At 45.4% G+C, this 144179-nt stretch overlaps 1 protein-coding gene and 5 long non-coding RNA genes across 6 annotated transcripts; 3 read left to right on the forward strand and 3 right to left on the reverse strand.

The window, feature by feature from the left end:
- Nucleotides 1-22218: 22218 nt before the first annotated feature.
- Nucleotides 22219-23422, forward strand: LOC143781504 (uncharacterized). Its single transcript, XR_013216740.1, has 2 exons — nt 22219-22674; nt 23270-23422. It is a non-coding gene; the product is annotated as an uncharacterized LOC143781504 (long non-coding RNA).
- Nucleotides 23423-30040: 6618 nt separating this feature from the next.
- On the reverse strand, nt 30041-69038 carry KCNV1 (potassium voltage-gated channel modifier subfamily V member 1). The gene is made up of 2 exons (XM_077271095.1): nt 67962-69038; nt 30041-31143 (listed from the first exon to the last, which is right to left on the reverse strand). Exons 1-2 carry the CDS (start codon nt 68977-68979, stop codon nt 30635-30637), a joined length of 1527 nt encoding a protein of 508 aa, XP_077127210.1. The 5' UTR covers nt 68980-69038; the 3' UTR covers nt 30041-30634.
- A 19491-nt stretch (nt 69039-88529) lies between these two features.
- LOC143781505 (uncharacterized) lies at nt 88530-89992 on the reverse strand. Its single transcript, XR_013216741.1, has 3 exons — nt 89958-89992; nt 88897-88959; nt 88530-88806 (listed from the first exon to the last, which is right to left on the reverse strand). It is a non-coding gene; the product is annotated as an uncharacterized LOC143781505 (long non-coding RNA).
- A 3251-nt stretch (nt 89993-93243) lies between these two features.
- LOC143781506 (uncharacterized) lies at nt 93244-94768 on the reverse strand. Its single transcript, XR_013216742.1, has 3 exons — nt 94726-94768; nt 93665-93727; nt 93244-93574 (listed from the first exon to the last, which is right to left on the reverse strand). It is a non-coding gene; the product is annotated as an uncharacterized LOC143781506 (long non-coding RNA).
- A 2969-nt stretch (nt 94769-97737) lies between these two features.
- LOC143781507 (uncharacterized) lies at nt 97738-99262 on the forward strand. Its single transcript, XR_013216743.1, has 3 exons — nt 97738-97780; nt 98779-98841; nt 98932-99262. It is a non-coding gene; the product is annotated as an uncharacterized LOC143781507 (long non-coding RNA).
- A 3242-nt stretch (nt 99263-102504) lies between these two features.
- LOC143781508 (uncharacterized) lies at nt 102505-104029 on the forward strand. Its single transcript, XR_013216744.1, has 3 exons — nt 102505-102547; nt 103546-103608; nt 103699-104029. It is a non-coding gene; the product is annotated as an uncharacterized LOC143781508 (long non-coding RNA).
- The last annotated feature ends 40150 nt before the right edge of the window (nt 104030-144179 follow it).

Below are 144179 nucleotides of genomic sequence, written 5' to 3' on the forward strand. Positions count from 1 at the left end.
TACAACCCAAAACAACTGTTCAGCACATTTAACTCCCTCCTCCGCCCACCACTGCCACCTCCAACTCCCATCATCTCTTCCGAGGACTTTGCCACCTACTTCAAAAACAAGATCGACCAAACAAGGCAAACCTTTACTTATCCACCACCCCAACCACTCCATATACCAGACCTCTGCCCTTCCCTAATAACCTCCCTCTCCAACATCACTGAAGGAGAGCTTACTCGCCTCTTTTCCAAATCACACCTCACCACCTGTGCACTTGACCCCATGCCTTCCCACCTGCTCCCCAACCTCACTAACACGCTTATTCCAGCCCTAACCCATCTCTTCAACCTATCGCTCTCTTCTGGTACCTTCCCCTCTGCCTTCAAACATGCCACCATCACACCCATCCTTAAAAAAAGTAACCTTGACCCAACTGCTATGCCCAGCTATCGCCCCATATCACTGCTCCCGTTTGCTTCAAAACTCCTTGAGCAGCATGTCCATGGTCAACTTTCCTCCCACCTCTCTTCTAACTGTCTCTTTGACAACTTCCAATCTGGCTTCCGCCCCCACCACTCCACCGAAACTGCCCTGACAAAAATTACTAATGACCTAGTCACAGCCAAAGCTAACAGACAGTTCTCCATCCTCCTCCTTCTTGACCTGTCCTCTGCTTTCGACACAGTCGATCACTGCCTACTACTACAGATTCTTTCTTCCCTTGGCATCAAAGACCTCGCCCTGTCCTGGATTGCATCATACCTTTCCAACCGCACATTTAGCGTTTCCCACTCCCACACTACCTCCTCATCCCGCCCTCTCTCTGTCGGAGTCCCTCAAGGCTCTGTCCTAGGACCCCTACTTTTTTCCATCTATACCCTTGGCCTAGGACAACTCATAAATTCCCATGGCTTCCAGTACCACCTGTATGTAGACGACACTCAGATCTACCTCTCTGGCCCAGATGTCACCTCCCTGCTGTCCAGAATCCCGAAGTGTCTGTCAGCCATATCCTCCTTCTTCACCTCTCGCTTCCTAAAGCTCAATGTAGACAAAACCGAATTCATCATCTTTCCCCCACCTCACGTATCCCCCCTACCCAATCTATCTATTATGGTGAACAGCATCACGCTCTCTCCCGCTCCTGAAATCCGCTGCCTCGGGGTAACTCTTGACTCTGCCCTGTCCTTCAAACCTCACGTCCAAGCTCTTGCCACCTCCTGTCGCCTCCAACTCAAAAATATTGCCAGAATCCGTTCCTTCCTCAGTCCACAATCTACCAAAACTCTTGTGCATGCTCTCATCATCTCCCGCCTCGATTACTGCAACACCCTCCTCTGTGGCCTCCCCGCTAACTCTCTCGCACCACTCCAGTCTGTCCTCAACTCTGCTGCCCGCCTAATCCACCTCTCTCCTTGCTACTCCCCTGCTTCTCCCCTCTGCAAATCCCTCCACTGGCTCCCAATCCCCCAACGAATCCAGTCCAAACTACTAACACTGATCTACAAAGCCATCCACAACCTGTCCCCTCACTATATCTCTGAACTAATCTCCCACTATCTTCCCTCACGTAATCTTCGTTCATCCCAAGACCTTCTACTCTCCTCCACACTTATTCGTTCCTCATACAATCGTCTCCAAGATTTCTCCCGAATATCCCCCATCCTCTGGAATTCCATGCCTCAACACGTCCGATTATCCACCACCCTCGGATCCTTCAGACGGAACCTGAAAACCCATCTCTTCAGGAAAGCCTACAGCCTACAATAACCGAGCCGCCGCCTCACCACCGCCAGAGCCGCCGCCGCCTCACCCCTACCTTCTGTCTCTTCCTCACTATCCCATAGAATGTAAGTCCGCAAGGACAGGGTCCTCTCCCCTCTGTACCAGTCTCACTGTAAACCTGTTTACTGTAAATGATATCTATAACTCTGTATGTAACCCCTTTCTCATGTACAGCACCATGGAATTAATGGTGCTATATAAATAATAATAATAATAATATGGTGATTACATATCTCTGTATTTTCTTTCTCCCATTAAATTTTTTTTTTTCTCACATACAGTATTTGAAAAGTATGATCTGTGGAAAGTTATTCAAGGATTATTACTATTTCATCCGCTCTACTAAATTGTGAAATTATAAAGGCCATGAGGCGTTTCAGAGCTTTGTGTTCTCTGATTTTTCTCACTTTTCTTTATGAGCAGAATAGAAAGTCATCCTGGGAACAAAATGTCAGAAAACATTGTAGACACTTTCCGGTAAACACATTACTACTGTAGCTGCTGTCTACCTTGATTTAGACAATCTTTTGTTTAATGTAATTGACATTTGCTTCTGTTTCATTTACCAGCATTTACAGATGTACGTGTAGAAAAACATCACAGAAAAAAAGCAGCAACCCAGTACTTACCAATAACTGGTCACAAACCTAATACACGACTACAGGATACAGCAGGCCCCCATGATAAAAGGTGGAGGTGGCACAACTGAAAAATACTGACGAACCAACCGCTCAAACCGATTGTTCATGGGGGTTGGTTGATGAGGATTACAAATGAACATGGATAAGGCTTTCATCCAGGGCCTATTGGTGATGGATATACAATTAGGTCAGGCGGGCCACCCTATATAAGTGACTAGAATGGTTACGCTTCGTGGTCTTAACATGGGTGTCCTACCAATGTATTGTTGAGACTTAAAAGGGTATTCGCAAGTTTGGAAGTTTTCACTGAAGTTTGTATTGGTAATGGAAGGACTTGTTTCAAGTAATAACACAAATCTAGAACCAAATATAGAACTTTCTGATTTTCACCACTGACCAGTGACCACTCTACTCCACATCCATGTTCTTGGGCAGCTCTCTTCACCTTCCTACTTTGATTAGTCAGTGAAGCTTTCTCCCATTACATATACACTTCATGAAAACCTTCTTAAATGCCTAAGTGTCAATGTTCTAATCCTCAGATATCTGCACATTTGGGACTCCAAGGTGATTTGGTGTTTTTCTAATAACCAGATAACACTATCTCAGAAGAAGACCCTAAAGTGAGTTCCTACAATTTATACTTATGTGTACATTTCTCATTTTTTATGTAAAAAATAAATCTGTTATCCGGACATGTGAAATGTCAGGGGAACTGTCAGTGGTTGTATAATTAGAGATGTCCTACTAGGAATAAAGCATGAATTGCATATAATAAAGGCAAAGTGACAGAAAGTTCACAGTTACATTGACTAATGAGGTGAGAAAGGCATGCTAAGAATAGAGTCTCTGTAGGTATTTGTAAATTACGTACCCTGTAAGGAGGAAAGTCCAAGGACATCTCTAAATTATACCTACAGGAGCTGTTTGTAACGCTAGTCACTACTCACGGACAAGCCGTGAGGCAGGCTAGTCAAATGTTCGGGGGTCAGATACCAAGAGAGCATGTAGTGAACAAAAGGAAAAGGACAAAGGCAAAGTTACATCATAGTCTGAGGTCAAAATACCAGGAAAATAGCAGATCAGAGCAAAATGGTTAAGAAAACGGATGGTCAGAACGAGGTCCAAAGTCAGGCAACAATAGATCAATGGCCCCTTCATGTTATCATATCCCCTGTCCTAGGCCCCTTCCTGTACTAATGCCTCCTTCCCTGGCCCCTTCCTGTAATAATGGCAGCTATCCTGGCCCTTCCTGTTATAATATCCACTGTCCTGGCACCTTCTTGTAATAATGTCCTCCCATCCTGGCCCCTTCCAATAATAATGTGTGAAATCCAGGTCCCTTCATATAATAATAATGTCCCTCATCATGGATCCCTTTCATATAATAATATTCCTTGTCCTAGGCCCCTTCATGTATTAATGTCCCCATCCTGGCCCCTTCCTGTAATAATGTTCCCTGTTCTTGGCCTCTTCCTGTAATAATGTCCCCTGTCCTTGGTCCCTTACTGTAATAATGCCCCCTGTTGTGGGTCCTTCCTGTAATAATGTCCTCTATCCTGGGCCTCTTCTTGTAATAATGTCCTCTATCCGGAGCCTCTTATTTTAACAATGTCCCCTTTTCTGTGGCTCATATCTGACACATTTAAAAAACCTAAAGAATTCTTCTTACCAGTGTATGCTCTCATTATGAGCATCATCATCTTCCTGCTCTATAATAGGCATGTGGGGTGGATAATATATGAAAGTTATGTCATGCCCAACCTGTGACGGGCACCCTGATGTCCGCTGCCGGTCGCTGAGTGGCCGGTGGTGTGTATTGCTGTGGCGGAGCAAGGAACCGATGTCTCTTCGCGTTGCAATACATTTGTGATGACACACATTCAGCTGAAAATGGTTCTGGTGTTAGCAAGCCCCTTAACTCCATGGGCTTGGTGGCCTTTTAACCCTCTACAACTGCAATTGTTATGTTCCTGTGTGCAGCTTATCAACAAAGACTGGAACAGTGGTTGATAGGTAGCCCTGTAGTCCAAAATAGCAACAGCTGTAAGTGTGATTATGCAGGCTTACAAGCCAATGGCCACATAACATTTTACATTGGATAACCCCTTTAAAACTACAGTTATTAAGGCACATGCATCAATTATTGATGACATCCCCCTTGTCACCTAGTAATCTTCGTATTCGATGTGGTGCTGATCGGGACTTGGGTACATTAAATGTTTATTCCTGGTATCAAATTCATTATTGGTTAATCTGCTGTGCTCGGCTTGCTTTTACAGCAGAGGTATTAAAGAAATATATTATTCAAAAGCTTTTGTGGCAGGTCCCCAGGAGACGGCTACACGGAAATGTCATTACGCCTTCAAATACAGAATTTCAGATCATATCTACGAGAACAATGCTGCAAGCAATAGATCTCATAAGTGCAACCAAATATCCTTCCCGTCACGTCGAGCTGCACACAAGGTAATTCTACAACCTGCATAATGCATGAGCTTAATATCTTCTGATCTTTTTGTGTCCATACAATGTCCTCAGTTCCCAGACAAACCACTAGTCTAATGATCAGAAGTAACATAAAATATCCGTAAACAATCCCTAGAGCAATCCCATGCAAATGGCTTCAATATGTCATAAATCATGAGAGATCTCTAGTTTCACAAATTTGCATTTCTTCTATTGAATATAGTTTTGGATATAAATTCCCTATGGATCTTTCAATCTTGGGAAAACTTCTTTCAAAGGGATCTTCATTATTAACCCATTTCCGCTGCTGCCATTTTGTTTATTTTTGCTTTTGTTCTCTCTTCTTCTTCCTCTAAGAGCCACAACTCTTTTTATTTTACTGTCGACATAGCCATATGATAACTTGTTTTTTGCAGGACGAGCTGTGGTGAGGCAACTGATGAACCAAAATTCTATTTTTTTTAATCTTTAAGGCATATATATTGTAAGGTGGCTGCACATAGTGGATGGGAGATATGTATCACAGAGGTGGTTGTCCTTTGTGATGTAAACCTGTCGTAATGTTCTAGTACACATAGTACTAAGAGGGGTTAATTGGCCATGACAGGGCCGAGATTATTGAGACCAGCTGAAGAGTTGGTTAGTATGGCTGTTCACCATATTCCCACCCCTGGGTCTGGCTCACATTGTAAAATGGGGCCTGTTTGTCTCACACACGGTCTGTGTGTGGAGGCGTGCAGATCTCCAGAAGTGTGCGCCTTTGCTCAACGTCTAACAAGCTGGACTCTAACTCAAGCAGATGAACCAGCATAACTTTTGAATGGACTTTTAACATTATGTTTCACTTTGTGCCGGAGAAGGGCTGTATTTAAGTTTTCCTGTGATGCGGTTTATGTGGAGAGAAATAAACCAGACGGACTTTTAAATATAAAAGGTTTAGGCTGACTTGTCCGGGAACTAACACCCCATCAACTAGTCAAATCGCTCATTACCATAGGAAAAGTGGAGGTTATACATGTTTTTTAAAGCATTTATTTAACTGAACTACATTATACAGGTCTGGTTAGGGAAGGATTTTACTCACACATAGCTAAATGATGCTGGATTGGAGTGCTTGGGGGACATGACAGGTTCCCTTTAAATGACATTGTCAGTGATTGATAGTGTTATTAAAATGGTTTAACAGCAGCAATTTGAGCTTGCTCTAGTTGCTGCTATTACAGAAATATTTCTGTTAGGTAATACAGCTGGCATCTGCCTGGTATGGTGCGTACTCAGCTCCTGACCCTATCCATACAGCAGGAGGTGGTTAAAATTTAGTGTATACAAATTTATTCCCATCATGTGATGGACACATAAGCCCCTGACGCATAATGCAGATTTTTAAACAGTTGAGCAGCAGAGGAGTCAGCCATCAGTGAAAAGCCATGAGGGATATAGCAAGCAATCCCAGTTGCCCCATCTAGAAGACCAGCAACAGCAGTAAGGGCAACAGCAGAAAAGCAGCAGCAGTAAGGGCATCAGCAGAGCAGTAAGAGTAAGGGCAGCAGCAGAGCAGCAACAGCAGTAAGGGCAGCAGCAGAGCAGTAGGAGTAAGGGCAGAAGCACAGCAGCAGCAGAGAAGCAACAGAAGAGAAGCAGCAGAAGAGAAGCAGAAGGGCAGCAGCAGCAGTAAGGGCAGCAGCAGAGCAGTAGGAGTAAGGGCAGAAGCAGAGCAGCAGCAGAGAAGCAACAGAAGAGAAGCAGCAGAAGAGAAGCAGAAGGGCAGCAGCAGTAGTAAGGGCAGCTGCAGAAAAGCAGCAGCAGTAAGGGCATCAGCAGAGCAGTAGGAGTAAGGGCAGCAGCAGAGCAGAAACAGCAGTAAGGGCAGCAGCAGAGCAGTAAGAGTAAGGGCAGCAGCAGAGCAGCAACAGCAGTAAGGGCAGCAGCAGAGCAGTAGGAATAAGGGCAGAAGCAGAGCAGCAGTGGAGAAGCAACAGAAGAGAAGCAACAGAAGAGAAGCAGAAGGGCAGTAGCAGTAGTAAGGGAAGCAGCAGCAGAAAGGGCAGCAGTAGAGAAGCAGCAGCAGTAAGATCAGCAGCAGTAAGGGCATCAGCAGAGCAGCAGCAGAAGAGAAGCAGCAGGGCAACAGGAGCAGTAAGGGCAGCAGCAGAGCAGCAGCAGCAGCGCAGCAGCCTACATTTTCATATCCCCTGTACCTTCTTCCCTGGCCCAGGTTTTGTCCTCCAATCAGTAAAGTAAATAAAGATATTAAATAAAGAATATGTACTTTTCCCCTATCAGTTTAGTCCAGTCACATAGCCCAGCAGCTAACATTACAAAATGAGTATTTTACTGTATGAAGCAATTAAGAGGCAAAAGTGCAAAATTACTTCTTCCTGGGTCAGCAAGCAAATTATTGGAGATCATCCATCTGAAAGGGACAAGAGATTGCTTTTTTAATATGTGTTAGGCTACGTTCACATTTGCGGTCAGCGCCGCAGCGTCGGGCGCCGCAGCGGCGCCGCATGCGTCATGCGCCCCTATATTTAACATGGGGGCGCATGGACATGCGTTGTGCTGCGTTTTGCGCCGCATGGCCGCAAGCGTTGGACGCAAGAAACGCATCAAGTTGCATTTTTTTTGCGTCCAACTTTCGGCCAAAAACGACGCATGCGGCGCAAAACGCAGCGTTTTAGCGTGCGTTTTGCCGCGTTTTTGTTTGCGTTGTGCGCTGCGGCGCCGACGCTGCGGCGCACAACGCAAATGTGAACGTAGCCTTATAGAGTAATTCCAAATCCGAGGTAAGGGATAACATTTCTCCTGGTGGAGAATGCCAGGCTGGCATAAAGAGACTTATAGGCCATATAATCCTCCTCTGGGAAATTAAATATGCAAATGTCCTCTTCAAACAGACACTTTAGTGCCACCTACTGGAAGTCAGGCAATTCTAAATATCACTAGATGGGTATTTCCTGAAGGAACTACAGATAGTGCTTTGGAATGGTGCCCAGGCTGCCCCTGCAAGACTTTCACACTTGGGTGCCCCTCAGATGCTGGTTTGGTAGTTGTAGCTCCTTAGGGTTGAGGATTTGGTGGGCGGGGCCACTCTGGGTCCGATTTGGTGGGCTGGGTCACTCTGGGTCCGATTTGGTGGCCCGGGCCACTCTGGGTCCGATTTGGTGGCCCGGGCCACTCTGGGTCCGATTTGGTGGCCCGGGCCACTCTGGGTCCGATTTGGTGGCCCGGGCCACTCTGGGTCCGATTTGGTGGCCCGGGCCACTCTGGGTCCGATTTGGTGGCCCGGGCCACTCTGGGTCCGATTTGGTGGCCCGGGCCACTCTGGGTCCGATTTGGTGGCCCGGGCCACTCTGGGTCCGATTTGGTGGCCCGGGTCACTCTGGGTCCGATTTGGTGGCCCGGGTCACTCTGGGTCCGATTTGGTGGCCCGGGTCACTCTGGGTCCGATTTGGTGGCCCGGGTCACTCTGGGTCCGATTTGGTGGCCCGGGTCACTCTGGGTCCGATTTGGTGGCCCGGGTCACTCTGGGTCCGATTTGGTGGCCCGGGTCACTCTGGGTCCGATTTGGTGGCCCGGGTCACTCTGGGTCCGATTTGGTGGCCCGGGTCACTCTGGGTCCGATTTGGTGGGCCGGGTCACTCTGGGTCCGATTTGGTGGGCCGGGTCACCCTGACTGACAGCAGGATAAGGGAATGGCTGATAACAGAGAATAGACTGACAGCAGGACAAGGGAATGGCTGATAACAGAGAGAATAGACTGACAGCAGGACAGGGGAATGGCTGATAACAGAGAGAAATAGACTGACAGCAGGACGGGGAATGGCTGATAACAGAGAGAAATAGACTGACAGCAGGACGCGGAATGGCTGATAACAGAGAGAAATAGACTGACAGCAGGACAGGGGAATGGCTGATAACAGAAAGAAATAGACTGACAGCAGGACAGGGGAATGGCTGATAACAGAGAGAAATAGACTGACAGCAGTACGGGGAATGGCTGATAACAGAGAGAAAAAGATGGGTATTTCCTGAAGGAACTACAGATAGTGCTTTGGAATGGTGCCCGGGTTGCCCCAGCAAGACTTTCACACTTGGGTGCCCCTCAGGCGCTGGTTTGGTAGTTGTAGCCACTCTGGGTCCGATTTGGTGGGCGCTGTATGCTGCGCGGCTCCGCGCTGTATGCTGCGCGGCTCCGCGCTGTATGCTGCGCGGCTCCGCGCTGTATGCTGCGCGGCTCCGCGCTGTATGCTGCGCGGCTCCGCGCTGTATGCTGCGCGGCTCCGCGCTGTATAATGCGCGGCTCCGCGCTGTATGCTGCGGGGCTCCGCGCTGTATGTTGCGGGCCTCCGCGCTGTATGCTGCGCGGCTCCGCGCTGTATGCTGCGCGGCTCCGCGCTGTATGCTGCGCGGCTCCGCGCTGTATGCTGCGCGGCTCCGCGCTGTATGCTGCGCGGCTCCGCGCTGTATAATGCGGAGCTCTGCGCTGTATACTGCGGGGCTCTGCGCTATATGCTGCGCGGCTCTGCGCTGTATGCTGCGGGGCTCTGCGCTTTATACTGTAATAAGAATAAGACTACAGATAGTCCTTTTGAATTGTGCTGTGCTGTCACTTTAAGAGCTGATATTATCTGACAAAACGGTGACCTGGTGGAGTTGGTTGGCGTTGGCATAGTAACTGTGTCTGACTGCGCATATCAATGAGCTAATCAGCCAGGTGGCATTTGGCAGTTAAGTTATTTTTAGAAATTGCCTCAGAAACCAGACCATTTTAAACGTATAGCAAAATTTCCCTATTGAAATGCATTGAAACAATGCTTTCCAATGAGGGGGAAACAATTTTCAAATGCAAATTGCGCCAAAACTACAAATCCGATCGACATGAAAATAACTTAGCACACCTCTCGTGGACGCTGGCTTCGAAATGACACCTCACTGGAGTCTGTGCGTTCAGCGGTTCGGGCCGCATTAACTGCGAAAAAAAGCCTAATAATAAGAAAAATAATAATAACTAGATGGGTATTTCCTGAAGGAACTACAGATAGTGCTTTGGAATGGTGCCCGGGCTGCCCCTGCAAGACTTTCACACTTGGGTGCCCCTCAGATGCTGGTTTGGTAGTTGTAGCCCCTCAGGGTTAAGGTTTTGGTTGGCGGGGCCACTCTGGGTCCGATTTGGGGGGTGGAGCCACTCTGGGTCCGATTTGGTGGCCCGGGTCACTCTGGGTCCGATTTGGTGGCCCGGGTCACTCTGGGTCCGATTTGGTGGCCCGGGTCACTCTGGGTCCGATTTGGTGGCCCGGGTCACTCTGGGTCCGATTTGGTGGCCCGGGTCACTCTGGGTCCGATTTGGTGGCCCGGGTCACTCTGGGTCCGATTTGGTGGCCCGGGTCACTCTGGGTCCGATTTGGTGGCCCGGGTCACTCTGGGTCCGATTTGGTGGGCCGGGTCACTCTGGGTCCGATTTGGTGGGCCGGGTCACTCTGGGTCCGATTTGGTGGGCCGGGTCACTCTGGGTCCGATTTGGTGGGCCGGGTCACTCTGGGTCCGGTTTGGTGGGCCGGGTCACTCTGGGTCCGGTTTGGTGGGCCGGGTCACTCTGGGTCCGGTTTGGTGGGCCGGGTCACTCTGGGTCCGGTTTGGTGGGCCGGGTCACTCTGGGTCCGGTTTGGTGGGCCGGGTCACTCTGGGTCCGGTTTGGTGGGCCGGGTCACTCTGGGTCCGGTTTGGTGGGCCGGGTCACTCTGGGTCCGATTTGGTGGGCCGGGTCACTCTGGGTCCGGTTTGGTGGGCCGGGTCACTCTGGGTCCGGTTTGGTGGGCCGGGTCACTCTGGGTCCGATTTGGTGGGCCGGGTCACTCTGGGTCCGATTTGGTGGGCCGGGTCACTCTGGGTCCGATTTGGTGGGCCGGGTCACTCTGGGTCCGATTTGGTGGGCCGGGTCACTCTGGGTCCGATTTGGTGGCCCGGGTCACTCTGGGTCCGATTTGGTGGCCCGGGTCACTCTGGGTCCGATTTGGTGGGCCGGGTCACTCTGGGTCCGATTTGGTGGGCCGGGTCACTCTGGGTCCGATTTGGTGGGCCGGGTCACTCTGGGTCCGGTTTGGTGGGCCGGGTCACTCTGGGTCCGGTTTGGTGGGCCGGGTCACTCTGGGTCTGGTTTGGTGGGCCAGGTCACTCTGGGTCCGGTTTGGTGGGCCGGGTCACTCTGGGTCTGGTTTGGTGGGCCGGGTCACTCTGGGTCCGGTTTGGTGGGCCGGGTCACTCTGGGTCCGGTTTGGTGGGCCGGGTCACTCTGGGTCCGGTTTGGTGGGCCGGGTCACTCTGGGTCCGGTTTGGTGGGCCGGGTCACTCTGGGTCCGATTTGGTGGGCCGGGTCACTCTGGGTCCGATTTGGTGGGCCGGGTCACTCTGGGTCCGATTTGGTGGGCCGGGTCACTCTGACTGACAGCAGGATAAGGGAATGGCTGATAACAGAGAATAGACTGACAGCAGGACAAGGGAATGGCTGATAACAGAGAGAATAGACTGACAGCAGGACAGGGGAATTGCTGATAGAGAGAAATAGACTGGCATCAGGACGGGGAATGGCTGATAACAGAGAAAAATAGACTGACTGCAGTACGGGGAATGGCTGATAACAGAGAGAAATAGACTGACAGCAGGACGGGGAATGGCTGATAACAGAGAGAATAGACTGACAGCAGGACAGGGAATGGCTGATAACAGAGAGAAATAGATGGGTATTTCCTGAAGGAACTACAGATAGTGCTTTGGAATGGTGCCCGGGCTGCCCCAGCAAGACTTTGACACTTGGGTGCCCCTCAGGCGCTGGTTTGGTAGTTGTAGCCACTCTGGGTCCGATTTGGTGGGTGGGGCCCCTCAGGGGCCGATTTGGTGGGCGCTGTATACTGCGCGGCTCTGCGCTGTATACTGCGGGGCTCTGCGCTGTATACTGCGCGGCTCTGCGCTGTATACTGCGGGGCTCTGCGCTGTATACTGCGCGGCTCTGCGCTGTATGCTGCGCGGCTCTGCGCTGTATGCTGCGGGGCTCTGCGCTGTATGCTGCGGGGCTCTGCGCTGTATACTGCGGGGCTCTGCGCTGTATGCTGCGGGGCTCTGCGCTGTATGCTGCGGGGCTCCGCGCTGTATGCTGCGGGGCTCCGTGCTGTATGCTGAGCGGCTCCGCGCTGTATAATGTGCGGCTCTGCACTGTATGCTGCGGGGCTCCGCGCTGTATAATGCGCGGCTCTGCGCTGTATGCTGCGGGGCTCCGCGCTGTATAATGCGCGGCTCTGCGCTGTATGCTGCGGGGCTCTGCGCTGTATACTGTAATAATAATAAGACTACAGATAGTGCTTTGAAATTGTGCTGTGCTGTCACTTTAAGAGCTGATATTATCTGACAAAACTGTGGCCTGGTAGGCGTTGGCATAGTAACTGTGTCTGACTGCGCATATCAATGAGCTAATCAGCCAGGTGGCATTTGGCAGTTAAGTTATTTTTAGAAATTGCCTCAGAAACCAGCCCATTTTAAACGTATAGGAAAATTTCCCTATTGAAATGCATTACAATGAGGGGAAAAAACATTTTCAAACGCAAATTGCGCCAAAACTACAAATCCGATCGACATGAAAAATACTTAGCACACCTCTTGGGGACGCTGGCTTCGAAATGACACCTCACTGGAGTCTGTGAGTGAAGCGGTTCGGGCCGCATTACGTGCGGACTGAATAATAATAACTAGACAATTACCTCACGGTACTAGCAGCTCTGAGGCGTTTTCCTCTCCCAGAGCGTTACCTCACAATATGGCCCACTCTGAGGCATTTGCCTCATCCAAAGATCTACTGTACATAACATAACATAACCAGTTATGAGGTGCTCACCTCTCCCAGAGGTTTACTTCACGATTCTCAAAAATCCTATGGACAAGTAGACAACTCAGGGCGTGAGATATTCTGAAGTGTTCGCATCACTCAGTATTTTACCTCAGGTTTTGAGATATCCTGAGGTGTTTGCATTACTCAGGTGCTGATTTGGTGGGTGGGGCCACTCTGGAACCGATTTGGTGGGTGGGGCCACTCTGGAACCGATTTGGTGGGTGGGGCCACTCTGGGTCCGATTTGGTGGGTGGGGCCACTCTGGAACCGATTTGGTGGGTGGGGCCACTCTGGGTCCGATTTGGTGGGTGGGGCCACTCTGGAACCGATTTGGTGGGTGGGGCCACTCTGGGTCCGATTTGGCGGGCGGCGCCACTCCGGGTCCGATTTGGCGGGCGGCGCCACTCCGGGTCCGATTTGGCGGGCGGCGCCACTCCGGGTCCGATTTGGTGGGCGGCGCCACTCCGGGTCCGATTTGGCGGGCGGCGCCACTCCGGGTCCGATTTGGCGGGCGGCGCCACTCCGGGTCCGATTTAGCGGGCGGCGCCACTCCGGGTCCGATTTGGCGGGCGGCGCCACTCCAAGTGCGATTTGGCGGGCGGCGCCACTCCGGGTCCGATTTGGCGGGCGGCGCCACTCCGGGTCCGATTTGGCGGGCGGTGCCACTCCGGGTCCGATTTGGTGGGCGGCGCCACTCCGGGTCCGATTTGGCGGGCGGCGCCACCCCGGGTCCGATTTGGCGGGCGGCGCCACCCCGGGTCCGATTTGGTGGGCGGCGCCACCCCGGGTCCGATTTGGTGGGCGGCGTCATTCCGGGTCCGATTTGGCGGGCGGCGCCACTCCGGGTCCGATTTGGCGGGCGGAGTTACTCTGGGTCCGATTTGGCGGGCGGCGACACTCCGGGTCCGATTTGGTGGGCGGGCCACTCTGGGTCCGATTTGGCGGGCGGCGCCACTCCGGGTCCGATTTGGCGGGCGGCGCCACTCCGGGTCCGATTTGGCGGGCGGCGCCACTCCGGGTCCGATTTGGCGGGCGGCGCCACCCCGGGTCCGATTTGGCGGGCGGCGCCACCCCGGGTCCGATTTGGCGGGCGGCGCCACCCCGGGTCCGATTTGGCGGGCGGAGTTACTCCGGGTCCGATTTGGCGGGCGGCGCCACTCCGGGTCCGATTTGGTGGGCGGGCCACTCCGGGTCCGATTTGGCGGGCGGCGCCACCCCGGGTCCGATTTGGTGGGCGGAGTTACTCCGGGTCCGATTTGGCGGGCGGCGCCACTCCGGGTCCGATTTGGTGGGCGGGCCACTCAGGGTCCGATTTGGCGGGTGGCGCCACTCCGGGTCTGATTTGGCGGGCGGCGCCACTCCGGGTCCGATTTGGCGGGCGGCGCCACTCCGGGTCCGATTTGGCGGGCGGCGCCACTCCGGGTCCGATTTGGCGGGCGGCGCCACTCCGGGTCCGATTTGGCGGGCGGCGCCACTCCGGGTCCGATTTGGCGGGCGGAGTCACTCCGGGTCTGATTTGGCGGGCGGAGTCACTCCGGGTCCGATTTGGCGGGCGGCGCCACTCCGGGTCCGATTTGGTGGGCGAGGCCACTCTGGGTCCGATTTGTTGGGCGAGGCCACTCGGGGTCCAATTTGGTGGGCTGCGCACCTCGGGATCCGATTGGTGGGTGGGTCACTTTAAGAGTTGATATTATCTGGCAAAACTGTCATGGTAGAGTTCGTAGGCGTTGGCATAGTAACTGAGTCTGACTGCGCATATCAATGAGCCAATCAGCCAGGTGGCAGTTGGCAGTTATTTTTAGAAATTGCCTCAGAAATCAGGCCCATTATAAACGTATGGTAAAATTTCCGTATTGAAATGCATTGAAACACTTTTTTCAAACGCAAATTGCGCCAAAACTACAAATCCGATCGACACGAAAAATACTTAGCACACCTCTTGGGGACGCTGGCTTCGAAATGACACCTCACTGGAGTCTGTGAGTGAAGCGGTTCGGGCCGCATTACGTGCGGACTGAATAATAAGAATAAGAAGAAGTTTACCACGGTGGAATAACAGTATAGTGCTTTGTTCCAAAGCACTATAATAAGAAGTTTACCACGGTGGAATAACAGTATAGTGCTTTGTTCCAAAGCACTATAAATATTGACCCTTTAATAAGCCTTTGACTTAGGATATAATCCAAAGCAAACAATCTATATGCAGACACGTGTTTCGGGGTGGTTTCCCCTCCTTGGTACAAAGCAACAGGTCCAATGTGGCTGGAAGAGAGGCCTCTGGCATGGGTCTAAGGGGTAAAGCTTCCTCTTGGACGAGGGGCAAAAGCCCTGAAATACGACGTTTCTGCAATTATATTGTAGGACTGTATATTTTATCCTAAGCTATGTGGCAAGGCTTTTAGAGGGTCGATATTGATTTATATGATTGGTACTTCCAATACGTGGCCCTAGAGTTCTAGTCCTATATATTATTGCTGATTTTGAGCATGCGCATTACTAGAGACCGGAGAGCAGTAATCCCTCGTGCCTCTGTCTGCTGTGTATGGGAAACATTATAGTAGCTCGTCTCCACCCACCAGCTCAGAGAAAACTGATCATTAAAGGGAACCTGTCTGCTGGATTGTGCTCAGTAAAGGCTCCATCAAGATGGCTCTGGCGGTGACTGTTCAGTAGCATCTATCGGATCGCCGTTCCGAGTGATGCTACTACGCAGATGCGTCCGCCGGTGCCATTTTGATGAATCTCAAGAAATTCATATAAAATCAAATGAAAATATGAATATTATAGATCGTATCATGCTATAACGTCGCCGCCACCTGCATTATGACTGTCTTTTTTCCATTTTTTTTTCAAATAATACGATATGTAAAATAGGGGGCAGGTCACTGAGGGATCAGTGATCTGTTATAAGCCCATATAGATGAATAAGCAGAGCACCACATAAAACCCCACCCACAGCTCCACCCACAGCCTTGCCAACAGCCCCCATACAGCCCCGCCCACAGCCACACACACAGCTCCACCCATGGCCCGCCCACAGACCCCATACAGCCCTGCCCACAGCCACACCCACAGCTCCACCCACAGGCCACCCTGGCGCACGAGAATCTCATTAACTGAAAACTGAAAATAAAGATTAAACAACAACCACAAGACGGATTTCATCACCCAAGGTATCATTTTAATCAGTATAATGGCGCCGACCTGACACTGTCTGTAGGTTACCATGCACAATCCTGCTAACAGGTTCCCTTTAAATATAGAGCCTGCAGAGGGGAAAACTGGTGAAAATGTAGGATGTAAGTGATAAAAGGGCCAGAAATAGTGTTATTCCATACCGGACTGCTAGAAAATACAATGTATATGGAACAGTTCTGCCGTCTCTGTCCTTTCTGCCGCAGTGTTACACCTTCTCCTGATGGACTCTAAATGCTTCTCTTTCTTCCCAATTATTTTATACAAGTCTTGAATTTTTCCCGTACATTTCATTACGTGTATGACCCCGATCGACTATTCCCACTTGGACCACATCTCGTAATATTGCCTGCATGACCCATTTACAGCCACGTATCTATGTCCCCAGGGCTTCATGTAACATTAAATCCGGATATTCCACACGTCCTTTCAGAACTAAAACTTTCAGCTACAAATGATGAGCTGGTGTCCAGAAACCTGCTGAAACCCATAGAAACCAGTGATGAAATCCGATCACTTTTCTACAACTTTTCAGAAAATTGAAGCAAAATGTCGATTGGTTGACAGATTTGTGTCATGTTTGCTGGGCTAAGTTATAAAAGAAAGTCACGAAAGCTATAAAAAAAGTTATCGATTGTAAAGTAATTTATACAATTTTCCAATATACTTTCTATATTATTTCTACAGTTTCCAATATCATTGCCTGCTGTCATTCCCATCTGTAAGATCCTATCCCAATAAGTAGTAGCTGAAATAATAATATTCGCAAATACCTCCAATTAGAAATATAGTATAGTTCTTCAGATTCGCTGTGTTTCTTACCCCATGTACAGGGCATTAGGTATCCATGGTTACGAACATTAGCAACTAACGTCATAACCATGCATACCTACTACTGCAATGCCTGCACATGGTAAGCGATATAGTGAATCAGAAAAACTATACTACATTTGTAATTGGAGGTATTTGCTAATATTATTATTATTGTAACTACTACATATTGGGATAGGATCTTGGAGATGGGAATACCCCTTGCTAATGTGTCAGCTGATCAACAAAGACCGGGGTAGTGGTGGAAAGGCGGCCCTGGACCTGGGGAGGGTAAGAAAATCTTAGCTTGTTATTTTACATATGACTGAGCATGTGGACAAAAAATAGGTGAAACAGGACTTTCTTTAACCCCTTTCTGACCTCGGACGGGATAGTACGGTATTTAACTACCGCTTTGCGCAGCCGGAAATGTGCTCATCGCCGACCCCCGTCACCTGATCGGGGGTCAGCGATGCATCGGCATAGCAACCAGAGGTATCCTTGAGACCTCTATGGTTGCTGATGCCGGCTTGCTGTGAGCGCCACCCTGTGGTCGGCGCTCATAGCAAGCCTGCAATTCAGCTACATAGGAGCGATCTGATGATCGCTGCTATGTAGCAGAGACGATCAGGCTATGCCAGCTTCTAGCCTCCCATGGAGACTATTGAAGCATGGCAAAAGTAAAAAAAATGTTTTAAAAAATATGAAATAAATAAAAAAATAAAAATAATAAAACAATAAAAATAAAATCAAATATACACATATTTGGTATCGCCACATTCAGAATCCCCCGATCTATTAATAAAAAAAGGATTAACCTGATCGCTAAACTGCGTAGCGAGAAAAAAATTCAAAAAATGCCAAAATTAAGTTTTTTTGGTCGCTGCGACATTGCATTAAAATTCAATAACGGGCAATCTAAAGAACTTATCTGCATCATAATGGTATCATTAAAAAAGCTAGCTCAACATGCAAAAAATAAGCCCTCACCCGACCCCAGATCACGAAAAATGGAGACGCTATGGGTATCAGAAAATGGCGCCATTTTTTTTTAGCAAAGTTTGGAATTTTGTTCACCACTTAGATAAAAAATAACCAAGTCATGTTAGGTGTCTGTGAACTCGTAATGACCTGGAGAATCATAATGGCAGGTCAGTTTTAGCATTTAGTGAACCTAGCAAAAAAGCCAAACAAAAAACACGCATGGGATTGCACTTTTTTTGCAATTTTACCGCACTTGGAATTTTTTCCCCATTTTCTAGTACACAACATGGTAAAACCAATGATGTCTTTCAAAAGTACAACTCGTCGCGCAAAAAATAAGCCCCCACATGGCCATATTGACGGAAAAATAAAAAAGTTATGGCTCTGGGAAGGAGGGGAGCGAAAAACGAACACGGAAAAATGGAAAATCCCACGGTCATGAAGGGGTTAAGTGTATGCGCACAGGACATCTTTTAGACTGTGGATTACCAGGCGCCTAGAGACTTCAAGAGAGTGCCAAGAATGTTTCCTTGCTTGTTTTGTGAGCAGAAGCCACCAGAAGAATGGACCGGTCATTTCTTTTAGGATGGCTTTCAAAGCCTGAAGTGGTTAAAGATACTTAGAAAACGCTTAAAGGGCCTCTGTCAGCACAAAATGACTGTTCAAACCAAGCAAAACCTTCACCCGCACCTTCCAACCTGCTTGGTTTCCATCTATCTCTGCCTTGTCTGGTTCCATAAATCCAGAGCTGTCAATCAAAGAAGAGATATGGTGGAGATAGGGGGAAACCAAGCAGGGGAACGTGCAGTTAAATGATCGGCCCCGCCATCATGCACCGAGTACTTTTGCTTGGTTTGAACAGTCATTAAGACAGAGTCCCTATAACATATGCACAGCAGGTCCTATTGATATTGCAGTGCAAATATTCTTTCGTTTTGTTGAGGTTTTTTTTAGCGCTTTTTCAGGAGGGCAGCAAGTGGACTCTGCCTGAAGAAGGCCCAGTGTTCATGTGACCTAATTCCAGGAGCCATGAAGACGCAGGGTAATATTGGATCGTCAGTCCAGACCAAGGCAGGTAGTGCAGAATGAGGCAGAACTACCTTTGACGATGACCCAGATGCTAGAATATGGCTGCATTTTGGCCATCTGAATAAGGCAGATTGTTTCTAGTTTGCGAAACCCAAGGATACATTTATTAGTAAAATGTAAGGGATCTTTTTGGAGACGCCACCCCGGCTTTCTATAGGACAGCTCCTCTACGGGTCAGTATATATCCACATATTTGGGGTATATTAATAATAACTTCTATATTCAGAAATTCTATTTCCGTACCTTCCGTTCTTCTACATCATATTCCCGTCCTCGGGAGCGAGAGGACAGTGATGGTAGAAATGAATAATGCAGATGTTTATTATGTTACTATTAAAAAGAAATCAAATTAACTTCTAAAAAGAAGCAGAATATTGGCGGATGCTGTACCCTCAGCGTGAGTGATCATTTAGAAATCTGGCCATGACAGATCAGCCATTATGTAATCATCCCTCGTACAATCGTTTAGAGGATTTCCGGAACACACAAATAGAGGAGAGATAATTTGCTTACTTGGGGACCATTATCTGGACGTTTCCCTACATTTAATCTCTGTAAAAACCTTTATTTTCTCCACAGTTTAAACTGTGAAATAGTTGCACCTTGTGCCAGAATTGTCAGCTTCGCACCATTTTTTTTTTATTTAAAGGGAACCTGTCGGCACATATGAAAGTAGTGGTATGGCAATAAAGGTGCTCATTTTCCCTTCCAAAAAAAAGAGACTTTTTTTATAGAGATCCCAGTCATAAAAAATCTACAGCAGAAGCCATATGCAAATCAGGCTGTGAGTGCACCGGGGTGTGGCAATGCACTTGGCATCTTAAATTAGATTCATAGTCTTCCATCGCTCTCCCGTGATCTCTTTTAGGGCATGTTCAGAAGAGCGTATTTTACATCTGTGTGCTATCCTTATGCAAAGTAAGTGACAATTGGACAGCGCACGGCCCAGCGCAGGTCAATGCGGTAGTTCACATGAGCACTTTTCCAAACTAACCTATGGCCGACATGTAAAATATTGCAGCATGTGGGTTTTTCACCTCAGACTCAATAGGCGTGTAAATGATGGATGCTATACCAACACTATCTGTATGTCATCCATTTTTAACGGATCCATTACAGTTAATAGGATACAAAATTGTATTTGGCCTTCTAACATTTTTAAAATTGATGATTATAAAAACGAATATCATATTTATGGCAAAAACAGACAAACGGATGACATTTGGATAACAATACTAAGTCATCCATTTTTCTGGGTGAAAGGCAGACAATTTTACATACAGACTTGGTGTTAAAGGCAATCTGTCACCAGGTTTCCCCCATATAACGTACGGCCACCACCATTAGGGCCTTCTTTACAGCAAACTGGAAAGCTGTAAAAAAGTGCCCAATCCGGTTTGCAGATCAACAAAAGATCTTTTATTATACTCACAGTCTGGTCCGATGGAAGTCGGTGGTCTTGATCCAGCGCCTCGTCTCTTCTCGTCATCGCCGTCCTCCTTCTTGCTTTATGTGGATAACATGTCCTACTTGTAAGTTGTAAAAACCAATGCGGAATCAAAACCAGAACAAAATGTCTACTCTTCACTCCAGTGTTGGTGCATGGGGTAAATATCAGCTCATTCTGACTGGTATTTCTAGTGATTTATATGCTCAAAAACATGTTTTCCACAAAGTATCCGCTTTTACTAACTCCACTACCTCCTAGATACCACACTGACGTCTAGATTTATTATGTTAAGTTTTCTGTGTAGTACAGAGAAGAAATGAGCCGACCAATTTCATGATAATTAAATTTGCTTAAAGTGAATCTGTCACCACATTTGACCTATCTAAACCATTAGTATGGGCATACAGGTTACAGACTGATGAAAACAATCCTGCCTGTGTGTCTCATATCAGATGTGTTGTTCCTGAGAAATCATCTTTTAGCACTTTATATAAGTGACCTCTTCCAGGCTCTGGGCGGATGGTGCCTAGAAGATAACTCTGCCTCCAGAGCTTATTTTACATGAAGGGGGAGTTACCAGTGTGATGTGACATGGTTACCACTGTTACCAGTGTGATGTGACATGGTTACCAGTGTTACCAGTGTGATGTGACATGGTTATCACTGTTACCAGTGTGATGTGTAATGGCCGCTCTCTGCTCTCCTGATAACTGACACATCTGCAGGATCCTGTCAGCTTCAGCTTCCAGCTCACAGACAGGACTGCAATACAGCAAAGCTGACAGAGAAGCAAAAATGTGTTTACAAGAAGACAAACTTCTTTTCTCCTGTTCTGTGTTAATAACTTGTCTCACACTGGTAGCTCCCCTTCATGCAAAATAATCTCTGGAGGCAGAGTTCTCCAGGCACCGTCCACCAGCTCTGCGTCTGGCCAGCCACTGGCTCGCTCCCTCTCTCCTGACCGAGTTTTCTTTTCCATCAGCAATCCTCAGCACCTCCAACACTGATTAGGTCTGATACAACGTTTTATGTGTTTTGCACAAGTTTTTTTTACATTTGCTCCTTATTCACCATTTCATTTGTGAAAATAACTTTTTCATTTGCTTGTCTGTTTTTTTTTTTTAGTTTGCCTCTGTAGACAGGGTTTAAGCTTTCCAGATGTTCATCATTTGCAACATTTTAAAAACTCACTAAATGTTTATGCACTTGCACTCCAGTTTCCCCCGGGAGTGACTTTATTGCATACAAATTTGTGGAATTTCACGTTACGTGCGTCTTTTTGGACTAAAAATTTGCAAAAATATTTAAAGCTAAAAATAAAGTCAATTTTTAACTTCCAGTGAAATTCATGAGCTGTATGAGTAATTTTTTGGGGCGAAAAAACAGCAACGAAAGCCATGACAGGAAAAAGAAAAGTGACCTAAAAATGCAACTGATGAATCAAGCATAAGTATGTGCAAGTGTTCTCATTTCTTGACATCAAGGCCTCATTTAGATGTCCAATTTTTGCGTACATGTGTTATGCGTGTTTTTCTTGGATAGCACCCATACCTATCATATTCTTTGGGGCCAAGTGGTCCATGGTAAATGTTGGAAACGTGTCTGATTTTTATTCGAAGGTTAGATCAAAATCCTCAATGCAATAGGTCCATGTCGGATGACATTCAAGTGTGGTCCGATTTTTACGGACTTTCAGAATGGAGAAGGCGGAAAAATTGTTATTTTCAATTTCTCCATGTACAAGAAAATCGGGTGGCATGCAAAGCACTCTGATCAAACTCTGGATCAGACGTCTGAATGAGGCCTTAAGCAGCAGAAATCCTCAATGTCTTTCCAGTAGAACAGGTCCTTGTGATCTGTGTTGGGTCATTGTGATATAAGACTTCACCCTGTGACATCACAAGCAAGAGGTTCTGAGAGCAGAAGGTTGGTAGTGTGATCATTGTGTTGCTCATTGTTGGTTGCAGTAGCCACAGAGCGCTTTCTTCATCAGTCAGATTGCATTTTTTTCTAAATCTTTTTCTAATCATTTCGGCAATGTCTTGCTTTGGCTTTATTTGCCTCCTCTTCATATTGTCCCTGACTAAAGTCATTGCCAGAACACCACCAACTTTACATGCAACAAATTCAAGCCGGGAACTGGAGAAAACCAGGAGTGAGAACTTGGAGGAGTCAATCTCACTGGTTAAGGAGGTACATGAGGGCATCCCGAAACCGGTCAAGTGGCTCCTGATTGCCCTGGCTGTCGTTGTCGTGGTCAGCTGTGTATCCCTGCGTTTTTGCCGAGACCACTGTGTTGGGGTTAAAAACCGCATTTTGTTTAAAAAAGCTCAAGTACAAGACAACTGATCCTGGCCCGAGACAGCATGACCACCATTATTGAACAGGTCAGTGGGAAAGAAAATGGACAATATTAACCTTTTCTTGTCTTTTTAAAAAAAATATATTTTCATGCCCATATTTTTTAGTCCAAAAGCTCAGAACTAGTTTTTGGCCATTTCGGTTCCTAAACCTAAAACCGTATACACAGAAGCTAGAGATTTCTTTCCCTTTAAAGGGGTTGTCTCATGTTCCTTTCTTATGGAATGCTCTCCTCTCCCTCCTGGCCTCCTGATTTCCAGGGGGTAGTGCGATGCTGAAGATGGTCAGATCAGGTAGGCAGCATGGCTTAGCCAATGGCCTGAACTTTACTTCTGCGAAATTGGAGATGTGATCTGACCAACTTCTGAGCAGCACTTACAAGCTGCATAGTGAAGAGCTTGCAGGTGCTGCACTCATTGGCTAGGAGTTGCCGAATGTTGGCAACGAGCTGCACACTACAGAATTAATTTTCCTTTGTTTCTTGAGGATGGAGAGGATTTTTAATTAAAAGTAAATTGCAAAGTTGCTTCTTTTTACAAGCACTTTGCGATTTTAACCATTTATTAAGTTGAGACAACATCTTAAACTGATATATTTTTCTTTTGTATGTTTTTATTACAGGATTTGACTGGAACAACCTCTATGTCCAGAATAGCTCTGAAAACACCAAAAGCAAATATCAGGGTCACTCATTGTCATAACGGAACTTGTGGCCGTTTTATATCGTTTTGTTACACGTGTTTAGTGAACAATAAAAGCAAATATAGATCTTGATTTTCTTGTTTCTGATTCTTTCCCATGTAGATTATAGTGAGTGATCACAAATCAGAAAACAAGGGCTAAACCCTGATGACACGAGCATATAAATCGGATATGTGCAAGCCGATAAAAAGGCATTGTTATTCAGTGAGGCCGTGCAGATCTGTGTGTTTGGCATGAATAAATAATCAAAACATGAGAAATCCGGCTCAACGAACTTGTGAAACAAATTCTTTCTTTATTCACCAAAAAGTGCTCGGCAGAGGGTAAAACAACATCAGCGTACCTACAGTATGTAGCTGACAGAACTTCCCCAAACACTGTACAGTAAATATATTGCATTTATAATCCTTATCCTATAGTAACTATTTATCCTATATCCCCAGCTAACTACAGTTACTATCTTATACCAGTATGTGCTAATTCCATTGCCCATATCTTATGTCCTAGATCCTAATCTATATCTTAACCTATGCTGTACATTACCATATTCTCAGTCTATTCATAGACCCCAAGATATTAGGACCATCCACAACTTGCATAGTTTTAGGCGCTCGCACAAAACACATTTGTTCAGAGCGGCCTATCACGTTAACTAATCAAAGTCATTTTATGTTTATGTGTGTAGCCCATTCACTATCTCATCTACCCCCCACCCCCTGAAGATGGCTGGACCATCATTGTAAATACATCATTGTAAATGCACACCTGTACTTTGTATCTCCCCCACCTCATTGTAGATTGTAAGCTCTCACGGGCAGGGTCGTCTTATTTTGCTTTATTATTGTATTGTTAACGTTGTTACTTATGACTGTTGTGTTTGAAACTGTTAAGCTGTAAAGCGCTGCGGAATATGTTGGCGCTATATAAATAAAGATTATTATTATAACGTACACTAAAACCACAGTATGTAGTTGACATTTCACATAACACAATATATGTATACAACGCATGACATAATATACATGACCTGATTGGTGTCTTCAGAGGTAGGAGTCTTACCACTCTTATACTTCATATAATTTTTATTTAAAAAATGCGATGGGTTAAAGGAGACTAAAACAGATTTATAATTTTGAAAACCTTCAACTGAGAAAAAAAATCTCACTTTACCAGGATTACCAGGATACCAGGATTCTATTCATGTACTGTCATGGTCCAGTCTGGAGTTTGTTTTCTGCTTTCCTCTCTCTGGACTAGTCATGCGGGGGTTAACCCCCTCTGCCTCATTTTGGAGCTGGCTGGGCTTTTTCAGTCCTCTGCAGTCTGCTGGCCAGCATCAGTGATAGTTCATGCTTCTAGGCTAGAGCAGCTATTTCCTGATGATCCTTCTGCCTCTGACTTCCCGTATTTGTGTTAGACCCATTCCCTATCCCTGACGTAGTGTTCATCTGGTGGTTTTCCTTACAGTGTATGACTCAGCCTGATCTCTGATGCCCTCCTCTTGCTTTTCGTCTCTGATACCTCGCTCCCCGACCGACTTTGACTTCTGGCTTGTACCCCGACTTCGTCTTACGTCTCACCTTTTAGATACCGTGTTCCCGCTTGGCTTTGACTTCTGGCTTGCCTCTGACTTTGTGCATCGCTGTGACCTCTGATACTTCTGCTCCTGACAGTTTCTGACTCTGCTCGTCTGACCACTCTTTCGTGACCTGTGACACTTGTGCGGCTGCTCAGGGTTGCTACGCTGTGAGTGTGCAACCTCCCTTCCCTCACCAGTACCCCCTGGTGGAGGTTGTGCTAACTGCACTGCAGCCGCATCACATGCACACTCAGTATCATTTCCATTTTTAACATTCTAATGGGTAGGAGATGTTTTTCAAAATTGTGGGGGTCATATGAGAAAAATCACAGATGAAAATCTGATCTAGCACACAAAATCTGTCTCTTCTTTTAAAATAAGAAAAAGAAAAAACAGATGTGTAAATGAGGCCACATATTTACATATAAAAGAAAGACACTATTATCTGAACAAATAAAATGATTGGTTTCTTTATTCTTTTTAAGGCCTATCTTCAACACAATAAAAAATGTAATGGCGTTAAGTATTACTCAATAAAATCATACAAAGTGACATTTAGATTATAGTCAATGGACATAAAATACATACAAAGCGATTCTGTAGAATTCTGTCTCTGCTTCTAAGGAACAGGAATAATATACTACTCTATCTCTGTATTTCTTCTTTAGAATAAATAAACTATGAAAAATAAAATTAGAATGGGAAAATAATTTTGTTTCTACGTTATATTTTACACAATTGGTATAACTGTTTAGATTTAGATCAGGGAGTAGATTCCACTTGATGGTAAAGGCCGTCACCCACATGTATTAGATAGTGATCGATAGAGGGTCCAATATTCTAAATACAGCACAGTCCAGCTCCAAAATACCACTGCGTCCGGCATGTGCACATAAAAAGTATTTTATTTGTCTTAGGGAGATAATGTGTACAGTAGTAGCAAATGCTAAAGATGTCAAAAGTAGAACGTTTTTATAATTTATGATCACAAAAAACATTTTCCCTTAAAGGCTATGTATACTTTTGCTTTGAAAGGAACCTGTCACCCGGTTTTCCCAATGTAAACTGCGGGTACCACCTTTACCGCCTCTTTTGCAGCAGTATAACATCCTACATATAAGCCCCAAACCCCCAACGCATGTCTCAAAAAATACTGTTTATAATCCTCTCATACGGTGTGGTGTGGTTGGCGTTGATGATCTTGCTAGGCGCCTCTTTTCTCCCCACAATTTCCATCCTCCTTCTCTACTTCATGTAGATGACGTGCCCTACATCATCCACACAACACCCTCAATGTCGCTCTTATGCAGGTGCACTAGGCTCTTGTGCCGGTGCTGTGGGCAGGACAAAGTACTGTAATGCGCATGCGTCAGGAGAAGACAAAAAAGTGCCGATGACTCAAAGAAAAGCCAGCGCATGCGCATTACAGGACTTTCCATGCTCTCATGCACCAGATTTTCTTCCGGGTTATTGTCACTTTTTTCTCCTCTCCCAGCGCATACCCCAAGTGTGCCTGCATAGGAGCGAGATTGGGGGAGCTGGGCGGATGACTTAGGAAACGTCACCCATATGAAGATGGGCAGGAGAAGGGCGATTGCGGGGAGCAAAGAGACGCAGAGCAAGACCATAAAATCAGATTATGCCATATGAGGGGATAATAAAAGGTATCTTTTGGGCTACGCAGAGAGGGTTGGGGCTTATATGCGGGTTGCTAGACTACTGTTAAAGAAAAGGGAAAGGTGGAGGCCATAGTTGATTTTGGGAAAACCTGGTGACAGGTACCTTTTAAGCCATTTTTCAAATGGTCTCCATTTAGTGGTTGATACCTTTTAATGGCTAACTGAAAAAATGGTAACAAATTTCAAGCTTTCGAGACTACTGCGGTCTCTTCATCAGGCACAGACTAAAGAAAATTCTGAAGGATCACGTATTTATACACAACACAGCACAGAATTGTCATTATGGGAGAGTGATAAGTGATAAACATTTGTGTCCATAAATATTGGAAAGTTCCTAGATTAGGAGTGAATGTTTTGTTGTCCTCTAATTGGGGTCTGGTTCTGTTGTGATGACCCCACATGGTCTGAAGTGCAAATCCCTTAATTGATGTAAAAAGACATAAATCCATGCGACACATTCATTCCTGCACTAAGTGTGTCAAAGATCGTCATAAGTTTATACTCCCAAATTCTCCTGTCTCTCTGAGAGTTGAAGCTACCTTTCAATACAAGTAATTTCAGGTCCATGGTGCTAGATCCATTCTTTTTTCTTTTATAGTATGGGGGTGAGAATTCATCCCTGTCCTCAGTTTTTGCCTTGTCTCCCCTAAATGCAGACCCCCAGTTGGACATTTAGTACAAATAATTAGGTACACCACATTAGAAGTGACGCAGCTGAATGTACCTGGTATCTTGTAGTCCTGATGTGAATTGGGGATCTTTATCTTGTCCGTGGTCATTATAAATGGACAGGTTTTACATTTTTTCTGATTGCAAGGAAAGGTTCCTGCAGCTGTTGGAGAGGACAGAGAGCTTCTGACAATGATGCTTCTTAGATTTGGGGGCTGCCTAAACCACAGTAGTGGGGGGTCTGGAAAAATGGATTGTAATCGGGCATCTTTTTGCAGTAAAGGTTGTAATTTCCGTGCAGCTCCCCTTAGAACCTCCAGATTTGGATTGTAGGTGATTACTAGAGGTACCCGGTTATTTTCTTCTTTAGCTTTGTAATGTAGCAGGTGTTCCTTGATATTCTGGTGGCTTTTGTGATCTGGTTTTCAATTGTTCTTGGATGGTAGCCCTGATTCAAAAAGGTCTTTCTGAGGCAACCAAGGTGTTCATCTCTATCGATGGGGTTGGAACATATACGATTGTATCTGATGGCTTGGCTGTAGACAATAGAGTTTTTTATGTGTTTTGGATGGAAATTGTCCCATTTAAGGTATGTTGGACGGTCGATTGGCTTCTGATAAAGGGATGTCTCTATTTTATTGTTCTGCAGCTTAATGATAGAGTAGTTGAGTGTCAAGTTGATGGTGGGATGAAATTGATTAAACTGTTCATGGAACATCTTTAGCTCTGGCTCAGACTCCATCCAAATGATTAAAATATCATCAATGTAGCGATAGTAGGCCAGAGACCTGATGGGACATGAGGACAAAAAGTCACTTTCAAGCTTGGCCATGAAAAGATTTGCATACTGTGGAGCCATTTTACTTCCCATTGCTGTGCCAGTCTCCTGTAGATAGATCTTGTCAAATTCAAAGTAATTGTGGGTGAGGATGAATTTTATAAGTGTCACCACAGAATCCGCATCAGTCCCTGTGTTTTCCAGGAAGAATTTGCAGGCATTTAATCCATCCTGGTGTGGGATATTGCAGGAATGAATGTGTCGCATGGATTTATGTCTTTTTACATCAATTAAGGAATTTGCACTTCAGACCATGTGGGGTCATCACAACAGAACCAGACCCCAATCAGAGGACAACAAAACATTCACTCCTAATCTAGGAACTTTCCAATATTTAGGGACACAACTGTTTATCACTTATCACTCTCCCATAATGACAGTTCTGTGCTGTGTTGTGTATAAATATGTGATTCTTCAGAATTGGTATTAGTCTATGCCTGATGAAGAGACCTGAGTAATCTCGAAAGCTTGCAATTTGTTACCATCTTTTCAGTTAGCCATTAAAAGGTATCAACCACTGAGGACTCTCAATTCTAAATATAATTTTAGTTTATTATTTTATGGCTTCAGAAAAGTGTAATAAATGTAGAGAAGTTTGTCCCCGTAACATCTTCTCTTCAATCAGCTGCTGCTCAAATTTTCGACCCAAGGAGTAGACTTTGCCATATTTTACCTAGAGATGCATCCAAAGTTTGATAATTATGTTTTATTTTCTTACATACAGTATTAATTACCAATTTTTTACTTCTTTCAAAAAGGACGTTGTATCATCAGTGTTCGAATAGCTTTTTAAAAACTAAACATCAAGTGTCTTATTTCTGTAGGTAAAATTAACATTTTTCTTTAGATGCTGCTCTAACGTCTCATTTATTAATTTATGCATGCTTTACTGTTTTAGCTTTTAATCATCTCTGAGGCTCAGAATTATTATTATTATTATTATTATTATCATTTTTATTAATGGCTTTTTCTACTTTAATAAAAAACTATTAACATGTTTTTTTCAGGATAAAAAAATATAAACTTTTAAATATACATTATATATTTGTGTATTCTAACTAGGGGAAATGTATTTAAGAATAACTGTTGTTTTATAATTTTTTTTTCCATAAATAATGATACATGTGAAAATAAGAATCTTTGCAATATATATTATCAGAGAAATCTTCTTCTATCTCTGCCGGGACTGATCATTTGTTCTCAAAATTCTCAATTTAGGGGAAATCTGTCTTTGCAAGACTGTAACTGTCATTTCAGGCAGGATGTTTGTCTCCGCCTCTAGCTCCTCCCTTCTTCATAGAATTCTAAAAACACCAACTGCCATCTCCTATCTCAGTAATGAGAAGATCTGTCTTCACAGAATGTATATTTTATAGATTTTACTTATGAATTGAGAGTAATCAGTCCAAGAGCAAGAATAAAGCAAATTTCTCCATTAACATAGCATATAAAGTTTCTTACTTTCATGTGTACTATTGATTTATGAAATAAAAATTAAAACAATGGTTACTCTTTAAAATGTGCTTGTTAAAGAAACTCTCCTCCCATCAAAATTTTTATTCTCTTAATATATTGCAGTCATCATATTATATAGCACTGTGTACTTACAATTGCTCATTTTGCCTTTCTACCTGGCTAATTCTTCTTTACCCCATTAGGTCTATGACATCACGTGATTAAAAATAGGCTAGCTGAATCCTTCTAAGCTCTATGTAAAAGGAGGTCAATTTTCCCTGCATGAGTCATCATTCACTGCAAAAGTCTATGGAGGGAGGAGGAGGAAGCAGCTGGGTCTGAAGTGGAAGAGGGGAATGATAAATGAAGGGAGATGAAATGAAGGCAGAGAAAAGAGAATTGAATTATCAAGGTAGAAAGGCAAAATGAGCAATTGTAAGTACACAGGGCTATGTAATATGATGATTCCAATCGGCTCTCACTGTGATCACAATCTGATCACACTCTGATTAGAGTGTGATCAGAGTGTCATTTCAATAATCATCCCGATTAACTCGGATGAGGAGATCTAAGGTCATCAGCATCTGCTCTAACAGTAAGAAAAGGAAGTTCTGTCGAGAGGTCACCGGATCTGTAGGTCTCCAGTCTTCAGGATATTGTTTCTCTGCACAAAATATTGTATTAAATGAAGTTTTTCATCCTTGGTTTAGCATTTTGGGCAAATGCTGCAAATCCGGACAGCCACCCTAAAGTCTAATGTTGTCCCCACTCGTTATTGATGGAGAGATCCATGGCGTTTTCTTGAAGGTTTCTTGAAGGTTCCTTCTTGTATCTCACACCTCGAGCATTTGTTCGCATGACCGGGAATCTGCAGAGCAGAAGGGAGCCTTTACTATGGCCAAAAGCTGGATTTATCAACATAACAAAAATGAAGCATAATAAAATCCCGAAAAAATGAAATGATTGATGCCTGCTACATCTGAATGCAAAAAGCCACATCCAAGTAAAGCTAAATTGTAATTGAGACAAAAAAGGTAAAAAAACAAACTCAAAACACTCTAGAATTACCAGAATTCATCTCCTCCGCTGCTTCTTGTGCTCGCCCGCTCTCGGGTTTTCAGTCGTAACATTTCCATGATACTTTTAGCATAAATGTCCCTTAGATTTACGTTGACATCGGACTCAGTGTTGATGTTTTTCATTAGCTTCTTTAAGGCCTCCCTTTGCCTCAGAGCTGCCTCCTTCATTTTTAATGTGAAGTAACAAGCAGCAAATCGGTCGTTGATAATAGCTATTGGCAACGCTAAAACTAAGATCCCCGATAAAATGCACAAGAACGCCACAATTTTACCAAACGTGGTGTCCGGTCTGATATCTCCGTAGCCTACTGTGGTCATGGAGGTCGTCGCCCACCACCAGGCACTGGGGACACTGGTGAAAGTCGTGTCAGGGACGTTATGCTCAACAGCGTATTCCAAGGCGGAGAATATGGAAATGCCCACCGACAGGAAGAGGAGCAGAAGGCCGACTTCTTCATAACACTGAGCGATGGTCATTCCTAGAGACTTTAAACCTGAAATGTAAAAAGACAAAAATAATTTATTACCTTCCATGTTATCATAAAAAAATCTGAATAAAAAAAACATGGCTGCTTTGTCTCAAAAATAGCACCAAACTCGTGAATGGGTTGTGTCTAATATTACATTTTAGCTGCATAGAAGTAGCTGCAATACCATCCATAACCAGTGGACGGGGGTGGAGCTGTTTTTGAACCATGAACATTAATATTTTATTGTCATATTCTTTATGGTTAGTTTTATCATTGCTTTGGACTGGGTGCTGTCTAATAAGGAGGGTGCCAAAAAGCCCCTCTGTGTTCATCAAAAAAGAGAATTTGACGGCAGCATCGTAACTTAGTGGAATAAAGGCTAATCCAGGAAAGAGAAAAATCATGCATTTGTAATAAGCTGAACTTGAAATATGCATAACCTTACGTCAAGAACTTTTTTTTTCATTTTCTTTCATGCTCTGGTGACTATTGATACATGTGTATTTCCTTTTGACCGTGTTCTGCCACAGACCTGCTCCTCTGGGAAGATGCTGAGAATCTTAATAACCGAGCGCCGGTGGCATCAGCGCTGCAATAACAGCCAAGGTTAAAGGACAAACAAACGTATTTAATAATAATTATTTTCTCCCATTTTTATGCATTGCTTCTACGTAAGACATAAATGAATATGCTTTAATTATTCATGTTTGGGGTCGAGAGGAATCTAGCCTGAATTTCATTGTGCGGTTATTTTTATTAACCCATTACTATTTTTTTTTTTTAAATGACTGATTTTTAATGATTCGGGTCCTAATGAATCAGAAACATAATTTGCAAAATTTTTTCAAGTACGGATTTTTCAGAAAAGGGCGTCCCAATATTCAAATAAAAATGACAATGACATGATTTCCTATTTTGAAAACATTCATTTTACAAACACAACACAAAAAATGGGACCTAATTATATAAATTATAAAATCTTAGTTGCTAGAAGCTAAAGATTAGGCATCCCCAAAAAAAGACATTGGTAGATAATGGGTTAATATCTAATGGATATTTATTGATGTTATGTGAATGTTGTAGTTTTTCTTAGTTTCAAAAATTTTTAAACAAAATTAAGCTTGAATGGCAAATTTATCTGGATACAAGTTGGGGTCAATAGTTATAAAGTGTAAGAATCTTCACCTTTCAAATATTTCGTATTGACCCATTTTTCCTCTATAGTGCTATTGTCAAGAGACTCAAACTCAGTAGCTCTTGTGCACCACGTGGCAGCTCTTCCCTCTGAGTTATAAAGTTAGCTGGACAGTTCTGTGCTAACCCAGATACTTGTACCTTTGTTGTTTCTGATTGTCTCCACCCTGAGTTCCTGATTGGCTCCACCCTGAGTTCCTGATTGGTTCCATCCTGAGTTCCTGATTGGCTCCACCTTGAGTTCCTGATTGGCTCCACCCTGAGTTCTTAATTGGCTCCACTCTGATTGAACACCCTATTTAAACCTGGCATATACTGAGCTCCCAGCCTTTAGTCAAGCTTCCTTTCACCTGCACCTTCATTCTAAGATTATATTGCTGCTTATGTGTAACGACTCCTTGGCTATCCCTGACTATGCTATGTGCTGCTCCTTTAAACTACATTGCTGATCCTGTGTACTGACCCCTTGGCTATCCCTGACTATGCTACCTGCTGGTACTGCCTCTAGTGGCTGCAATACCATTACCCCAACCCAGGTCAGTCTATAACAGTTATTTCAATTCAGGTCTATTTGCTCGAAGTCTCTAAAATTCTGTAATTCAGTACTGGATCCTGACTACAAACACTCCTCTGTACTCACATTGTATCATATCAGTAGAAACTCCTCTTAGGCGTTCCAGCAGATTGTTCTCTGTCATAATTAAAGGGGTTTTCTCATGTAAGACCTGAATATAAATAAATCCTGACTACAGTCTTCTCTGCCATAGTAGGTTACCCTTAGTGGTCTCACAGTACACAGAGTTATTCTGCTGATTAACTGCTTAAAGGGGTATTCTCATCTTCAAGATCCTATCCCAATATGTAGTAAGTGTAATAAAAATATTAGCAAATTCCTCCAATTAGAAATGTAGTATAGTTCTTCTGATTCACTATGTCACTTACCCCATGTGTAGGGCATTGCAGTAGCTTAGTTATCCATGGCTTTGACCACTCATATAATAACAGTTAGTTAGTTGTTAGTAGTCTTAACCATGGATACCTAAGCTGCTGCATTGCCCTGCACATGGGATAAAGGACATAGCTAATTTGGAGAATTATACTACATTTATAAATGAAGGTGTTTGCTAATATTTTTATTATTACATCATCTATAGGATATGATCTTGGAGCCGTGAAAACCCCTTTAAGGACTGTCTGAAAATTTGCTAAAAATGCAGGCTACACGTCATTTAGTGTTTTTCTACTTGTACACATGTGGCAACTTATACTTTTAAGCAGTTTTACCCTAAAAATTAAAAAATAATTTATATGTAAAGAACTATAAAAAAATAAACCAAAGATCAAGCCAAAAGCAGCGAATCTGTATTTGGATCTGCAGCCATTTAGGGGATTTTTCCTATAAATCCTGTATCAGGATCAGCTATTAATATGTGATCACTTTGGCCCCCACTGAACAGAGTAATGGGGGTCCTGAGCTCCTCTTTTCTATGAATTGTAGCGAGTCTGAATGTAGTGCTCGCATACAAATTGCCTCTTCACTGAAAGTCAATGGAACGGGCAGAAACGGCACAAATAGAAAATCTTGTACAATCAATGTGAGTCATTGCTTTACAGGCATAGTTCATGGATTCATGATGTGCATGGCTATGTCATTGGTGATGCATTACAGGACTGAAATATACGTGCCTGAAAGCCAGGTCATATGGGTAAAGTTGTATTAAATATTTAGGCTGAAGCCTACGGCTCATACAAGAGCGGAGAGTCATCCACTAAACTTAACATGACGGCACCAACAATGATCCTCAGCTTATTATTTCTTATAAATTGCCTGCTTCACTGATCTGCAACTACGGTATTCTTTATTTGCCACAATATGATATAGAGCTGAGGAATTCTGGGGAAACTTTTTTTTTTTGCAAACATTTTGCGGTTTTGACAATTTTAATCTTATTCCATGCAGGCGCGTATCTAAAATTGTTGCAGAGGTCGCCATTGTAACCGGGCCTGGCGTGTGGCACCTCACGCCGATGCCAGCAAGTCCTTTCAGGTGAAGTGTATTGCGGCACACAGACCAGTCAGTTCAGAGGCCAGCAGCTGATGTCGGCAAGCGTGTGACTGGTGGCAGTGATGTCATGCGCTCCCGTTGATTCAGAAGAAGATGCTGCATGGCGGGGGGTTGGAGGGAAGATGAGTATAATTATTTATATTTTTTTCTATACATTTTAATACAGCGGCAGAATGGGGTGCCCAATCTTTTGCATAGGCCCATTCTCCTTTTTCTAATTTTTAAAATGTTCACTTCAACACAAAAAGTGAAACTTATATTATGCAGAGTCATTACAAACAGAGTGATCTATTTCAAGTGTTTATTTCTGTTAATGTTGATGATTATGGCTTACAGCCAATGAAAACCCAAAAGTCATTATCTAATGTTTTGCGGTTTTGACTATTTTCATCTTATTCCATGCAGGCACGTGGAACAAAAACACCTGCAAAGGCTTCCTAAGCATTTATAAAGGTCCCTTAGTCTGTTTCAGTAGCCTCCACAATCATGGGGAAGACTGCTGACTTAACAGATGTCGAGAAGTCAGTCATTGACACACTCCACAAGGAGGGTAAGCCACAAAAGGTCATTGCTAAAGAATCTGGCTGCTCACAGACTGTTGTATCCAAGCATATTAATGGAAAGTTGAGTGGAAGGAGAAAGTGTGATTGAAAAACATGCACAAGCAACCGGGATAACCGCAGCTTGAAAGAATTGTTAAGAAAAGGCCATTCAAAAATTTGGGGGAGATTCACAAGAAGTGGACTGCTGCTGGAGTCGTTGCTTCAAAGGCCACCACACACACAAGTATCCAGGACATGGGCTACAAGTGTCGCATTCCTTGTGTCAAGCCACTCATGACCAATAGACGATGCCAGAAGAGTCTTACCTGGGCCAAAGAGAAAAAGAACCGGACTGTTGTCAGTGGTCCAAGGTGTTTTCAGATGAAAGCAAATTTTGCATTTCATTTGGAAATCAAGGTCCCAGAGTCTGGAGGAAGAGTGGAGAGACCACAATCCAATCTGCTTGAGGTCTAGGGTGAAGTTTCCACAATCAGTGATGGTTGGGGGAGCCATGTCATCTGCTGGTGTAGGTCCACTGTTTTTTTTACCAAGACCAAAGTCAGTGCAGCCGTATACCAGGAAATTTTAGAGGACTTCATGCTTCCCTCTGCTGACAAGCTTTTTAGAGATGGAAATGTAACACCCCAGGTTCCTGGTTATTGCAGTGGTATTGCATTCCTCACGGGGAGAGTGATATCATGCTTTGAAGCAAGGAATGATCTCCTTCATCAGGTGTCACAAACATGCAACATGTTCACACTCCAGGCCAGAACAGGGAGCTCTGATCCAGCTTGTGGGTGGCTCCCCTATATATATATATATATATATATATATATATATATATTCTGGTCTGGAGGGAAAGTCAGTCAGTCTGTCAGAGAGACACAGGAGAGAGGAAATCAGAGGGGCCGTGCAGCCACGTGAAGTGCTGCAGCTCCTGAAAAAGGCAGAGAAAGGAAGGGAACATTTTGTAGAGACCATGAAGGAGGAAAGAAGTAAAGGAGAAGTTAAGAGCTGGAGAGAGAAGTTGCGACTGGGCTTCCTCCACGTTGAGTGAAGATACCTGCAGCCGGAAGACCGAGGTTGTGGGGGTAACTCTATGCCCCATGGCAGAAACCGTCGGGACAGCAGATTGCAAGTTACCTGTCCACCATTGACACCTGAGGACACAGTAGTGCATAGAGCCCGGGTCGTGTTAGAGATCCTGTAAAAAGGCTCGAGTTACCTGTCGTATGGGTAGTGTCCTACCTAAAGGGGGACAGAGAGATAACCTGAGGACCTTGTGTGAGGCCCAGGGCAGCAAGGGACTACAACACCACAGCACTAGAAGGAAAGCTTCCAACCCCACCTGTTAAAGGGGATTCCAGAATTGCTTCCAAGCCAGCCGGACTGTACCTGCACCTGTGATCCGGTACCCTAAACTGTGGCTGCCTGAGACCTTTAGTAGAGAGGTAAAGAGACTGCAACCCTGTGTCCTCCATTTCTTACTAGACCACCTATCACCTGTCCCTCCTACACTGGGAGCCCTGGGGACCCAGGTTCACCTGTGGGAAGGAAGCCATACCATCTCAGCTGCCAAAACACTACCCCAGAGGACCCCTTTAAGCAGCGTTGGTCACTCCTGACTGAATGCCACAGGTGGTGTCATGAACACAAACTTTATTCATATAATCCCTTTAAATACATTCCCTTATACATGCGCATCCAGGGCCATGGACCGGGTTGCCGCCACCATGACACATCCCTTTAAGTACCTGACCCGGTACCGAGAACCCCATGGCCCCGGTGGACGGTCCAGAAATGTCATTCTCCAGCAGGACTTGGCACCTGTTCACACTGCCAAAAGTACCAATACCTGGTTTAAAAACAACAGTATCACGGTGCTTGATTGGCCAGCAAACTTGCCTGACCTTAACCCCATAGAGAATCTATGGGATATTGTCAAGAGGAAGGTGAGAAACACCAGACCCAACAATGCAGACAAGCTAAAGACTGCTATCAAAGCAACCTGGGCTTCCATAACATCTCAGCAATGCCACAGGCTGATCGCCTCCATGTCATGCCACATTGATGCAGTAATTGATGCAAAAGGAGCCCAGACCAAGTATTGAGTGCATTGAGTAATTTTACAATTATTTTTCAAGCTCGTGTTATAAAGTATTCTAATTTACTGAAATAATGACTTTTGGGTTCTCATTGGCTGTAAGCCATAATCATCAACATTAACAGAAATACACACTTGAATGCACACTCTGTTTGTAATGACTCTACATAATATAAATTGCACTTTTTGTGCTGAAGATCTATAAAATAAATCAACTTTTTGATGTGTATCTTTTCTTGTATCTTGTGACTGTATAGTATCCCTTATGTTATAAGTAGTGTTGAGCATTCCGATACCGCAAGTATCGGGTATCGGCCGATACTTGCGGGTATCGGAATTCCGATACCGAGATCCGATACTTTTGTGTCCACTTTTGTGGACCTCAGCGAGGGAACCGGCAGCGTTGTTTGCTTAAAATTCGCGGGTTTACTTCCTTACTTGAAGTCCCGGCTTGTGATTGGTCGCGTCGCCCATGTGACCGCGACGCGACCAATCACAAAGCCGGAACGTAATTTTAAAATCCTTAAGGACCTGAAATTACGTCACGGCTTGCTGTGATTGGTCGCGTCGCGGCCACATGGGCGGCACGCGACCAATCACAAGCCGGGACTTCAAGTAAGGAAGTAAACCCGCGAATTTTAAGCAAACAACGCTGCCGGTTCCCTCGCTGAGGTCCAGGCTGCGTCGGAGAGGTGAGTATAGCAATATTTTTTATTTTAATTCTTTATTTTACACATTAATATGGTTCCCAGGGCCTGAAGGAGAGTTTCCTCTCCTTCAGACCCTGGGAACCATCAGGAATACCGTCCGATACATGAGTCCCATTGACTTGTATTGGTATCGGGTATCGGTATCGGATTAGATCCGATACTTTGCCGGTATCGGCCGATACTTTCCGATACCGATACTTTCAAGTATCGGACGGTATCGCTCAACACTAGTTATAAGCTTATAATTATGTGTAAAAGAACATGAGATTTATCACATCTACGCAGGGTTGTACTGGCCCACCAGTTGGCACAGGCACTGACTAGTGTTGAGCATTCCGATACCGCAAGTATCGGGTATCGGCCGATATTTGCTGTATCGCAGTTCCGATACCGAGTTCTGCCTCCACGTGGTGCACCCTGGGTAACGCTAAAGGACTAACAACCTTGACGACCAAACAATCAAACTACATCTAGATCTCCTGGTCAATATATTTTACATCATATTTGATAATCAACAAAGGATCAAATTTGATAATGTCTACAAATAATGGTACCATCACAAATGACACTCCTCAAACGAAAGATCTTGGACCCACTGTGAAAATCTGCCAAATTAATATTGAAGGTATCAGCCACTCAAAATGTGATTTCCTTCACAAGTTTCTCACTGCTAACAAAATAGACGTTTTTGTTCTTCAGGAAACTCATGTTGAAAATGAAGACCAACTTCTAGCTCGTGGCTCCATTGCTGCTTTTGATTTAATTGGTGCTACATATGACCCACACTATGGTGTAGCTACCTATGTGAAAGGCAACATTGAAAATGTAAAGCTTGTATCTACATCTGTTGAAAATTACATCCATGAAGCTGTGATTAAAGTTGGTGATATCACAATTGTTAATATTTACAAGCCTCCTGCAGTACAATGGCCTACTGAAGTTATCCATGTCCATCCACATCCTACCGTGTATATAGGAGATTTCAACAGTCACCATGATCTCTGGCAATATGCTAGTAATGACGACAATGGTGAGCACCTGGTAAACTGGTCTGACGTGCACAACACATTCTTGGTTTTTGATGCAAAGAATTTTCCAACCTTCCAATCAGCAGCCTGGCAGAGAGGATACAACCCTGATTTATGTTTCGTATCACGCAATAGAAACAATCAACCTTTATCTACAACTCAGTCAAACATTTCCCTCGAAGTCAGCATCGCCCTGTCATCATCACTGTTGGAGTATCCATTCCTCTTGTAACTTCGTACCTACGTCCTCGATGGAATTTTGTTAAAGCCAACTGGAAAAAGTTTGCAGATCATCTTGACAAGTGTATTGGTTGGATACCTCCAATCAGTAAAAACTATGAGCGGTTCTGTAAAGCTGTTATTAAAGCTGCAAAGAAATCAATACCACGTGGCTTCCGCAAAGAATACATTCCAGGCTGGACTGATGAATGTGAACAACTATACAGACAATTTATTGAGAGTGAAGATGGTGAAATCGGTGATGAGTTGCTGAACAAACTGAATGCAGCACATTGTGCCAAATGGATGGAAACAGTTGAGAACTTGGACTTTAAAAGGTCCAGTAGAAAAGCGTGGTCTCTTTTAAGAAAACTAGAAGGAAACCGTAAAGCAAAACAGAAAACGAATGCTGTAACTCCAAATCAAATTGCAGCACACATTGTGAACACCTCAAGAACTCCTAAAGACCGAGCTCATACCATAGAAGTTAAAAATAAGTTTAAGCTACTAAAATCATCTGTGGCATCGACTGAAGAATATTCCCATCCTTTTACAACTTGTGACATTGAAATTGCCCTTGTTGATACTAAAAGTAACAAAGCTCCGGGATTTTATGGGATTCATCCCGAATTTCTCAAAAATTGTGGACCTTTTGTGAAAAAATGGTTGGCAAAGTTCTTCTCAGATATCATGGAGAATGCTCAAGTCCCCAGTAAATTAAAACACGCCAAGATCATTGCATTGTTAAAACCTGGGAAGCCTGAAGATAATCCATCAAGCTATAGACCCATTGCTTTATTGAGCTGCCTTTACAAGCTGTTAGAACGCTTAATCTATAACAAGATCAATTTAAAGATTTTTGACTCAATACCTATAGAGCAAGCCGGCTTTAGACCTGCTCGAAACTGCAGTGACCAAGTTTTAGCCTTGACAACTTTAATTGAAGCTGAATTTCAAAAGAACAAGAAGGTTTCAGTGGCGTTCATCGATCTTTCTGCCGCATATGACACTGTGTGGAGGGAAGGACTTCTATATAAGTTTCTGAAGGTGATTCCATGTAAGAAAATTATGTACCTCTTGAATAATATGATTGCAAATCGAACCTTTCAACTTATCATGGATGATTCAACCAGTTGTAAGAAAACCTTAAACAATGGTTTGGCCCAGGGATCAGTGCCTGCACCTCTCCTGTTTGCTTTGTACCTAGCAGACATTCCTGACACAATATCACGGAAATTTGGATACGCCGATGACTGGGCACTTGCTACAGTGAGCAAAACAATGGAGGAAGCAGAGGAGGTCCTAACAGAAGAACGTATTTTCGACAATAGAGGCTAAAGCCCAATCCATCAAAAACGGAAGTATGTTGCTTTCATTTACACAACGCAAGTGCTAAGACTGAACTCAAAGTACGTTTTGAAGGTCAACTTGTCAAACACAACTTCAATCCCAAGTATTTAGGCATAATCCTTGATAGAAGCCTAACCTTCAAATCTCACTTGGAAAAGACGGCACAGAAACTGAAAGCACGCAACAATGTTATTCAGAAACTCTGCGGATCCTCCTGGGGTTCCTCCACACCTGTCTTGCGAACGTCTACCCTTGCCTTGGTATACTCTACCGCAGAATATTGTGCTCCAGTATGGCTGAATAGTTGTCATGTGAATGCAATCGACAATCAGTTGAACAACTCAATGCACATAATTTCTGGTGCTATCAGACCTACGCCCATCCAGTGGTTACCTGTCTTGACCCATATCGCACCTGCAAATCTGAGAAGACAAAAGCTCCTACTTAAAGAATACACCAAAGTATTGAATAATGAAAATCTCCCAATACATCAAAATATCCAAGATGTTCAAATACAGCGACTGAAATCAAGACATCCACCCATCCGAACCGCAATTACCCTGTATGATCATGATTTCAATTTAGAAGAGAAATGGCGTGAACTTTGGGTCAGTGCAGTAGACGGTGAGCCTCAAGCGTTTCCTCACTTTCAAAATCCACCACCAGGCTTCAATCTGCCAAGGAAAACCTGGGTCACTTTGAATCGTATAAGGAACAAACTTTGGTGTCTGTGCAGATCTTATGCATAAGTGGGGAAAATCTGACTCTCCTGCCTGTGACTGTGGAGCTGACCATCAAACAATTCAGCACATTGTCGAGGAATGTCCCCTCAGATCTTATACTGGTGACAAGAATGATTTCTATACTGGAAATGACAATGTTATTGCATACATAGAAAATCTCGATATCCGACTCTGATTTCTGCTCCTTTGTTCTTTTCAATCACTGTTTATCATTTATGTATTCTTATATGATGTTTAAATATATGTTCATACGATTAATAATAATAATGTGATATCGGAAATCGGAATCGGAAGTTCCCAGTGTATGGTTCCCAGGGTCTGGAGGAGAGGAGACTCTCCTTCAGGCCCTGGGATCCATATTCATGTAAAAAATAAAGAATTAAAATAAAAAATATGGATACACTCACCCCTCCGGCGGACCCTGGACCTGCAGCCTCCGTTCCTAAGAATGCAGTGAGTATAGGACCTGCGATGACATCGCGGCTTGTAATTGGTCGCGTGAGCGGTCACATGAGTGGTCACGCGACCAATCACAAGCCGCGACGTCATCGAAGGTCCTTCACTCTGCATTCTTAGGAACGGAGGCTGCTGGTTACATCGCTAAGGTCCAGGGGCCGTCCGAGGGTGAGTATATCCATATTTTGTATTTTAATTCTTTATTTTTTACATGAATATGGATCCCAGGGCCTGAAGGAGAGTTTCCTCTCCTTCAGACCCTGGGAACCATCCAGGATACCTTCTGATATTTGTGTCCCATTGACTTGTATTGGTATCGGGTATCAGTATCGGCGAGATCCGATATTTTGCCGGTATCGGCCGATCCAATCCGATACCGATACTTTCGAATATCGGAAGGTATCGCTCAACACTAGCACTGACACCTGCTTGCATACTGGCCAGCAGTTGCCTAGGGCCCCCACTTTTCCTAATAGTGGCACACCAGGCAGCTATAGGGCCCCTGAGTCAGCGAAGCAGCAGCTGGAGAAAGGAGCCTGTCCCCACTGCTAAAGTGAAATGAATATTCACGCTTCCCCATGCCCCCATGGACATCGAGAGGAGTGAATATCATTTCACTTTAACAGCGGGCAGTGTTAGCAGCAAGCTGAGGCTAGCACTGCCCGCATGTTAAGTCAGAGGTGGGCCCCTGCAGGACGGCTTACCCTAGGCAGAGCAGAGCTGCAGGGATCAAATGCGGCTTCCTTCCCGACACTTCCTGTCTGACACAGCTCAGCTGGATGATGTCATCATTCAGCGCGCTGTTTCAGACAGTAAGCTGCTGGCGAGGAAGAGGCTGCCTGTTATGGTTCCCAATGGCAGGGGAACATCAGAAACATAGAAAAACGGACAAGCTCTCGGGTGATGGAAACTAGAGCTGACCGCGATGCTAAACCTATACACACAACTAATAGTAGCCAGGGAACGTGCCTACGTTTTCGCTAGACGTCTCGCACCAGCCGGAGGACTAACTACCCCTAATAGATGAAACACAGTCCTGGCTTGCCTCCAGAGGAAAATCCCCCACAGGAGATAGTAGCCCCCCACATATAATAACGGTGAGTTAAGGTGAAAAGACAAACGTAGTATGAAAACAGATTTAGCACAGCGAGGCCCACTAACTAGATAGCAGAAGGATACAATAGTGGACTTCGCAGTCAGCTACAAAACCCTATCAAAAACCATCCTGAAATTACCTTAAACTCATGTGCCAACTCATGGCACCGGAGTGGCAATTTCAGCCCACAAGAGCTTCCAGCTGCAGAGAATCACATAACTGCAAACTGGACAAAACATACAAAAATAGACTAAGGACAGAAATGTCCAACTTAGCTGGTCAGCAGACTGGGAGCAGGTACATGCAACAGAAAGACTCTGGTTACATTGATGGCCGGCATTGGAATGACTGAGGAACAAAGCTAAATAGGAAACTCCCACATCCTGATAGAAACAGGTGAAAAGCTCACAAGACACCAGTACCACAAGCGACCACTGGGGGAGCCAAATAACCGAATCACAACAGTACCCCCCCCTTAAGGAGGGGGCACCGAACCCTCACAAGAACCACCAGGGCGATCTGGATGAGCCCTATGAAAGGCACGGACCAAATCAGAGGCATGAACATCTGAAGCTGAAACCCAAGAATTATCCTCCTGACCGTAGCCCTTCCACTTAACCAGATATTGAAGTCTCCGTCTGGAAAAACGGGAGTCCAAGATTTTCTCCACCACGTACTCCAATTCACCCTCAACCAGCACAGGAGCAGGAGGCTCAACAGAAGGCACAACTGGCACCTCATACCTCCGCAATAACGACCGATGGAAAACATTATGGATAGCAAAGGATGCTGGGAGGTCCAAACGAAAAGACACAGGGTTAAGAATTTCCAAAATCCTATAAGGACCGATGAACCGAGGCTTAAACTTAGGAGAAGAGACCCTCATAGGGACAAAACGGGAAGACAACCACACCAAGTCCCCAACACGAAGACGAGGACCAACACGACGATGGCGATTAGCAAAATGCTGAGTCCTCTCCTGGGACAACTTTAAATTGTCCACCACCTGACCCCAAATACGATGCAACCTGTCCACCATAGTATCCACTCCAGGACAATCCGAAGATTCCACCTGACCAGATGAAAAACGAGGATGGAACCCCGAATTGCAAAAGAAAGGGGAAACCAAAGTGGCAGAACTGGCCCGATTATTAAGGGCAAACTCTGCCAACGGCAAAAAGGTGACCCAGTCATCCTGATCAGCAGACAGAAAACACCTCAAATAAGTCTCCAAGGTCTGATTAGTACGCTCCGTCTGGCCATTCGTCTGAGGATGAAATGCAGATGAAAAAGACAAATCAATGCCCATCCTGGCACAAAACGCCCGCCAAAATCTGGACACAAACTGAGATCCCCTGTCAGAAACTATATTCTCCGGGATACCATGCAACCGAACCACATTCTGAAAAAACAGAGGCACCAACTCAGATGAGGAAGGCAACTTGGGCAAAGGTACCAAATGAACCATCTTAGAAAAACGGTCACACACCACCCAGATGACAGACATTTTCTGAGAAACAGGGAGATCAGAAATAAAATCCATAGAGATGTGTGTCCAAGGCCTCTTAGGAATAGGCAAGGACAACAACAATCCACTAGCCCGAGAACAACAAGGCTTGGCCCGAGCACAAACATCACAAGACTGCACAAAAGTACGCACGTCCCGAGACAGGGAAGGCCACCAGAAGGACCTAGCCACCAAATCCCTGGTACCAAAAATTCCCGGATGACCTGCCAACGCAGAAAAATGAACCTCCGAGATGACTCTGCTGGTCCACTCATCCGGCACAAACAATCTACCAGGCGGACAACGATCAGGCCGATCCGCCTGAAACTCTTGTAAAGCACGTCGCAGGTCAGGGGAGACAGCAGACAATATCACCCCATCCTTAAGGATACCCGTAGGTTTGGAATCGCCAGGGAAATCAGGTTCAAAACTCCTAGAAAGGGCATCAGCCTTCACATTTTTAGAACCTGGCAGATACGAGACCACAAAATTAAACCGAGAGAAAAACAACGACCAGCACGCCTGTCTAGGATTCAGACGTCTGGCCGACTCAAGATAAATCAAATTCTTGTGATCAGTCAAGACCACGACCTGATGTCTAGCACCCTCAAGCCAATGACGCCACTCCTCGAATGCCCATTTCATCGCCAAAAGCTCCCGATTACCAACATCATAGTTTCGCTCGGCGGGCGAAAATTTTCGAGAAAAGAACGCACAAGGTCTCATCACTGAACCATCTGAACTGTTCTGTGACAAAACCGCCCCCGCTCCAATCTCGGAAGCATCAACTTCCACCTGAAAAGGAAGTGAAACATCAGGCTGGCGCAACACAGGGGCAGAAGAAAAGCGGCGCTTAAGCTCTCGAAAGGCCTCCAGAGCAGCAGGAGACCAATTGGCCACATCAGCACCTTTTTTAGTCAAATCAGTCAAAGGCTTGACCACGCTAGAAAAACCAGTTATGAATCGACGATAAAAATGAGCAAAGCCCAAAAATTTCTGAAGGCTCTTAAGAGAAGTCGGCGGCGTCCAGTCACAAATTGCCCGAACCTTAACAGGATCCATCTCAATAGAAGAAGGGGAAAAAATGTACCCCAGAAAAGAAATCTTCTGAACCCCAAAAACACACTTTGCACCCTTTACAAACAGAGAATTGGTCCGCAAAACCTGAAAAACCTTCCTAACCTGTTGAACATGAGACTCCCAGTCATCCGAAAAAATCAAAACATTATCCAGATACACAACCATGAATTTATCCAGATATTCACGGAAAATATTGTGCATAAAAGACTGAAAGACCGAAGGGGCATTTGACAAACCAAAAGGCATTACCAAATACTCAAAATGGCCCTCGGGCGTATTAAATGCGGTTTTCCACTCATCCCCCTGCTTAATTCGCACCAAATTATACGCACCGCGAAGATCAATCTTAGAGAACCACTTAGCTCCCTTAATGCGAGCAAATAAATCTGTCAGCAATGGCAAAGGATACTGATATTTGACTGTGATCTTATTTAAGAGTCTATAATCAATACAAGGTCTCAAAGAACCATCTCTTTTGGCTACAAAAAAGAACCCTGCTCCTAAAGGAGACGAAGAAGGACGAATATGTCCCTTTTCCAAGAACTCCCTAATATACTCTCGCATAGCAGCATGTTCAGGTACAGACAGATTGAATAAACGACCCTTAGGAAATTTACTGCCAGGAATCAAATCTATGGCGCAATCACAAGCTCTGTGAGGGGGAAGAGAATTAAGAGTAGACTCCTCAAAAACATCACAATAATCAGACAAAAAAGCCGGGATCTCAGAGGGAATAGATGAAGCAATGGAAACCAAAGGTGCGCCCCCATGATTTCCCTGACATCCCCAGCTTAGTACAGACATTGTTTTCCAGTCAAGGACTGGGTTATGGGTTTGCAACCATGGCAATCCCAGCACTAATACATCATGTAGATTAAACAACACAAGGAAGCGAATCACCTCCTGATGGTCTGGACTCATACGCATAGTCACTTGTGTCCAGTATTGTGGTTTATTACTAGCCAATGGTGTAGAATCAATACCCTTTAAAGGTATAGGGACTTCCAGAGGCTCTAGATCAAACCCACAGCGCCTGGCAAAGGACCAATCCATAAGACTCAAAGCGGCACCAGAGTCCACATAAGCATCCGCGACAATAGAAGATAACGAACAAATTAAAGTCACAGACAAAATAAACTTGGACTGCAAAGTGCCAATAGCAGAGGATTTAGCAACTTTGTTTGTTCGTTTTGAGCATGCTGATATAACATGAGTTGAATTCCCACAATAGAAGCACAACTTATTTTTGCGTCTATAATTCTGTCGTTCGCTTCTGGACAGAAAACTATCACATTGCATACTCTCTGGTACCCTCTCAGAAGACACCGCTGTTATGGTTCTCAATGGCAAGAGAACATAGCCCAGCATACATAGGAACTAGCTCTTGGAAGGATGGAAACTTAAACTGACCATGAACTAAACCTGCCGCACAACTAACAGTAGCCGGGTAGCGTAGCCTGCGTTTTATCCCTAGACGCCCAGCGCCGGCCGGAGGACTAACTAATCCTGGCAGAGGAAAATATAGTCCTGGCTCACCTCTAGAGAAATTTCCCCGAAAGGCAGACAGAGGCCCCCACATATATTGGCGGTGATTTAAGATGAAAATGACAAACGTAGTATGAAAATAGGTTTAGCAAAATCGAGGTCCGCTTACTAGATAGCAGGAAGACAGAAAGGGTACTTTCGTGGTCAGCTGAAAACCCTATCAATACACCATCCTGAAATTACTTTAAGACTCTAGTATTAACTCATAACATCAGAGTGGCAATTTCAGATCACAAGAGCTTTCCAGACACAGAAACGAAACTGCAGCTGTGAACTGGAACAAAATGCAAAAAACAAACAAGGACAAAAGTCCGACTTAGCTGGAAGTTGTCTGGTAGCAGGAACATGCACAGAAAGGCTTCTGATTACAATGTTGACCGGCATGGAAGTGACAGAGGAGCAAGGTTAAATAGCGACTCCCACATCCTGATGGGAACAGGTGAACAGAGGGGATGATGCACACAAGTTCAATTCCACCAGTGGCCACCGGGGGAGCCCAAAATCCAATTTCACAACAGTACCCCCCCCTCAAGGAGGGGGCACCGAACCCTCACCAGAACCACCAGGGCGATCAGGATGAGCCCTATGAAAGGCACGGACCAGATCGGAGGCATGAACATCAGAGGCAGTCACCCAAGAATTATCCTCCTGACCGTATCCCTTCCATTTGACCAGATACTGGAGTTTCCGTCTGGAAACACGGGAGTCCAAGATTTTTTCCACAACGTACTCCAACTCGCCCTCAACCAACACCGGAGCAGGAGGCTCAACGGAAGGCACAACCGGTACCTCATACCTGCGCAACAATGACCGATGAAAAACATTATGAATAGAAAAAGATGCAGGGAGGTCCAAACGGAAGGACACAGGGTTAAGAATCTCCAATATCTTGTACGGGCCGATGAACCGAGGCTTAAACTTAGGAGAAGAAACCCTCATAGGGACAAAACGAGAAGACAACCACACCAAGTCCCCGACACAAAGCCGAGGACCAACCCGACGCCGGCGGTTGGCAAAAAGCTGAGTCTTCTCCTGGGACAACTTCAAATTGTCCACCACCTGCCCCCAAATCTGATGCAACCTCTCCACCACAGCATCCACTCCAGGACAATCCGAAGATTCCACCTGACCGGAGGAAAATCGAGGATGAAACCCCAAATTACAGAAAAAAGGAGACACCAAGGTGGCAGAGCTGGCCCGATTATTGAGGGCAAACTCCGCTAAAGGCAAAAAAGCAACCCAATCATCCTGATCTGCAGACACAAAACACCTCAAATATGTCTCCAAAGTCTGATTCGTCCGCTCGGTCTGGCCATTAGTCTGAGGATGGAAAGCAGACGAGAAAGACAAATCTATGCCCATCCTAGCACAGAATGCCCGCCAAAATCTAGACACGAATTGGGTTCCTCTGTCAGAAACGATATTCTCCGGAATACCATGCAAACGAACCACATTTTGAAAAAACAGAGGAACCAACTCGGAAGAAGAAGGCAACTTAGGCAGGGGAACCAAATGGACCATCTTAGAGAAACGGTCACACACCACCCAGATGACAGACATCTTCTGAGAAACAGGAAGATCCGAAATAAAATCCATCGAGATGTGCGTCCAAGGCCTCTTCGGGATAGGCAAGGGCAACAACAATCCACTAGCCCGAGAACAACAAGGCTTGGCCCGAGCACAAACGTCACAAGACTGCACAAAGCCTCGTACATCTCGTGACAGGGAAGGCCACCAGAAGGACCTTGCCACCAAATCCCTGGTACCAAAGATTCCAGGATGACCTGCCAACGCAGAAGAATGAACCTCAGAAATGACTTTACTGGTCCAATCATCAGGAACAAACAGTCTACCAGGTGGGCAACGATCAGGTCTATCCGCCTGAAAATCCTGCAAGGCCCGCCGCAGGTCTGGAGAAACGGCAGACAATATCACTCCATCCTTAAGGATACCTGTAGGTTCAGAATTACCAGGGGAGTCAGGCTCAAAACTCCTAGAAAGGGCATCCGCCTTAACATTCTTAGAACCCGGTAGGTATGACACCACAAAATTAAACCGAGAGAAAAACAACGACCAGCGCGCCTGTCTAGGATTCAGGCGTCTGGCGGACTCAAGATAAATTAAATTTTTGTGGTCGGTCAATACCACCACCTGATGTCTAGCCCCCTCAAGCCAATGACGCCACTCCTCAAAAGCCCACTTCATGGCCAAAAGCTCCCGATTCCCAATATCATAATTCCGCTCGGCGGGCGAAAATTTACGAGAAAAAAAAGCACAAGGTTTCATCACGGAGCAGTCGGAACTTCTTTGCGACAAAACCGCCCCAGCTCCGATTTCAGAAGCGTCGACCTCAACCTGAAAAGGAAGAGCAACATCAGGCTGACGCAACACAGGGGCGGAAGAAAAGCGGCGCTTAAGCTCCCGAAAGGCCTCCACAGCAGCAGGGGACCAATCAGCAACATCAGCACCCTTCTTAGTCAAATCAGTCAATGGTTTAACAACATCAGAAAAACCAGCAATAAATCGACGATAAAAGTTAGCAAAGCCCAAAAATTTCTGAAGACTCTTAAGAGAAGAGGGTTGCGTCCAATCACAAATAGCCCGAACCTTGACAGGATCCATCTCGATGGAAGAGGGGGAAAAAATGTATCCCAAGAAGGAAATCTTTTGAACCCCAAAAACGCACTTAGAACCCTTCACACACAAGGAATTAGACCGCAAAACCTGAAAAACCCTCCTGACCTGCTGGACATGAGAGTCCCAGTCATCCGAAAAAATCAGAATATCATCCAGATACACGATCATAAATTTATCCAAATAATCACGGAAAATGTCATGCATAAAGGACTGAAAGACTGAAGGGGCATTTGAAAGGCCAAAAGGCATCACCAAATACTCAAAGTGGCCCTCGGGCGTATTAAATGCGGTTTTCCACTCATCCCCCTGCTTAATTCGCACCAAATTATACGCCCCACGGAGATCTATCTTAGAGAACCACTTGGCCCCCTTTATGCGAGCAAACAAATCAGTCAGCAGTGGCAACGGATATTGATATTTAACCGTGATTTTATTCAAAAGCCGATAATCAATACACGGCCTCAAAGAGCCATCTTTCTTAGACACAAAGAAAAAACCGGCTCCTAAGGGAGATGACGAAGGACGAATATGTCCCTTTTCCAAGGACTCCTTTATATATTCTCGCATAGCAGCATGTTCAGGCACAGACAGATTAAATAAACGACCCTTAGGGTATTTACTACCCGGAATCAAATCTATGGCACAATCGCACTCCCGGTGCGGAGGTAATGAACCAAGCTTAGGTTCTTCAAAAACGTCACGATAGTCAGACAAGAATTCAGGAATCTCAGAGGGAATAGATGACGAAATGGAAACCAAAGGTACGTCCCCATGCATCCCCTTACATCCCCAGCTTAACACAGACATAGCGTTCCAGTCGAGGACTGGGTTATGAGATTGCAACCATGGCAATCCAAGCACCAACACATCATGTAGATTATACAGCACAAGAAAGCGAATAATCTCCTGATGATCTGGATTAATTCGCATAGTTACTTGTGTCCAGTATTGTGGTTTATTACTAGCCAATGGGGTGGAGTCAATCCCCTTCAGAGGTATAGGAGTTTCAAGAGGCTCTAAATCATACCCACAGCGTTTGGCAAAGGACCAATCCATAAGACTCAAAGCGGCGCCAGAGTCGACATAGGCATCCGCGGTAATAGATGATAAAGAACAAATCAGGGTCACAGATAGAATAAACTTAGACTGAAAAGTGCCAATTGAAACTGACTTATCAAGCTTCTTAGTACGCTTAGAGCATGCTGATATAACATGAGTTGAATCACCACAATAAAAGCACAACCCATTTTTTCGTCTAAAATTCTGCCGTTCGCTTCTCTTCTGGACAGAATTCTATCACATTGCATATTCTCTGGCGTCTTCTCAGTAGACACCGCCAAATGGTGCACAGGTTTGCGCTCCCGCAGACGTCTATCGATCTGGATAGCCATTGTCATGGACTCATTCAGACCCGCAGGCACAGGGAACCCCACCATAACATCCTTAACGGCATCAGAGAGACCCTCTCTGAAATTCGCCGCCAGGGCGCACTCATTCCACTGAGTAAGCACAGACCATTTACGGAATTTTTGGCAGTATATTTTAACTTCATCTTGCCCCTGAGATAGGGACATCAAGGCTTTTTCCGCCTGAAGCTCTAAATGAGGTTCCTCATAAAGCAACCCCAAGGCCAGAAAAAACGCATCCACATTGAGCAACGCAGGATCCCCTGGAGCCAATGCAAAAGCCCAATCTTGAGGGTCGCCCCGGAGCAAGGAAATCACAATCCTGACCTGCTGAGCAGGATCTCCAGCAGAGCGAGATTTCAGGGACAAAAACAACTTGCAATTATTTTTGAAATTTTGAAAGCAAGATCTATTCCCCGAGAAAAATTCAGGCAAAGGAATTCTAGGTTCAGATATAGGAACATGAACAACAAAATCTTGTAAATTTTGAACTTTCGTGGTGAGATTATTCAAACCTGCAGCTAAACTCTGAATATCCATTTTAAACAGGTGAACACAGAGCCATTCCAGGATTAGAAGGAGAGAGAGAGAGGAAGGCTGCAATATAGGCAGACTTGCAAGTGATTCAATTGAAAGCACACTCAGAACTGAAGGAAAAAAAAAAAAATTTTTTTCAGCAGACTTCTTTTTTCTCTCCTTTCTCTGCCAATTAATTTAACCCTTTGTGCGCCGGTCAAACTGTTATGGTTCTCAATGGCAAGAGAACATAGCCCAGCATACATAGGAACTAGCTCTTGGAAGGATGGAAACTTAAACTGACCATGAACTAAACCTGCCGCACAACTAACAGTAGCCGGGTAGCGTAGCCTGCGTTTTATCCCTAGACGCCCAGCGCCGGCCGGAGGACTAACTAATCCTGGCAGAGGAAAATATAGTCCTGGCTCACCTCTAGAGAAATTTCCCCGAAAGGCAGACAGAGGCCCCCACATATATTGGCGGTGATTTAAGATGAAAATGACAAACGTAGTATGAAAATAGGTTTAGCAAAATCGAGGTCCGCTTACTAGATAGCAGGAAGACAGAAAGGGTACTTTCATGGTCAGCTGAAAACCCTATCAATACACCATCCTGAAATTACTTTAAGACTCTAGTATTAACTCATAACATCAGAGTGGCAATTTCAGATCACAAGAGCTTTCCAGACACAGAAACGAAACTGCAGCTGTGAACTGGAACAAAATGCAAAAAACAAACAAGGACAAAAGTCCGACTTAGCTGGAAGTTGTCTGGTAGCAGGAACATGCACAGAAAGGCTTCTGATTACAATGTTGACCGGCATGGAAGTGACAGAGGAGCAAGGTTAAATAGCGACTCCCACATCCTGATGGGAACAGGTGAACAGAGGGGATGATGCACACAAGTTCAATTCCACCAGTGGCCACCGGGGGAGCCCAAAATCCAATTTCACAACACACCGCCAAATGGTGCACAGGTTTGCGTTCCCGTAAACGCCGATCAATCTGAATAGCCATTGTGATGGACTCATTCAGACCCGTAGGCGTAGGAAACCCCACCATGACGTCTTTTACGGCATCAGAGAGACCTTCTCTGAAATTTGCCGCCAGAGCACACTCATTCCACTGAGTAAGCACAGACCATTTTCGAAATTTTTGGCAATATATTTCGGCCTCATCTTGCCCCTGAGAGAGGGCTATCAAGGCCTTTTCAGCCTGTATCTCTAAATTAGGTTCCTCATAAAGCAACCCTAAGGCCAGAAAAAACGCATCCACATTGAGCAACGCAGGATCCCCTGGCGCCAATGAAAATGCCCAATTTTGAGGGTCACCCCGCAATAATGAAATCACTATTTTAACCTGCTGTGCAGGACGTCCAGCAGAGTGAGATCTCAGAGAAAGAAACAATTTACAATTGTATTTAAAATTCAGAAAACAAGATCGATCTCCGGAGAAAAACTCTGGTAAAGGAATTTTAGGTTCAGACCGAGGAGCATGTATAACAAAATCTTGTATATTCTGAACTTTAGCAGCAAGATTATTCACATTTGTAGCCAGACTCTGGAGATCCATATTTCAACAGATAAAATCTGAGCCATTCAGGGGTTAAGAGGAGAGGAAAGCAGGAGACTGCAATTAGAGCTGGAGTGCAACTTCAGAGAAGAAAAAAAAAAAAAAATTCCACACAGTTCCTTTTTCTCTCCTGCTTCAGCCCATAGATTAAACATGCGGGCCGGCCATACTGTTATGGTTCCCAATGGCAGGGGAACATCAGAAACATAGAAAAACGGACAAGCTCTCGGGTGATGGAAACTAGAGCTGACCGCGATGCTAAACCTATACACACAACTAATAGTAGCCAGGGAACCTGCCTACGTTTTCGCTAGACGTCTCGCACCAGCCGGAGGACTAACTACCCCTAATAGATGAAACACAGTCCTGGCTTGCCTCCAGAGGAAAATCCCCCACAGGAGATAGTAGCCCCCCACATATAATAACGGTGAGTTAAGGTGAAAAGACAAACGTACTATGAAAACAGATTTAGCACAGCAAGGCCCACTAACTAGATAGCAGAAGGATACAATAGTGGACTTCGCAGTCAGCTACAAAACCCTATCAAAAACCATCCTGAAATTACCTTAAACTCATGTGCCAACTCATGGCACCGGAGTGGCAATTTCAGCCCACAAGAGCTTCCAGCTGCAGAGAATCACATAACTGCAAACTGGACAAAACATACAAAAATAGACTAAGGACAGAAATGTCCAACTTAGCTGGTCAGCAGACTGGGAGCAGGTACATGCAACAGAAAGACTCTGGTTACATTGATGGCCGGCATTGGAATGACTGAGGAACAAAGCTAAATAGGAAACTCCCACATCCTGATAGAAACAGGTGAAAAGCTCACAAGACACCAGTACCACAAGCGACCACTGGGGGAGCCAAATAACCGAATCACAACAGCTGCCGGGATGTACTGAGAGGAACTTGTGGAGAGGTGAATGGTGCTGTCTGTCTGCCTGTGTGTGAGTGAGAGACAGTGATGCGGTGCTGTGTGTGTGTATTGGTAATTGCCAATGATGGGGGTGGTGGGGAAGGAGGCAATGATGGAGGTGGTGAAATGGGCAGTGATAGGGTGGTGGAGAATGCAATGATAGTTGTTGTGTAAAGGACAATAGTGGTGGTGGTGGAATGGGCAATGATGGAGGTTGTGGGGTAGAAAACAATGATGGGGTGGAGGGGGAGAACAAGGATGGAGGTGGAGAGGGGCTGCATTATACCCAATGAGAGGGGCTGCATTATACTTTGAGGGGGCTACATTATATTCTGTGGGGGGACTGCATTATTCTCTCAGGGGACTACATTATATTCTGGGGGGCTACATCATGCTATATGAGGGGGCTACAGTATACTCTATGGGGGGCTGCATTATATACTGTGGTGGGGCTGCATTATTTTCTCAGGGGACTACATTATTTTCTGGGGGGGCTACATCATACTATATGAGGGGGGCAGCATTTTGCCCTATGAGGGGGCTTCAGTATGCTCTGTGATGGGGACTGCATTATACCTAATGAGGGGGTTACATTATATTTTGTGGGGTGCTGCATTATGTTCTATGAGGTGGGCTGCATTATATTCTATGAGGAGGCTACATTATATTCTATGAGGGGGCTACTTTATATACTATGAGAGGGCTACCCCAAACCCTGCTACATAATTAAGATGTGTACTACCTTATATTATACCCTGATATTAGCATGCTTTACCGCACTATTGGTGGTCTTCTATTTATTTCTATGTAGATACATAGTGGGCCCCAAGAATGATTTTCTCTGGTGGGCCCAAGGTGCTCCAGTCCGACGCTGCATCCACACTTTAATTATTAGACAAATACACTTAACATATTCTAATACAAATTGTTGAGATTTCTTATTGGGGGGTTTCGGGGAGGGAGGGGAGATGGAGTGGAGGGTGAGGGTGTTTGGGCTGAGTTGAAGGACTTGCATGACCTGATTACTGCTGAGTAGGCAGAGACACTTACAAGCGTATTTCAAGGATGAATTTATTTTCTTTATAGATTTGCATATTATTAATGTGAGTTCTGGGTGTTCTGTATGGAGCATGCTTTAGGATCCTATTCACTAGAGAGGTCAGTATGCTGGATTCTGGGCTTGAGGTTCTCGTGGGAATACGTTACACATTCAGATCACTCCCACAAGGGATAACAGGCATTATAATCATTTCTAGAAGTAAATGAGTCACGTTCAAAGCATAGAATCTGCTTAAAACCACAGTTGCAGGCAGAACAGAAGGAACGACTGGAGCAAGACTAGAGGGAATTCTTCATCAGAAAATAGCTGATTAAAAAAAAATAAAGGTGTTTTTTTTCCCCTAAACATAAATAACCTTTTTTTTTAAATATCATTACCTAGAGTTATTTAAAAATAAGTGTTGAAATGTTACCATGACCAGACACCATATTACCACCACATAGTGACCTATAATACCACATACAAAGAACAAATACCACCACACCATGACAAGACCACATATTACCATCTCATGGTGACCAATAATACCACATACAAGGAACAAATACCGCCACACCATGGCCGGACAACATATTACCACCACTTTGTGACTGAATACTACAATTCTGATCAGTAATAAAAAAACCCACAATACTAATATCACCATATGTGCCATTATACACAGGAGATCTGTACTTAGTATGCAGTGTCAGTGTAAAGGTAATACAGTGATCACTGGTGACATTATACACAGGACCTCTGTATATAGTATACAGTGTATAGTGTCAGTGTATAGGTAACACACTGACTCACCAGTGATGCCTCTAGGTGAAGTCTTTTATCTTCATCCAGCACAGATTGACGTCACTTCTTCCAGCCAGGACACATCTCTGCAGGAAATAACACAGTTATCTAGAGCGCTTGCAGAACACATTACTTTTTTTTCCCCCAACTTCTACACTACACTGAACGAAGAAAAAAAGACAACATAGTGTCGCTCTGCACATTAATAGGACTGCCTCCCCATTTAAAACAGTATTCTCAAAAAATAAAATAAATACATCACTGCAGTAATAATATCCCTTAATTAGCCCCTATAGTAATAATAATATCCCCCATCCTGGCCATCGTGTGTCTCATTCCTGGCTCCAGCCATATGTTCTCCCATCCGGCCCTCATGAGTATCCATTCTGCCCCCATGTGATGTCCCTATCCGTTCCATGATCTTACCCCATCTGTCCCATGATCCTGCCCCATCTGTCCCATGATCCTGCCCCATGAACCTGCACCATCTGTTTCCATCCTGCCCAATCTGTCTTCATCCCGCTGCATGTCTCCAATCCTGCCCCCTGTGTCTCCAATCCTGCCCCCATATCTTTCATCCTGCCACCGTGTCTCCCATCCTGCCCCCATATCTTTCATCCTGCCACCATGTCTCCCATCCTGCCCCATAGCTTTTATCCTGCCGCCATGTTTCCCATCCTGCCCCGATACCTTTCATTCTGCCCCTGTGTCTCCAATCATGCCCCCTGTGTCTCCAATCATGCCCCTTCTGTCTCCAATCCTGCCCCCTGTGTCTCCAATCATGCCCCTATGTCTCCAATCATGCCCCCTGTCTCCATTCTGCCCCCTGTGTCTCCAATCTGCCCCCTGTGTCTCCATTATGCCCCATGTCTCCAATCATGCCCCCTGTGTCTCCAGTCATGCCCCATTTCTCCAATCATGCCCGTGTCTCCAGTACTGCCTCGTGTTTCCAATCATACGCCGTGTCTCTAATCCTGCCCCGTGTCTCCAATCATGCACAATGTTTCCAATCCTGCCCCGTGTCTCCAATCATGCCTCATGTCTCCAATCATGCCTCCCGTGTCATCCTGCCGCCATGTTTCCCATCCTGCCCCCATATCTTTCATTCTGCCCCTGTGTCTCCAATCATGCCCCTGTGTCTCCAATCATGCCCCTATGTCTCCAATCATGCCCCCTGTCTCCATTCTGCCCCCTGTGTCTCCAATCTGCCCCCTGTGTCTCCATTATGCCCCATGTCTCCAATCATGCCCCCTGTGTCTCCAGTCATGCCCCATTTCTCCAATCATGCCCGTGTCTCCAGTACTGCCTCGTGTTTCCAATCATACGCCGTGTCTCTAATCCTGCCCCGTGTCTCCAATCATGCACAATGTTTCCAATCCTGCCCCGTGTCTCCAATCATGCCTCATGTCTCCAATCATGCCTCCCGTGTCATCCTGCCGCCATGTTTCCCATCCTGCCCCCATATCTTTCATTCTGCCCCTGTGTCTCCAATCATGCCCCTGTGTCTCCAATCATGCCCCTCTGTCTCCAATCCTGCCCCCTGTGTCTCCAGTCCTGCCCCCTGTGTCTCCAATCCTGCCCCCTGTGTCTCCAATCATGCCCCCTATGTCTCCAATCATGCCTCCTGTGTCTCCAATCATGCCCCTTATGTCTCCAATCATGCCTCCTGTGTCTCCATTCTGCCCCATGTCTCCAATCATGTCCAGTGTATCTCCAATCATGCCCCATGTCTCCAATCACACCCCGTGTCTCCAATCCTGCCCCGTGTCTCCAATCATGCCCCGTGTCTCCAATCATGCCTCCTGTGTCTCCATTCTGCCCCCTGTGTCTCCATTCTGCCTCCTGTGTCTCCATTCTGCCCCATGTCTCCAATCATGTCCCGTGTGTCTCCAATCCTGCCCCATGTCTCCAATCATGCCCCGTGTCTCCAATCATGCCCCATGTCTCCAATCATGCCCCCTGTGTCTCCATTCTACCCCCTGTGTCTCCAATCTGCCCCCTGTGTCTCCAATCTGCCCCCTGTGTCTCCAATCATGCCTCCTGTGTCTCCAATCATGCCCCGAGTCTCCAGTACTGCCCCGTGTCTCCAATCACACCCTGTCTCCAATCCTGCCCCGTGTCTCCAATCATGCCTCGTGTCTCCAATCATGCCCCCCATGTCTCCATCCTGCCCCCTTATCTTTCATCTTGCTGCCATGTTTCCCATCCTGCCCCCATATCTTTCATTCTGCCCCTGTGTCTCCAATCCTGTCCCCTGTGTCTCCAATCATGCCCCCTGTGTCTCCATTCTGCCCCCTGTGTCTCCATTCTGCCCCATGTCTCCAATCCTGCCCCGTGTCTCCAATCATGCCCTGTGTCTCCAATCCTACCCCCTGTGTTTCCAATCATGCCTCCATATCTTTCACCCTGCCCCATCTCCATTCTGCCCCGTCTCTATTCTGCCCCCGGCAGGATGGACAATTGCTGCTTTCAATAAAAACCCTTTCCTCTAGCAATGCCATGCTCCTGCGGCGAGCGATCTTCCCTCCAGGCTGAAAGTGCACACTCGCCAGCGAAGAGGATGATGTCAGATGCCGGCGACATGCGCGCTGATGTCAGCTGTCAGCCTCCTATTGACTGGCGGCTTTAACTATTGCCATGTGGGCCAGGGCCCACACGGGAATGGAGTGTAACTGAACCCTGGGTCTCGGACGCAGGGTTCAGTTACAGCACCTACAAAATCCTGCCGCTGGGGCCCGATGAGCAGAAGAGACGGGGCCCAATGCGGGCCCCCCTGCTGACCGGGCCCCATACTCCAGTCAGGGCAGTAATGCCCTGATGGCGGCCCTGGTCACAGGTAGTAATGATAATGGATCCAATACGTCAGTAACAGCTGTGACCAATGTGAATGACATGCAGATAATGCTGGGAACATTTCTAGTGCAGCTGATGGTATTGTGCTGCTGCAACTGAGCAGATATTACCGATGTGATGTAAAAAGACAACGCATCATATTTGTATATTCAGATGAGAGTTCGGAAACCAATCGCTAGAAACAGAAGGCAAATCATGTATATACCAATGAGCTTTAAAGTGTAACCGTCATTTTCATTTTTACTACACAGATCAATAGTATGAAAATAAGCAACTTTGTAAGATATCACATCTGCAAAACTGCTTCTTTCTCTTCCTGGACTGATCATCCGTTCCCAAAATTCACAATTTACTGGTAAAATCTGTCTTGAGCATAGATGTTTTCATTACTGAGATAGGAGACGACAGTTGGTGCTCATGAAGTTCTATGGAGAACTGTAACTGTCCTTTAAGGAGAACTTGCAGTAGAATGTCTGTGCTTTTCTCCTCTTCCCTCGCCATAGAATTTTTAAAGCTCCAACTATCATCTATCTGAGTAATGGGAAGATCTGTCTTCACTGAATACATATTTTATAGATTTTATCTATGAATTGAGAGTAAAAAATCAGTCAAGTAGGTGAAAGAAGCAAATTTCTCTGTATATTAAAAAGTTGCTTATTTTCATGCGTCCTTTCCTTTTATAAAATAAAAATTAAAATGACGGTTTCTCTATAATTGGCCCTTCCCACCCCGACAATGTTTACTCAGTCGGGATGGTCCTATCCTATCTCTAGTGCTAAAATCTCACCTTGTGTCAGCTGAGCCCTTTATAGCTAAGGGCAGAGCAGGACCCAGGCCCGACCTGCCCATGGGAAGCTATATAGGTGAAATGCTTCGCTCAGAAAGGGGGGCCATGCCACTGTTTGTACAGAGAACAAGAAAGTACAGCAAAACCAAACAAATGAGCCAGAGCATAAAAGGAGCATCATTTTTTTAAATTAAAATATTGTTAGCTAAGTACCACCTATGTTACTTATATGTGCTATTACTATTTACTTATTAACTTACTGCAGGGTCTGTGCTCAATAATTTGCTTTTTTTCTTAGGTTTTGTCCGTGAAGTGGCCACAGTGTGAACGTGCTCCTACACAGTGCACATATACCAACTTATGCTCTCACTCATTTTTTTGGTTTTGCTTCTTACATCTGGCAAAAGTGAGGACAGTGGAGTAGATTAAAACATGATGTCAGACAGAGCCAGACCAACAAAACTGCAGCATGCAGCCTAATAAGTGACACATCCCTGAAATCAGGGTCACTGCCTCTACATCAAGCTGCTCCCAGAATGGTTAGCAAAAACTTATTGACAGGTTTCCTTGAAGACAAGTCTATTTGGAAAGTTGCTTAACTTTTCTTACTGCAACCCAAATTTTGGAGGAAAAATTGCACATGGCCTTTAATATTTATGGTAAGATCCAAGAAGATATAGTAGATTAGATTTTATTTCACCAACTTTTATGTTCTCACGGTTGGTATTTTTTGCATTGTCATTATCCCATGTAATAGTTACAGAAAACAGATATAGGAAATGATCCCATCTACAGAAACACTCCCCAATCCTCACGGAGGTGCGATCACACCACAGTTATAAATATTTGGATGTGCTGAGAAGAGATCATGTGCACCATGGATTCGAGAGTTATAAGAGGTCACTTTGTGGTCGTGCTTTTTCATGTGTAAATGTAAGTATTTGTATTGGGGTCATCCATCCTTCAAAATCCACCTCTCATCCTGTAAGGTTTTCACGGATTCTTCATACCTGGTTCTCCAATCCAATTAACCCCTTCACAATATCCGCCATATGCCCTGGCAGGGGGTTCGTCATTCTATGTGCCCATTAGCACGCTCATGATGTGACCACAGTTGCCAATGGATTGCATTGACAGCCTAGGGTCTGCTGAAGACCTCCATGCTTGTCCCTCCATTGTCTTTCCAGAGATTCTTTGAAACTCTGCCTGAGGAGGCCGTGATTTTTGCTGCATACAGCAATGCTGAGGTATCACTGTAAGGTATTACCGGTATTCCGGTCAGCCTCCGCACATAAGAGCTGATGTCTAACATCTGTGTGGTTCTCCAAAACTTTTAGGAATTGACCAAGATGGTGAGCGGCGATGATGCCATAATCAGCGTTACGATCCCACATCTCTGTCTACTGAAACACTCGAGGCTCACAAGAGGAGGCTTTACAGGAGGAGCAAGTTGAGATGGAGCAAGAAACTACACTGGGTGATGCTACAGAGCCCAGCCTCATCTCATCTTCTCAACACGGATTGAGTGATAATGAGGGAAGGAGGAACAGGAGCTAGTTGCCTGCGCTACAGATGGTAGTACCCACCCCATCTTCATCCCATCTGTTCGGTGTGGATGACCTGAAGATGATGATGAGAGGGAGGACGAGGAGGACAATATGGGCAGTAGTCCTCTTGGTGGGGACAGGGAAGTCTTGGCTGTTGGCAGTCTGGCACACATGCTGAGTTTATCTTCCGCTGCTTTTCCCGTGACCTTCGCGTTGTGCGTATTTCGGCCAACACTAATTACTGGTTGGTCACCCTTCTACAAAGAGAACTTTACATCTCTCCTTCCTGTGGCGGAGAGGTCTAATAAAATGTTGCAGTACCAGAATGCCCCAGTTGAAGAATTATTAAAAAAAATTCCCATCTGAAAACGCTGGCGGCAGAAGTCACAGTTCCTTGGACAATCAAGGAGTAGAGACTAGGAAGACACACACCAGATGCAGCAGAGGCAGGTAACACCCTCAAAGGTCTGGGACAGTTTTCTGAGACCCTCCCATACCCAGACCCTTATGCGTAGGGTACTCTGACAAGGAGGAAAAGTTTTGGAAGATACTGAAGGAGTACCTTGCCAACCGTACCAGTGTCCTCCGTGATTTCTCTGTGCCTTACAACTATTGCGTATCTAAGCTAGACAAGTGACATGACCTGTCTTTCTATGCCTTGGAGGTCCTGGCCTGCCCTGCCATTAGCATTTTGCCTGAGCGGGTTTTATAACCAATAGGCACATCCACCTGTCAACTGAAAATGCCGATAGGCTAACTCTTATCAAAATGGACATGGGCTGGATTAGGCCAGAGTTCTCTACCCACCGGATGATAGCAGCGGAACATAAACTGAAATCCAGTGGTTTTTTTCTGGTCTATTCCCTTGCACCCTTTCCCACCCAAACATGGCTATATGCTTCATAATTTCATCTTTTTTGTGTTGTCTTCCTCATCCACCACCATATCAACAGGGTGATTACGCTACCCTCACTATACATTTTCTAAGGGTGTTTATGGTGCCTGCATTAACAATTTTTAGAGGCCTACCTTGAACATTGTTTTATATATATTTATATATACCCCGCAGAGGTAGATGCTTTTCAGCCCATGCACTTAGTGCATAGGCATTACCAGTTTAGGATACCCACTCATTAATAAAGGGAAAAAAATATTTTCTGAGGCCCTGCACTAAGTCTCTTCAAAGAGGGGTATTGGAGTGCCTCCTTCTACTTTTTGGCACCACCTGCACTTAGTGCACATGGTCTCCTGGTCTCCTCCATATCAGGCTGATGCGAAACACTCCATTATATTCCCCAAGCAGGGTTGACTAAATAGCAGTCCTTGATGCTGCTACGTTAAACTAATCGCTTTTCTCAGGGTGGCGCCTGCCTGCTGAATGAGAAATATATATATATATTTTTTCAAAATATATTATATTCAGTATGTAAGATAGGGGGCAGGTAACTGAGGGATCAGTGACCTGTCATAAGCCATACAGATGCATATATAAGCAGAGCACCACATAAAGCCCCGCCCACAGCCCCGCCCACAGCTCCACATACAGCCCTGCCCACAGCTCCACATTAAGCCCTGCCCATAGCCCCACCCACAGCTCCACATACAGCCCCGCCCATAGCCCCGCCCACAGCTCCACATACAGCCCCGCCCATAGCCCCGCCCACAGCTCCACATACAGCCCCGCCCATAGGCCGCCCCGGAGTGTGAGAATCTCATTAACTGAAAACTACAAATAAAGGGTAAACAACAACCACAAGACAGATTTCATCACCCAAGGTATCGTTATGATCAGTATAACGGCGCCGACCTGACTCTGTCCATAGGTTACTGAGCACAATCCTGCTGACAGGTTCCCTTAAAGAAGTGGATAATCTCTTTAACTCTAGATGTTTAGGATACGCCATCAATACTTGACCAGCAGAGGTCTGTCCCCCAGCACCACATAACTAAAATAAGAAACCAAATAATCTCCCTAGTGCTCAGTCACCACCAGAACTAACATTGCGGCTGATATGGCAGACGACATTAATGGGACCGAGCAGCAAGACGATGGAGTACCAGGCGCAGCGAGAACAACAGCGATTCGACATTTCATTTTCTTCCATATTGCAGAAATGTTACTGGTACAGAATTACAATATGGATGCTGTAACGGGGGGAAGTGGCTCCGTCTTGTGGATCCATAAAGCAGCCGTATATAAATGGAGGCTGCAGCCTGATTCTGATATTTTCTGTGTGCCGACGATTTTACTGTAGTTATAATGAATCCAGTTTACTCCAAAACCATCTCAGCCCAGCACAGCACAAGTGAGAAAAGCACAGAATACCTTAGAAATCATAGGGTGCCATAAGAGAAGTGTTACACCTCCAAAAAAAGGGTGAACATGGTCTTCGGGCATAGAAGGGGTTAGCCGGGAACATCAGGAAATTCAGCTCCGTATTGGTCAGTTGAATCTGCTGGTGATCGGGTCTACAAGGGATGTCGGGCCTGGGAATCAGGCGGATGTTGGCGGGGGCTGGGCAGTTCAGGAGCTGCGGGGTCCGGCGAGGAATGCCAATGTCTATACAGGAATGGGAAAAATTCATACATCCATAAAAACCACACACACAGCTCTGCTCACATCCATAGTACACACACAGCTCTGCTACAGCCATAGTACACACACAGCTCTGCTACATCCATAGTACACACACAGCTCTGCTACATCCATAGTACACACACAGCTCTGCTACAGCCATAGTACACACACAGCTCTGCTACATCCATAGTACACACACAGCTCTGCTACATCCATAGTACACACACAGCTCTGCTACAGCCATAGTACACACACAGCTCTGCTACAGCCATAGTACACACACAGCTCTGCTACAGCCATAGTACACACACAGCTCTGCTACAGCCATAGTACACACAGCACTGCTACAGCCATAAAAACCACACAGCCCTCCTACAGCCATAGTACACACAGCACTGCTACAGCCATAGTACACAAACAGCTCTGCTACATCCATAGTACACACACAGCTCTGCTACAGCCATAATACACACACAGCTCTGCTACAGCCATAGTACACACAGCACTGCTACAGCCATAAAAACCACACAGCCCTCCTACAGCCATAGTACACACAGCACTGCTACAGCCATAGTACACAAACAGCTCTGCTACATCCATAGTACACACACAGCTCTGCTACAGCCATAATACACACACAGCTCTGCTACAGCCATAGTACACACAGCTCTGCTACAGCCATAGTACACACACAGCTCTGCTACATCCATAGTACACACACAGCTCTGCTACATCCATAGTACACACACAGCTCTGCTACAGCCATAGTACACACACAGCTCTGCTACATCCATAGTACACACACAGCTCTGCTACAGCCATAGTACACACACAGCTCTGCTACAGCCATAGTACACACAGCACTGCTACAGCCATAAAAACCACACAGCCCTCCTACAGCCATAGTACACACAGCACTGCTACAGCCATAGACACACACAGCTCTGCTACATCCATAGTACACACACAGCTCTGCTACAGCCATAATACACACACAGCTCTGCTACATCCATAGTACACACACAGCTCTGCTACAGCCATAGTACACACACAGCTCTGCTACAGCCATAGTACACACACACAGCTCTGCTACAGCCATAATACACACACAGCTCTGCTACATCCATAGTACACACACAGCTCTGCTACAGCCATAGTACACACACAGCTCTGCTACAGCCATAATACACACACAGCTCTGCTACATCCATAGTACACACAGCTCTGCTACATCAATAGTACACACACAGCTCTGCTACAGCCATAAAAATCACACACACAGCCCTGCTACATCCATAGTACACACACAGCTCTGCTACAGCCATAGTACACACACAGCTCTGCTACATCCATAGTACACACACAGCTCTGCTACATCCATAAAAACCACACACACAGCTCCGCTACATCCATAGTACACACACAGCTCTGCTACATCCATAGTACACACACAGCTCTGCTACATCCATAAAAATCACACACACAGCCCTGCTACATCCATAGTGCACACACAGCCCTGCTACAGCCATAGTACACACACAGCTTTGCTACATCCATAGTACACACACAGCTCTGCTACATCCATAGTACACACACAGCTCTGCTACATCCATAAAAACCACACACACAGCTCTGCTACATCCATAGTACACACACAGCTCTGCTACATCCATAGTACACACACAGCCCTGCTACAGCCATAGTACACACACAGCTCTGCTACATCCATAGTACACACAGCTCTGCTACATCCATAGTACATACACAGCTCTGCTACATCTATAGTACCCACACAGCTCTGCTACATCCACAGTACACACAGCTCTGCTACAGCCATAGTACACACACAGCTCTGCTACAGCCATAGTACACACACAACTCTGCTACAGCCATAGTACACACAGCTCTGCTACATCCATAGTACACACACAGCTCTGCTACAGCCATAGCACATACACAGCTCTGCTACATCTATAGTACCCACACAGCTCAGCTACAGCCATAGTACACACAGCTCTGCTACAGCCATAGTACACACACAGCTCTGCTACAGCCATAGTACACACACAACTCTGCTACAGCCATAGTACACACACAGCTCTGCTACATCCATAGTACACACACAGCTCTGCTACATCTATAGTACCCACACAGCTCAGCTACAGCCATAGTACACACAGCTCTGCTACAGCCATAGTACACACACAGCTCTGCTACAGCCATAGTACACACAGCTCTGCTACATCCATAGTACACACACAGCTCTGCTACAGCCATAGTACACACAGCTCTGCTACATCCATAGTACATACACAGCTCTGCTACATCTATAGTACCCACACAGCTCTGCTACATCCACAGTACACACAGCTCTGCTGCAGCCATAGTACACACACAGCTCTGCTACAGCCATAGTACACACAGCTCTGCTACATCCATAGTACATACACAGCTCTGCTACATCCATAGTACACACAGCTCTGCTACATCCATAGTACATACACAGCTCTGCTACATCCATAGTACACACAGTTCTGCTACATCCACAGTACACACAGCTCTGCTACAGCCATAGTACACACAGCTCTGCTACATCCATAGTACACACACAGCTCTGCTACATCCATAGTACACACAGCTCTGCTACATCCATAGTACATACACAGCTCTGCTACATCCATAGTACACACAATTCTGCTACATCCACAGTACACACAGCTCTGCTACATCCATAGTACATACACAGTTCTGCTACATCCACAGTACACACAGCTCTGCTACAGCCATAATACATATACATCTCTGCTACATCCATACAACCACACACACAGCTCTGCTACAGCCATAGTACACACACAGCTCTGCTACATCCATAGTACATACACACTCTGCTACAGCCATAGTACACACAGCTCTGCTATATCCATAGTACACATAGCTCTGCTACATCCATAGTACACACACAGCTCTGCCACATCCACAGTACACACACAACTCTGCTACATCCATAGTACACACAGCTCTGCTACAGCCATAGTACACACACAGCCCTGCTATATCCACAGTACAAACAGCACTGCTACATCCATAGTACACACACAGCTCTGCTACATCCATAGTGCACACAGCTCTGCTACAGCCATAGTACACACACAGCCCTGCTATATCCACAGTACAAACAGCACTGCTACATCCATAGTACACACACAGCACTGCTACATCCATAGTGCACACACAGCTCTGCTACATCCATAGTGCACACAGCTCTGCTACAGCCATAGTACACACACAGCTCTGCTACATCCATAGTGCACACAGCTCTGCTACAGCCATAGTACACACACAGCTCTGCTACATCCATAGTGCACACAGCACATTCAGCTCTGAGCAGCAGCTCGCCATGCATTCTCAGCCAGGGCAAGTGATGCCCCGGCAGTCTCTAGAGTAAAGAAGGATGGAACTCTATATGCGCAGTCACTGCCACTAGAACTAGAAGAGGCGGACGCCACCGGCCACAGGAGACTAAACAGCCGAGGGGATGAGTGGTGAGGGGGAGGGGAGCTAAGGGGTTAATAGCTGCAAAAATGATCCATATATTAAAATTCCTTGTATTGGAAAACTTGTTTAAATATGAATGGAGAAAATGACCAGATAACATCCTGATATTGGTAACAAGTACAACAAGCTATGAGGCTTCCCCACAGAGAACAGCAGGTCACTGGGAGGTCCAGCATCAGGGCGCCAGTGATCACCAGCTGTATATTCACCTATGGGGACACGCGGCTTATTGAGTACTGGTGTATTGTAGAGACCATCACAGAAAAGGTATTCACAAACTGGCAAAATCAGATCAGTAAATGCAACATGCCATATTTACATAGAATCTGCAATCTCAATATTATCTATCTATCTATCTATCTATCTATCTATCTATCTATCTATTATCTATCTATCTATCTATCTATCTATCTTTATATTATCTATCTATTATCTATATCTATCTATATATCTAATATCTATCTATCTATTATCTATTTATTATCTATCTATCTATCCATCTATCTATCCATCTATCTATCTATCCATCTATTATCTATCTATCTATTATCTATATATCTATTATCTATTCACTTTATTATCTATCATCTATCTATCATCTATCTAGCTATTATGTGTCTGTCTATATATCTATTATCTATATATTATCTATCTATCTAGTATCTATTATCTATCTATCTATCATCTATCTATCATCTATTATGTGTCTGTCTATATATCTATTATTTATCTATCTAGTATGTTATCTATCTATCTATCTATCTATCTATCCATCTCTGTCTATCTTCCTCTGTCCCTTATATATCCAATCTTTAGATAAATCATTATATACCCAGTTATGTATCTTCGTGACTCCTCAATAATATTACCAGTAGTGTGTGCTCACATATTTGGAGGTATGTAAGTGCACCTGAGACCTAGAACAGCCACATACATAATTAACAGCCCATTCCCATGCCCATGAATACTTAATAGATGACTTTACCTGTTGAGTGCCTTCCCAGCTTCAGCATCCTCAGCGATCTCAGGAGTCTCAGAATTTGTACTATCCTCCCCACGTTCTCAAGGTCGGTACTCTCACCAAAGCAGGATTCCACTACCAATGTAATGTAAAAGGGTAGGATGGCAATGAAGTCTATGATGTTGACCACACTCCTCATGAAACGGCATTTATCTTTCACACATAGAAACCTGAGAACTAACTCCACTGTAAACCAGGAGACACAGATATACTCCAGCACATTTAGGAGAGGTTGGTCTATGGAGTTGACCTCAGAAGAGATCAGAACCATGTTAGCTATGGAGACCACCACAAAAGTCATAGAAACAGTGCCAAAGGTCTTAGCGGCTACAGAAGATCCAGGCTTCTCCAGGACATCCCAGAGCTTCTGCCTCAAGTCTTCAAATGCGACCCCTGTGAAGTCGTCTTCTTCAGCCTCAATCTCCTCCTCATCCTTCTTGATGTCAATTGTCTCAATCTTTAACTTCTTCCTGAAATATCTGTCCCTGCAGCAGTGGTCAATGCTCAGCTCATCAATGCCCCAATATTCAATCTCCTGGAGGAAAGACACTGCACACAGCTGGTCCATGACATGCAAGTGTCCAGTCTTGTAGAAGTTCATGATGTACTCAAACAATTGGGAGCTCCTGTCAAAGAAATACTCATTGTCCATCAAGTTGGCATCATCACACAGGTCATACACCTCGTCCCCTCCTGATGTTGCCAGTTTGCCCAGGCGAGTATGTGGATGGCTGGATAAGATTTGCTGTGAAAGAATGAATCTGCTGCCCCCCACATTGATGTTAAAGTGATCTCTGGGGGCTGCAGAATAATCACTGCAGAAGACACTGGAGTCCAGGGAAAGAGCAGAATCTGAATCTCCGCAGGCAGTAAAGGACATCTGCTTCTTCAAGTTACTGCTGCCAAAATGTGGGGGCAACTTGAGACCCCCTTCATCATCAGATTGAGATGGGACCTCGGAGAAGAATAAATGTGGGAGCATTAGTCCTAGAGCAGGATCAGGCTGTGATCTGCAGAAGATCTCCCTGCTGTCAGCTGCTGCTGCCGCTCTCTGAAGTCGTGACTACCTGAGCAGAGTGTCTGCTGCTTGCCTGGCGATCATCGCTCATGGAGACGTGGTAATTGCTCCTTTTGTCTTGGCCTCTCCCTCCGTTTGGTGTTGAAAACTTCCCTAGGCTCAAGTGAACAAAAGACTCATCTCGCGACGGATCACATTAATGTGGCAAAAGGGTTCTGTGAGCTGTAAAGCATTGAGAGAGGGAACAGGGCTGTGAGCTTTCTGCACTCTCTGGGTGGTCAGGGTTTATGCGCTTTACCACCTTCAGAGTGGACAATAGTCTGTACTTTCAGCACCACCAGAGTGGACAGCGTTCAGCACTCTCAGGGTGGACAGCGTTCAGCACTCTCAGGGTGGACAGGGTTCAGCACTCTCAGGGTGGACAGCGTTCAGCACTCTCAGGGTGGACAGCGTTCAGCACTCTCAGGGTGGACAGCGTTCAGCGCTCTCAGGGTGGACAGCATTCAGCACTCTCAGGGTGGACAGCGTTCAGCGCTCTCAGGGTGGACAGCGTTCAGCACTCTCAGGGTGGACAGTGTTCAGCACTCTCAGGATGGACAGCGTTCAGAACTCTCAGGGTGGACAGCGTTCAGCACTCCCAGGATGGACAGCATTCTGTGCTTAACCACCTTCACAGTGGCAGCCTCCTGTGTTTTCAGCTCTGTAATTGTCCTGTACTATCAGCACCTCCAGAGCTCACAGCGTTATGTATTTTCCACATCATGAAAGTGGGTGTGATCTGTACTTTCAGGACCACTAAGAGTGGACACTGTTCTCTACTTTCTGCACCACCAAAGTGGACACTGTCCTGTACTTTCAGCACCATTAGAGGGAACAGTGTTCTGTACTTTCAGCACCATTAGAGGGAACAGTGTTCTGTACTTTCAGGACCATTAGAGTGGACAGTGTCCTGTACTTTCAGCACCACCAGAGTGGACAGTGTCCTATACTTTCAGCACCACCAGAGTGAACAGTGTCCTATACTTTCAGTACCATTAGAGTGAACAGTGTCCTATACTTTCAGTACCACTAGAGTGGACAGTGTCCTATACTTTCAGTAGCATTAGAGTTGACGGTATCCTATTCTTTCAGGACCATTAGAGTGGACAGTGTCCTGTACTTTCAGCACCACCAGAGTGGACAGTGTTCTGTACTTTCAGCACCACCAGGGTGGACAGGGTTCTGTACTTTCAGCACCATGAGAATGGACAGTGTTCTGTACTTTCAGCACCATTAGAGGGAACAGTGTCCTGTACTTTCAGCACCACCAGAGTGAACAGTGTCCTATACTTTCAGTACCACTAGAGTGGACAGTATCCTATACTTTCAGGACCATTAGAGTGGACAGTGTCCTGTACTTTCAGTACCATTAGAGTGGACAGTATCCTATACTTTCAGCACCATTAGAGTGGACAGTGTCCTGTACTTTCAGCACCACCAGAGTGGACAGTGTCCTATTCTTTCAGCACCACCAGAGTGAACAGTGTCCTATACTTTCAGTACCACTAGAGTGGACAGTATCCTATACTTTCAGGACCATCAGAGTGGACAGTATCCTGTACTTTCAGCACCATTAGAGTGGACAGTGTTCTGTACTTTCAGCACCACCAGAGTGGACAGTGTCCTATACTTTCAGTACCATTAGAGGGAATAGTGTCCTGTACTTTCAGCACGGCCAGAGTGGACAGTGTTCTGTACTTTCAGCACCACCAGAGTGGACAGTGTCCTGTACTTTCAGCACCACCAGAGTGAACAGTGTCCTATACTTTCAGTACCACTAGAGTGGACAGTATCCTATACTTTCAGGACCAATAGAGTGGACAGTGTCCTGTACTTTCAGTACCATTAGAGTGAACAGTGTCCTATACTTTCAGTACCACCAGAGTGGACAGTGTCCTATACTTTCAATACCATTAGAGTGGACAGTGTCCTGTACTTTCAGTACCATTAAAGTGGACAGTGTCCTGTACTTTCAGCACCACCAGAGTGGACAGTGTTCTGTACTTTCAGGACCATCAAAGTGGACAGGGTTCTGTTTACTTATACAACTAGGGATGAGCGAACCTTTTAAGGTTCAGTTCTGCTGGGATCGCGAACTTCCCAATATTCACCAAACTTATAAGAACCCTGTTGAATTCAATAGAAGGCAAAATGAAACACATGGACAACACCTTCAGGTGGGCCGTAAAGGTGCCAAAGCAGCTCAAATTATGGGGCAGACACCAGGAAAATTACGGAACATGCGAGTGCCATCCAATTTTTGCACATCTATTTCCTTGAAAATCCAACATTTCATCTGCTGCATACAGTAAAATTAAAGCGTTACTTATCAGAATAGAATAGATATATACACATAGATTAGATATATATAAAGATATCAGTCACATATATAATTAGTACAGTGCTTTTGTAGTTTACTGTACATGTATTTTATTACTACATAAATTATTTTCTGAAAAAATGACGTGGGATCCCCCAAAACTTTATTAACCAGCAGAGAGAAAGGTGACAGGGGGAAGGGGCAGATGATTTTTATTGCCTGGGAAGGGGGTACTACCCATGCAGCAGCTTCCCAGGTTATTGATATCAGTTCATAGATGTATACTTAGCATTTCCTGGTTATTAGAATGGGGACCCCCAAAAATGATGTAGGGTCCGCCTATAATTACTAACCAGCAAAGGCTATGCAGACAGCTGTGGGCTCATATTGATAGCCTGGGAAGGGGCCACAGATGACAGCATGGGGAACACAATGTGCACACAGCTTACACTTTTAAAATGGTGCTGAAGCCACATGTCTGCTTTTTATTTTGAATGGGACATGTGACTTTGGTAGTCAATGATACAAGCCCTTGTGTCTGAAAGTTATGGATGGTTTCTGCGCCCTGACTGGCTGCCAGAAACTCCACACATTAAGTTAATAAAAAAATAAATAAGAGTTTGCAGCTCCTCTGACCTCTCCCCACCCCCTCCCCTCATCAAACAGGTCCTTCCCACTCATCATGCAGCACCACTATCCTAGCCAAAGTCCTAACAAAATCATTAGTGGAAACCGAACTTTGACCGAATTTTGTCGATTTTGAGGAAAATGCTCTGGAATCCCAACTTAAATCCGAATGTGCAAGGTTTGTGCCGACTGAGATTGGCGAACGTTTTCCAAACACGTTAGCTCATCTCTATCTCTAACTCTATCATCTATTTAGGACCATCAGTGCTCTGTAATTTTAGCACCACCAGAATGGACAGCACTCTTTACTTTCATTACTCTCCAAGGGTATATAGCTTTACATTCCCTAAAATTGGAAGGGTTTCTATACTTTTGGCCTCTTTGCAATAGACAGCAATATCCGTTTTCTTCACGGTTTGCACAAACGAGTTTTCCGCACTTTCAGAGTGGAAGGGTTTCTGTTCTATTAGTCCCATTTCCATCGTTTTCAGAATCATTAGCACCGATGCCTTTTCAGCACCATCAGAGTGGTCAGTGCTCTCTACTTTCTGTACTTTAAGAGTGCACAGCCCTGTGTGTTATCCTCCCCTCTAAGGTCAGCATGGTTTCTGTACTTGCAGCCTTAAATCCACGGTCAACACTGTCTGCTTTTAGCACAAATATCATACAGCAGTCTATGCTTTCAGAGTGGTCAACTGTCTCATCAAAATCCTCAGAGTGGTCGGGGTTCTTATGCTTTCAGTCCCATTTTCATGCATAGCCCTTTGTTTTCAGCACCATTACTATGGGCGCCTTTTCAGCATCATCGGTGGTCAGAGCTCTGTGCTGTCAGCACCAGTATCATAGATTGCAGCCCCTGCTTTCAGCACCTTCATAGCTGATAGCTCTGTGCACAGGATGGAAGGAGCCTGCGGTCACATTGCAGGAAAGAGGATGCACATATCAAAGCCAGGTGGAAACCAATAAGATGTATGTTTCTGGGCTGTCAGTCTCTATAAGGTGCATGCCACAAGACAAAACTGCTTCATAGCAATAGCTTCTTCTAACCTTGTGCTATTGGTTCTGTGGTACAGAAGAGAAATGTAAAAAAAAGGTTTGAAATGGTGACAAAGATAATATCTTTTTCTCCTGGTTTAAGACTCACGTGTTGAAAAGGAGGAATATAGTGATTCCTTTTTTATAGTTTTATGATCTGGTGATACTTGCAACCAATTTCAACAGACGTGCAATAAGTTAATTTAAAGGCTTTTTTTCTAGAACATTAGATAGATAATAGATAGCTAGATAGATAATAGATAGATAGATAGATGGATAGATAATAGATAGATAATCGATAGATAGATAGATGATAGATAGATAGATAATAAATAACAGATAGATATGAGATAGATAGATGATAGATAAATGATAGACAGATAGATGATAAATACATAGATAGATGATAGATAGATAGATGGATAGATAATAGATAGATAGAAAATAGATAATAGACAGATAGATGATAGATTAAATTGTTAAAGGTAAGGGTTGAACCTATATTCCATTAGCTCCATTAGATATATCTTAATTGACTCCTGAGTAGTGTTGAGCATTCCGATATCGCAAGTATCGGGTATCGGCCGATACTTGCGGGTATCGGAATTCCGATACCGAGATCCGATAGTTGCCACTAGTGTTGAGCATTCCGATACCGCAAGTATCGGGTATCGGCCGATACTTGCGGGTATCGGAATTCCGATACCGAGATCCGATACTTTTGTGGTATCGGGTATCGGTATCGAAACAACATTAATGTAAAAATGTGTAAAAGAGAGAATTAAAATAAAAAATATTGCTATACTCACCTCTCCGACGCAGCCTGCAAAAAATTTTAAAATGCGCGCGTGTCCAGCCTCCCGGCTTGTGATTGGTTGACCGCGACGCAACCAATCACAAGCCGGGATGTCACGGGAGGCTGGACAAGCGTGCATTTTAAAATGCGCGCGTGTCCAGCCTCCCGTGACGTCACGGCTTGTGATTGGTTGCGTCGCCCATGTGACTGCGACGCAACCAATCACAAAGCCGGGACGTAATTTTAAAATCCTTAAGGGCCTGAAATTACGTCACGGCTTGCTGTGATTGGTTGCGTCGCCCATGTGACTGCGACGCAACCAATCACAAAGCCGGGACGTAATTTTAAAATCCTTAAGGACCTGAAATTACGTCACGGCTTGCTGTGATTGGTTGCGTCGCCCATGTGACTGCGACGCAACCAATCACAAAGCCGGGACTTCACGTAAGGAAAGAAAAGCGCGAATTTTAAGCAAACAACGCTGCCGGTTCCCTCGGAGAGGTGAGTATAGCAATATTTTTTATTTTAATTCTTTCTTTTACACATTAATATGGTTCCCAGGGCCTGAAGGAGAGTTTCCTCTCCTTCAGACCCTGGGAACCATCAGGATACCGTCCGATACATGAGTCCCATTGACTTGTATTGGTATCGGGTATCGGTATCGGATTGGATCCGATACTTTGCCGGTATCGGCCGATACTTTCCGATACCGATACTTTCAAGTATCGGACGGTATCGCTCAACACTACTTGCCACGTATTGGATACCGGAATCGGAAGTTCTCAGGATTCAAACTGCACGAATTCAGCCAATGAGGAATGATTCTGAGTGTGGGCACATCCTGTTCAGCATGGAGGGCATGAAACTACTGGCATGGCTGTGATTGGCTGCTGAAATGATGTCATGCTGCAGTTTAAAAGTCGCTGGCGCCATTTTGCGCTCACTCTGCTGTGAATTCAGTTAGTGACAGGATGCTGTTTGCTGACTGAGGGCCAGTTGAGATAGCGATTTGCTTCATTGTTCTTTTCCAAGGCTAATTTAGCAACCGCTGTGTTCACCTACTAATCACCTTGCTTTTGCCTTGCAGCGCTGTTTTCACAGCGATCTGCAAGGTCTGTGTGTGTGTGTGTGTGTGTGTGAGTGCAGCCCACTCTCTAGTCTGTGTGCAGCCATAGGCCATAGCTGGTTGTATTCAGTTCAGGGAGGGTGGTTCACTGCCTCATACTGTTCTATTTTTTTTTTTCTTTTTCAAGTAGTGCAGGCTGCTGCACATTTTTTCTAATAATTCCTATTAGTGTCTTTCCACCCGTATCCAGCTAAATTGTGGAAAAACACTAGATAGGGTAACGTAGAGGAGTGTTTTTGGGCCTTGCAGTGCCGTTTACGGCTGTCTGCACGGTCTCCGTGTGACTGCAGCTCGCCCTGTAGTCTGTGTGCAGCCATAGCCGGTTGTATCCAGCTCAGGGTAAATCACTGCGTCATACCGTGAAATCCAATTTCCTTTTTTCTAAGTAGTGCAGGCTGCTGCACATTGTTTCAAAAAATTCCTATTAGTGTCTTTCCACCCATATCCAGCTAAATTGTGGAAAAACACTACATAGGATAACGTAGAGGAGTGTTTTTGGGCCTTGCAGTGCCGTTTACGGCTGTCTGCACGGTCTCCGTGTGACTGCAGCTCGCCCTGTAGTCTGTGTGCAGCCATAGCCGGTTGTATCCAGCTCAGGGTAAATCACTGCGTCATACCGTGAAATCCAATTTCCTTTTTTCTAAGTAGTGCAGGCTGCTGCACATTTTTTCAAAAAATTCCTATTAGTGTCTTTCCACCCGTATCCAGCTAAATTGTGGAAAAACACTACATAGGATAACGTAGAGGAGGTTTTTGGGGCCTTGCAGCGCCGTTTACGGCTGTCTGCACGGTCTCCGTGTGACTGCAGCTCACCCTGTAGTCTGTGTGCAGCCATAGCCGGTTGTATCCAGCTCAGGGTAAATCACTGCGTCATACCGTGAAATCCAATTTCCTTTTTTCTAAGTAGTGCAGGCTGCTGCACATTTTTTCAAAAAATTCCTATTAGTGTCTTTCCACCCGTATCCAGCTAAATTGTGGAAAAACACTACATAGGATAACGTAGAGGAGGTTTTTGGGGCCTTGCAGCGCCGTTTACGGCTGTCTGCACGGTCTCCGTGTGACTGCAGCTCGCACAGTTGTCAGTTCAGCCCCCCCAAAAAAAATAAATAATAAAGTTCACCAAACACACCACTTTACAGTTGTGTAGGCCACATTAGCTGATATTAAAGTCTAGTCCACACTTTAGAACATTATTGTTTCTTATACCTGTTAGGAGCTGTTCAGGAATAAGCACACAAAGCCGTTAGTACTTTTCTGCTTATCTTTATCAGTCAACCAAGATGAAGAAGGCAGGGAGTAAGGCACGTGGGCGTGGGCGCGGAGCAGGGAGAGGACGTGGGGATTCTGTGCCTGCTGCGGGCACCGGTGACTCATCAGCACCCAGTTTCACGAGGGAACAGTCCTTCATGCGCAGCTTTGTCGGAGAGCGCCGTACACCGCTGCTGCGTGAAGAACAAATTGAAGCCGTTGTCGGATGGATGGCAGCTAACGCATCGACTTCAATTAGTGCCACATCCTCTCAGACACAGAGCACTGGAGAGCACCCATCTGTCTCTTCACCACCTGCCAAATTGCCCAGGCAGACAGAGAGCCCAGGACAGGAGCCGTCTCTACTTCTGTTCTCTGAATCTCTTGGCTTGGAAACAGGGGGCCAGCCAAGCAGCATTGGAGAAATGGAAGAAGAGGCAGTGTGCAGTGATGCCCAACAGCTTTTTCTCTCTGAGTCTGAAGAGGCGGGGGGGCCAGTGCCTCCGGTCACCACACCGCAGAATGCATCCGCTGATGACACTCAGGTGCCACTTTCTGGTGCGTGCTCTGCTGCTGAGACTACCCAGGAGGAGCAGTTGGTGGCAGAGGGTAGTGTAGATGATGAGGTCCTTGACCCATCGTGGCGTGAGGGACATGAAGGTGGTGGGAGCAGCTCTGAGGAAGAGATTCCCTGAATGGGCCAAAGAGGGAGAGGGAGGGGGAAGACTGCGGATCCTGTAGCCTCCACTTTGGCACCCGTTAGGAGCGTGTCTCTTCCAACAGCCAAAAAGGGCGCTCCCAAGACTTGCAGTGCCTGGTCCTTTTTTGACACAGTTGCAGATGACATTTGCTATGTCAAATGCAAGGTGTGTCATCACAAAGTCAAAAGAGGTAGAAATGTCAGCAACCTCAATACCTCCAACATGTGGAAACATGTGCGGACAAGGCACGCGACGGAGTTACAGAAACACACTGAAGAGCTAGGCCAACCAACAGCGGCAGCTACCACCTCTTCAGCTCGTGTTGCCTCTTCCTCCAGCTCACACGCAGCTGGTTCGGCTTCCTCCCAGGATCGCCGTGGAAGAAACTGGCCCTGTTGTCCAGAGACCCACTGTAATTCCACCTGCAGCACCACGTTCTCAGTTATCCTCACACTCCCAGGCCAGTCTACAGCCATCGGTAGTACAGGCATGGGAGAAAAGGCGGCCTTTCTCGGCAAACCACCCACGAGCACAGGCTCTGACTGCAGGCATTGCCAAACTTCTGTCACTGGAAATGCTGTCATTCAGGCTGGTGGAGACTGACAGCTTCCGTGACTTGATGTCATTGGCAGTCCCACAGTACAATGTGCTCAGCCGCTTTTATTTCAGCAGGCAAGCCGTCCCTGCCCTGCACAAGCATGTGGAGGGACACATAAAACACGTGCTACTGAATGCCGTCAGTAGCAAGGTCCACCTCACCACCGATGCGTGGACCAGTCAACATGGACAGGGGCGATACCTTTCCCTCACTGCCCATTGGGTTAATGTTGTTGAGCCGGGTACAGATCGTGCGAGTGGCGCAGGACGTGTCCTGCCCACTCCAAGGATTGCAGGAATCCAGTCTGTACGCATTGACTCCTCCTCTTACACAAGTTCCTCAGAATCGTCGCTGCAGGAGCCGTCACAGTCCACCTCCACATGGACCCCTGAACGTTTACCTGTTACGACCGACATGAGCACAGCCGTGGCCAAACGTCAACAGGCCGTCTTGAAATTAATTTCTTTGGGGAATCGAAGCCACACAGCGCAGGAGCTATGGAATGCCATCAAGCAGGAGAGCGATGTGTGGTTTGTGGCAGCGAATCTCCAGCCAGGCATGGTAGTGTGTGATAATGGCCGAAATCTGGTGGCAGCTCTGGGCCTCGGCAACCTCACTCACATCCCATGTCTGGCACATGTGCTCAATTTGGTCGTGCAGAGTTTTTTGAGGGACTATCCGGATCTTGATGCACTGCTGCACAAGGCCCGCCTAGAGTGTGCTCACTTGCGGCGTTCCAGCACGGCAAAATCGCGCATTGCGGCTCTGCAGCGCCGATTCCGCCTTCCGGAACATCGCATCATATGTGACCTACCTACCAGGTGGAATTCCACGTTACATATGTTGGAGCGGTTGTGTGAGCAGCAGCAAGCAGTAATGGAGTACCAGGTGCATCAGGCGCAAAGAAGTCGCACTCCGCGCCGTTCAGACTTCACAACCACAGAGTGGGCCACTATGAAGGACGTCTGCCAGGTTTTGTGTCCCTTCGATTATTCCACGCGGATGGCGAGTGCAGATGATGCACTAGTCAGCATGACTGTCCCCCTTATCTGCCTGCTTGAAAAATCACTGCAAGCGCTAAGGGATGATGTTGTGGAAGAGGTGGAGGATGAGGATTCACCATTTCCATCATCTTCTGGACAGTCAGCGCCACGTGGTTCCTCACAAACGTGTAGGCAGGGGACATTTTGTGAGGAGGAGGATGAGGAGGAGTCAATGGAGGAGGAAGACATCCGTCCAGAGGAGGGAGTTACACAATTGTCCAGTAGTCAGTGTGTACAGCGAGGGTGGGGTGATGACGAGCGGGCAGAGATCACGCCTCAAGCAGGGGACAGCGTTTCTTGGCCAGTTGGCAGTCTGCAGCACATGGTGGATTACATGCTGCAGTGCCTGAGAAACGACCGCCCCATCGCCCACATTCTCAACATGTCTGATTATTGGGTGTTCACCCTCCTCGATCCTCGCTACCGGGACAACGTAGAAAGCCTCATCACACCGTTGAACCGGGAGCGAAAAATGCGGGAGTACCAAGACACACTGGTGAATTCCATCATCTTCTCCAGTCCAACTGAGAGAAGTGCTGCTAGTGCATTACAAAGCAGCTCAGTGCGTCCAGGCAGTGGAGGAGGCTCTGCACAAAGAGGGAGCAGAAGCAGTGCCTCTGCCCAAGGCAAGAGCAGTATGGCCCAACTGTGGCACACTTTTGTGTGCCCGCCACAAAAGTCTACACCATCACAGACAGCTCCAGGCAGCAGGAGGCAACGGTTCCGTCAGATGGTGACAGACTACATGTCTTGCCCTCTTGCTGTAATCCCAGACGGCTCTTCCCCTTTCAAGTTTTGGGTCTCAAAGCTGGATACATGGCCAGAGCTAAGCCAGTATGCATTGGAGGTGCTGGCTTGCCCTATGGCTAGTGTATTATTATAACGCGTCTTTAGTGCTGAAGGTGGTGTACTAACTGACCGTCGCATGCGACTATCCTCCGATAACGTTGACCGGCTTACTTTCCTGAAAATGAACCAGGCCTGGATCTCGCAGGAATTTGCCACTCCTCTTCCTGATTAAATAATTAGGTGACTGTCTACAGTATCCAGGTCTCCTGTTGTGTTCATCTTTCTACCACCTGAACTTTAATTCCTGGGCTCCAACACCGCCAGTTGAGGCTCAGAAGTGCCGTCTGCACAGTCAAAACATATGACCCAGTGTTATTGGGTGTCAGTAACGTCAGCTGATCTCCAGCTGTGTAGCCGGCAATGTGTCCTGCGACCGCCACGCTGACACAACAACTGAAATGTAAGGGAACCTGTCCCCCCCCAGGCGTTTGTTACTGAAAGAGCCACCTTGTGCAGCAGTAATGCTACACAAGGAAACGGTAGCTATTTTTGTTTAGCTCCTTGCACACGCAGAACTTAACACTTATAAAATGTGTCCACTGATACTGTAAAACCGTCCCATAGGTGGGACTTTCCTTCGTAATGTGACGCAGCACAGCCGTCATTCCTACCCCCTTGGCGACGTGCGCCGGCTCCTCAGCGTTGTTTGATTCTGTCCCGAAGCCTGCGCTGTTATGTTATCCCTTGGCCAGGCACACTTAGCGCTGCCCCTCTTCTGACATCATTTGGTGTCAACCTGACTGCACCTGTGCGTCCGCACTGGCCGAGATCCCGCCTCGCAGTGTCTTCTGATTTAATCACACTGCGGGCCTGGGATCCATGGGCATGCACAGTGCATATCTTCACCTCCGCCTCTCACTCATCTCCCTTCGCCTTCTTCAGACTGTGTGCCGTCAGCTGATCCCTAATAGCATGCCACGGCCGTGACACCGCACAGTCTGAAGAAGCCGGAGGGAGGGGAGTGAGAGGCGAGGATATGCACTGCGCATGGCCACGGATCCCAGGCCCGCGGTGGGATTACATTAGACGACACTGCGAGGCGGGATCTCGGCCAGAACGGACGCACAGTCGCAGCCAGACTGACACCAAATGATGTCAGAAGATGGGCAGCGCTAAGTGTGCCTGGCCAAGCGATAACATAACAGCGCAGGCTTCGGGACAGAATCAAACAACGCTGAGGAGCCGGGGCACAGCGCCAAGGGGGTAGAAATGATGGCTGTGCTGCGTCATATTACGAAGGAAAGTCCCACCTCCGGGACAGTCTCACGGTATCAGGGGACACATTTTATAAGTGTTTAGTTCTGTGTTTGCAAGGAGCATAATGAAAAGAGCCACCTTTTCCTTTTGCATCCTTTGTGCTGCACAAGCTGGCTCTTTCAGCTACAAACGCTTTGGGGGGGTTAAAGGTTCCCTTTTGACTTTCTCCAATCAGGCTTCGGCCTACACTGTGTTCCTCTGCTCCTCCTGCTGTCCATGGGCTCCAACACCGCTAGTTGGTGCCTGGAAGTGCTGTCCGCACAGTCAACAGTCGCTCCTCTGTTATTGGGGTTCAGTAACGTCAGCTGTTCCCCAGCTGTGTGTGTGGCAATCCCTCCTCTCTCCTCCTCCTTCTCCTTCTGTCCCTGGTCTCCAACACCGCTAGTTGTTGTCCGGAAGTGCTGTCCGCACAGTCAACAGTCGCTCCTCTGTTATTGGGGTTCAGTAACGTCAGCTGTTCCCCAGCTGTGTGTGTGGCAATCCCTCCTCTCTCCTCCACCTCCTCCTCCTCCTTCTGTCCCTGGGCTCCAACACCGCTAGTTGTTGTCCGGAAGTGCTGTCCGCACAGTCAACAGTCGCTCCTCTGTTATTGGGGTTCAGTAACGTCAGCTGTTCCCCAGCTGTGTGTGTGGCAATCCCTCCTCTCTCCTCCACCTCCTCCTCCTCCTTCTGTCCCTGGGCTCCAACACCGCTAGTTGTTGTCCGGAAGTGCTGTCCGCACAGTCAACAGTCGCTCCTCTGTTATTGGGGTTCAGTAACGTCAGCTGTTCCCCTGCTGTGTATACGGCAACGTGTCATGCGACCGCCACGCAGGCACAACAACTTAAATTTAAGGGAACCTGTACCCCCCCCAGGCGTTTGTTACTGAAAGAGCCACCTTGTGCAGCAGTAATGATGCAAAAGGAAAAAGTGCCTTTTGAACACTTATGAAATGTGTCCCCTCACACCGTTAAACCGTCCGGTAGGTGGAACTTTCATTTGTCATGTGACGCAGCACAGCCGTCATTCTTACCCCTTTGGCGCCGTGCGCTGCCTCCTCAGCGTTGTTTGAATCTGTCCCGGAGCCTGCGCTGTTATGTTAGCCCTTGGCCAGGCACACTTAGCGCTGCCCGTCTTCTGACATTATTTGGTGTCAGGCTGGCTGCGCCTGTGCGGCCACGCTGGACGAGATCCCGCCTCGTAGTGTCTTCTGATTTAATCCCACTGCGGGCCTGTGATCCATGGACATGCGCAGTGCATATCTTAACCTCCGCCTCTCACTCATCTCCCTACGCCTTCTTCAGACTGTGCAACGTCAGCTGATCCCTAATAGCATGCCATGGCCGTGACGCCGCACAGTCTGAAGAAGCCGTAGGGAGGGGAGTGAGATGCGAGGATATGCACTGCTCATGCCCATGGATCACAGGTCCGCAGAGTGATTACATTAGATGACACAGCGAGGCGGGATCTTGGCCAGCGCGGCCGCACAGGCGCAGCCAGCCTGACACCAAATGATGTCAGAAGACGGGCAGTGCAAAATGTGTGCATGGCCAAGGGCTAACATAACAGCGCAGGCTCCGGGACAGATTCAAACAACGCTGAGGAGGCGGCGCACGGCGCCAAGGTGGTAAGAATGACGGCTGTGCTGCGTCACATGACAAATTAAAGTTCGACCTACCGGACGGTTTTACGGTGTGAGGGGACACATTTCATAAGTGTCAAGTTCAGCGTTTGCAAGGACCATAATTAAAAGAGCTAAGTTTACCTTTTTCAGCATTAGTGCTGTACAAGATGGCTCCTTCAGCTACAAACGCCTTGGGGGGGTTAAAGGTTCCCTTTCAACTTGCTCCGGTGCAGGCTTCGGCCTACACTCTGCTCTTCCTGCTGACCCTGGGCTCTAACACCACCAGTCGGCACCCGGAAGTGCTAGCTGCACAGAGCAAAACACCAGCCAATGTGTCAGTGCGGTTCAGCACCGCCAGCTGTTCCCCTGCTGTGTATCCGGCAACGTGTCCTGCAACAGCCACGCAGACACAAAGCTGCCTCCAGTGCAGGCTTCGGCCTACACTCTGCTCCCTCTACTCCTCCTGCTGACCCTGGGCTCTAACACCGCCAGTTGGGGCCCAGAAGTGCTGGCTGCACAGAGCCAAACACTTCGCCAATGTGTCAGTGGGGTTCAGCAACGCCAGCTGTTCCCCTGCTGTGTAGCCAGCATCGTGTCCTGCAAAAGCCACGCAGACACAAGAACTGAAATTGAAGGGAACCTGCCCCCCCCAGGCGTTTGTATGTATAACAGCCACCTTGTACAGCAGTAATGCTGCATGTGTGCAAGGTGGCTCATAAACTTATTCTCCTTGCACACGTCGAACGGAACACATCTACAATGTGTCCCCTGAGACCATTAAAACGTCCCTGAGGTGTGACTTTCCTTTGTAATGACACGCAACAACCCCCTTGGTAGCACAGCCCTTCTTCTGACATCATTGTTTGGCTGGCTGCGCCTCTGCGGCCGCCCTGCCCGACACAACGCCCCTCGGTGTCTTATTTATTTTGACTGCGAGGGTGTGATGGACGGGCATGAGCAGTGCATATCTTCGCCAGGCTGTCTCTCAGCTCCTTCCGCCTTCTTCAGACTGTGCGGCTTCATGGCCGTGGCATGCGATAAGGGATCAGCTGACGCCACACAGTCTGAAGCAGGTGTAAGGACCCGAGCGAGAGGCGAACATATGTACTGCGCCAGGCCATGAATCCCAGCCCCGCAGTGTGAAACACTGTAAAGGCACTGCGGGGCTGGGATTCATGGTCATCGCGAGCCGCACCGGCCGACATTAAATGATGTCAGAAGACGGGCAGCGCTAACAGCGCAAGGCCAAGGGATAACACGACAGCACAGACTCCTGTACAGCAAATAACGACGCTCAGGAGGCTGCGCCCAGCACCAAGTTGGTATTTTTGCCAGCTGTGCTGCGTCTCATTAAGAAGGAAACTCCCGCCTCCAAGACAGTTTTGATTGTTTAAGGGGCTAAATGTCATACGTGTTTCATTCAGCGTGTGCAAGGAACAGAATTTAAAAGAGCAACCTTTGACTTGTGCAGCATTACTGCTGCCCAAGGTGTGGCTCTTCTAGTTTGTAACCCCTGAGGGGGGGTTAAAAGTTACCTTTAAAATTGCTTCAATTAGGCTGCGGCCTACACTCTGCTCCTCCCGCAGAGCCTGGGCTCTAACACCGCCAGTTGGTGCCCGGAAGTGCTGGCTGCACAGAGCAAAACACCCGCCACTCTGTCAGTGGGGTTCAGCACCGCCAGCTGTTCCCCTGCTGTGTAGCCGGCAACGTGTCCTGCAACAGCCACGCAGACACAAAGCTGCCGCCAGTGCAGGCTTCGGCCTACACTCTGCTCCCTCTCCTCCTGCTGACCCTGGGCTCTAACACCACCAGTTGGTGCCCAGTACTGCTAGCTGCACAGAGAAAAACACCCGCCAATGTGTCAGTGGGGTTCAGCACTGCCAGCTGTTCCCCTGCTGTGTAGCCGGCATCGTGTCCTGCAAAAGTCACGCAGACACAAGAACTGAAATTGAAGGGAACCTGTCCCCCCCCCCCAGGTGTTTGTATGTTTTACAGCCACCTTGTACAGCAGTAATGCTGCATGTGTGCAAGGTGGCTCATAAACTTATTCTCCTTGCACACGTGGAATGAAACACGTCTACAATGTGTTCCCTGAGACCATTAAAACGTCCCTGAGGTGTGACTTTCCTTTGTAATGACACGCAACAACCCCCTTGGTAGCACAGCCCTTCTTCTGACATCATTGTTTGGCTGGCTGCACCTCTGCGGCCGCCCTGCCTGACACAACGCCCCTCGGTGTCTTATTTATTTTGACTGCGAGGGTGTGATTGATGGGCATGAGCAGTGCATATCTTCGCCAGGCTGTCACTCAGCTCCTTCCGCCTTCTTCAGACTGTGTGGCTTCATGGCCGTGGCATGCGATAAGGGATCAGCTGACGCCGCACAGTCTGTAGCAGGTGTAAGGACACGAGCGAGAGGCGAACATATGTACTGCGCAAGGCCATGAATCCCAGCCCCGCAGTGTGAAACAATGTAAAGACACTGCTGGGCTGGGATTCATTGGCATCGCGAACCGCACCGGCCGACATGAAATGATGTCAGAAGACGGACAGCGCATGGCCAAGGGATAACGCATCAGCGCAGACTCCTGTACATCAAAATGCGATGCTCAGGAGGCCGCGCCAAGCACCAAGTTGGTATTTTTGCCAGCTGTGCTGCGTCTCATTACGAAGGGAACTCCCTCCTCCAAGACAGTTTTGACTGTATAAGACCCTAAATGTGGTACGTGTTTCACTCAGCATGTGCAAGGAACAAAATTAAAAGAGCAACCTTTGACTTGGGCAGCATTACTGCTGCCCAAGGTGTGGCTCTTCTAGTTTGTAACACCTGAGGGGGGGTTAAAGGTTACCTTTAAAATTGGTTCAATTAGGCTTCAGCCTACACTCTGCTCCCCCTGCAGAGCCTGGGCTCTAACACCGCCAGTTGGTGCCCCGAAGTGCTGGCTGCACAGAGAAAAACACCCGCCAATGTGTCAGTGGGGTTCAGCACCGCCAGCTGTTCCCCTGCTGTGTAGCCGGCAACGTGTCCTGCAACAGCCACGCAGACACAAAGCTGCCGCCAGTGCAGGCTTCGGCCTACACTCTGCTCCCTCTCCTCCTGCTGACCCTGGGCTCTAACACCGCCAGTTGGTGCCCGGTACTGCTAGCTGCACAGAGAAAAACACCCGCCAATGTGTCAGTGGGGTTCAGCACCGCCAGCTGTTCCCCTGCTGTGTAGCCGGCAACGTGTCCTGCAACAGCCACGCAGACACAACAGACCTACAAATGCCTGCAGTGCAGGCTTCGGCCTACACTCTGCTCCCCCTGCTGACCCTTTGCTCCAACACCGCTAGTTGGGGCTCTAGGAAGACAAGCTTGAATAGGTCCCCATCCTGGTTCCAGCACCGTCAGCTGTTTCCGGGCAGAGCCTTTGGCTTAGGTGCCTCCCTCTGGGTATCCGAGTTCCACCAACTTCAGGTGGTCCTTGGTAGTGCTTTCAGGCACGGGTACCTCCTGCTTAGTAACCGGGTTCCAGTATCGTCAGCTGGTCCTCGGTAGTTCCATTGGCTTTTGGCCCTTCGGCTACCCATCCGGGTTCCAGTACCGTCAGCTGGTTCTCGGCAGTGTCTTTTGCTCTTGTACCTTCTGCTCCCCATCCTGGTTCCAGTACCGTCAGCTGGTTCCGGGCAGAGCCTTTGGCTTAGGTGCCTCCCTCTGGGTATCCGAGTTCCACCAACGTCAGGTGGTCCTTGGTAGTGCTTTCAGGCACGGGTACCTCCTGTTAGTAACCGGGTTCCAGTAACGTCAGCTGGTCCTCGGTAGTTCCATTGGCTCTTGGACCTTCGGCTACCCATCCGGGTTCCAGTACCGTCAGCTGGTTCTCGGTAGTTCCATTGGCTCTTGGACCTTCGGCTACCCATCCGGGTTCCAGTACCGTCAGCTGGTTCTCGGCAGTGTCTTTTGCTCTTGTACCTTCTGCTCCCCATCCTGGTTCCAGTACCGTCAGCTGGTTCCGGGCAGAGCCTTTGGCTTAGGTGCCTCCCTCTGGGTATCCGAGTTCCAACGTCAGGTGGTCCTTGGTAGTGCTTTCAGGCACGGGTACCTCCTGCTTAGTAACCGGGTTCCAGTAACGTCAGCTGGTCCTCAGTAGTTCCATTGGCTCTTGGACCTTCGGGTAGCCATCCGAGTTCCTGTTCCATCAGCTGTTTCTCGGCATTTTCTCAGCCTTCTTGTACCTTCTGCTACATTTCCAAGTTCAAGACCCTAAAGACGACGACCCGGAAGACCACCCCTAAGATGACGACGACACCAGAGACGACAACCACTGAGATGACGACGACCCTGGAGACGATGACCCTGAAGACCACCCCGATGACGACGACCCCGGAGACGACGTCCCTGGAATCAACGACCCTGGAGACGACGACGACATGGGAGACCGAGAAGCAGAAGAACAAGAGGCTGCAGAACAAAGAGCAGAAGAACATTAAGCATAACACTAAATATCAGAGCAAAAGATATTATCTAAATTATAAGCAGAAGAAGACTAAGCAGTGTATGGGGGTGAGTCCGTTCCTCCTCGTGGTGCCCCTGGATAAAGCCTGATGCTGCAGGCCAAACTGAACGCGGACAAATGTAACTCTTTTGTGACAGGCAGAACAGAAGGTGTAATCTTCAAACTTTTATAGATAACAACTACGGGAATGCCTGTCACAAATAACAATATGATGAAGAAGTTGAATATGAAGAAGAATAAGAGTTAAATAAAAAGAATATGAACAATGTAAAAAAAAAAAATTATAGGTAGAAGATGAAGAAGATGAATAAGGTGAAGAAGAAGTTGATGTCAAAGATGCTGATGATGATGAAGAAGAAAGTGTGGGAGAAGTAAAAAAGAGGGTGAAGGACGTGGAAGTAGTGAAACATCAATATCTGACAAAATAAAAAAAATCTTAACATAGTCAATATCTTTGTAACTCCGAACGTCTTAAAAAAAAATTAAAATTCCTGCTATTCTATTTGATTGGGCTAAACCTCTATGCCTTTAATGTCTCCGCCACGTCCCCCAATACATCCTACATTATTCTTAGTTGTTTTCCTTCATGTAGAATGAACCTACAAGGAAAGAAAGGGTTTATTTTAATTCCGATATTTTCGTCCCATTGACTTGCATTGGGATCGGGTATCGGAATCGGCGAGATCTGATACTTTGACGGTATCGGCCGATACTTTTCGATACCGATACTTTCCGATATCGGAAGGTATCGCTCAACACTACTCCTGAGTTCAACATTTAGATTGAAAAATGTAATGTTTTGATAAAGTGTAGAATAATCAGTTTTTGATCTGATTTTTACAGATGTATGACTTAGATACAAGGATAAATCAGTGTCTTTCAATGTAATATAGAAAACTGCAGGTAGCACATGCACACAACTTTCCCTGCTGCATCTCTCCATTAAATTACAGCAAAAACAAGAAAGCAGAATTGATAAAAGCACTTTACCTGCAAGACAAATGAATGGCTGAAAGATGTCATTCTTCAATCAACATGTAAAAAACTAAATACTTACATTTATTCAGCTGTCAATGAAGATACTAGTTAAAGAGCTTGTCCCATTTTTATTATAGCAGGTGTAGCATATTTTTATTTATATGTACAGTGGGGGAAATAAGTATTTGATCCCTTGCTGATTTTGTAAGTTTGCCCACTGACAAAGACATGAACAGTCTATAATTTTAAGGGTAGGTTAATTTTAACATTGAGAAATGAAATATCAAAATAAAATCCAGAAAATCACATTGTATAAATGATATAAATGTATAGATAAATGATATAAAAGTGAGAAATAAGTATTTGATCCCTCTGGTAAACAAGACTTAATACTTGGTGGCAAAACCCTTGTTTCAGCGTGTTTTGTAGTTGATGATGATGTTTGCGCACACGTCAGGGGGAATTTTGGTCCACTCCTCTTTGCAGATCATCTCTTAATCATTAAGATATTGAGGCTGTCGATTGGCAACTCCCTCCATAAGTTTTCTATGGGATTAAGGTCTGGAGACTGGCTAGGCCACTCCATGACCTTAATGTGCTTGTTTTTTAGCCACTCCTTTTTTGCCTTGGCTGTCTGTTTGGATCATTGTCTTGCTGGAGGACCCAGCCACAACCCATTTTTAATGTCCTGGTGGAGGGAAAGAGGTTATAAACTTGGCACTCAAGAGTTCTTTTTGTAAGATGAAAAGAATAGCAGTTCGTTTATTGGTGCAACCAGTTCAGTAATTGATGCTTTATAAACGTTTTCGGTCACAAGACCTTCATCAGAAACATCACATATGAAACTGAAATACATAATTTTACAAAGAAAGCCGTATGTTACAAAATATGGATCACATAAAGAGGACCAGTATATGCACACAGGTGAAACGAATAAAAATCCGATGGGTGCTGGTTCTGGAAAAATATACAAATGTGTCATATAAAAGACAACAAATAGGTGGTGACAACCGTGGCGGTAGGAACGAATCCAGACGTGCTGCGTGAGTCGTAGAATTTCTCAAGCTCAAGAGAAAACTGTGAGTATGGATAAGGAGAAAATGCAGGGTAAAGCATAATAACTGTATAAAGTTACCCAAATGAGCCCCAATGTCCAACAAAGGATACTAAGTAGCAAGTGATGATGGGTGCTGGGCCGTGGTATTGGGAACGAGAGTGCACAATGAGCACCTAAAAGGAGAAAGTGAGATTGTGAGTCTATCAGCCTATCCCAATCAAAACCATATAGCAAGGTAATAGTCTATACAGGTGATAGTGTATATGGACCTATACGTAATAGAATGAATGAATGCTGTCCAGACCTGCTGCTACCACAGTGTAGAAAATAGTGAACAAAGGCATGCCCCTAAACTGTATAAACATATAAATGTAGTACCTGGAAGCAGGGTAGCAACCATATATAGGCACAAGAGGCCTGCGCATAAGTATAACCGGGCAGATTGACCTGAGGAATATGAGGGCAGATGGTTACCGCCTGCAGGGAGACAGCGGACCGTGGGTAATAGTGACATATATGGAGAGGTAGAGCAGGTTACCTGGAGGCTCCTGGGGAGACAATAGGGTAGGGCGCACTGGGGAAGCGAGGGTCCCGCTGTAAAGAGCTTGCGCTGGAAGATAAATGCACAGTGGGAAACCTCCCTTAGTATTGTGCATATAGCGATAATGGAGAGTGAGGCCCCACGTTAATTACCTTGTAGCATCCAGGTCCAGGGAACGCCGTATAGCTGGTAGAGCCGGAAGACGCTGAATGCCAGCGTTACTTCCGGGTATAAGAGCGCCCTGTTAGCAGGTCATGTGACCCGCCGCATCAAGAACCATGTGATCGCGGCTGAGAGCCGCAGTTGCGCAGAGCTAACAGATGCTAGGAGGCAGGGGAGAGGGCTGTACTGCGCCTGCGGGGGTGCCGCAGTTGCGCAGAGCTAATGGATGCTAGAAAGCAGGAGTGAAGGCTATACTACGCCTGCGTGGATGCCGTGTAGACAGCGATGGCATATACTAGTGTGATTGTAATGCCCGGACATAATGGTGAATGGCAGCAAGCAGTAAAGGTAGTACAGGACTGGCAATAAGGTGCCAAATATGGTGACAGGACTGGCAATAAGGTGCTAAATATAATGGCATGGTATGTATAGAGAAACAAAAAGAATAGCAGTGTATATATACTCTACCACAAGTGGTGACACCGGTGCCCAGTGAAGTGTTAACAATTCTAAGAGAAATAAAAAGAACACAGTATTAGACAAAAATGCATAACATTCTGAAAGATACATGTTGCAAGGATAAAATAGAGCCCCAATACAATAAATCATTGGCATCATAAAAAAGCCGAGACATCATAGTCCCTATTGAGTCCCTTGGGTTCCAAGGTCTGCAGCGTGAAAATCCAAAAAGCCTCCCTCCTTTTTAGTGTCTTAATGCGGTTCTGGCCCCGCCTGGGGGCATCAATTTGCTCCAGAACCTGGAATCTGAGTTGGGAAATATTATGATTTTTTTCAACAAAATGGTGGGGCAGGGGGAGATGGGTCTTCTTACAACGAATAGTCGATTTGTGTTGGGACACCCTGTCCCGAACTGTTTGTGTGGTCTCTCCCACATAGGCCAGCCCACACGGGCATTTGATGAGGTATACTACAAATGAAGATTCACATGTGTAAAAGCCACGGATGGGTATGGCCCTACCTGTATGGGGATGAAACACTGAGGGACCTTTCTGCACATGACTACACTGAAGACAACTGAGGCAAGGGAAGGTACCGCACTTTTGGGTTTGTAGGAAAGACTGCCTGGGAATAATAATGTCCGAACCCACATCTGCTCTGACCAATTTGTCCTTAAGATTTTTAGCACGTCTGAAACAAGACAGGAAGGGTACTCTAAATTCTGGAATTTGTGGATAACTTTTTGAAAGAATACTCCAATGCCTCCTAATGGTCGATTGTACCAGGCGAGAGAATGGATGAAAGGTTGTGACAAAAGGGATTCTTTTACATCCGTCAGTGGATTTTCTAGATGTCATGTCTTGTTTGGCCTTTGTAAGGATCCCCTGTGGATAACCCCTGGCTATAAACTTATGTTCCATTTCAATCAATCTCATTCTCTTGGTATCCTCATTGGAAACAATTCTGTTGACCCTGAGAAATTGTGACTTGGGGATGGAGTTTTTTATGGATGGAGGATGACAGCTGCTAAAGTGTAGTAGCCCATTCCTATCAGTGGGTTTGGTGAATAAATCAATACCGAGGGAGCCCCCTCTGTCACGAAAAATTAACGTATCCAAGAAGCTGATCTTATTTGTGTCATGTTGGATGGAAAATTTAAGTTCAGGCCAGATGTGATTGATGTGATCATCAAACAATAGGAGTGACTCAAGAGGTCCATCCCATATGCAAAAGATGTCATCTATATATCTCCGCCAGATTTTACAGTGAGATATGAATAAGGGATGGCTGTAGACAAAATCATTTTCGAAGGCTGCCATATACGCGATAGCGTATGGAGGCGCTACGTGTGAGCCCATTGCTGTGCCCTGCTGCTGGACATAAAAGGTATCTTGGAACATGAAGTAGTTCTCTGTGAGTACTAGTTTCAGGAGATCGGCACAGAGGTGCCGGATTTTCATGTCCACCCTAGCTTCACTCAAAAGTCTATCAGTGGCTGCTAAGCCCTTTTCATGGACTATGGCCGTATATAGGCTATTAACATCCCAAGTTATCAGGAAGCATGTGGAGGGTAGGGGGCCCAAAGATCTGATTATTTGAATAAAGTCATTAGTATCCAGCAGAAAAGAACGGGTGGTTTTAACCAATGGAGTGAGAATTTTTTCCAGCACAATAGCTAATGGTGACAGGATGGAGTCTGTTAGTGAAACAATTGGACGTCCCGGTGGTTTAACCAGTCGCTTATGTATTTTGGGCAAAATATAAAAAATTGGTGTGATCGGGTCTATTTTGATGAGAAAATCCCTTATTTTGTTGTCAATAGTGCCCGCCTGAAAGTGATATTCCACAACTGGTTTGATTTTTTGGACTAACTGATTAAGTGGATTGAGAGTTACTTTTTTATAAACTGATGTATCATGAAGTTGCCTAAAGACCTCCTCAAAATAATCAGATTTGTCCATAATCACTGTGGCCCCGCCCTTATCCGCTGGTTTTATTATGAGTGAGTTATCCGATGTAAGTTGCTCCAAGGAAAACTTCTCTGACCGTGAAAGATTGGGTTGGAAATGAAACCTCCCCCGCTCCACATCCCGAGTGAATGTGTGGATGTCTCTTTCCACCAGAGACACAAAGGTCTCCACTGGTGGGTTTCCCCGTGGAGGCATGAACGAACTGGAGGTGCGTAGTCCCAGTTTCTGGAGTTCAAGAAGAGGGGCATCCCCCTGAGATGGTAAAGTCAAAGTGGGTGGTTTGTCCGAGAAGTGGACCCGTAGCCGGAGGTTCCGAAAAAACCTCTGTAGGTCCATGTTTAGTTCAAAAGAATTAAACTTGTACATGGGGCTGAAGGAAAGGCCCCTCTGAAGTAATGACAACTGATGGGTGTCCAGATTCTTAGAGGATATGTTGATCACCAGTGGGAGGTCCTTACCTGGGATCGGGTCGACATTTGGTTTCTGGATTCCCCTGCGGCATTGCCCCCCCCCGCCTCGTCTTCCTCTTTGGCGACCGTGGCTGTTCCCTAAAAAAGAAAGGGAGGTAGAAGTATTGGAGGTGCCAGGTCTGCTGTCGGTGGAGCCAGAAGAGCTGAGGGAGCTGTGTCGTCTGGTGGAACGCCGAAAATCCCGCCACTGGTAGACGCGGTTTTGTAGGTAATCCTCCGCATCCCTCAGGAACTTTGATCTTTTCTTCTTTTCTAATTCCACCCTGTGAGTGTGTAGTAGCTCTTGGTTTTTCTTTTTGAGTTCTTGATACTCCTCCTGGGGCATTGTGCTGGTCAGTTGGTTTTCGATGGCACATATTTGAGCGTTCACGGTGTCCAAATTCTTTTGTAAATAAGAGAGGGTTAATGTCATCAAATCTGCAGAGCACTTATTCAAAATATGTTCAAATTTTTTACAATAGTCCTTGTCGTCCCGGAAGAATGTGGGTTGTAGAGAAACCCGCAGTCCCCTCGGGATTCTTTGAACCCGAAGGTATTCGGCCAATGTAATAATGTGGAGCTCCAAATTAATAGCTCTTCTAGACTCACGTTCCAGGTCTCGGTTCTTCAGTTCCTGGGTGGGAATTTGAAGAAAGTCGCTTGGTGCGGTTACTTTTGAAAGAATTTCCGCCACTTCTGTTGCATTGAAGGAAAACGTCTCGCTAGACATTGTCCAGGGTGCACGTGTAAGGAAGAATCAGATACAGAAATTGTCCACGGCACTCGAGGCTCCTGGGTGGTGCTCAAGTAAGGTATCCAACCCGTTAATGAATAAATAATAAACTTGGCACTCAAGAGTTCTTTTTGTAAGATGAAAAGAATAGCAGTTCGTTTATTGGTGCAACCAGTTCAGTAATTGATGCTTTATAAACGTTTTCGGTCACAAGACCTTCATCAGAAACATCACATATGAAACTGAAATACATAATTTTACAAAGAAAGCCGTATGTTACAAAATATGGATCACATAAAGAGGACCAGTATATGCACACAGGTGAAACGAATAAAAATCCGATGGGTGCTGGTTCTGGAAAAATATACAAATGTGTCATATAAAAGACAACAAATAGGTGGTGACAACCGTGGCGGTAGGAACGAATCCAGACGTGCTGCGTGAGTCGTAGAATTTCTCAAGCTCAAGAGAAAACTGTGAGTATGGATAAGGAGAAAATGCAGGGTAAAGCATAATAACTGTATAAAGTTACCCAAATGAGCCCCAATGTCCAACAAAGGATACTAAGTAGCAAGTGATGATGGGTGCTGGGCCGTGGTATTGGGAACGAGAGTGCACAATGAGCACCTAAAAGGAGAAAGTGAGATTGTGAGTCTATCAGCCTATCCCAATCAAAACCATATAGCAAGGTAATAGTCTATACAGGTGATAGTGTATATGGACCTATACGTAATAGAATGAATGAATGCTGTCCAGACCTGCTGCTACCACAGTGTAGAAAATAGTGAACAAAGGCATGCCCCTAAACTGTATAAACATATAAATGTAGTACCTGGAAGCAGGGTAGCAACCATATATAGGCACAAGAGGCCTGCGCATAAGTATAACCGGGCAGATTGACCTGAGGAATATGAGGGCAGATGGTTACCGCCTGCAGGGAGACAGCGGACCGTGGGTAATAGTGACATATATGGAGAGGTAGAGCAGGTTACCTGGAGGCTCCTGGGGAGACAATAGGGTAGGGCGCACTGGGGAAGCGAGGGTCCCGCTGTAAAGAGCTTGCGCTGGAAGATAAATGCACAGTGGGAAACCTCCCTTAGTAATGTGCATATAGCGATAATGGAGAGTGAGGCCCCACGTTAATTACCTTGTAGCATCCAGGTCCAGGGAACGCCGTATAGCTGGTAGAGCCGGAAGACGCTGAATGCCAGCGTTACTTCCGGGTATAAGAGCGCCCTGTTAGCAGGTCATGTGACCCGCCGCATCAAGAACCATGTGATCGCGGCTGAGAGCCGCAGTTGCGCAGAGCTAACAGATGCTAGGAGGCAGGGGAGAGGGCTGTACTGCGCCTGCGGGGGTGCCGCAGTTGCGCAGAGCTAATGGATGCTAGAAAGCAGGAGTGAAGGCTATACTACGCCTGCGTGGATGCCGTGTAGACAGCGATGGCATATACTAGTGTGATTGTAAAGCCCGGACATAATGGTGAATGGCAGCAAGCAGTAAAGGTAGTACAGGACTGGCAATAAGGTGCCAAATATGGTGACAGGACTGGCAATAAGGTGCTAAATATAATGGCATGGTATGTATAGAGAAACAAAAAGAATAGCAGTGTATATATACTCTACCACAAGTGGTGACACCGGTGCCCAGTGAAGTGTTAACGATTCTAAGAGAAATAAAAAGAACACAGTATTAGACAAAAATGCATAACATTCTGAAAGATACATGTTGCAAGGATAAAATAGAGCCCCAATACAATAAATCATTGGCATCATAAAAAAGCCGAGACATCATAGTCCCTATTGAGTCCCTTGGGTTCCAAGGTCTGCAGCGTGAAAATCCAAAAAGCCTCCCTCCTTTTTAGTGTCTTAATGCGGTTCTGGCCCCGCCTGGGGGGATCAATTTGCTCCAGAACCTGGAATCTGAGTTGGGAAATATTATGATTTTTTTCAACAAAATGGTGGGGCAGGGGGAGATGGGTCTTCTTACAACGAATAGTCGATTTGTGTTGGGACACCCTGTCCCGAACTGTTTGTGTGGTCTCTCCCACATAGGCCAGCCCACACGGGCATTTGATGAGGTATACTACAAATGAAGATTCACATGTGTAAAAGCCACGGATGGGTATGGCCCTACCTGTATGGGGATGAAACACTGAGGGACCTTTCTGCACATGACTACACTGAAGACAACTGAGGCAAGGGAAGGTACCGCACTTTTGGGTTTGTAGGAAAGACTGCCTGGGAATAATAATGTCCGAACCCACATCTGCTCTGACCAATTTGTCCTTAAGATTTTTAGCACGTCTGAAACAAGACAGGAAGGGTACTCTAAATTCTGGAATTTGTGGATAACTTTTTGAAAGAATACTCCAATGCCTCCTAATGGTCGATTGTACCAGGCGAGAGAATGGATGAAAGGTTGTGACAAAAGGGATTCTTTTACATCCGTCAGTGGATTTTCTAGATGTCATGTCTTGTTTGGCCTTTGTAAGGATCCCCTGTGGATAACCCCTGGCTATAAACTTATGTTCCATTTCAATCAATCTCATTCTCTTGGTATCCTCATTGGAAACAATTCTGTTGACCCTGAGAAATTGTGACTTGGGGATGGAGTTTTTTATGCATGGAGGATGACAGCTGCTAAAGTGTAGTAGCCCATTCCTATCAGTGGGTTTGGTGAATAAATCAATACCGAGGGAGCCCCCTCTGTCACGAAAAATTAACGTATCCAAGAAGCTGATCTTATTTGTGTCATGTTGGATGGAAAATTTAAGTTCAGGCCAGATGTGATTGATGTGATCATCAAACAATAGGAGTGACTCAAGAGGTCCATCCCATATGCAAAAGATGTCATCTATATATCTCCGCCAGATTTTACAGTGAGATATGAATAAGGGATGGCTGTAGACAAAATCATTTTCGAAGGCTGCCATATACGCGATAGCGTATGGAGGCGCTACGTGTGAGCCCATTGCTGTGCCCTGCTGCTGGACATAAAAGGTATCTTGGAACATGAAGTAGTTCTCTGTGAGTACTAGTTTCAGGAGATCGGCACAGAGGTGCCGGATTTTCATGTCCACCCTAGCTTCACTCAAAAGTCTATCAGTGGCTGCTAAGCCCTTTTCATGGACTATGGCCGTATATAGGCTATTAACATCCCAAGTTATCAGGAAGCATGTGGAGGGTAGGGGGCCCAAAGATCTGATTATTTGAATAAAGTCATTAGTATCCAGCAGAAAAGAACGGGTGGTTTTAACCAATGGAGTGAGAATTTTTTCCAGCACAATAGCTAATGGTGACAGGATGGAGTCTGTTAGTGAAACAATTGGACGTCCCGGTGGTTTAACCAGTCGCTTATGTATTTTGGGCAAAATATAAAAAATTGGTGTGATCGGGTCTATTTTGATGAGAAAATCCCTCACTGTAAAATCTGGCGGAGATATATAGATGACATCTTTTGCATATGGGATGGACCTCTTGAGTCACTCCTATTGTTTGATGATCACATCAATCACATCTGGCCTGAACTTAAATTTTCCATCCAACATGACACAAATAAGATCAGCTTCTTGGATACGTTAATTTTTCGTGACAGAGGGGGCTCCCTCGGTATTGATTTATTCACCAAACCCACTGATAGGAATGGGCTACTACACTTTAGCAGCTGTCATCCTCCATCCATAAAAAACTCCATCCCCAAGTCACAATTTCTCAGGGTCAACAGAATTGTTTCCAATGAGGATACCAAGAGAATGAGATTGATTGAAATGGAACATAAGTTTATAGCCAGGGGTTATCCACAGGGGATCCTTACAAAGGCCAAACAAGACATGACATCTAGAAAATCCACTGACGGATGTAAAAGAATCCCTTTTGTCACAACCTTTCATCCATTCTCTCGCCTGGTACAATCGACCATTAGGAGGCATTGGAGTATTCTTTCAAAAAGTTATCCACAAATTCCAGAATTTAGAGTACCCTTCCTGTCTTGTTTCAGACGTGCTAAAAATCTTAAGGACAAATTGGTCAGAGCAGATGTGGGTTCGGACATTATTATTCCCAGGCAGTCTTTCCTACAAACCCAAAAGTGCGGTACCTTCCCTTGCCTCAGTTGTCTTCAGTGTAGTCATGTGCAGAAAGGTCCCTCAGTGTTTCATCCCCATACAGGTAGGGCCATACCCATCCGTGGCTTTTACACATGTGAATCTTCATTTGTAGTATACCTCATCAAATGCCCGTGTGGGCTGGCCTATGTGGGAGAGACCACACAAACAGTTCGGGACAGGGTGTCCCAACACAAATCGACTATTCGTTGTAAGAAGACCCATCTCCCCCTGCCCCACCATTTTGTTGAAAAAAATCATAATATTTCCCAACTCAGATTCCAGGTTCTGGAGCAAATTGATCCCCCCAGGCGGGGCCAGAACCGCATTAAGACACTAAAAAGGAGGGAGGCTTTTTGGATTTTCACGCTGCAGACCTTGGAACCCAAGGGACTCAATAGGGACTATGATGTCTCGGCTTTTTTATGATGCCAATGATTTATTGTATTGGGGCTCTATTTTATCCTTGCAACATGTATCTTTCAGAATGTTATGCATTTTTGTCTAATACTGTGTTCTTTTTATTTCTCTTAGAATCGTTAACACTTCACTGGGCACCGGTGTCACCACTTGTGGTAGAGTATATATACACTGCTATTCTTTTTGTTTCTCTATACATACCATGCCATTATATTTAGCACCTTATTGCCAGTCCTGTCACCATATTTGGCACCTTATTGCCAGTCCTGTACTACCTTTACTGCTTGCTGCCATTCACCATTATGTCCGGGCTTTACAATCACACTAGTATATGCCATCGCTGTCTACACGGCATCCACGCAGGCGTAGTATAGCCTTCACTCCTGCTTTCTAGCATCCATTAGCTCTGCGCAACTGCGGCACCCCCGCAGGCGCAGTACAGCCCTCTCCCCTGCCTCCTAGCATCTGTTAGCTCTGCGCAACTGCGGCTCTCAGCCGCGATCACATGGTTCTTGATGCGGCGGGTCACATGACCTGCTAACAGGGCGCTCTTATACCCGGAAGTAACGCTGGCATTCAGCGTCTTCCGGCTCTACCAGCTATACGGCGTTCCCTGGACCTGGATGCTACAAGGTAATTAACGTGGGGCCTCACTCTCCATTATCGCTATATGCACATTACTAAGGGAGGTTTCCCACTGTGCATTTATCTTCCAGCGCAAGCTCTTTACAGCGGGACCCTCGCTTCCCCAGTGCGCCCTACCCTATTGTCTCCCCAGGAGCCTCCAGGTAACCTGCTCTACCTCTCCATATATGTCACTATTACCCACGGTCCGCTGTCTCCCTGCAGGCGGTAACCATCTGCCCTCATATTCCTCAGGTCAATCTGCCCGGTTATACTTATGCGCAGGCCTCTTGTGCCTATATATGGTTGCTACCCTGCTTCCAGGTACTACATTTATATGTTTATACAGTTTAGGGGCATGCCTTTGTTCACTATTTTCTACACTGTGGTAGCAGCAGGTCTGGACAGCATTCATTCATTCTATTACGTATAGGTCCATATACACTATCACCTGTATAGACTATTACCTTGCTATATGGTTTTGATTGGGATAGGCTGATAGACTCACAATCTCACTTTCTCCTTTTAGGTGCTCATTGTGCACTCTCGTTCCCAATACCACGGCCCAGCACCCATCATCACTTGCTACTTAGTATCCTTTGTTGGACATTGGGGCTCATTTGGGTAACTTTATACAGTTATTATGCTTTACCCTGCATTTTCTCCTTATCCATACTCACAGTTTTCTCTTGAGCTTGAGAAATTCTACGACTCACGCAGCACGTCTGGATTCGTTCCTACCGCCACGGTTGTCACCACCTATTTGTTGTCTTTTATATGACACATTTGTATATTTTTCCAGAACCAGCACCCATCGGATTTTTATTCGTTTCACCTGTGTGCATATACTGGTCCTCTTTATGTGATCCATATTTTGTAACATACGGCTTTCTTTGTAAAATTATGTATTTCAGTTTCATATGTGATGTTTCTGATGAAGGTCTTGTGACCGAAAACGTTTATAAAGCATCAATTACTGAACTGGTTGCACCAATAAACGAACTGCTATTCTTTTCATCTTACAAAAAGAACTCTTGAGTGCCAAGTTTATTATTTATTCATTAACGGGTTGGATACCTTACTTGAGCACCACCCAGGAGCCTCGAGTGCCGTGGAAAATTTCTGTATCTGATTCTTCCTTACACGTGCACCCTGGACAATGTCTAGCGAGACGTTTTCCTTCAATGCAACAGAAGTGGCGGAAATTCTTTCAAAAGTAACCGCACCAAGCGACTTTCTTCAAATTCCCACCCAGGAACTGAAGAACCGAGACCTGGAACGTGAGTCTAGAAGAGCTATTAATTTGGAGCTCCACATTATTACATTGGCCGAATACCTTCGGGTTCAAAGAATCCCGAGGGGACTGCGGGTTTCTCTACAACCCACATTCTTCCGGGACGACAAGGACTATTGTAAAAAATTTGAACATATTTTGAATAAGTGCTCTGCAGATTTGATGACATTAACCCTCTCTTATTTACAAAAGAATTTGGACACCGTGAACGCTCAAATATGTGCCATCGAAAACCAACTGACCAGCACAATGCCCCAGGAGGAGTATCAAGAACTCAAAAAGAAAAACCAAGAGCTACTACACACTCACAGGGTGGAATTAGAAAAGAAGAAAAGATCAAAGTTCCTGAGGGATGCGGAGGATTACCTACAAAACCGCGTCTACCAGTGGCGGGATTCTCGGCGTTCCACCAGACGACACAGCTCCCTCAGCTCTTCTGGCTCCACCGACAGCAGACCTGGCACCTCCAATACTTCTACCTCCCTTTCTTTTTTAGGGAACAGCCACGGTCGCCAAAGAGGAAGACGAGGCGGGGGGGGCAATGCCGCAGGGGAATCCAGAAACCAAATGTCGACCCGATCCCAGGTAAGGACCTCCCACTGGTGATCAACATATCCTCTAAGAATCTGGACACCCATCAGTTGTCATTACTTCAGAGGGGCCTTTCCTTCAGCCCCATGTACAAGTTTAATTCTTTTGAACTAAACATGGACCTACAGAGGTTTTTTCGGAACCTCCGGGTACGGGTCCACTTCTCGGACAAACCACCCACTTTGACTTTACCATCTCAGGGGGATGCCCCTCTTCTTGAACTCCGGAAACTGGGACTACGCACCTCCAGTTCGTTCATGCCTCCACGGGGAAACCCACCAGTGGAGACCTTTGTGTCTCTGGTGGAAAGAGACATCCACACATTCACTCGGGATGTGGAGCGGGGGAGGTTTCATTTCCAACCCAATCTTTCACGGTCAGAGAAGTTTTCCTTGGAGCAACTTACATCGGATAACTCACTCATAATAAAACCAGCGGATAAGGGCGGGGCCACAGTGATTATGGACAAATCTGATTATTTTGAGGAGGTCTTTAGGCAACTTCATGATACATCAGTTTATAAAAAAGTAACTCTCAATCCACTTAATCAGTTAGTCCAAAAAATCAAACCAGTTGGGGAATATCACTTTCAGGCGGGCACTATTGACAACAAAATAAGGGATTTTCTCATCAAAATAGACCCGATCACACCAATTTTTTATATTTTGCCCAAAATACATAAGCGACTGGTTAAACCACCGGGACGTCCAATTGTTTCACTAACAGACTCCATCCTGTCACCATTAGCTATTGTGCTGGAAAAAATTCTCACTCCATTGGTTAAAACCACCCGTTCTTTTCTGCTGGATACTAATGACTTTATTCAAATAATCAGATCTTTGGGCCCCCTACCCTCCACATGCTTCCTGATAACTTGGGATGTTAATAGCCTATATACGGCCATAGTCCATGAAAAGGGCTTAGCAGCCACTGATAGACTTTTGAGTGAAGCTAGGGTGGACATGAAAATCCGGCACCTCTGTGCCGATCTCCTGAAACTAGTACTCACAGAGAACTACTTCATGTTCCAAGATACCTTTTATGTCCAGCAGCAGGGCACAGCAATGGGCTCACACGTAGCGCCTCCATACGCTATCGCGTATATGGCAGCCTTCGAAAATGATTTTGTCTACAGCCATCCCTTATTCATATCTCACTGTAAAATCTGGCGGAGATATATAGATGACATCTTTTGCATATGGGATGGACCTCTTGAGTCACTCCTATTGTTTGATGATCACATCAATCACATCTGGCCTGAACTTAAATTTTCCATCCAACATGACACAAATAAGATCAGCTTCTTGGATACGTTAATTTTTCGTGACAGAGGGGGCTCCCTCGGTATTGATTTATTCACCAAACCCACTGATAGGAATGGGCTACTACACTTTAGCAGCTGTCATCCTCCATCCATAAAAAACTCCATCCCCAAGTCACAATTTCTCAGGGTCAACAGAATTGTTTCCAATGAGGATACCAAGAGAATGAGATTGATTGAAATGGAACATAAGTTTATAGCCAGGGGTTATCCACAGGGGATCCTTACAAAGGCCAAACAAGACATGACATCTAGAAAATCCACTGACGGATGTAAAAGAATCCCTTTTGTCACAACCTTTCATCCATTCTCTCGCCTGGTACAATCGACCATTAGGAGGCATTGGAGTATTCTTTCAAAAAGTTATCCACAAATTCCAGAATTTAGAGTACCCTTCCTGTCTTGTTTCAGACGTGCTAAAAATCTTAAGGACAAATTGGTCAGAGCAGATGTGGGTTCGGACATTATTATTCCCAGGCAGTCTTTCCTACAAACCCAAAAGTGCGGTACCTTCCCTTGCCTCAGTTGTCTTCAGTGTAGTCATGTGCAGAAAGGTCCCTCAGTGTTTCATCCCCATACAGGTAGGGCCATACCCATCCGTGGCTTTTACACATGTGAATCTTCATTTGTAGTATACCTCATCAAATGCCCGTGTGGGCTGGCCTATGTGGGAGAGACCACACAAACAGTTCGGGACAGGGTGTCCCAACACAAATCGACTATTCGTTGTAAGAAGACCCATCTCCCCCTGCCCCACCATTTTGTTGAAAAAAATCATAATATTTCCCAACTCAGATTCCAGGTTCTGGAGCAAATTGATCCCCCCAGGCGGGGCCAGAACCGCATTAAGACACTAAAAAGGAGGGAGGCTTTTTGGATTTTCACGCTGCAGACCTTGGAACCCAAGGGACTCAATAGGGACTATGATGTCTCGGCTTTTTTATGATGCCAATGATTTATTGTATTGGGGCTCTATTTTATCCTTGCAACATGTATCTTTCAGAATGTTATGCATTTTTGTCTAATACTGTGTTCTTTTTATTTCTCTTAGAATCGTTAACACTTCACTGGGCACCGGTGTCACCACTTGTGGTAGAGTATATATACACTGCTATTCTTTTTGTTTCTCTATACATACCATGCCATTATATTTAGCACCTTATTGCCAGTCCTGTCACCATATTTGGCACCTTATTGCCAGTCCTGTACTACCTTTACTGCTTGCTGCCATTCACCATTATGTCCGGGCTTTACAATCACACTAGTATATGCCATCGCTGTCTACACGGCATCCACGCAGGCGTAGTATAGCCTTCACTCCTGCTTTCTAGCATCCATTAGCTCTGCGCAACTGCGGCACCCCCGCAGGCGCAGTACAGCCCTCTCCCCTGCCTCCTAGCATCTGTTAGCTCTGCGCAACTGCGGCTCTCAGCCGCGATCACATGGTTCTTGATGCGGCGGGTCACATGACCTGCTAACAGGGCGCTCTTATACCCGGAAGTAACGCTGGCATTCAGCGTCTTCCGGCTCTACCAGCTATACGGCGTTCCCTGGACCTGGATGCTACAAGGTAATTAACGTGGGGCCTCACTCTCCATTATCGCTATATGCACATTACTAAGGGAGGTTTCCCACTGTGCATTTATCTTCCAGCGCAAGCTCTTTACAGCGGGACCCTCGCTTCCCCAGTGCGCCCTACCCTATTGTCTCCCCAGGAGCCTCCAGGTAACCTGCTCTACCTCTCCATATATGTCACTATTACCCACGGTCCGCTGTCTCCCTGCAGGCGGTAACCATCTGCCCTCATATTCCTCAGGTCAATCTGCCCGGTTATACTTATGCGCAGGCCTCTTGTGCCTATATATGGTTGCTACCCTGCTTCCAGGTACTACATTTATATGTTTATACAGTTTAGGGGCATGCCTTTGTTCACTATTTTCTACACTGTGGTAGCAGCAGGTCTGGACAGCATTCATTCATTCTATTACGTATAGGTCCATATACACTATCACCTGTATAGACTATTACCTTGCTATATGGTTTTGATTGGGATAGGCTGATAGACTCACAATCTCACTTTCTCCTTTTAGGTGCTCATTGTGCACTCTCGTTCCCAATACCACGGCCCAGCACCCATCATCACTTGCTACTTAGTATCCTTTGTTGGACATTGGGGCTCATTTGGGTAACTTTATACAGTTATTATGCTTTACCCTGCATTTTCTCCTTATCCATACTCACAGTTTTCTCTTGAGCTTGAGAAATTCTACGACTCACGCAGCACGTCTGGATTCGTTCCTACCGCCACGGTTGTCACCACCTATTTGTTGTCTTTTATATGACACATTTGTATATTTTTCCAGAACCAGCACCCATCGGATTTTTATTCGTTTCACCTGTGTGCATATACTGGTCCTCTTTATGTGATCCATATTTTGTAACATACGGCTTTCTTTGTAAAATTATGTATTTCAGTTTCATATGTGATGTTTCTGATGAAGGTCTTGTGACCGAAAACGTTTATAAAGCATCAATTACTGAACTGGTTGCACCAATAAACGAACTGCTATTCTTTTCATCTTACAAAAAGAACTCTTGAGTGCCAAGTTTATTATTTATTCATTAACGGGTTGGATACCTTACTTGAGCACCACCCAGGAGCCTCGAGTGCCGTGGACAATTTCTGTATGTGGAGGGAAAGAGGTTGTCACTCAGGATTTTACGGTACATGGCTCCATCCATTTTTCCATTGATGCGGTGAAGTAGTCCTGTGCCCTTAGCAGAGAAACACCCCAAAACATAATGTTTCCACCTCCATGCTTGACAGTGGGGACAGTGTTATTTTGGTCATAGGCAGCATTTCTCTTCCTCCAAACACGGCGAGTTGAGTTAATGCCAAAGACCTAAATTTTTGTCTCATCTGACCACAGCACCTTCTCCCAATTACTCACAGAATCATCCAGGTGGTCATTGACAAACTTAAGACGGACCTGCACATGTGCCTTCTTGAGCAGGGGGATCTTGTGGGCACTGCAGGATTTTAAACCTTTATGGCGTAATGTGTTACCAATGGTTTTCTTGGTGACTGTGGTCCCAGCTGCCTTGAGAGTATGAACAAGTTTCACCCTTGTAGTTTTAGGCTGATCTCTCACTTTCCTCATGATCCAGGATACCCCACGAGGTGAGATTTTGCATGGTGCCCCAGATCAATGTCGATTGACAGTCATTTTGTATTTCTTCCATTTTCTTGATATTGCACCAACAGTTGTCTCCTTCTCACCCAATGCCTTACTTATGGTTTTGTAGCCCATTCCAGCTTTGTGCAGGCCTATCATCTTGTCCTTGACATCAATATAAAGTTCTTTGGTTTTGCCCATGTTGTAGAGGTTAGAGTCTGACTGATTAATTTAGTCTGTGGACAGGAGTCTTTTATAAAGGTGACTATGTAAGACAGCTGTCTTTAATGCTGGTAATGAGTTGATTAGGAGCCTCTAACTTGTCTGTAGGAGCCAGAACTCTTAATGGTTGGTAGGGGATCAAATACTTATTTCTCACTGCAAAATGCAAATACATTTATATAATTTATACAATGTGATTTTCTGGATTTTACTTTTGATATTCTATCACTCAATGTTAAAATTAACCTACCATTAAAATTATAGACTGTTCATGTCTTTGTCAGTGGGCAAACTTGCAAAATCAGCAAGGGATCAAATACCTATTCCCCCCACTGTAGTGATGTGTGCAGAATTCTCTCTATTCTACCAGCCATGATTCGAGATTACTCTGAACCCACCCATTGAATCTTTTTAAGTGCCTATATACCTTAAATAGCTGTTGGCAGCTGATATAGATTATCAATTGGCCTTGCTTAGTTTTACAGGTTCTGCTGACTTGAACATGTATGGAGGTCTTTAGATGTCACTATCTATGTTAAAAGCGCTGTCTATGTAGTTGTTACGCACCTGTTTCAGCTCCAAGGTTATGGCTCCGCTCCCTTCTCCTATGGCCAGCGCCCTTGCTGTGCTCCACATTAAGTTACTTTTCAAACTTTAGTGACATTACCACCCAAAAGCCTTTAAAAGAAGACTTAGCACTTAGACCAGAGGTGTCAAACTGCATTCCTCGAGGGCCGCCAACAGGTCATGTTTTCAGGATTTCCTTGTATTGCACAGGTGATAATTTAATCACCTGCACAGAATGATTCCAGGACCTTGTGGAATGCTAAGGAAATCCTGAAAACATGACCTGTTGGCGGCCCTCGAGGAATGCAGTTTTACACCTCTGACTTAGACACTCGTATGTTTCCGGGTATCGTGCAAGCTTTGTGTTCACTTACCGTGTGCTTTGGTGTCTGGCACTATAAAGTTTTTTTCAGCTGCAATCATCTGTGTTAACTCCTGTGATTTCTACAACTTGGATCTACTTTCTGTCTCAGACCTGCTGCTTAACCCTTTGTCTGCTGTAACTGCTGTAACCATAACAAACTGATCTAGACATTTCAAACACGCCAGCTTCAGATTGTGATTGTAATAAAATAGTTGTCTTTTCATTTCTGCTCACAGCAGCTATCTGTTTTCCAATTAATCATTTATTTGCTGTAAGCATAATAAACTCTCCTGTGGAACGGTTCGCATTACAAATGCTGCTGAAATTCCTGAACCGATTGAATTTCTCCAATTTCTGTGTTTGTCTTCACCCCTGACTCTTGTCTCCAGGTGTGCCCTGCTCAGCTTCTCTACTTGTCATCCAGCTCTGTTGCCCTGGTGCTGGCTGTTCCATGTGCCATATGACAAGTCTTGCCCTCTGTGCTATCGCCTTCGGTCCGTGTGTTCATCCAGGCCGGTAGCTTAGTGAATTCACCTCATTTGGTTGCACTCAACAGTGTTTGACAAAGGGTGGGGGCGAATTATTTCTAATTATCTCCCTCTGTGACACACTTGTCATCAGGAAGATGGCAAAAATCCTCTGGCAAGGCAATTAAAAAGTTCAGTTTTAGCTGTTATGCTAAGAGCCATAATACACAACAGTGCAGAAGTTCCTCCCCAATAGGTGAAATAAAATGTTGGCATGCATTTTCCCGCTAAACACTAGCGTTTTACAAGCGTAATTAGCTTGCAGAATGCTAGCGTTTTCCAATCGATCTGTAGCATCGCTTGGAAAACTGATTGACAGGTTGGTCACACTTGTCAAACATAGTGTTTGACAAGGGTGACCAACTTTTTACTATTGATGCTGCCTATGCAGCATCAATAGAAAAAAGATCTAATGTTAAAAATAATAAAAAAAATAAAAAATCATGATATTCTCACCTTCCGGCGTCCCCCGCAGCCTTCCCGCTCCTCGCAATGCTCGTGTTCCCAGTAATGCCTAGCGGCAATGACCTCAGATGACATAGCGGTCTCGCGAGACCACACATCATCACTGGTCATTGCCGCAAAGCATCCCTGGGAACGGGAGCATCGCAAGGAGCGGGAAGGCTGCGAGGGACGCCGGAAGGTGAGAATATCATGATTTATGATTTTAATTCTTTTTTTTTAACAATTATATGGTTCCCAGGGCCTGGAGGAGAGTCTCCTCTCCTCCACCCTGGGTACCAACCCCACATGATCCGCTTACTTCCCGCATGGGGGGCATAGCCACATGCGGAAAGTAAGCGGATCAATGCATTCCTATGTGTGCGGAATCCCCGCGATTACGCACAAAGAATGAACATGCTGCATTTTTTTCCAGAATGCGATTCTGCCACGGAAAAAAAACGCAGCATGTGCACAAAAAATGCAGAATGCATTCTAATAATAGGATAATTAATGTATGCGATTTTATAGTGAAAAACGTGAAAAAACGCTAAAATTCCTGAATTGTGAACATAGCCTAAAAATAAAAAAAATAAAAATTGCAAAAAATCGAAAAGTTCATGTACTGCAATTTTTTTTCGTAATATTTAACCCTTAAGATAAACTGTGTCATATAAAAGACAAAAAAAAACAGTCACAAAATTACCCAATTGTCCGCTCTTCCTCCTTGCTGTCCTGTGAGGTCCTGAAAGACAACTGACTGCAACAGAAACCTCCCCCTCTGCCATATGAAGGGGACATATAATAATTAGTGAGCACCATAACAATTGTATTGTAACATAAAACAGCTCCTTCAGCTGATCTACATCCACTCCATAACTATCTCGCTTTCCTTCTTCTGCCATGTCCGTCACCACCTTTCCCTCGGTGCAGCTCCATGATCTTCACCTTCTACGACATAGAGATGTCATTAGAAAACTTCACCAGATGTTGCATTATATCAGTTTCTCTTTTTGGGCCCCTACAATCAATTCTGTCTGTAGAACAATGGGGGTCCGATTTAATGGTTAAATCTCCATGACAAGTCAGCGCATCAGTAATGAACCTCAATATCCGGAGAGACGGCGCAGGTTTTCATGTTTCACAACAGGTGCTGTCTCCGATCTGGAGAATGTTGGAATTAGCTTAATATTTGCAAAATAGACAAACTGGAAACCAAATCTGGTAATAATCCCGGTACTGGGTTAGGTCACGCGTGTAAGGGATGAACTTTACCTGTCCATGATATGAATACAAACTCTACAGTAGCTGTATTGTTATGTATGCAGACTGCTGTGCCCATTGATGAGCAGCAGTAAAATATTCATAGTGTAGTACCAGTTACAACCTTTAGAGGTCATTAGTTACTCATTTATCCTGTTTTCTGTATACATGAGTATTTCTCCTTTAAAAGAGCAGTGTGTTCTGGTTAGAACCGCCCCCTTAGCTTCCCGGGAAAAACACGATATGCAGACATCTTTCTCAGGCTTTCTTAGTGATGCACACGTGTTCCTGGCTCACTCCCTACAATCACTCCTCCTGTCCAGCGGATCCCGGTGAGAGTTGTAATCTGTATATGTGAGCCTTATGCAGCCTCCGATATTGCATATTGTTAAGTGAGGCATATTGTGCTCTGTATCCTCCAATTTAGTGTTAATGCTCTTTGCTCTGCATAGATAGATGCATTTCTGTATGGAGTAGGGCAGTGCTAGTAGCATTTCTGTATTATGCACCCTGTATCATTCATTGCTGTAATGTCCCACTTACTTATGTAATTGCACCCTGTATAATGCTATTGTTGCTGTGACGTGCCAGTACTGATATGCTGTTTATTCTTTGCAGTTTTTACCAATATCATCCACTAAAATCATCCACCATTATTGTTCACCATTATCATTCACATCATCTCAATAAATATAGACTTAAGAACCCATACAGTCTGTTTACTGGGAAGTGGATGAGGGTTTAGCCGTATGCTAGAATCCACACAGCATCATACGTGGAGGAAGCAGAACACAGATACATAGGAGTTCATTATAAAACACAATGGCTTTCCATTGTAAATAATCATATAAACATCATGTTGTCACATCCAAACCTTGACATACATATGGAGATCAGCGGTGAGACCTAAATGCCCAAGAGGGACATTGAAGTGTTGGGTTCACTTGATGGCACTGTTCCAGTACTTGATGATCCCCAACTGTAATACAGACATACTAACTAGGTAACTATCAAAAGCCCCCATCGCCAACATCTTTGTACACCCATGAAACCACAGTCTCTATACTTCCTCCACAGAAAAAAAGCAATAAAAAGCAAATTAAAACATTGTATGCAGCCCAAAAGGTATCAATAAAAGCATCTGCAAACAGTAAACCAACTACATATAGGTCCATCAAAGAAAAAATGAAAAAGTTACTGGGCTCAGAATATGGGGACAGAAACTAAATACTTTTTTTTAAGTTCTTGTTCCGCAAAATACAAGCCCTCATTCGGCTTAAAAAGAAATGTTAAGGTTCTTGGAAGTGGAGGAGGAAGAAAACGAAAATGAAAAAAAATTGAAAAATGAAAAATTACCATGTCATAAAAATAAGAATAAAATGTCTAGACAGTATACTGTAAAGCGAGTGCGCCGAGCTGCTACAAACAGTTTTTTGGATTTTAGCTTGCTGTCATCCAGTCTTTACTCCTACTTAGTTAAAATCTGTGATAATGTGAAGGCCTCACATGTGTGCTCATTATGTTACAGTAATGAGCCATGCACCTATGTATCCATCACATAACCAGAACAGATTTTTATATACTGAAAGAAAGCAATTAAAAAACCATCACAAAATAACCTATTTTTCAAATCACATTTTTATGTTATATATATTTAAAAAAAAAAAAAAGAAAATTGACAATATTTTTCAGCAGGCTCTTTATCAGCAGAGGCAGGATTTCAATGATAGGGAACACCTCAAAACACAGAGATCCACCAATCACAATAGGCAACATCACAGCTCCCCTGCTCCTCATCTCTTCACACTAATCTCTTGCACACACTCATTAGACAATTCGCTATAAAAGATGAGGTTGGGGTCTGACCATTGTAGACCATGTACATGTGTTGTTTCCTGAAACAACAGGAAGTAAGAGTTTAAGAAAGCCCCAGTGGCCAGTGTGAGAATTGCAAGATTTCTATTTTATATTTTAATCACAAATTGTGATAGCAAAAAAAAAACACTGTCTCAAAATCTGTTTTAAACAATAGGTCATTTTGATTTATAATAGCTTTACTTCCCCTAAAGGTTCCTACTGAGTGAGGGCAAGCAGGGATCTTGAATTTGGTGATGCCCTGGTACAATAAAAATAGTATAAAACTATATAACTTTTCATTATACAGTGAATAAACATTATATAGTAGCAATATGTGCAGAATAAATAGTATCAGCTGAGTAGCAGAATGTCATAAGTCTACCAGATGTGATTATTGTCTGAAACATTTATTACCAGGTCGTTGTTACATTGTACAATGTGACTTTGTGGGTTTGTGTTATTTGCAGCACCCGGAGAACTAGAAACAGTGACAGATTTATAAGCGATGTGAATGGAATAGAAGAAATGCTTTATAATTGATGTGATTCTGCTGAACCACCGAAGGGCATGATAACATGCTCCACCATCTGCAGCGTCAGCTTCGCTTTCTGAGATTTCACATAATGCCCCCAGCATCATGTGATCAGACAGAATATTCACTCTCCTATTACAAGGGTTAATTTCTGGCTATAGTCCTGTAAAGTCACATTTACATCACTAGCATGTAATATAATACTCCTCAACCTGCCATAGAGTAGTTCACATATGACCTAAAATTACAATTAACTGAGCAATTTCTAACCTGCAGCAATCATCAGATTGAAAAAATCATCATACTGTGTTACGAAGAGACCGAGCTCAATGAAAAGGGCAAAGATGAAAATTATTAAAAAGGACACCATGATAAGGTGGAGAGGTAGTAGAAAAGTAATCATGAATGTGCCATGAAGAAGAATGAACAACAAAACAGAAGATAAGACATTGGGGATGATTCATCAAGACGCTTATACCATCTCCGTCTTGCTGGAGTACAAGGCGCCAAGTTCATTAAGAAGCGCACTCCATTAAAGAATTTGGCGATCTTCTGATTGGCGAGTGCCTTCTTCATTCATCAAGCCAGAAAAGCTTCTACCATGGAAAATGCCAACATTTTTGATGAATTGAACAGGCAGGCATAGCCAACCCCAATCTTGCCCCAGGTCCTCCCTAGCTACTCCCATTTAGTCAGAGCTAATTAAAATTGGTGTAAAAATGCCTACAGTTGCAAAAGAAAATTGAGTAAAAATGTTGCAAATTTTCAAAGCTTTTATATCACTTTTCTGGAGTAAAAGTTTTGATAAATCGCCCCTTTTATGCCCTAAAAAGCTACTGGCCATTAAAGCGATATTCCCATCTTAAACTTTTACAGTGGCATGTAAAAGTTTGGACACCCCTGGTCAAAAGTACTGTTTTTGTGAACAGTTAAGGAAGTTGAAGATGAAATGATCTCTAAAAAAGCTAAAGTTAAAGATGACACATTTCCTTTGTATTTTAGGCAAATAAAATGTATATTGTCAATTTTTACATTTTAAAAATTACAAAAAGGAAAAGGGGCTGATGCAAAAGTTTGGCCAATCCTGCAGATTTGTATGCTCAGTGTTGTGAATTCTGCTTTTGGGTTCCCTCCGGTGGTAGTAGGTGGTAATGCAGTTGTCCCTGGGTTGCAGTCCTGGTCAGGTGTGTCTGCTGATTGCAGTTCTGACTGGGGTATTTAGGTGTGCAGGATTCATTAGTCCTTGCCATTTGTCAATTGTTGTTGGGAGGTGTTGGACCTCTGCCTGGTTCCTCCTGCCTTTCTGCCAAATCAGCAAAGATAAGTGTCTGGTTTTTTTTCTGTGGCACACATGCTGTGTGCTTCATAATTCAGTGCTATTCTTTGTGTTTTCTTGTCCAGCTTAGATTGTGTCAGTATTTTCTCAGTCTTGTTGGATTCTCTGGGGTTGCAGATATTCATTCCACGTCTTTAGTTAGATTGTGGAATTTTTTGTATTATCTGCGGTGGATATTTTTGGAAGGGTTTTATTACTGACTGCCTAGTAATCTGTCCTATCCTTTCCTATTTAGCTAGAGTGGCCTCTTTTGCTAAATCCTGTTTTCTACCTACGTGTGTCTTTTCTTCTCTTACTCACAGTCATTATTCGTGGGGGGCTGCCTATCCTTTGGGGGTCTGCTCTGAGGCAAGGTAGTATTCCTATTTCCATCTATAGGGGTATTTAGTCCTCCGGCTGTGTCGAGGTGTCTAGGGTTTGTTAGGCACACCCCACGGCTACTTCTAGTTGCGGTGTTAGTTCAGGATTTGCGGTCAGTACAGGTTCCACCGACTCCAGAGAAAGTTTCATGCGGCTCCAAGGTCACCGGATCATAACAGCTCAGATAACTTTGGTCAAGGTTTCACACCTTAGTTAGTCTGTTAGTGGTCTGACTTGTTCACTATCATCGTTAGTTAAGGCCAGGTGATGTAAATTTCCCAGCTTAAAAAAAACATCCTTGTGCCAAAATACTGCAGCCATGGGTTCTTCTAAGCAGCTGCCTAGCACTCTGAAAATGAAAATGGTGGAGAGGAGACCCTAATCTGATGTTTGGCAAATTTGCAGCAGGTCATAACAACCAGAGGTGCTCTATTACAGTGTTCCTCAGTCTTCAAGGCCCATCAACAAACCATGTTTTCAGGAAGTGATCCCATGTGCAATACTAAGGAAATCCTGAAAACATGATCTGGTATTAGGCTTCAAGGTCTGAAGTTGTGGAATACTGCTGTATTTAGTACAAAAGACTAAAAGAGTAAAAGTGACATTTTGTATTAAATTTGGAGAAATAATTTGCATTAATTATAGAGATATTTACATTGTTCTTGTTTCTTCGGTTTATTGCAAACAGAAAGTTTGTAAAGTTTGTAAATAAACCTAATTTGCAAATGTATTGAATAAATTTGATTTCAAATGTGTGCACAATTTATTTTTGTTTAATAATATATATTGCTTGAATGAAAATCAAGTATAGATTGCTCAATGATTAAAAAACAAGACAAAAACAAGAAAAAACAAAACAAAGCAAAAAAAGAAAGAGTGAGGTGTCCTTATTTTTACGATGTGATTGAAATTCTTATGCAAACTCCCGAAGTCTGTACCTCCAGAAATGATGAATTGACTAAAGTGGAGCGTGGAAGGAATTGTAATGTGAACATTGTGCCCCAAAGAATACAAGTAGCAGGAAAAGCAACATCATCTGCAATGCATAATGAAACTTTCATGAAATCAGAAGAAAAAAACTGAGCAGAGAATCCTTCATTCAAAAGCTGCCACAGACCCCTGATGTCAGGAAGTGATTTGCATCTTTCTCCTCTATCCTTATACAGTGACATGTAAAAGTTTGGGCACCCCTGGTCAAAATTACTGTTATTGTGAACACTTAAAGAGAACCTGTCAGCAGGATTGTGCTGAGTAACCTACAGACAGTGTCAGGTGGACGCCATTATACTGATTAAAATGATACCTTGGGTGATGAACTCTGTCTTGTGGTTGTTGTTTAACCCCTTAACGACCGCCGATACGCCTTTTAACGGTGGCAGTTAAGGGTACTTAAACCACAGCGCCATTAATTAACGGCGCTGTGGAAAAAGTGAATAGTGCCCCCCAGTCGGATTTTCTCTGGGGTCTCAGTTGCCGGGAGTAGCCGAGACCCCAGAGAACATGATTCGGGTTTTTTTTTACCGACCCCCGGGTTGCGATCGTCGGTAATTAACCATTTACCGGCGGTCGCAAAAAACCCCACGCAATTTCCCATTTAATTTCTCTGTCCTCCGGTGTGATCGCACATCAGAGGACAGATAAATGGGGTCCCCGATAGCCTCCCGATACTCACCTGTCTCCCCCCGATGCACCTCGTGGCTCCCGATGGGCGTCGCCATCTTGTTCCAGCCAAAAAATGGTGGGCGCATGCGCAGTGCGCCCGCCGGCCGGCAGCTGGAAGTTCTTTGGGGTCTCGGCTGCCGGGGGTAGCCGAGACCCCAAAGAACATGATTGGGGTCGGTTTTTACCGACCCCTGTTTTGCGATCGCTGGTAATTAACTGTTTACCGACGGCCGCTAAAAAAGCGATGTGTAATTCTCTGTCCTCTGATGTGATCGCACATCAGAGGACAGAGAAATAGGGGGATTCGGGGACCCTGTTATACTTACTGGTGTCCCTGGGTCCTCCTGTGTCCCCTCCTGCCTGCCGGCTTCTTCATCCGGTAAGAAAATGGCGGGCGCATGCGCAGTACACCTGCCATGATCTGCCGGCCGGCAGCTAGAGGAGTTGGGGCAAAATTTAGGGTTAGGGTTAGGGTTGGGGCTAAATTTAGGGTTAGGGCTAGGGTTAGGGTTAGGGCTAGTGTTAGACTTCTTTCACACTTGCATCGGTACGGGGCCGTCGCAATGCGTCGTGTTATGATCCGGTGACCTAGGAGCCGCATGAGAGACTTTCTCAGGAGTAAGTGGTATCTGTACTGACCGCAAACCCTAAACTGACACCACAACTAGAAGTAGCCGTGGGGTGTGCCTAACCCGTCCTAGACACCTTGACACAGCCGGAGGACCAAATACCCCTATAGGTGGAAATGGGAATTCTATCTTGCCTCAGAGCAGAGCCCCAAAGGATAGGCAGCCCCCCACAAATATTGACTGTGAGTATAAGAGGAAAGACACACGCAGGCAGAAAAACAGAATTTAGCAAAAGAGGCACTTCTAGCCAAATAGAAAAGGATAGGACAGAATTCTAAATGGTCAGTATTAAAATCCTAAAAATATCCACAGCAGAAAATACAAATATACTACATCTAACTAAAGATATAGCAAGTATATCTGCAACTCCTGAGAATCCAGCATGACTGAAAAATCCAAACAAAGTCTAAGGCTACTTTCACACTAGCGTCGGGAACAACCCGTCGCTGTGCGTCGGGTCGACGTTCCCGATGCTAGCGTGGTCTCCGCCGCACAACGGGGCAGCGGATGCATTTTTCCCACGCATCCGCTGCCCCATTTTGAGGTGTAGGGAAGTGCGGGGAGGTGGGGGCGGAGTTCCGGCCGCGCATGCGCGGTCGGAAAAAGAGGACCGTCGGGAGCAAAAAACGTTACATGTAACGTTTTTTTCTCCCGACGGTCCGCTACCACACGCCCAAGCGTCGCAAAACGGACGCAACGTTTGGCAATGCATCGTAAATGCGTCGCTAATGTTAGTCTATGACGAAAAAACGTATCCAGCAAGAACTTTTGCTGGATGCGTATTTTCGGCAAAACGACGCATTTGCGACGTATTGCAGTTAACGCTAGTGTGAAAGTAGCCTAAGCTGGACAAAAACACAATGAATTGCACTGAATTACAAAGCACACTGCATGTGTGCACAGAGACAAAAAAACAGACACTTATCTTAGCTGAATTGGCAGCAGAGCATGAGGAACCAGAGAGAGATGCAATCCCTCCAAGAACAATGGACAACTGGCCAGGAGTAATGGGTCCTGCAAACCTAAATACCTAGCAGAGCTGCAATCAGCAGAAACACCTGCCCGGATTAAACCCCAAGACAACTGGACTACCACTAACAACCACCGGAGGGAGCCCAAGAGCAGAATTCACAACAGTACCCCCCCCTTGAAGAGGGGTCACCGAACCCTCACCAGAGCCCCCAGGCCGATCAGGCCGAGCCAAATGAAAGAAATCAGCAGCATGGACATTCGAGGCAAAAAACCAAGAATTATCCTCCTGGCCATAACCCTTCCATTTGACAAGGTACTAAAGCCTCCGCCTCGAAAGGCAAGAATCCAAAATCTTCTCAACCACATACTCCAACTCCCCATCAACCAACACAGGAGCAGGAGGATCAACAGAGGGACCAATGGGCACCACATATTTCCGCAATAAAGATCTATGGAAAACATTATGGATGGCAAAAGAGGCCGGAAGGGCCAAACGAAAAGACACCGGATTGATGATCTCAGAAATCCTATAAGGACCAATAAACTGAGGCTTAAACTTAGGGGAAGAAACCTTCATAGGAACATGACGGGAAGACAACCAGACCAAATCCCCAACCCGAAGCCGGGAACCAACACTCCGACGACGGTTAGCAAAACGCTGAGCCTCCTCCTGAGACAACACCAAATTGTCCACCACATGAGCCCAAATCTGCTGCAACCTGTCAACCACAGAATCCACACCAGAACAATCAGAAGGCTCAACCTGCCCCGAAGAAAAACGAGGATGAATACCAAAATTACAAAAGAAGGGCGAAACCAAGGTAGCCGAACTAGCCCGATTATTAAGGGCAAACTCTCAGGGACCGGCAAAGGCAAAAGCAACCCGCTAGCACGGGAACAACAAGGCTTGGCCCACGCACAAGTCCCACAGGACTGCACAAAAGAACGCACATCATGCGACAAAGAAGGCCACCAAAAGGACCTACCAACCAAATCTCTGGTACCAAAAATACCAGGATGGCCTGCCAACACAGAACAATGAACCTCAGAATTCACTCTACTAGTCCATCTGTCAGGAACAAACAGTTTGCCCACTGGACAGCGGTCAGGTTTGTCAGCCTGAAATTCCTGCAGAACCCGTCGCAAATCAGGGGAAATGGCCGAAAGGACCACCCCTTCCTTCAGAATGCCGACCGGTTCCAGTACCTCAGGAGAATCAGGCAAAAAACTCCTAGAGAGGGCATCAGCCTTAATATTCTTAGAACCCGGAAGATACGAGATCACGAAATCAAAACGGGAGAAAAACAAGGACCATCGAGTCTGTCTAGGATTCAGCCGTTTGGCAGACTCGAGGTAAATCAGATTTTTATGATCGGTCAAGACCACAATACGGTGCTTGGCTCCTCCAAGCCAATGTCGCCACTCCTCAAACGCCCACTTCATAGCCAACAACTCCCGATTGCCGACATCATAATTGCGTTCAGCAGGTGAAAACTTATGAGAAAAGAAGGCACACGGTTTCATCAAGGAACCAACAGAATTCCTCTGAGACAAAACGGCCCCTGCCCCAATCTCAGAAGCGTCAACCTCAACCTGAAACGGAAGAGAAACATCCGGCTGACGCAACACCGGGGCAGAAGTAAATCGGCGTTTAAGCCCCTGAAAGGCAGAGACAGCCACAGAGGACCAATTCGCTACATCAGCAAAGCCCAACAATTTCTGAAGGCTCTTCACGGATGTGGGCTGAATCCAATCATGAATGGCCTGAACCTTAACCGGATCCATCTCTATAGATGAGGGAGAAAAAATGAAGCCCAAAAAAGAAACCTTCTGCACTCCAAAGAGACACTTAGACCCCTTCACAAACAAAGCATTATCACGAAGGATCTGAAATACCATCCTGACCTGTTTCACATGAGACTGCCAATCATCGGAAAAAATCAAGATATCATCCAAATATACAATCATGAATTTATCAAGATAATTCCGGAAGATATCATGCATGAAGGACTGAAAAACAGATGGAGCATTAGAGAGTCCGAATGGCATCACAAGGTATTCAAAATGGCCTTCGGGCGTATTAAACGCAGTTTTCCATTCATCACCCTGCTTAATACGAACAAGATTATATGCCCACCGAAGGTTAATCTTAGTAAACCAACTAGCCCCCTTAATCCTGGCAAACAAATCGGAAAGCAAAGGTAAAGGGTATTGAAACTTGACCGTGATCTTATTCAAGAGGCGATAATCAATACAGGGTCTCAAGGAGCCATCCTTCTTAGCAACAAAAAAAAATCCCGCTCCCAACGGTGAAGAAGATGGCCGAATATGCCCCTTCTCCAAAGATTCCTTAACATAACTCCGCATGGCGTTATGTTCCGACACAGACAGGTTGAAAAGTCGGCCCTTGGGAAACTTACAGCCTGGAATCAAGTCAATAGCACAATCACAGTCCCTATGCGGTGGAAGGGAACTGGACTTGGGCTCATCGAATACATCCTGAAAATCAGCCAAAAACTCTGGAACCTCAGAAGAGGTGGAAGAGGAGATTGACATCAAAGGATCGTCACTATGAACCCCCTGACAACCCCAACTAGTCACAGACATAGACTTCCAATCCAACACAGGATTATGTATCTGAAACCATGGAAAACCCAGCACAATAGCATCATGCAAATTATGCAACACCAGAAAACGACAATCTTCCTGATGGGCTGGCGCCATGCACATGGTCACCTGTGTCCAAAACTGGGGTTTATTTTTAGCCAAAGGTGTAGCATCAATGCCCCTTAAAGGAATAGAGTTCTGCAAAGACTGCAAGGGGAAACCACAACGCCTGGCAAACTCAAAATCCATTAAATTCAAAGCGGCGCCTGAATCCACAAATGCCATGACAGAAAATGATGACAATGAGCAGATCAAGGTCACAGATAACAGAAATTTAGGTTGTACAGTACTGATGGTAACTGAACTAGCGATTCTCTTTGTACGCTTAGGGCAGACTGAAATGACATGAGAAGCATCGCCACAATAAAAACACAACCTATTCTGACATCTGAATCCTTGTTGTTCCGTTCTAGACAGAATCCTATCACACTGCATAGGCTCAGGCATCTGCTCTGAGGACAACGATACAGCGCGCACAGTTCTGCGCTCCCGCAAGCGCCGATCAATCTGAATGGCCAGAGACATAGAATCACTCAGACCAACAGGCGTGGGAAACTGTTATGATCCCAATGGCAGAGGATCTCAGAGATTACAGCAAAGTCTGCAAACATAAATACCAGCTCATAGGGAAGTGGTAACTAGGCTGACCATATACCTGATCCTAGCACAAACAACTAACAGTAGCCGGGGAACGTGCCTACGTTGATTCTAGACGTCTCGCGCCAGCCGGAGAACTAACTAACCCTATCAGGGAAAATAAGACCTCTCTTGCCTCCAGAGAAAAGACCCCAAAGTTATAATACAAGCCCCCAACAAATAATAACGGTGAGGTAAGAAGAAAAGACAAACGTAAGAATGAACTAGATTTTAGCAAAGAGAGGCCCACTGACTAATAGCAGAAGATAGTAAGATGACTTATATGGTCAGCAAAAAACCCTGCAAAATATCCACGCTGAATATCCAAGAACCCCCGAACCGACTAACGGTGAGGGGGGAGAATATCAGCCCCCTAGAGCTTCCAGCGATATCAGGAATCACATTTTGTACAAGCTGGACAAAAATATGAACAATGCAAATAAACAAAAATAAGAAAGCAGGACTTAGCTTATCTTGCAAAGAACCAGGACCTGAAGACAGGAGCAAACAGAAATGAACTGATTACAACGATGCCAGGCACTGGACTGAGAATCCAGGAAGTTAAAATAGCAACACCCCAGGCCTAACGAACCAGGTGAGTACCAACCTGGGAAAAGACAATCCAAGTGCCAAACCACTAGTGACCACAAGAGGGAGCCAAGAAGTATAGTTCACAACAGTACCCCCCTTTAAGGAGGGGTCACCGAACCCTCACCAAGACCACCAGGGCGATCAGGATGAGCAGCGTGGACGGCACGAACCAAATCGGCCGCATGAACATCAGAGGCGACCACCCAGGAATTATCCTCCTGACCATAGCCCTTCCATTTGACCAAATACTGAAGCCTCCGTCTAGAGAGACGAGAATCCAAGATCTTCTCCACCACGTACTCCAACTCGTCCTCAACCAACACCGGAGCAGGAGGCTCAACAGCAGGAACCACAGGCACAACGTACCGCCGCAACAAAGACCTACGGAACACGTTGTGAATGGCAAACGACACCAGAAGATCCAAACGAAAAGAAACCGGGTTAAGAACTTCCAAAATTTTATAAGGACCAATAAAGCGAGGCTTAAACTTAGGAGAAGAAACCTTCAGAGGGACATACCGAGAAGACAACCAAACCAATTCCCCAACACGAAGTCGGGGACCCACACCGCGGCGGCGGTTGGCAAAACGCTGAGCCTTCTCCTGTGAAAACTTCAAGTTGTCCACCACATGATTCCAAATCCGCTGCAACCTATCCACCACGGAATCCACCCCAGGACAGTCAGAAGACTCAACATGACCCGAGGAGAAACGAGGATGAAAACCAGAGTTGCAGAAGAATGGCGAAACCAAAGTAGCGGAACTAGCCCGATTATTAAGGGCAAACTCAGCCAATGGCAAGAAAGTCACCCAATCATCCTGGTCCGCAGAAACAAAACATCTCAAATAAGCCTCCAGTGTCTGATTAGTTCGCTCTGTTTGGCCATTAGTCTGAGGATGAAAGGCAGATGAAAACGACAAATCAATGCCCATTTTAGCACAAAAAGATCGCCAGAATCTAGACACAAACTGGGATCCTCTGTCGGACACGATATTCTCAGGAATGCCGTGTAAACGAACCACATTCTGAAAAAACAAAGGAACCAGATCGGAAGAGGAAGGCAACTTAGGCAAGGGCACCAAATGGACCATCTTGGAAAAACGATCACACACCACCCAGATGACACATTCCTTGAGACACCGGAAGATCAGAAATGAAATCCATGGAAATGTGTGTCCAAGGCCTCTTCGGGACGGGCAAGGGCAAAAGCAACCCGCTAGCACGAGAACAACAAGGCTTAGCCCGAGCACAAGTCCCACAGGACTGCACAAATGACCGCACATCCCGTGACAAGGAAGGCCACCAAAAGGACCTAGCCACCAAATCTCGGGTACCAAAAATTCCCGGATGCCCTGCCAACACCAAGGAATGAACCTCGGAAATAACTCTGCTGGTCCACTTATCAGGAACAAACAGTCTGTCGGGTGGACAAGAGTCAGGTCTACCAGCCTGAAATCTCTGCAACACACGTCGCAAATCAGGAGATATGGCCGACACAATTACTCCCTCTTTAAGAATACCAGCTGGCTCCGAGACTCCAGGAGAGTCAGGCACAAAGCTCCTAGAAAGAGCATCAGCCTTAACATTCTTCGAACCAGGCAGGTACGAGACCACAAAGTCAAAACGAGAGAAAAACAATGACCAACGAGCCTGTCTAGGATTCAGGCGCTTAGCAGACTCGAGATACATCAGATTTTTGTGATCAGTCAAGACCACCACACGATGCTTAGCACCCTCGAGCCAATGACGCCACTCCTCAAATGCCCACTTCATGGCCAACAACTGCCGATTACCAACATCATAGTTCCGCTCAGCAGGCGAAAACTTCCTAGAGAAAAAAGCACATGGTCTCATCACAGAGCAACCAGAGCCTCTCTGCGACAAAACAGCCCCAGCACCGATCTCAGAAGCATCCACTTCAACCTGAAAGGGAAGTGCGACATCAGGCTGGCACCAAACAGGCGCCGAAGTAAACTGGCGATTCAGCTCCTGGAAGGCCTCCACGGCTGCAGGAGCCCAATTAGCCACATCAGAACCTTTCTTGGTCATATCCGTCAAAGGTTTAACAACGCTAGAAAAGTTAGCGATAAAACGACGGTAGAAATTAGCAAACCCCAAGAACTTCTGAAGACTCTTAACAGACGTAGGTTGAGTCCAATCATGAATAGCTCGGACCTTGACTGGGTCCATCTCCACAGCAGAAGGGGAGAAAATAAAACCCAAAAAGGAAACCTTCTGCACTCCAAAGAGACACTTTGAGCCCTTCACAAACAAAGCATTATCATGCAAAACCTGAAACACCATCCTGACCTGCTTTACATGAGAATCCCCATCATCAGAAAAAACCAGAATATCATCCAGATAAACAATCATAAATTTATCTAGATACTTCTGGAAGATATCATGCATAAAGGACTGAAACACTGAAGGAGCATTAGAGAGCCCAAAGGGCATCACCAAGTACTCAAAATGACCTTCGGGCGTATTAAATGCAGTTTTCCATTCATCTCCCTGCTTAATGCGCACAAGGTTGTACGCACCACGAAGATCTATCTTGGTGAACCACTTGGCACCCTTAATCCGAGCAAACAAGTCTGACAATAGTGGCAAAGGATACTGAAACTTAACAGTGATTTTATTCAGAAGCCGATAGTCTATACAAGGTCTCAAAGACCCGTCTTTCTTGGCCACAAAAAAGAATCCTGCACCAAGAGGGGAAGAGGATGGACGAATATGCCCCTTCTCCAAAGACTCCTTGACATAAGAACGCATCGCGGCATGCTCGGGTACAGACAAATTAAATAATCGTCCCTTAGGAAATTTACTGCCAGGAATCAAATCTATAGTGCAGTCACAGTCCCTATGAGGAGGAAGAGCACTGGACCTGGACTCACTGAATACATCCTGATAGTCACACAAATACTCAGGAACTTCTGAAGGAGTAGAAGAAGCAATAGACACCGGCGGAGAATCGCAATGAATTCCCTGACAACCCCAACTCGACACAGACATAGCCTTCCAATCCAAAACTGGATTATGGGTCTGTAACCATGGCAGACCTAAAACGACCAAATCATTCATTTTATGCAGAACAAGAAAACGAATCACCTCCCGATGTTCAGGAGTCATGCACATGGTCACTTGTGTCCAATACTGCGGTTTATTTTCCGCCAGTGGCGTAGCATCAATTCCTCTGAGAGGAATAGGAACTTTTAAAGGCTCCAGGACAAAACCACAGCGCTTGGCAAACGACAGGTCCATAAAACTCAGGGCAGCACCTGAATCCACAAACGCCATAACAGGGTAGGAAGACAATGAGCAAATTAAAGTCACAGACAAAATAAATTTAGGCTGCAAATTACCAATGGTGACAGGACTGACAACCTTTGTTAGGCATTTAGAGCATGCTGATATAACATGTGTAGAATCACCACAGTAAAAACACAGCCCATTCTGACGTCTAGGATTTTGTCGTTCGGTTCTAGTCAGGATTCTATCACATTGCATTGAGACAGGTGTCCGTTCAGACAACACCGCCAGAGGATTAGCGGATTTGCGCTCCCGCAACCGCTGATCAATCTGAATAGCCAGCGCCATAGAATCATTCAGACTTGTAGGAATTGTGAAACCCACCATCACATTCTTAATGGCTTCAGAAAGGCCATTTCTGAAATTTGCGGCCAGAGCACATTCATTCCATTGAGTAAGCACGGACCATTTCCGAAATTTTTGGCAATACACTTCAGCTTCATCCTGGCCCTGAGAGATAGCCAGTAGGGCTTTTTCTGCCTGAATTTCAAGATTAGGCTCCTCATAAAGCAATCCGAGCGCCAGAAAAAACGCATCAACATCCGCCAATTCCGGATCTCCTGGCGCCAACGAGAAAGCCCAATCCTGAGGGTCGCCACGCAAGAAGGAGATAACAATTTTAACTTGCTGAGCTGAATCTCCAGACGAACGAGGTTTCAAAGATAGAAACAATTTACAATTATTCCTAAAATTCCTAAATTTAAATCGATCTCCAGAGAACAGCTCAGGAATAGGTATCTTAGGCTCTGACATAGGACTGCTATCAACAAAATCCTGAATGCCCTGCACTCGTGCAGCAAGCTGATCCACACTAGTAATCAAGGTCTGAACATTCATGTCTGCAGCAAAGCTTCAAGCCACTCAGAGAAAAAGGGGAAGGAAGAAAGAGAAGAAAAAAAAACAAAAAAAAACCTCAGAACTTCTTTTCTTTTAATCCCGCTTCTGCAATGCATTAACTATTCACTTGTCCTGGCATACTGTTATGATCCCAATGGCAGAGGATCTCGGAGATTACAGCAAAGTCTGCAAACATAAATACCAGCTCATAGGGAAGTGGTAACTAGGCTGACCATATACCTGATCCTAGCACAAACAACTAACAGTAGCCGGGGAACGTGCCTACGTTGATTCTAGACGTCTCGCGCCAGCCGGAGAACTAACTAACCCTATCAGGGAAAATAAGACCTCTCTTGCCTCCAGAGAAAAGACCCCAACGTTATAATACAAGCCCCCAACAAATAATAACGGTGAGGTAAGAAGAAAAGACAAACTTAAGAATGAACTAGATTTTAGCAAAGAGAGGCCCACTGACTAATAGCAGAAGATAGTAAGATGACTTATATGGTCAGCAAAAAACCCTGCAAAATATCCACGCTGAATATCCAAAAATCCCCGAACCGACTAACGGTGAGGGGGGAGAATATCAGCCCCCTAGAGCTTCCAGCGATATCAGGAATCACATTTTGTACAAGCTGGACAAAAATATGAACAATGCAAATAAACAAAAATAAGAAAGCAGGACTTAGCTTATCTTGCAAAGAACCAGGACCTGAAGACAGGAGCAAACAGAAATGAACTGATTACAACGATGCCAGGCACTGGACTGAGAATCCAGGAAGTTTAAATAGCAACACCCCAGGCCTAACGAACCAGGTGAGTACCAACCTGGGAAAAGACAATCCAAGTGCCAAACCACTAGTGACCACAAGAGGGAGCCAAGAAGTATAGTTCACAACAGGAAACCCCACCATAACATCTTTAACAGATTCAGAAAGACCCTTTCTGAAAATTGCAGCCAAAGCATCATCATTCCATTTTGTCAGCACAGACCATTTTCTAAATTTCTGACAATACAATTCTGCCGCTTCTTGACCCTGAGACAGGGCCAACAAGGTCTTCTCCGCTTGATCCACAGAATTTGGTTCATCATATAATAATTAGGGTTGAGTGACTTTTATTTTTATAGGATCGGGTCGGGTTTCACGAAACCCGACTTTCTCAAAAGTCGGGTCGAGTGAAATCGGCCGATCCTATAAAAAAGTCGGGGTCGCGGTCGGCCGAAACGCGAAACCCAATGCAGTGCAATGGGATACTATGGTTCCCAGGGTCTGAAGGAGAGGAAACTCTCCTTCAGGCCCTGGGATCCATATTTACATGTAAAATAAAGAAGTAAAATAAAAAAAATTGATATACTCACACTCTGACGCGCCCTGGTAGTAACCGGCATCTTCCGTTCCTAAAAATGGCGCTTGAAAGACCTTTCGAATGCTTCACGGCTTGTGATTGGTCGCGGCGGCCCACGTGACCACTGAGCGACCAATCACAAGCCGGTGACGTTATTCTCAGGTCCTGTTCTGGTTCTCAGGTACATGAGAATTACGTCACGGCTTGTGATTGGTCGCTGAGCGGTCACGTGGGCCGCCACGACCAATCACAAAGCCGTCACGTCATCGGAAGGTCCTTCACGCGTTCATTCTTAAGAAGGAAGGCTGCCGGAAAGAAGCAGGACACGTACGAGGGTGAGTATATACCTAATAGGAATATACTCACCCTCGGCTTCTTTCCGGCAGCCTTCCTTCTTAAGAATGAACGCGTGAAGGACCTTCCGATGACGTCACGGCTTTGTGATTGGTCGCGGCGGCCCATGTGACCGCTCAGCGACCAATCACAAGCCGTGACGTAATTCTCATGTACCTGAGAACCAGAACAGGACCTGAAAATAACGTCACCGGCTTGTGATTGGTCGCTCAGCGGTCACGTGGGCCGCCGCGACCAATCACAAGCCGTGAAGCATTCGAAAGGTCTTTCAAGCGCCAGTTTTAGGAACGGAAGATGCCGGTTACCAGTGGCGATGTCCAGGCTGCGTCGGAGAGGTGAGCATATCAATATTTTTTATTTTAATTCTTTATTTTACACTTAAATGTGGATTCTGATACCGATTTCCGATATCGCAAACATATCGGAACTCGGTATCGGAATCCCGATACCAGATTCAGAAGATCGCCGACCTCATGGCTGACCCCACACAGGGGTCGGGTCGGGTTTCATGAAACCCGACTTTGCCAAAAGTCGGCGACTTCTGAAAATGGTTGACCCGTTTCGCTCAACCCTAATAATAATCCTAGAGCCTGAAAAAAGGCATCTACATTAAGCAAGGCCAGATTCCCAGATTCCAGTGAAAATGCCCAATCCTGAGGGTCGCCACGCAACAGGGAGATGACAATTTTAACCTGCTGAATGGGATCACCAGAGGAACGAGGTTTCAGAGCAAAAAACAGTTTACAGTTGTTTTTAAAACTCAAAAATTTGGACCTGTCCCCAAAAAACAAATCAGGAGTAGGAATCCTAGGCTCTAAAAGGGGAGTCTGAACAATATAATCAGAGATACCCTGTACCCTAGCAGCAAGCTGGTCTACACGAGAAACTAATCCCTGAACATCCATGCTAGCACAAGTCTCCTCAGTCACCCAGAGGAAAAGAGGGAAGGAAAGAAAAAACAGGCTACAGAAAAAAAAATGGCTCAACACCTTTCTTCCCTTCTTCTGAGATGCATTTAACTCATTGTTGGCCAGTTGTACTGTTATGATCCGGTGACCTAGGAGCCGCATGAGAGACTTTCTCAGGAGTAAGTGGTATCTGTACTGACCGCAAACCCTAAACTGACACCGCAACTAGAAGTAGCCGTGGGGTGTGCCTAACCCGTCCTAGACACCTCGACACAGCCGGAGGACTAAATACCGAAATAGGTGGAAATGGGAATTCTATCTTGCCTCAGAGCAGAGCCCCAAAGGATAGGCAGCCCCCCACAAATATTGACTGTGAGTATAAGAGGAAAGACACACGCAGGCAGAAAAACAGAATTTAGGAAAATAGGCACTTCTAGCTAAATAGAAAAGGATAGGACAGAATTCTAAGTGGTCAGTATTAAAATCCTAAAAATATCCACAGCAGAAAATACAAATATACTACATCTAACTAAAGACATAGCAAGTATATCTGCAACTCCTGAGAATCCAGCATGACTGAAAAATCCAAACAAAGTCTAAGCTGGACAAAAACACAATGAATTGCACTGAATTACAAAGCACACTGCATGTGTGCACAGAGACAAAAAAACAGACACTTATCTTAGCTGAATTGGCAGCAGAGCATGAGGAACCAGAGAGAGATGCTATCCTTCCAAGAACAATGGACAACTGGCCAGGAGTAATGGGTCCTGCAAACCTAAATACCTAGTAGAGCTGCAATCAGCAGAAACACCTGCCCGGATTACAACCCCAAGACAACTGCACTACCACTAACAACCACCGGAGGGAGCCCAAGAGCAGAATTCACAACAGCGTCGGCCCGACGTACCGATGCACGTTGTGAAAATTGTGCACAACGTGGGCAGCGGATGTAGATTTTCAACGCATCCACTGCCCAGTCTATGTGCTGGGAAGGAGGGGGCGGAGTTACGGCCACGCATGCACGGTCGGAAATGGCGGACGCGACGTACAAAAAAGTTACATTGAACGTTTTTTTGTGACGACGGTCTGCCAAAACACAATGGATCCAGTGCACGATGGGCACATTTGCAGGATCCATTTATTGTCCAAAACAACGGATTGCAATGGATACCACACAACGCAAGTGTGAAAGTAGCCTTAGGGTTAGGGCTAGGGTTGGGGCTAAAGTTAGGGCTAGGGTTAGGGTTGGGTTAGGGCTAGGGTTGGGGCTAAAGTTAGGGCTAGGGTTAGGGTTAGGGTTGGAGCTAAATTTAGGGTTAGGGCTAGGGTTAGGGTTAGGGCTAGGGTTAGGGTTGCGGCTAAAGTTAGGGCTAGGGTTGGGGCTAAAGTTAGGGATAGGGTTGCGGCTAAAGTTAAGGTTAGAGTTGGGATTAGGGTTAGGGTTTGGATTAGGGTTGGTATTAGGGTTGACATTAGGGTTACGTTTGGGATTAGGGTTAGGGGTGTATTGGGATTAGGGTTAGGTTTGAGGTTAGGGTTGAGATTAGGATTAGGGGTGTGTTGGATTTAGGGTTTTGATTAGGGATATGTTTAGGGTTGAGATTAGGGTTGTTTTGGGGATAGGGTTGTGATTATCGTTAGGGTTGTGATTGGGATTATGGATTGGGTTGGGATTAGGGTTAGCGGTGTGTTGGGGTTAGGGTTGGTGTTAGAATTGGGGGGTTTCCACTGTTTAGGTACATCAGGGGGTCTCCAAACACGACAGCCAATTTTGCACTCAAAAAGTCAAATGGTGCTCCCTCCCTTCTGAGCTCTGCCATGTGCCCAAAATGGGGTCACTTGTGGGGGGTTTCTACTGTTTAGGTAAATCAGGGGCTCTGCAAATGCAACATGATGCCCGCGGACCATTCTATCAAAATCTGCATTCCAAAATGGCGCTCCTTCCCTTCCGAGCTCTGCCGTGCACCCAAACAGTGGTTTACCCCCACATATGGGGCATCAGCGTACTTGGGATAAATTGGACAACAACTTTTGCGGTCCAATTTCTCCTGTTACCCTTGTGAAAATAAAAACTTGGGGGCTAAAAAATATTTTTTGTGGAAAAAAAATTATTTTTTATTTTCACGACTCTGCATTATAAACTTCTGTGAAGCACTTGGGCATTCAAATTTATCACCACACATCTAGATAAGTTCCTTGGGGGGTCTAGTTTCCAAAATGGGGTCACTTGTGGGGGGTTTCTACTGTTTAGGTACATCAGGGACTCTGCAAACGCAACATAACGCCCACAGACCATTCTATCAAAGTCTGCATTTCAAAACGGCGCTCCTTCCCTTCCGAGCTCTGCCATTCGCCCAAACAGTGGTCCCCCCTCACATATGGGGTATCAGCCTACTCAGCATAAATTGCTCAATACATTTTGGGGTCCAATTTCTCCTGTTACCCTTGTAAAAGTAAAAATTTGGGGGTGAAAAGATCATTTTTGTGGAAAAAATATGATTTTTTTTATTTTCATGGCTCTACATTATAAACTTCTGTGAAGCAGTTAGGGGTTCATAGTGCTCACCACACATCTAGATAAGCTCTTTGGGGTCTAGTTTCCAAAATGGGGTCACTTGTGGGGGGTTTCTACTGTTTAGGTATATCAGGAGCTCTGCAAATGCAACATGACGCCCGCAGACCATCCCATCAAAGGCTGCATTCCAAGCGGCACTCCTTCCCTTCCGAGCCCCGATGGGTGCCCAAACAGTGCCCCCCTCCCCAACATATGGGGTATCAGCGTACTCAGGACAAACTGGTCAACAGATTTTGTGGTCCAATGTCTCCTGTTACCCTTGAGAAAATAAAAAATTGCAGGCTAAAAAAATCATTTTTGAGGGGAAAAAAAGGATTTTTTTATTTTCACGGCTCTACTTTATAAATTTCTGTGAAGCACTTGGGGGTTTAAAGTGCTCACCACACAGCTAGATAAGTTCCTTAAGGGGTCTAGTTTCCAAAATGGTGTCAGTTGTGGGGGGTTTCTACTGTTTAGGCACATCAGGGGCTCTCCAAACGCCACATGGTGTCCTATCTCAATTCCAGCCAATTCTGCATTGAAAAAGTAAAACGGCACTCCTTCTCTTCCAAGCTCTGCGGTGCGCCCAAACAGTGGTTTACCCCCACACATGGGGAATCAGCGTATTCAGGAGAAATGGCACAATAAAATGTATGGTTAAATTTCTGTTTTTACACTTGTGAAAATAAAAAAAAATGGTTCTGAAGTAAAATGTTTGCAAAAAAAAGTTAAATGTTCATTTTTTCCTTCCACATTGTTTCAGTTCCTGTGAAGCACGTAAAGGGTTAATAAACATCTTCAATGTGATTTTGAGCACTTTGAGGGGTGCAGTTTTTAGAATGGTGTCACACTTGGTTATTTTTTATCATATAGACCCCTCAAAATGACTTCAAATGTGATGTGGTCCCTAAAAAAAAATGGTGTTGTAAAAATGAGAAATTGCTGGTCAAATTTTAACCCTTATAACTCCCTAACAAAAAAAAATTGTTTCCAAAATTGTGCTGATGTAAAGTAGACATGTGGGAAATGTTATTTATTAACTATTTTTTGTGACATATCTCTCTGATTTAAGGGCATAAAAATACAACGTTTGAAAATTGCAAAATTTTAAAAATTTTCGCCATATTTCCTTTTTTTTCATTAATAATTACAAGTAATATCGAAGAAATGTTACCACTAAAATGAAGTACAATATGTCATGAAAAAACAGTCTCTGAATCAGCGGGATCTGTTAAAGCGTTCCAGAGTTATAACCTCATAAAATGACAGTGGTCAGAAGTGGAAAAATTGGCTCGGTCATTAAATACCAAATTGGCTCTGTCAGTAAGGGGTTAATCTTTATTTGTAGTTTTCAGTTAAAGAGATTTTCGTGCTTTGGGGCCTTGGGTGGCCCTGTGGGTGGGGCTGTGGACGGGCCTGTGGGGGGGGGCGGTGGGTGGGCCTTGGGTGGCCCTGTGGGCGGGGCTGTGGGGGGGGCTGTGGGTGGGCCTGTAGGCGGGGCTCTGGGGGGTCTTTATGTGGTGCTCTGCTTAGATATTCATCCTTACAGCTTATGACAGGTATGACAGGTGTTTCCACTCCTTGAAAAACACTACTGGTTGATCTATAGCTGCACAAGTACCAAGTCAATCAATAATCAGATATCTACAATATTGACTTGACAAAATTCCAGTTTATTAAGTAAAGAAGGTCTCCAAAGGCAACGCGTTTTGAAGCAAACTGGGCTCCTTTCTGAAGCACAAAGTCTAAGCTTAGTTTGCTCCAAAACGTGCTGTCATTGGAGACTTTGTTTACTAAGTAAACTGGAATTTTGTCAAGCAACATTGTGGACATCTGGTAACTAATTCCCTGGGATCTTGTGCACCCATTGGTTGACTACCACTTTTGAAAAAGAATAGGTCTCTGAAGGGCCTTGACTGAAGGAAGCAGAGGTTGGGCATGCCGTGCTTGGCTATTTCTGGCACTGCTGCAAAATGAGTTACCGGCAGGGCCTGACTGGCCATCTGGCAATTCTGGCAAATGCCAGATGGGCTGGGCCTCATTGTCTGCAAGCTGTTAACATTATCAACATCCTCAGGACACCAATACTGTTAAGGCTGCCGTCACACTAGCAGTATTTAGTCAGTATTTTACATCAGTATTTGTAAGCCAAAACCAGGAGTGGAACAATTAGAAGAAAAGTATAATAGAAACATATGCACCACTTCTGGATTTATCACCCACTCCTGGTTTTGGCTTACAAATACTGGTGTAAAATACTGACCGAATACTGCTAGTGTGACGGCAGCCTTACAGTTGTTAGGGAGTACAGAGCCAGCGGCTCTGTCACTTACTCCGGCAAGCTTCCATCTGCAGTCTGCCAGAGACACGTTATGCATTGTAACACCAGATTGATGACAAGAGAGAGGCTGCGGAAGACAAGGAGTCTAGGCTAGGTAAGTATAAGGATTTTTATTTATGGGGCCTGTGGTGGGCCATCATACTACTATATATATTGTATGTAGCTGTGGGTTGGACCATACATAATGTTACATAATGAACATGGCCGATCCTCGTAGCACATTCTGCAGCCATTGGTTGGACCATACATAATGTTACATAATGAACATGGCCGATCCTCGTAGCACATTCTGCAGCTATTGGTTGGACCATACATAATGTTACATAATGAACGTGGTCGATCCTCATAGAACATTCTGCAGCCAGCAATAATCAGTGTTATTCAGAGGTTATAGGACGAAAACGATTCAACATTTTTAATGAAACCCAATTGCAAAGATAATTTTTATCCCCAAATGCAATTATTTAAGTAAGATAAAAAATGTCCCCTAAGGTGAACAACCCCTTTAATGGAAGTATAAAAAGCACAATACGTCTCCTGGAGGAGTTTTCACTATGGTGATGATTGTGGGAAGCAATTTTACAGTATTTTACTAAATATAGAAGTGTAATTTCTGCTCTGAGAATGTTCTGCCCAGAGGAGAATAACATTGATCACCTTTATTCAAGAGACCTCTGATTATAATGAATCCACCATTTCACCACTTCCAATCAGGCAAAGTGCGGACATCCAAAAGAGGCATGTAATATTTCCTTAAAGGGAAACTCACCTTGTAAATATTTTTGCACCGTATTCTTCAGAAAAACTCTAAGCACCGTATACTACATTGTACTGCTCCGAGATCAATAATGTTTATTCTCTAATTGAAGCTAAAGTCAGAATTCTACTTGTTTTCTGTTGGTGCATTATGGGATCTCATATTATAGAGCCACAATTAACACAAAGCTGTTAGGTCAGACATGACTCTGATCACAATTATACTAGTAACTGCTTTTATTGGTCCTCGTACTTTTGGATACTTTCTCATTTGTTACATGTGACAAACAGACAATGTGCACAACAATTTATCAAACATTATGTTGTTTTGCCCCCCAAAACTCATTTCAAAGTGCAGACTGATAAGTGTCTCCCTTTTGTCTTTTGTCCACTGCCTGTTGTCAAGTGTAATCCACACATTGTAACAGAGATGATGTGATGGATTACAGTAAGTGGAGGGAGGGTTTTTTTCTCTCCTGTCAGACTCCATACAGACATAACAGAGAATTAATCTTTTAGTTCAAGATACACAAGCAATTGGATGGGGGCGGGAGATATGAATTCCAGGAAGTGATGGAAAGGACGTTCTTGCACCTATAGTGCTGTCAGAATGCTGATGGTGAGGAACTGCTCACTGCAAAAGAGTGGTTGGCAAGTTATAGAGCATGGGAATCAGTGCTGCTCATAGACCTATGTGCAATGAAAGAAGTTTTAATATCGTGTTTTAACATGCTGTTATTCTGATTTTGGGTACTATGGAAGATATGTAGTAAGGGCAACCAGAAGAATTATTGGTGACTTAGTGGTGTCTGACTTGAGCATGAGCAGGGTGACTTGTGTCACTATTTACAGTAATTTGCAAAAAGTATTCACTCCCCTTGACTTTTTATCTATTTTCCTACAGTACAGCCTGTGTTTAAATTTTTTTGTAATCCGATTTGTGTGTGAAGCGTCAGCACTAAATAGTCAAAGTTGGTGAAGTAAAGTGAAAAAAATATGGGCATAAGTTAAATTCAAGGGATCAAATAACTAAAAATATGTATTCACCCCTTTTGCAATGAAGCCCCTAAAAAAGTCTGGTGCAAGCACATATCATCATAAGTCACATGTTTAGTGACAGGACGTCCCCCTGTGTGCTACCTAAGTGTCACATGTCTGCCAGTATATACACTTTACCTTTTCTGATAGGCCACAGAGGCTGCAACACCATTAAGAAAGAGGCACCACTAACCAGCAACACCCCGAAGACCAAGGAGATCTCCAGACAAGTCAGCCACAAAGTTGTTGAGAAGAACAAGTCAGCGATGGGTTATGAAAAAATAACCCAATTTCTGATGATTCTACAAGCACCATCAAATCCATTATAATTAAATAGAAAGAACATGGTACCACAGCAAACCTGACAGGAGAGGGTCACCCACCAAAACTCTCAGCCCGGGCAAGGAGTGTATTAATCAGAGAAGCAGTACAGAGACCAAAGGTAACCCTGAAGGAACTGTAGGGTTCCCAAGCAGAGACTGGAGTATCTGTCCGTACAACCACAATAAGCCATACACTCCATAGAGATGACCTTTATGGAAGAATGGGCAGATAAAGCCTTTACTTACAAAAAAGGCTCGTTTTGAGTTTGCCAAAAGACATGTGGTTGACTCTTCAAATGTATGAAAATGCTGTGGTCAGATGAAACCAAAATTGAACTTTTTGTCAACCAAGGTAAATTCTATGTCTGGCACCAAACCAACACAGCTCATCTACCCAAGAACACCAGCCCTACAGTGAATCATGGTGGTGTCACCATCATACTGTGGGGATGTTTTTCGGCAGCAAGGACAAGGAAAATGGTCCGAGTCAAGGGAAAGATGGATGGTGTGAAATACAGGAATATTAATGAGCAAAACTTGTTTCAGTCTGTCAGTGACTTGAAACTGGGATGGAGGTTCATCTTCCAACAAGACAATGCCCTACAGCAAACAGAAAAACTGGCAAGTACATCCAAACTGGTGTGAACAGATGCTAGCTAACACAACATTTCTAAGAAAAAACAAAGCTGAACTCTGAAATGTGAAGAATAGTAAATCTAGAAAAACCTGAACTGCACTACTGCCATAGAAAATAGGTAAGGGCTACATTATGTACATATGGAATTTTGGAAAATTGGAACCGCAATATTGCTATAGGAAAATGTACAGTAAAAACAAGGTACTTAGCAAATAAATTGGCCAATGTAAATGAGCCTAACAGCTACAGTCAAGACATACCATATTGTTGGGTCCCTGTCCTGATAATCCACCTCTCCTCGACTAAAAAGCCTACAATTTATGGGACAGGAACTAACCAGCTAATTAAAACTACCTGAGGCTATAGCAATATTGCAGTTCCAGTTTTCCAAAATTACCAATGTACATAATGTAGCACTTACCTATTTTTTATAGCAGTAATGCAGTTCTACTTTTCTAGATTTACTATTCTTAATATTCCAGAGTGCATCAATGACCCAAAGCATACTGTTAAAGCACCACTCGAGTGGTTTAAGCAGAAACGCATAAATGTTTTGGAATGGCGTAGTCAAAGTCCAGACCTTAATGCAAGTGAAAATCTGCAGTCAGACATAAAGATTGCTGTTCAATGGAGGAAACCATCTAACCTGAAGGAGCTGGAGCAGTATTGCCTTGAGGAATGGGCAAAAATCCCAGTGGGAAGATGTGGAAAGTCTTATTTAAAGCAACCTGCAGCTGCAATTGCTGAAAAAGGAGGCTCTAGAAAGTACTGACTTTAGGTGTTAGATGTACAGAGATAGTGATAAATACATAGCTGCATTGATAGATAGAAAAAGAAGGCAGCATTCCTTTCTCTAGGTGAATTAAACAGTGGCAGGCGACGTTTTGGATCCTCTTGGGCTTGAGAAAGACTCAACAGGTGTCGAAACGTCGCCTGCCATGTGGGTCTGAATTAAACCACAGTTTTTCACCTAAAGAAAGGAGTACTGCCTTCTTTTTCTATCAATGCAGCTATGTATTTATCACTATCTCTGTACATCTAACACCTAAACACCTGTATTTTCTATTCTGCATTGTGTTCTGGTACGTGTCACATGGCAGCACATGGACGTCACACTTTATGCTATGTGTGTGCATGTATCCGGTACGTATTGTTACATGTGCTGCTGTAAAAAAGCGGATATTTCTACATGTGGGTCTTATGGACACACAGTCCGTGTGAAAACATAGACATGTGCGCAGCCCTATAGATTATAATGGGTGTGTGTATGTACGTGTCCCCGTTACGTGTGAAAATGGACGCCACATGTGCCGGAAACACTGATGTGTGAAGAGAACCTAAAGCATACTAATAAAGAATGGAAGGAGACAGGCCATGCTTCTGTGCTTCTGAAAAGTTTCTATGACATTTTAAAAGTTTTTTCTAAACTCCATCTCCATTTTCTTCCTCTCAGTCTACCCATCATTGCTGACACTGGCACCATAATGATGAGGATTGTCATCTCTGAGATCACAGACAGCCCCTGGGCTGTCAATGCTAATAACTAGGCCCAAACAGTGATATGCTCTAAAGACACTGCATATTTGATGGCATCCATAAGCTTTGTTATGATGATCCTGCAGATACTGTCAGTGCCCGGAATCAGGGCTGTGCTGCCCAATTATAGTCTTACTGCAATGGCTGACACTGGATAATACACTGACCGTAGCAGTTAACTCCTTCAGTGCTGCAATCAAACATAATCGCAGCACTGACTGGCTTTGCCATGGAGACAGCCTTGGACAATGAAAGAATATTGAAAGAAAACTGTTAAGTGAAAGAAGTAAGGTCTTTTAAGCATCTGTGCACATCTCTATTTACAGGTACATTAAGTTAGAATGCAAAAGTTTGCCAGGATATTGTAAGTAATAAAGAAGTAAAAATAAATAAATAAAGATAATACTCCCCTAATAGAAATAATGTTACTCATTTGAACACATTGTGTGACAGGGTCACTGGCACTGTATGTGAGGGGAGATATGTATCACGCAGATTGCTTTCTTACATGATATAGAAACCCATAAGTTTCTCTCCAGCATGCTACTGTATGTGCTGAAGGAGTTAATCAACCATTTTAAGGGAAAGGTTTGTAGGTGAGTAGGTCAGAGATGGGCGGAACGCCTACTCACCATATCTCCACCTCAAGGGTGTGGCTGGGATGTGAAATGTACAGCCACTGTTTTTTTTTCTCTGTGTTGTGGTTTGGAGAGGAGAGACTCCAGACATGGCTCCAGGTGGAGCTGAAGACACATGGAGGTCTAAGCGGGTTAACCCCTGAGGACTTTGCTATACGTTATCTTTTATTTTGACCTTATGCCAGAAAGGCCACATTTACTTTACTGAACCCTGCTACAGTTTTTGCTGTCTCATAATAAACCAGCAGGTGATTTATCACAAGAAATGATCCCGTGTTTACCTTTGGAAGCAGGTGAGTGAGTCAACCATTCACATGTGGTGTTTCAAATGCAGGCAGCGTTTCCAGAACATGCATAGTGGCTGTGGACAACTGCATGTCCTAGGTAAAATCTGCCATCCAGCACAATACGTCCTGAAGCATGGAGGAGCTTGTGTAGCATCTGGTCCAGGTTCAACAGCAGCAACAGCTGGCCAGTCAACAGCAGCAAATGGTGCAACAAGAGACTAATAAACTGTTGACACAACTGCTCCAACAACAGCAGGAGCAGCGACAGCAATAGGAGGTGCTAACCCAGCAAATAAAACTCTTCATGGAGGTGGTTCGTGGGAGGTCGGCCGTCTCCTCCCCAACTCCAGGTCATGTCTCCTATGTCTGGAAAGCGGTAAGACAAGCCATGCAAAAATGACCCCGGGGATGATGTGGAAGCTTTTCTGACTGCTTTAGAGAGGATGGCTGAACAAGAGAAACTTCCGCCAGAGCAGTGGGTGGAGGTGCTGGCACCACATTTATTGAGAGAACCTTAAAACGCATGCTATGACTTAGCAGTACAGGATTCCAAAGAATACACCAAAAGAAAGTCTAAAATCTTGGCACTCCTGGGAGTAACTGTGTCCATCAGAGCTCAGCGAGTTCACTACTGGGCTTATGCTGGCGACAAACCCGCTTGCTTGCAAATGTTTGATTTGTTGCACCTGGTTTAAAAGTGGTTGCAGCCAGAGACTTCCACTCTGGCCCAGATGGTCGAGCGTGTGGTGATGGACAGGTTCATCCACTCCTTTCCCCAAGCCAATACAGACCTGGGTTGCCCAGGGCGACCCACAGAATGTGGACAATCTGGTTAGCCACTGGTGGAGAGATACCAGGTTGTTGAGAAATCCCTCAGGAAACACGACATTGCCACTCCCCCCATACTGGGTTACTCAAAGGCAGGGCAGTCTCACCACAGAGGGTGGCTGTCACGATATACAACAACCCAACAGGGGGTCCATCAGCAGACGGCACAACAAACACACTACAGGATTGAAAAGGGGAGAGGAAGGCCCTACTGATAGGGAAATGAGGGATGGACACCCCATGAGTTCAAACCTGAGGCTGTCCCTGCACTCCACTAATGCCCTAAGTGGTTCCTTCCCCCCAAAGCCATCAGGAACCCCATCACTTGCTGTCAACTCACACTGCCCTGGCTAGTGCACTGGTCAGCAAAGGCGATAGCCTCACCACTGCAGATGGTACCACACAGGGGACAGTGACAAACATGAGATAGACAAGGAATAAGCACAACACAGCTTCCAAGCTGCTGCTGAAAACTCCACTCAGCGTAGGATATGAAACCAGGACCTCAACCAGCTGATACACGCTGGCACCAGAGAGCTCCTCACACATCGGCTGGGCTCCAAGTAAACTCTATCGCCAACAGTCAGCTGAAGTATCAGGTGACCATTTAAAGCATGGTGGAAGTGGCCAAAACCCACATCGGCTGACCTACCAACTCTGCAGTTACAGCGATGGAAACTGATATTAACCCCCGCTGGCCTGAAAAGGAAAAAAGCTAAATTTAATTTATAGAGGAACCAGAGCTAACACGCATCCAAAATTGGATTGTGACAGTGGCTAGACCCACAAATGGGGGGTGTCCCAATCCCACTGATGTGTCCCCTAGGGCTGTTATTAAGGACGTGGTCTGTTGGTGATGTCACAATCCTGGACACATAGCCGCCTGGTGTCATGTGTCCCCTGAACCAATGGACTGTAGCCTAGGCAGGCATTGCTCATAATACACCTATCTGGCCTGCAGTGTGAACTAACAACTCAGGAAGGGGCAGCAGGAATGTACCGTGTCCGTCAATGGGGTACAGGTTCTTGGACTTTTGGACTCTGGAAGTCTAGTGACCCTAATCAGTGCTACACTGCCCCAACAGATGGAAATTATTGGCAATTATCAAGACACACTCAATAAAGGAGTTGTTCTGCAGGTTGGGACCACAGACCACATCTCAGTATCAATGCTTTCTGGCTGATGTTTTGGTCACTTTTGAATGTTGGTTGTGCTTTCACACTCGTGGTAGCATGAGACGGACTATACAACCCACACAAGTGGCTCAGGTAGTGCAGCTCATCCAGGATGGCACATCAATGCGAGCTGTGGCAAGAAGGTTTGCTGTTCTGTTAGCGTAGAGGCGCTACTAGGAGATAGGCCGGTACACCAGGAGACGTGGAGGGGGTCATAGGAGGGCAACAACCCAGCAGCAGGACCGCTACCTCAGCCTTTGTGCAAGGAGGAACACTGCCAGAGCCCTGCAAAATGACTTCCAGCAGGCCACAAATGTGCATGTGTCTGCACAAACAGTTAGAAACCGACTCCATGGGGATGGTCTGAGTGCCCGACGTCCGCAGATGTGGGTTGTGCTCACAACCCAACACCATGCAGGATGCTTGGCATTTGCCACAGAACACCAGGATTGGCAAATTCGCCACAGGCACCCTGTGCTCTTCACAGATGAAAGCAGGTTCACACTGAGCACATATGACAGATGTGACGGTGTCTGGAGACACAGTGGAGAGTGATCTGCTGCCTGCAACATCCTTCAGCATGACCGGTTTGGCAGTGGGTCAGTAATGGTGTGGGGTGGCATTTCTTTGGGGGGCTGCACAGCCCTCCATGTGCTCGCTAGAGGTAGCCTGACTGCCATTATGTACTGAGATGAATTCTTTAGACCCCTTGTGAGACCATATGCTGGTACAGTTGGCTCTGGGTTCCTCCTAATGCAGGACAATTCCAGACCTCATGTGGCTGGAGTGTGTCAGCAGTTCCTGCAAGATGAAGGCATTGAAGCTATGGACTGGCCCCCCAGTTCCAGAGATCTGAATCCAGTTGAATACGTCTGGGACATCATGTCTTGCACCATCCATCAATGTCACGTTGCATCACAGACTGTCCAGGAGTTGGTGGATGCTTTAGTCCAGGTCTGGGAGGAGATCCCTCAGGATACCATCCGCCGCCTCATCAGGAGCATGCCCGGGCATTGTAGGGAGATCATGCAGGCACATGGAGGCTGAAGTTGGATAAGACTGAAACTTCATTTTCCACTTTGATTTTGAGCATCATTCCAACTCCAGACCTCCATGGGATATTAGTTGTGATTTACATTGATCAGTTTTAGGTTTTATTGTTCTCAACACATTTCACTATATAAAGAATTAAGATTTACAACTGGAATATTTCATTCAATGATATCTAGGATGTGGGATTTTAGTGTTCCCTTTATTTTTTTGAGCAGTGTACATCCTGTCATACTGGGGTGGAATTTGTCACTATTTTGGAACTTGTGGCAAAAGGGGACTGCACAGAGTGTCTTGGACAAAAGCCAGGTCCCTCTGGAAGAGACTCCATAAAAAACAAAGATGCAGGAGTTTCCCCTATGTATCCTCACTGGAGAGGGGGATGAGACGGTGACAGAGGAGGCTATCTTCCCTGAATTGAAAGTGCAGGAAGAGAACTTTTGGACTGCTCAACTTAAAGATCTTACCTTAAAGGGGGCATTTGATAATGTTACTGTATGTAATGGGGTTGTTCAAGAGCTGGGGCTTACACCAGGTTCTCACACTTTGCCATCAATGGTGATTTATTGTATATTGGGTGACCAAACTGAGGGGAGGTGAGATAGTGGAGCAGTTGTTGGTTCCAGGATTCTACTGACTAAGGGTTTTAGACATAGCCCATTCACATGTTTTGGGGGGACATCTGGGGGTAGAGGAAACTCAGAAGAGAGTATTGCAAAGATTCTATTGGCCAGGATGTTACCAGGATATCTTAAATTATTGTAGGTCCTGCCCCAACTGTCAAATAACTGCTCCTACTTTTCATTTCTGAAGTCCCTTAGTCCCGTTGCCTTTGATAGAGGTCCCCTTTGAGAGGATTGCCATGGACCTAGTAAGTTCCCTAGTTAAGTCTGCACAGGGCAATCAGTACATCATAGTGGTCATGGACTATGCTACCCTGTGCCACAAAGGAACTCTTCATCTAAGAGTATTGCCCAGTAACTTGTTCATGTCTTTGCTAGGATAGGCCTGCCAAATGAAATTTTGAAGAACCAGTGAACCCCCTTCATGAGCAAAGTGATGAGGGAGCTGTGTAGAGTCCTCCAGATTGCCCAGCTGCGAACCTCGCTTTACCATCTGCAGACCGATGGACTGGTGGAGCGCTGTTGTGAATTAGACTTTTTGGCTCCCTCTTGTGGTCACTAGTGATATGACTCTGGGTTTGTCTTTCTTCACTTTGGCACTCACCTGGGCCGTTAGTCCAGGGGTGTTGCTATATTAACTTCCTGGATCCTTAGTCCAGTGCCTGGCATCGTTGTAATCAGATCCTTCTGTTTGCTCCTGTCCGCTGGTCCTGGTTTTTGCAAGATTAAGCTAAGTCCTGCTTTTTGGTTATTTGGGTTATTTGCTTTGCTTCTATTTTTGTCCAGCTTGTACTAAATGTGATTTCTGACCTTGCTGGAAGCTCTAGGGGTGCTGGTGTTCTCCCCCCGGCCGTTAGACGGTTCGGGGGTTCTTGAATATCCAGCGTGGATATTTTAATAGGGTTTTTGCTGACCATATAAGTCATCTTACTATATTCTGCTATTAGCTAGTGGGCCTCTCTTTGCTAAATACCTAGTTCATTCTTATGTTTGTCTTTTCCTCTTACCTCACCGTTATTATTTGTTGGGGGCTTGTATCCAACTTTTTGGGGTCTTATCTCTGGAGGCAAGAAAGGTCTTTCTTTTCCCTTCTAGGGTTAGTTAGATCTCCGGCTGGCGCGAGACGTCTAGAACCAACGTAGGCACGTTCCCCGGCTACTTCTATTTGTGGTGCTAGGATTAGATATATGGTCAGCCCAGTTACCACTGCCCTATGAGCTGGTTTTTGTGTTTGCAGACTTGGTTATTATTTCTGAGACCCTCTGCCATTGGGGTCATAACAGAGCGCTTCAATAAGACATTGAAGGCCATGCTCAAGAAAGTCATTGAAAAGGACTGTCAAGATTGAGAGTATCTGCTTCCATTTCATTTTCCATCAGAGCCATTCGAGCTCCTGTACAGTCGACATCTGCAAGAGCTCCTGGACATTGCCAAAGAAACCTGGGAAGCCGAGGTCATGCCATACTGGAGCATCATTTAGCATGTCGCACAGTTGCAGGAAAGAAGAGTGCACGTGATGCCTATCATGAAGGAGCATCTTCTTCAGGCACAGGGGGCACAGGCAAGGGAATATAACTGATCAGCAAGGCTGAGGCAGTTCCAGCCCAGGGACTGAGTGCTAGTGTTTATCCTCATGGTAGAGATCAAGTTCCTAGCCAAGTGGCAAGGCCCATAAGTGGTGGTGGAAAAACTGGATGAGGTGAATTACAAAGTACACCAATTCAGTTGAAGAAAGCCGCACAAAGTGTACCATGTGAACTTGCTCAAATCATGACGAGATTGGGAATTGCTGGAAGTTCATTGTCTAGGGAACCATCCCGAAGTCAAAGTGGAGGAGGTCACTATTGCAGAGATGCATTGCTAATGCCAGCCTAGAAGCAACAATGTCGGGAACAGTGACCTGTTTTCAGAGATGCCAGGGCGTCCACAGGTGATAGAACATGACGTATTAACAGAGTCGAATGAAAGGGTGAACCTCAAGCCCTATAGGATTGCTGAAGCATGCCGGCAGATAACATCAAAGGAGGTTAAGAGAATGCTAGACCTCGTGTCATAGAGGAGTCAAAAAGTGTATGGTCGAGTCCCATCGTCCCGATGCTGAAGCCTGATGGCGAGTGGCGTTTTTGTAATGATTACAGCAGGCTGAATCAGGTGTCCAGTTTTGATGCGTATCTGATGCCCCACTTAGACTAACTCATTGGGCGACTCAGGCCCTCTAGGTACATTACAACCCTCGACCTGACGAAGGGGTACTGGCAGATGCCCATGTCCCAGAGTGCCAAGAAGAAGATGGCCTTCTCGAGGCCTGATAGGTGTTTCCAGTACAACAGAATGCCCTTCGGACTGCAGGGTGCCCCAGCTACCTTCCATAGGGCAATGGATCAGATCTTGGCTCCACATGAAAAGTAGGCCGCAACCTACTTTGATGACATTGCCATCTTCAGCACTGACTGGAGTAGTCACCTACTAAAGGTACAGGCGATCCTGGATGCGTTAAGAAAAGCTGTGCTCAATGTAAGTCCAAAAAAGTGGCCAAGGAAGGGAAGGAAGGGGCCAAAATCCTGCTGACCGATTCCTTTTAAGTTAACAAAAAACAGAGTAAAGAATAAAAAATGTGCTAAAGAGGCATCATATAAAAATTATAAGGCCATTTTCACACGTTCAGTATTTGGTCAGCGTTTTCCATCAGTGTCTGGAAGCCAAAACCAGCAGAGGGTGAGAAATGCAGGAGTGGTGACGTGTTTCTGTTATACTTTTCCTCTGATTGCTCCACTCCTGGTTTTGGCTTACAAATATTGATGTAAAATACTGACCAAATACCAATAGTGTGAACGTGGCCTTATACCCCAAGGTGTGAAACAAAAACTCATATAGGATCAGGTCAGCACAAGGATAGATTGTCAGAGAGATCAGATCACAATTGTCTATAGAAGTCTCCCCAAGAAGAAGGCTGTAGCGCCTAAACACACGTCTGGGATTTGGCACCACATTCTAGTTTGGGTAATATTTACTTTTTACAACTTCTATCTGTCTTTATTTATGCTTTTAAACCACTGCATAGGATGCTACATGTGCCCTTTGGGACAAAATAGATGCCTTTAGATAATATTCAAGGGTCGCAATGGAAATAAACCATATGTAATATTCTTGTAGTTTTTGCAAATTTATGAATTATGATTTTTTTTTTATTTAATTATTTTGCCTATCGCTGGTTTGTTGTGCCACTTTTGACTAACCAATATAATTATGTTTGAACATATTTTTCAATAAAAGTATATTTTTATCTTTTAAAACTTTTTTCCATTATTTTTGGTTATTTTATGCACATTTTTTTCTATATGACTCTGAAGTCTATAGAGGGTGAATGAGGGATGAGCTGAAAGAAAGACCTCCATGTTTCTTCTAAATGTGTGCTATGTAGACACACATGTCTCTGAGTGTGAAATATCATGATAGCCAAACTCCAAGTCAGAGAGAACTAAAATAAAAGATAGAGGTTGCAGAGGGATAAAGGTAAGGTATAGAATACAGTGTATAAGTTATTTAATGACCAGAATTAGTGTTATTGGACATGTACTGTACAAACATGACAGCTGATTACAGTAATTACAGTGTTGCATTTAGGATGTTTATTTTTACAAAATATTTGTAAATTGGCATACTTTTGAAAAGCTTTTAACAGTAATATAAAACTTTTTTCAATACAAATTCAAATTTTCAGGAACTGTGATAAGAAGGAAAATTCACATAGCATTTTGTTTCTTTTCAGTTGTTTCAGAACTTAACAGCAAAATCAAACAGCAAACTGATGGTTTATGATTAGGGCAGCCCACTAATACCACAGCGGTGGGGATTCGACACTCAGCAATAGAGATGAGCAGATCGATCTGGGGAGGATTGAGTTTGTGTGCAATTTCCTGAAATTTACAGTTTCATGCAAATTTGAACACTTTGAGATTTTAGATTTTATTTGCGTATAGCAAAAAAACCTTTGATCGGCACCATTTCTCACACTGTTGAAGCATTATCTCTCTCCCTGGTAAAGTGTAAGCTCTTATAGGCCACAGGATCTTCTTCCTCTCTCTCTCCAGTAGAGTGTAAGCACTCAATGTGGTCCTGTCTCTCTTCTGTAGAGTGTAAGCTCTTATGGTCAGCGGGGTCCTCTCTCTCTCCTGTAGAATGTAAGCTCTTAAGGTCAGTGGGGTCCTCTCTTTCCTTCATAGAGTGTAAGCTTTTATGGTCAGCGGGGTCATCTTTCTCTCTTGTAGAGTGTAACCACTTATAATCAGCTGGGTTCTCTCTCTCCCCGATAAAGTGTAAGCTCTTATAGGCAGTGGGGTCTTCTCTCTCTCTCTCCTGTAGAGTGTAAGCTCTTAT

Source organism: Ranitomeya variabilis, chromosome 6 (assembly GCF_051348905.1).
Source record: "Ranitomeya variabilis isolate aRanVar5 chromosome 6, aRanVar5.hap1, whole genome shotgun sequence".
NCBI lineage: Eukaryota > Metazoa > Chordata > Amphibia > Anura > Dendrobatidae > Ranitomeya > Ranitomeya variabilis.

What these genes read in the sequence shown, in the direction of transcription:
- KCNV1 (XM_077271095.1), bottom strand. Translation starts at nt 68,979, where the DNA reads ATGCTCCCACATTTATTCTTCTCCGAGGTCCCATCTCAATCTGATGAT. An exon ending in GCTGGGAAGGCACTCAACAG is followed by an intron (nt 31,144 to 67,961) that starts GTAAAGTCATCT and finishes TTTACATTTCAG; the next exon opens with GTTTAAAGTCTCTAGGAATG.